This window comes from Choloepus didactylus, chromosome 8 (assembly GCF_015220235.1).
Source record: "Choloepus didactylus isolate mChoDid1 chromosome 8, mChoDid1.pri, whole genome shotgun sequence".
In the NCBI taxonomy this organism is placed as follows: domain Eukaryota; kingdom Metazoa; phylum Chordata; class Mammalia; order Pilosa; family Megalonychidae; genus Choloepus; species Choloepus didactylus.
The window spans coordinates 21,006,700-21,116,614 of record NC_051314.1 but is presented as its reverse complement, the minus strand read 5'-3'; the positions used below and the strand labels follow the sequence as shown (position 1 = coordinate 21,116,614).

General features: G+C 40.5%; 2 protein-coding genes and 1 pseudogene across 2 annotated transcripts; 1 reads left to right on the top strand and 2 right to left on the bottom strand.

Moving 5' to 3' along the window:
- The first annotated feature begins 6,367 nt into the window (after positions 1 to 6,367).
- On the top strand, positions 6,368 to 7,123 carry LOC119543314 (annotated as a pseudogene).
- A 29,726-nt stretch (positions 7,124 to 36,849) lies between these two features.
- On the bottom strand, positions 36,850 to 63,728 carry RTCB (RNA 2',3'-cyclic phosphate and 5'-OH ligase). Its single transcript, XM_037847814.1, has 12 exons — positions 63,535 to 63,728; positions 60,879 to 60,957; positions 59,683 to 59,750; positions 58,451 to 58,550; positions 56,463 to 56,619; positions 53,267 to 53,423; positions 52,227 to 52,386; positions 50,734 to 50,909; positions 50,049 to 50,237; positions 49,268 to 49,378; positions 47,692 to 47,811; positions 36,850 to 38,691 (listed from the first exon to the last, which is right to left on the bottom strand). The coding sequence occupies exons 1-12, from the start codon at positions 63,625 to 63,627 to the stop codon at positions 38,584 to 38,586; spliced, it is 1,518 nt and encodes a 505-aa protein (XP_037703742.1). The 5' UTR covers positions 63,628 to 63,728; the 3' UTR covers positions 36,850 to 38,583.
- A 1,800-nt stretch (positions 63,729 to 65,528) lies between these two features.
- Positions 65,529 to 101,101, bottom strand: BPIFC (BPI fold containing family C). The gene is made up of 15 exons (XM_037847348.1): positions 100,978 to 101,101; positions 97,486 to 97,606; positions 93,304 to 93,432; positions 91,895 to 92,050; positions 91,702 to 91,765; positions 89,520 to 89,580; positions 85,825 to 85,916; positions 84,624 to 84,800; positions 83,468 to 83,521; positions 82,499 to 82,669; positions 81,708 to 81,775; positions 70,028 to 70,070; positions 67,435 to 67,498; positions 66,621 to 66,697; positions 65,529 to 65,651 (listed from the first exon to the last, which is right to left on the bottom strand). The coding sequence occupies exons 1-15, from the start codon at positions 101,099 to 101,101 to the stop codon at positions 65,529 to 65,531; spliced, it is 1,524 nt and encodes a 507-aa protein (XP_037703276.1).
- Between the last annotated feature and the right edge of the window lie 8,814 nt (positions 101,102 to 109,915).

Here is a 109,915-nt window from a genome sequence, read left to right as displayed (position 1 = left end):
TCCATGGAGATGTGACTCAGTCAATTGCAGGCAAGACCTCTGATTGGATAATTTCCATGGAGGTGTTATCCCACCCATTCAGGTGGGTCTGAATTAAATCACTGGAGCCATATAAAGAGTTCACAAACAGAAGGAGCTCAGAGCAACTGAGAGTGACATTTTGAAGAAGAGCTGCAGCTAAGAGAGGACAAAACACCCCAAAAGCAACATTTTGGAGAACACCATTTTGAAACGCAACCCGGGAGCAAGCAGACACCAGCCATGTGCCTTCCCAGCTAACAGAGGTTTTCCCGATGCCAATGGCCTTTCTCCAGTGAAGGTACCCTTTGTTGATGCCTTACCCTGGACACTGTATGGCCTTAAAACTGTAACTTTGTAATCAAATAAACCCCCCTTATAAAAGTCAATCCATTTCTGGTGTTTTGCAAAAGAGCAGCATTAGCAAACCAGAACAGATGGCTTTCATAGCTTTTTCCTGCTGGTGGAGACTTGAGGGTCTTGGGTTGTTTTAGGAGCTCATCAATCTCAGGCTAATGCAAGGTCTCATTGTGGTTTCTTAGCAATACGATTCCTTCAAAAACTCATTAGGTGTTGGTCTGTTTATTTCCAATGAGTTCCATGTACAAATAACCACAGCCAAATGTTTTGTCTAGGCATGGATTATAATTTTTAAGCCTGAAAATTCTGGCCTTTTACTTATTCATCTTTAAGCTATGCCCATCTCCCTACCCTCAAATTAATGGTGGATTCCTTGAGGACATCTGAAACAATGAGCTTGGGTGGGAAGGCATGGCCCTTAGATCAACTCTGCCAGAGGCTCCTGCTTTTGCATGGCATGGTATCAATTTCATCTCCTCCTAAGGCTAACACTTAGAAGCCACCTCTTACTGCTTCAGTTTGGGTCACAGAAACAATGGCTGTTTTTTTCTCTTCCTCTCTATATGTTTTTGCAGATTTTATTGATACATATTCACTTATCGTATATTATATCCAAAGTATACATTCAATATCTCACAGTATCATCACTTAGTTGTGCAATCATCATCACATTCAATTTTAGACCATTTTCATTGCTCCAAAAAAAGAAAACCGAAAACACCCCATATCCCTTATCTCCCCCTATTATTGACTCCTAGTATTGGTGTGGTACACCAGTTACTGTTGATGGAAGAATTTTAAGATATTATTGTTAATCATAGTCCATAGCTTGCAATAGGTATTTTGTCCACACTTACCACTCTATTATTAACTCTTTGTACCAGTGTGGTACATCTGTACTAGTTCATGCAAGAACTTATATAAATCTGTAGTGTTAACTGGTGACATCCATGACTCTAACCAAACCTTTTCAACCAAATTCACCTACAACTCGGCACTATTCCTTATATTCCCAAAAACGAGCTACCCTCAGCCCATATCTATTTCCAAACATTTTAAGTTCAACCCCATTAAACATTCTGAACACATTAGGTTACCAGTCTCCCTTCTTTAGCTTCTGTCTATTTCTAGATATCCTATATTCTACATTTTAAGACTCTGAATTTACATATTCTAGTTAGTTCATCTTAGTAAAATCATACAATATTATTCCTTTTGTGTCTGACTTATTTCACTCAGTCTTTTGTCTTCAAGATTCATCCATGTTGTCACATGCTTCAGGGCCTCATTTCTTCCTACTGCTTCATGGTATTCCATTGTATGTACATGCCATGTTCTGTTTATCCATTCATCTCTTGATGGGCATTTGGATTGTTTCCATCTTTTGGCAACTGTGAACAATGCCACTGGGAACATTAGTTTGCAGATGTCTGTTCGTGTCCCTGCTTTCAGATCTTCTGGGTATATACAGAGTAGCAGGATTGCCGGGTCATAGGGCAACTCAATCTTCAGTTTTCTGAGAAACCGCCAAACTGTCTTCACAGAGGTTCTACTATTATACGTTTCCACCAACAGTAGATAAGTGTTCCTATTTCTCCATGTCCTCTCCAAGACTTGTAGTTTCCTATTTGTTTAATAGCGGCCAACAATGGCTTTTTTTTACTTTAATAATTTTTATTTTGAAATAAATTCAATCTTACAGGAACAGTTGCAAAAACAATACAAACCCCATACACAGAACTCCAGCATTCCCCAACCCCCCTCCCCTGATACCCCGATCCACCACCTTTAACATCCTGTCACACCACTGTTTCTTTCTTTCCCTCCCTCTCTCCCTCCCTCCCTCCCTCCCTATCATCCATCATCTATTGCTCTGTCCTCTGAACATATGAGAGCAAGCTGCACATATCTTTGAACAAACAATATAATTCACATATACCTTTCCCATGGACAAGAACATTCCTTTATGCAATCTCATCAAGCGCACCTAAGAAGTTCAAGAAATGCAATGTTGACACAAAGCCCACATTCCACATTTCCTTTTTTTTCTCCTGTGTCCCATCTGTGTCCCTTTGAGCCTCCTCTCCTCCATCCTCAGATCCCATCCAGGACCATCCTTGGCATTTAACTGTCATCTATTTAGACTGTCATTTTTTTTTTTCTCAATTGTGGAAACATATATACAGCCTAAACCTCCCCATTCCACCCCCTCCCTAGCATTCCATTAGTGGGATTAATCACATTTAGAATGTTGCAATGCTATCAACTTCCCACCATCCATTTCTTGAAGTTTCCCTTCACCCCAAACAGAAACCCTACTCTCATTTATTAACTCCCCATTGCCCCTTCCCCCACTTCTCGTAACCCATTCTCTACTTTTCATCTCTATAGTCATATTCTCTGATACTTTCTTTGTGTTTACCGTGGGGCTCAAATTTAACCTCTTAAATCTATAACAATCTTGTTTTTCTTTGATACCAACTTAACTTCCATATGACACATAAACTATGTTCCTATACTCCATCACTCCCCCACCTTTATGTAGTTCTTGTCGAAAATTACATATTTTACATTGAGTCCAAAACCATTGATTTATCATTACAGTTTATGTATTTTAGATCCTGAAGGAAGTAAATAGTGGAGTTACAAGTCAAAAATACAGTAGTATTGGTATTTATATTTACCATGTGATCTTTAGTGGTACCCTTTATTTCTTCATGTAGTTTCAGTCAATTGTTTAGTGTCCCTTCCTTTCAGCCTGCTCAACTCCCTTTAGAATTTCTTACAGGACTCATCTACCGGTGATGAAGTCCCTCAGCTTTTGATTATCTGTGAATATTTTCATCTCCCCCTCATTTTTACCCTCCAGGTGTTTGTGAATTCTCCAAGTCTCTGAAGGTTATTGACTTCTATTTGTATTCCATTGTGGTCAGAGAATGCGCTTTGAACAAATTCTTTTTTTTTTTTTTAATTTTATTGAGGCTTGTTTTTATGTCCCAGCATATGGTCCATTCTAGAGAAAGATCTGTGATCACTAGAGAAGAATGTGTGCCCCGGTGACCTGGGATGTAATATTCTATATATGTCTGTTAAAATTCTCTATAACTCTCTCTCCTTTCTTTGTTTCTCTGTTGGTAGGGCTCCCTTTGGTATCTGAAGTAGGGCAGGTCTTTTATTAGCAAAATCTCTCAGCATTTGTTTGTCTGTGAAAAATTAAGCTTTCCCTCAAATTTGAAGGAGAGTTTTGCTGGATAAAGTATTCTTGGTTGGAAACTTTTCTCTCTCAGAATTTTAAATATGTCATGCCACTGCCTTCTTGCCTCCATGGTGGCCGCTGAGTAGTCACTACTTAGTCTTACGTTGTTTCCTTTGTATGTGGTGAATTGCTTTTCTCTTGCTGCTTTCAGAACTTACTCCTTCTCTTCAGTATTTGAGAGTGTGATCAGAATATGTCTTGGAGTGGGTTTATTTGGATTTATTCTATTTGGAGTTTGCTGGGCATTTATGCTTTGTGTATTTATATTGTGTAGAAGGTTTGGGAAGTTTTCTCCAACAATTTCTTTGAATACTCTTTCTAGACCTTTACCCTTCTCTTCCCCTTCTGGGACACTAATGAGTCTTAAATTTGGGTGTTTTATTTTATCTATCATATCCCTGAGATCCATTTCTATTTTTTTCAAATTTTTCCCCCATTCTTTCTTTTGTTCTTTCATTTTCTGTTCTGTGGTCCTCGAGGAGGCTGAGTTGCTGTTCAACTTCCTCTAATCTTGTATCATGAGTATCCAGAGTCTTTTTAATTTGGCCTACAGTTTCTTTAATTTCCATAAGATCTTCTATTTTTTAATTTACTCTTTCAATATCTTCTTTATGCTCTTCTAGGGTCTTCTTTAAGTCTTTTATATGCTGTGCCATGCTCTTCTTCATGTCCTTTATATCCTGTGCCATGCTCTCGTTGCCCGTCTGTAGGTCTTTGATTAATTGTGCCAAGTACTGTGTGTCTTCTGATCTTTTGATTTGGGTGTTTGGGTTTGGGTTCTTCATATCGTCTGGTTTTACCATATGCTTTAAGATTTTCTGTTGTTTTTGGCTTCTTGGCATTTGCTTTACTTGATCCCTAATTTGACAGAACTGCAGCTTGGTGGCATACACTTTCTCTAACTAACCAGCAGATGGCGTCCGTGAGTCACCTATTCCCCTCAAGTCAGTTCTCCCCAACTTTGTCTTTGTGGTGTGTGGGGATCTGATTCTTGTGGGGTCCAATTGGTGCACTTAATTTGGGTGTGTTGTCGGTGCTGTCCGCCCTGAATGAGGGGTGTGTGTCTGAGCGGTTAGGGAGGAAGGGCAGCTTTAATAATCAAACCTCCCAGGTGTTCCTGGAGATTTAAGGCTGTTCTCTACCACTGACCCAAAAGTCCTTGGTATTGGTGAAGGTTCCCTGGGATTTCCGAGTGGTTCCCCCTTCCCTGCTGTGCTCTTCCAGGACCTCTGCTGAGGGAGGGCCACGCCACATCACAAGTGTGTGCCAGCCTCCAAGGAAGCCCTGGGACACCAGGCTATGCAGCGGCGTTCCCAGCCTGCTTCAAAGACGGTTGAATGGGATGCATTCACTTCCCCCTTTCCACACAGCTCCGCTCTCCCAGCTCTGGGACAATCAGCCGTGGGTGTATTAAAGGCCACTGTCCATGGCGGATATTGTGGCGTGTGAGCGGTGCTGCAGGAAAGATTCCCTGTCGCACTGGGTTTCTTGGCATGGCTCTGTGCTGTGGGTTTGGCCCTGGGCAGGAGTGCCCCCACCCGCTGGGGAGATGGCTGCAAGTCATGCGTTTTTTTCTCCTTTTGGCTCCCCTTTGCTCCCCTGGGCCCAAGACAATCAGCAGTGGGTGTGGGAAGGGGTATCCTCCATGCCAGACACCGAGGCATTAGCCCAGCCTGCTCCCATCGTATCTGCAGCTTTTTTTTTTTTAAAGAACTAGTCCATCTCCAAACACCAACCCACCATTTCCCCACACCGCAGCGTGGCGGAGGGACTTTCAGCTGACTCACTCATTTCAGAATGCAGATTCCTGGTTTCACCAAACGCAGGTCCCTGTAGATTTAGCAGACCTTGTCTGGCTGGTGCTACTCTGGAAGTGGTGTTCTGAGTCACTTTCTGGTTTTTACCTAGTATTTTTCACAGAGGTGTTTTTTTGCCCTGTCTCACCTAGCCACCATCTTAGGTTCTCCTCCAACAATGGCTTTTTGAATCTGCCAAGCTCCCAGTGACAAGACTGTTGGTTCCTTGAGATTGCAGGCCTCAAGTAGAGCTTGCCTCCTGAGGCAGAGCTGTGTTGCTCCCTTCCATCGCTGCCTGCAGACTCCTTAGCACGGGCCTGGTTCTTGTAGGACTCAAAGGACTTGGCTAAAAGCAGGAAGAAGGACTCAACAGTCATCACCGTTCTTCCCATTTTCCCCTGTTGTTACCCAGGCTTGCTCAGCATGTGGTGGTTAAAAGGCATGGCTGGCTACAATGTTGCCCGATGTTTTGTTCTTGCATAACAGAGCTCACCTGCATGGCTGCCTGAAGCCTGGACAAGTCAATGCTACTCATTTCAGATTCTGCCACAAATTCTGAATCAGTTCGCTTAACAGTGGATGTCTTAGTTCCTTAGGGCTGCCAGATCAAAAATGGCTGCTTTCAAAATAACAAGTGTTGGCGACGATGTGGAGAAATAGGAACACTAGTTCAGTGTTGGTGGGAACGTAAAGCGGTGCAGCCACTGTGGAAAGCAGTTCCCTCAGAAACATCATGCGACCCGGCAACCCCGCTTCTAGTGGCGTTTCCTTGCCTTTCAGCTGCATAGCTCCAGTCTCTACCTCAGTTATCACATCAAAGCCTTAAGAAAACATTATGGGAAAACGGAGGCAAAAGATGTCATGAGAGTTGGGTTTTAGATTTTGCGAGAATGGGGTTTGTTTGGTGCCACCATGCGCGCATACTTAGGTGTTGAAAGGAGGAGCAGGAGGCACTGATGGACAAGGAGGTACCTTCCCATACACCTCTTACGGTGATGCTCATGCCACACTTGTCTTTGGAAGACAGATGGCTGTTGGTAGAGATTCTGAAGAAATGAAAGTAGACAGAGATCCTTTTAGTGCCTTTGGATTCAGCATGAATGGATATCTGAGATACAGGAATTCTGTAGGGCCATCCCGCCTCAAACAACGTCCTCCAGTTATTCATGAACTATGAGTATCACTTGAAGACGTATGTAGTGGTTGTACCGAACAGATGAAGATTTCTTTAAACGATTAAACCCTGATGGAAGGAGTTCTAGATCTGAGGACAAAATTCTCACTACTGAGATTAAAAAAGGGTGGAAAGAAGGCATCCGAATTACTTTTCCAAGGCAAGGAGAGGAAACACCAAATAGTATTCCAGCAGACATTGTTTTTTATCATTAAAGATAAAGATCACCCCAAATTTAAAAGGGATGGATCAAATATAATTTATTCTGCCAAAATTAGTTTCTAGGAGGCCTTATGTGGCTGCTCAATTAATGTGCCGCAAATGGATGGAAGAACCATACCTATATCAACAAATGATATTGTAAAACCTGGAATGAGGAGAATTATTGGATATGGGCTGCCGTTTCCAAAAAATACAGACCAATGTCATGACTATCTAATAGAATTTGAGTTGCCTTTCCCAGATAATATATCCTCATCATCCAAAGGAATACTTAAGAAACATCTTCCTGCCTCATAGAATGAAGAACTCTGTTACCCATATTTTGATAAGGCACTGAAAATATAAAAGGACTGGCAGTTTACTGATGTAGATGTGAATTTTGTGTAAAGACATGTAAATTCTTTTGAGGGCTTATTAAATTGCATGACTAGATAGGCAAAAGGCAAAAGGGATTTTTACAGTTATAAATGAAGAGAAAACCACTCACTGTATTTTATTTCATTTCTCCCAAACAAAAATTTTAGTATTTTGCTTACAGGTAAAAGTTAATTGTTTTTTTTGGAGCCAGAGTATTTATATTTCTAATAAAGTACTAGACTATCCAAGTAATTTATTTCTTCTATCTTTAGATTGTCAGCATGATAGATTCCCATTTGTAATGGAAAGAAGAATTTGTAACTAAACTATACATGTGATATATATTTTAAGAAGAGAATAAAAACCTAAGTCATTTGGAAATGTGGTTAACTAGGTTTAAATCACCTTCTGAATTTCTGCTATAGGGCTGGTACCCAGTAAAAGATTATCTTGATGCATATATTTCACCATTTTTATTTTTAAAGTATGCTATAGCATTTCTTAATAACATAGTTTCAATGGTCTTAAGGGACCTTTTCTTCATAAAAAGGATATTAATGGCAATTTATATCCTGTGGAAATCCCAGTGGCCTGAATTACTATTTTAGAACTAGGCTGTGTTTAAAAACCCATACGTAATTTTATGCAAGTTGACTATATATATATTGGATATATAACTTAATAAATTATAGGCTCATTTTATTGTCTACTAGTTTTAAATAATTTGTTTAGCAATGAATGTGTTTTTAGAAGAAATACTGTAATTTGGAATTAATTTTCCAACTACACAATCTTCTATAATTTATTCATAATATGCTATACATATACCTTATGCAATTTCCCTGAAGGGAATAAACCACTAATGTGGTGTTAAACCAAAACATGGGGAAAATGAATGCTAACTGCTGTGCATGGATAATGTTGCTACTACTTGATATGCATATAAATATTTTACTTTTTCATATGTATAGGTTGCATTTCTTAGGTATTTAATTTTTAAAATTTATTTATGTTTAAAACTTTTTTGGGGGGAGAGAACTTAATTGGGAAAGTCTATTCATTTACTTAATTGCGGGTTCATACTGGGGAAAACCATTCATTTATCTGTTTTAGTGGTAGAACTCCTGGGTCGAGCTTTGGAGCAGTGTCGTTTGATAAGGCTGGTTTGAGAAGTGTTGCTCCAAGTTGCAGCCTCTTGTCTTAGTAACCACACGTACATGCACGTGTCTGATTCTGAAGGGTCTTGAGACCTCTGAAAGTCAAGGATACCTGAGCCAACCCTGTTTCGTTTCCAAAGGGGAACCTTCCACAGGTGTTCCATGGCTGGCACACAGCCCCTCCAAACCCCATCCCTCTCCTGGCAGTGCACTAGGCCAGGGCTTCTCAAGTTTTACAAGGAACCTTGTAGAAATGCAGATCTTGTCTCAGTAGCTCTGGGGTGGTGTCTGAGATTTTTCATTTCTGACAAGCTCGCAGGTGATGCTCATGAAGCTTGGTCACTTTGAGTGGCAGGGACTAGATTACAGGGGTCAACAAACTTTTCCTGTCAAGAGCCAGATAGGAAATATTTTTGGCTTTGAGGGCTACATATGCTGTCTTGTGTATATTTTTCTCCTTTTCGTAAACAACTCTTTAAAAATGTGAAAACCCTTCCTGGCTTAGCTGGCCATATAAAAACAGGCCACAGGCCCAATGTGGCTGTCCATGGTTTGCTGATCCCTGGACTAGAACCTTGGGCCCCAAACCTGGCTGATTAGGGAAACCTCTCAACTTGAGTAATTTTTGAAGTGGGAAACCAAAGCTTTTTTAAACAGCTTTATTGAGGTATAATTTACATACCATAAAATTTACTCATTTTAATTGTACAATCCAGTGACCCTTTGTTAATTTGGAGTTGTCATCACCATCTAGCTTTTTTTTTTTTTCGACTAAGAAAGGCAGTTTTATTGAGATATATTCACATACAATGCAATCCATCCAAAGTGTACAGTCAATGGCTTTTAGTATATTCACAGTTATGCATTCATCATCACAATCAATTTTAGAACATTTTCATTACTCCAAAAAGAAAAACCCCATCCCCCAAAGCAGTCACCTCTCAGTCCCTCTGTCCTTCTCTAGCCCTACATGACCACTAACCTATTTCTGTCTTTATAGATTTATTTATATTTACAGTTTATATAAATATAAATACGTAGTGCTGTATGTCTGGTTTCTTTTGCTTAGCATAATGTTTTTAAAAATAATTATTTGTTTCAATTAGAGAAGTTGTAGGTTTAAAGAAAAGTCATGTAAAAAGTATAGTGTTCCCATGTACCCCCTATTGTTGACACTTGGCATTAGTGTGGTATCTTTGTTACAATTAATAAAAAAGTATTATTAAAATAGTGCTATTAACTATAGTCCATAGTTTACATTAGATGTTTTTGTTTCCCATATACCCCTACTATTAATGTATTGGTGTCATACATTTGTTACAATTCATGAAAGAACATTCTTATACTTTTTAGTAGAACAAGTTAATAGCCCATTGTTCACAACAGGGTTCACTGTGTTATATAGTCCCATGTTTTATCTTCTAACTTTCATTCTAGTAACATACATGACGCAAAACTTTCCCTTTCGAACATTCACATAATTCAGTGCTAATTACACTCACAATAATGTGCAACAATCATCACTATCTATCTCCTAACCTTTACAATTAACCTGAATAGAAATTCTGTACAAATTAAGCATCAGCTCCCCACTCTCTACCCCTAATCTATGTTCTGGAAACCTATATTCTAGATTCTAACTCTACGAGTTTGCTTATTACAAGTAGTTCACATCAGTAACATCATACAATATTTGTCCTTTTGTCTCTGGCTTATTTCACTCAACATAATGTCCTCAAGGTTCATCCATGTTGTCGTGTGCATCAGGACTTCATTGCTTTTTACAACTGAATAATGTACCATAGTGTGTATATACCACATTTTGTTTATTCATTAATTGGTTGATGGACACTTGGGTTGCTTCCATCTTTTGGCAATTGTGAATAACGCCGCTCTGAACATCCGTGTGCAAATGCCTGTTTGCATCTCTGCTTTTAATTCTTCTAGGTATATATATAGTAGCAGATTTTCTGGTCATATAATTCTATATTTAGCTTCCTGAGGAACTGCCAAACTGTCTTCCACAGTGGCTGCACCATTTTACATTCCCACCAGCAATGAATGAATGTTCTGATTTCTCCACATCCTCTCCAACATTTGTAATTTTGTTTTTTTTTTTTTTTTAAATAGTAGCCATTCTAGTGGATGTGAAATGGTACATCGTTGTGTTTTTGATTTGCATTTTCCTGATGGCTAAAGATGTTGAGCATCTTTTCATGTCCTTTCTGGCCATTTGTATATCTTCTTTGGAAAGATGTCTGGTCAAGTCTTTTGCCCATTTTTTAATTGTGCTGTTTGTCTTTTTGTTGTTAAGTTGAAGAATGTCTTTATATATTCAGAATATTAAACCCTTATCAGATATGTGGCTTCCAAATATTTTCCCCAATTGAGTAGGTTGTCTTTTCACTTTTGTGACAATGTCCTTTGATGTAAAAAAGTTTTTAATTTTGAGGAGGTCCCATTTATCTATTTTTTCTTTTGTTCCTTGTGCTTTGGATTTAAAGTCTAAGAAACCATTGCCTGATCCAAGGTTCAGAAGATGCTTCCCATTGTTTTCTTCTAGGAGTTTGGTAGTTCTAGCTCTTATATTAAGGTCTTTGTTTCATTGTGAGGTAATTTTTACATATAATATGACGTAGGTGTCCTCATTTTTCTTTTTTTTTGCAAATGGAGATCCAGTTTCCCCAGCACCATTTGTTGAATAGACTATTCTTTCCCAATTCGCCACCATGCCAAAAATCAGTTAGTCATAATGTGAGGGTTGATTTCTGAATTCTCAATTCTATTCCATTTGTCCATATGTCTGTCCTTGTGCCACTACCGTGCTGTTTTGCTTAGCATAATGTTTTTAAAAACTTATTACTGTGACTTTGTAATAAGTTTTAAGATCGGACATGTGAGTCATCCAACTTCATTCTTCTTTTTTAAGATGGCTTTAGCTATTTGGGGCCCCTACCCTTCCATATAAATTTGATGATTGGCTTTTCCATTTCTGCAAAAAAAAAGGTTGTTGGAATTTTTATTGGGATTGTATTGAATCTATAAATTGCTTTGGGTAGAATTGACATTTTAACAATATTTAGTTTTTCCAATTCTTATAGCAGGGTTTGGTAGTTTTCTGTGTACAAATCTTTTACATCCTTGGTTAGATTTATTCCTAGATATTTTAGTTTTCAGCTGCTGTCATGAAGGGAATTTTTTTCTTGGTTTCTTGTTCTGATTGTTTATTGCTTATATATAGAAACACTACTGATTCTGGGGTGTTGCTCTTGTTCCTTGCCACTTTACTGAATTCATTTATTAGCTCTAGGAGTTTTGTTGTGGATTTTTCAGGATTTTCTGTATATAGGATCATATCTGAAAATAGGGAAAGATTTACTTCTTCCTTTCCCATTTGGATGCCTTTTATTTCTCTTTCTTGACAGTACAATGTTGAATAAGTGGGGACATTGGCTATCCTTGACTTGATCCTGATTTTAGAGGGAAAGTTTTCAGTCTTTCACCATTAAGTAGGAGGCTAGCTGTGGGCTTGTCACACTTGCCCTTTATCTTATTGATGAAATTTCATTCTATTCCCAGTGTTCCAAATGTTTTTATCAAGAAAGGTTGCTATATTTTGTCAAATGCCTTTTCTGCATCAATTGAGATGATCATTTGGGGTTTTTTCCTTTATTCTGTTAACATGGTGTATTAAATTAATGGATTTTCTGATGTTGAAGCAACCTTGCATACCAGGGGTAGATTCCATTTGATTATGGTGTATAATTATTTTAATATGCTGTTGGATTCGATTTGCAAGTATTTTGTTGAGGAATTTTCCACCTATATTCACTAGAGAAATTGGTCTATAATTTTCTTTCCTTGTAGTGTCTTTATCAGGCTTTGGTATGAGGGTGATGTTGGCCTCATGGAAGAAGTCAGGTAGTATCACCTCCTCTTCAATTTTTTAGAAGAGTTTGAGTGGTATTTATATTAATTCTTCTGAAAATGATTAGTAGAATTCATTTGTGAAGCCATCTGGTGATGGGCCTTCTTTGTGGGGAGGTTTTTGATGATCATTTCAGTCTCTTTACTTGTGATTGTTCTGTTAAGGTTTTACATTTCTTTTAGAGTCAATGTAGGTTGTTCATGTGTTTCTAGAAATTTGTCCATTTCATCCAAGTTTTCTAATTTGTTGGCGTATAGTTGTTGATCCTCTTATGATCCTTTTTATTTCTATAAGGTTGGTGGCAATGTCCACCCTCTCATTTCTATTTTATTTGCATCATCTCTGTTTTTCCTTTGTCAGTCTAGCTAATGGTTAGTCAATTTTTTTATCTTCTTAAAGAACCAACTTTTGATTTTGTTAATTCTCTCTATTGTCTTTTCTATTCTCAATTTCATTTATTTCTGTTCTAATTTTTGTTAGTTCTTCCTTCTGCTTGCTTTGGGATTAGTTTGCTGTTCTTTTTCTAGTTCCTCTAGGTATGCAGTTAGGCCTTTGATTTTACCTCTGTCTTCTTTTTTAATATGAACATTTAGGGCTATAAATTTCTCTCACAGCAGTGACTTCACTGCATCCTATATATTTGATACGTTGTGTTCTCGTTTTCATTTGTCTCAAGATATTTACTGTTTTCCCTTGCAATTTCTTCTTTGACCCACTGATTGTTTAAGAGTGTGTTGTTTAACTTCCATATATTTGTGAGTTTTCCAGTTCTCTGCCTAGTACTGATTTCCAGTTTCATTCCTTTATAGTCAGAGAAATTGCTTTGTACAATTTCATTCTTTTTAAACTTATTGAGACTTGTTTTGTGACCCAACATGTGGTCTCTTCTGGAGAATGATCCATGTGCACTTGAAAAGAATGCATTACCTGATGTTTGGGGTGCAATGTTCTGTATGTCTGTGAGGTCTAGTTCTCTGTTTCTTTATGATCCTGTCTAGATGTTTTATCTATTGATGAGAGTGGTGTATTGAAGACTCCTACTGTTAGTGTGGAGAGAGATTTTCTCCCTTCAGTTTTGTCAGTGTTTGCCTCATGAATTTTGGGGCACCAGGTGCTTAAATGTTTATGAGTATTTCTTCTTGGTGGATTGCACCTTTTATTAATATATAGTGTCCTTTGTCTCTTATAAGAGTTTTGCGTTTAAAGTTTATTTTGTCTGATAGTAGTATAGCCACCCCAGCTCTTTTTTGTTTACTATTTGTATGGAATATCTTTTCCCAACCTTTTACTTTCAGCCCATTTATGTCTTTGGGTCTAAGGTGAGTCTCTTATAAGCAGCAGATAGTTGGTTCATGCTTTTTTATCCATTCTTCCAATGAACATTGAATGTTATTACTGTAAAGGCTGTACTTACTTCAGCCATTTTATCATCTAGTTTTTATATGTCATTTTATTTTTATCTCTCCTTTTACCCTATGAGTTGCTCTTACTGATAGTCTTCATTTCTACACTCTACTTCAAGCCTCTCTCTCCTGTTGTTTCCTTTCAGCCTGCAGAGCTCCCTTTAGTATTTCTTGGTGAACTCTCTCAGTTTTTGTTTATCAGTGAATATTTAAAACTCTCCCTCATTTTTGAAGGAAAGTTTTGCCAGATAAAGAATTTTTGGCTGGCAGTTTTTCTCTTTCAGTACCTTAAATATGTCACACCACCGCCTTCTTGCCTTCATGGTTTCTGATGAGAAACCAGCACTTAGTCTTATTGTAGCTCCCTTGTATGTGATTAATTACTTTTCTTCTGCTGCTTTCAGAAGTCTCTCTTTACCTTTGGTATTTGACATTCTGATTAGTATGTGTCTTGGAATAGGTCTATTAGGATTTATTCTGTTTGGAGTATGTTGCTATTTTAGTTTGCTAAAATTCTGAATTGCAATATACCAGAAGTGGGTTGGCTTTTACAATGGGGATCTTTTAGCTTACAAGTTTACAGTTCTGAGGCCATTAAAATGTCCAAATCAAAGCATCATCAAGATGAGAACTTCTTCCTGAAGACAGGCTACAGGCAATCCTCAGTTCCTCTGTCAGATGCCAAGGTACGTGGCGAGTCTGCTGGTCTCTCCCTTCTCTCCTGGGTTTCATTGCTTCCAGTGTCTGGCTTCAGTGGCTTCCTATCTGTTTCTGTGGCTTTTTCTCTGAATTATGTGTGTGTCCTTCTTCTCTCAGCTTCTGACTGATACTATCTGTCTTTCATCCTCTTATAATGGACTCCAGTAAGAGGATTAATACCTACCTGGGGTACACCTCAACCAACATAACCTAATCAAAATATTCTACCCACAATAGGTTTACATCTACAGGAATGGATTAGCTTTAAGCAAATGATCTTTTCCTGGGTCCATTCAGCTTCAAACCATCACATGTTGCACTTCTTGGACATGTATATTCATGTATTTCCTAGGAGTTGGGAAATTTTTGGTCATTGTTTCCTCAAATATTCTTTCTGCTCCTTTTCCCTTCTTTTCTCTTCTGGGACACACATGATGCATACTTTGTGTTGTCATTTAAATCCCTGGGACTCTGCTCATTTTTTTCCATTATTTCCTCTCTCTGTTCTTCTGTCAGTAAGATTTCAATTGTCCTATCTTCTAGTTCACTGATTCTTTCTTCTGCCTATTCATATCTGCTATTGTATGCCCTTAGTATATCCACGGCTGTGCTTTCCAAGCCTGTCCAGCAAATGCAGCCATTCAGCTAACTGTTCCCCATGGTCCTGTGGAATCACTGTGTCTTTAAATCTCTACCACCTCTACTCCTGTCTGAGGCAGGGTTGAAACAATGGTTGCCGCTGCTTTTGTCCAGGTCTGTTTGGAACAGTTAGCTGCAGGCAGGGACCCAGTGATCCAAAATCACTAATCAAAAATCTTGATTAGCAATTGGCCAACCCCTGCTACCAGTGAGCTAGCCAGGGACTGGACCCTGAAGTGCTCTGCTGCAAGAGTGGGGAAGGGATGCTGGCAGCTGTTGTATGGAGAGAGCAACTCAAGGTTTGTTACCATAGTTTATCAGGCCCTTCTTCCCACTCTTCCCTGGACACTGTACAGTATTCTTCTGGCCTCCAGAGTCCTAGGACAGTTGTTTCTGACACTTCCAACCCATTTAATAGCTGTTTTGGTGGGATGACTGAGTCCTGGAGCTCCCTAATCTGCCATCTTCCCTGGAAGTCTCACCAACTAGTTTTAGAATGTGTCCATCACCCCAAAATCAATGTATTTTTATTCCTTGTGCTCCTATGGATCCCTCCCATGAAAGCAATAGCATTCAATTCTTTGTGCAGAGCATATAACCCAGCGGAGAGTGGAGGAGTCATTGCTTGACTTTGAATTTCAAAATAGATTATGTTAAATCCCCAGCAAGACAATAGTCTGAAAGTAGTGAATGATTTTGATTTTTCAGAAACCAATATTTGTTGAGAGATAGAAAGGATTTTCTTGTAATGCTTAATGCTGAGCCTTATATATTAAGAGCCAAGTCTGGAAGACTAGACCCTTCCCAAATACAACCATGGTGATGTTAGTTAAAAGGAAGAGGAGAATAGATATTGAAAAGGAAAAGTAGCCATAGGGCCCCAGTCCCAGAAATTGTATTCTAGCTCAGTAAGTCTGGGATGGGGCCCAGGATTTTTAATTTTGTAAGCTCTCTAGGTGATTCTAATGCTCAGCCAGGTGTGGGAACTACTGGCCTAGAAGTGTATGAGTCATGGGGTGCAGAGAGCAGGAGGGGACCAAGGAGGAGTAGGTAAAAGGAGGGCAGAAATATGATATAGGCCCAAATGCATATATCTTATCCAGAACTCCTATGAGCTGTGGAAATCCCTATGTGTGCCTGGAATAAGGAGGAAGCAAAAGGAAAGGAGAAAAAGAGGAAATGACAGGCAAAGATACTAAGGTTCAAGTTGGAAAAGAAATAAACCTGGCACATAAACTGTATCCAGCAGAGATTGGTTATTGCTGAAAAAGTGAGATGCGATCTTTGGGAACAGTGTATGAGGGAGCTGGACCAGATAAAGTTCCCTTAAAGAAGCCAATCAGGAGCCTTTCCATGGGCATGCCTTCATTCACTCATCTGTCCATTATCCATTCACCCATTCAGCATATACTTAATGAATGCCTACCATGTACCCAATGCTCATCCTTACTGAAGAGATTTGCAACACCGAGACTCATTATTTCTGTTGCATCTGCATTTTAAAAGCAAATCTGGGAGACAGGGTAAGATGGTGGCATAGAGAGGTGTGGAATTTAGTTAGTCCTCTAAAGCAACTAGTAGATAGCCAGGAACAACTAGAAAATAGTTTGGAACAACTGCTGGGGGACAACTCTGACTGCCCGCACATCAAGCACCAGCCTGAAATAGGTGGAATGGCTGAGATCACAGCATAAAATCTGTAAGTAAAAACTGCAGACACATGCCAGGAGCTCCCCCCCATCTCCACCCCCATGGCAGGCTGAGCTGCAAAACCTCGCTGTGGGAGAAAGCAGCAGTTCTTGTTGGGAGCAAGCAAATATAGCTCAACCTAGCTCCAGTGGGGGTTTTAATGAAAAAATGTGGACTGCTACAAACACAGACAAACCCTTAACAAGCAGCAAAGTACTCTGAGGTCACTCCGAGTGGAGAGGAGGTGGGGCGGATGGGAAAAAAAAAAAAAACATACAGCAGCTTTTGGAGATGACTGTGCTTAGAATATTCCAAAAAGTGTGTGCCTCAAGAAAAGGAGGGCAGAAGATAGAGCACTATCTGGCTGACAGGTGAAACTGGGGGGTTGGACACTGACTCTGAAAAGGGGCTTTCTTTCCCCTTTTTTTTTCTTTCAATCTGAGTGGCTCAGAGGAGAAAGCCTCAGGCATTTTCAGTCTCAGCACTTTGACCCAGGCAGATGTGGAGTTAACAGAGTCAGAGAGACAAAGGAATAATTCAAATGCAGAGGATAACTCCCTAGGGTGTGTATCTTCCCTAAGAGGAGGGAGGGGGGCCCAGCTCAAGTGCCCTCCCTTCAGAACTCAGACCCCAGGGCCTGGGGGAAAACAGTCAAAACAGAAACAACCTAAGCTAAAAACTAAAGGGACCACACCTCTTTACACCAGTCAGGAGTGACAGGCTGACAGGCATCACTGCTGGGCAGGTTTAGGAAAAGCACAGTGGCTAGAGGCCTCACAGAGATGTCTGTCAATCTTCGAAGACACATCCTCAGGGAAACCTGATACTGAATATTGTCCCTTTCTGAGACCTGAGCCTGTTCTGGCCTGAAAAAATCTGATTGGGGTAATCAAGGAAACCAGATGCCTAGAGAACAGAAAGCTACAAATCACATTAGGAAAAACAAAGATATGGCCCAATCAAAGGAACACACTTACACTTCAACTGAGATACAGAATTGAAACAACTAATTATTAATCAAACAAATCTCCTAAAACATTCCAAAAATCAAATCAACAAGTTGAGGGAAGCTATGGCAAGAGATGAAAGATACAAAGAGAACACTGGAAGAACTCAAAAGTTTGAAAAAAGCAACTGGCAGAACCTATGGAAATAAAAGGCACAACACAAGCGATGAAAAACACAATGGAGACATAAAACAGCAGATTTCAAGAGACAGAAGAAAACATTCAGGAATTGGAGAATAAGACACCTGAAATCCTACACACAAAAGAACAGATAGGGAAAAGAATGGAAAACTATGAGCAACAGCTCAGGGAATTGAATGATAACATGAAGCACATGAATGTGTGTGTCATGGGTGTCCCAGAAGGAGAAGAGAAGGGAAAAGGGGCAGAAGCAATAATGGAGGAAATAATCAATGAAAATATCCCATCTCTTATGAAAGACATAAAATTACAGATCCAAGAAGCGCAGCATACCCCAAGCAGAATAGATCTGAATAGACCTATTCCAAGACAAGTTAATAATCAGACTATCAAACGTCAAAGACAAAGAGAGAATCCTGAAAGCAGCAAGAGAAAAGTGATCCATCACATACAAGAGAAGCTTGGTAAGACTAAGAACGGATTTCTCAATAGAAACCATGGAGGCAAGAAGGCAGTGGTGTGATATGTTTAAGATACTGAAAGAGAAAAACTGCCAACCAAGAATCTTATATTTGGCAAAACTGTCCTTCAAATATGAGGGAACATATAAAATATTCTCTGACAAACAGACAATGAGAGTGTTTGTGAATGAGATACCAGATCTACAGGAAATACTAAAGAGAGCACTACAGACAGATAGGAATAGACAGGAATGAGAGGTTTGGAACACAATTTTGGGTGATGGTAGCACAACAATGTGGGTACACTGAACAAAGTTGACTTGTGAGTATGGTTGAAAGAGGAAGGTTAGGGGCATGTGGGACACCAGAAGGAAAGAGGGAAGGTGAAGAGTGGGACTATATAGCTTAGTGAAACCTAGAGTGGTCAATGATTATGATAAAATGTACAGATATGTTTCTAGATGAGGGATAACAAATGAATGTCAAACTTGCAAGATGTTAAAAAGGGAGTGGTGTCGGGGAAAAAATACAATTAATGCAAACTAGAGTCTATAGTTAACAGAAACATTGTATTATGCTTCCTTTAATGTAGCAAAGGCAATATACCAAAGCTGAGTGCCTATAAGAGGGGGATATAAGGGAAGGGTATGGGATTCTTGGCATTGGTGATGTTGTCTGACTCTTTTATTGTACTTTATTTTTATCTTTTGTTGCTTTTTAGCTGTAATTTTTTTCTTTCTTTTTATTTTCCTTTTGTCTCTCTACCTTTTTTGACTCTTCCTCTTTCTTTGTGGAAGAAATGGAAATGTCCTCATATATATAATGGTGGTGAATGCGTAATTATGTGATTATACAGGGAACCATCAATTGTTTACTTAGAATGGAAAGTATGGTGTGTGAACAAAACCATCTCAAAAAACGGGTTGATGGATGAACCTTGAGGACATTGTATTGAGTGAAATAAGTCAGACATAAAAGGACAAATATTGTATGATCTCACTGACAGGAACTAACTATAATATGCAAACTCATAGACATGAAATATAGGTTATCAGGATATAAAATTAAACTAAAGAATGGGGAGTGGTTGCTTAATATGACCAGAATGCTTAACTAGGTTGAACTTAAGTGTTTGGAAATGGATAGAGGTGATAGTAGCACATTATTGTGAGAATAACTAACAGTGCTGAATGGTGTGTGAATGTGGAGGAAAGGGGAAGTTTAAAGTCATGTATGTCACCAGAAGAAAAGTTGGAAGTTAAAACATGGGAATGGATAACACAGTGAATCTTGTGGTGGACAATGTCTGTGATTAACTGTACAAATATTAGAAATTTCTTTCATGAACTAGAACAAATGTATGACACTATAACTAGAAGTTAATAACAGAGGGGTATATGGGGAAAGAATATAACTATTGCAGACTATGTACTACAGTTAGTAATATTTTAGCGTTCTTTCATCAACAGTTACAAATGTACTATACCAATACTATGAGTCAATTATGGAGGGGGGTGTTTAGGGGTATGGGATGATTTGAGTTTTCTTTTTTATTTTTATTTTTCTGGAGTAATGAAAATGTTTTAAAATTGAAAAAAAATTAATTGTGATGAATGCACAACTATATAATGGTACAATGAACAACTGATTGTACACTTTGGATGATTGTATGGTATGTGAATAATCTCAATAAAATTGAATTCTTTTTAAAAAAGCAAATCCGATTATGTCTCTCTGCACTTAAAATCCTTTAATGGCTCTGCTCTAGAATAAAAATGAAGATCTTAACCTGGCCTATGAGACCTGTTTTGGCACCTCCTGTTTCTCTGGCTGTGTCCCATTCCCCGTAACCTGAGTTCCACCTCCACTGGCCATCTGTGAGTTTCTCTAATGCTCTGAGCTCTTTCCTGTCTCATGGTCTTTGTATATGCTATTTCCTCTGTCTGGAATTCTTTCCACTCCACTCTGCACCTGGCTAAACTCCTATTCATCTGTCAGGTGTCAGCTTAAATGTACTTCCTAAAGGGGTGCTCCCTCACCCATAGGCCAGGCTAGGTATTCTGCAATTACCCAGGCGTCTCCATCATAGCCCCTAACATGATACAGCCATTTGTGTGGTTATTTGCTTAATCTATGCCTCCTCCAAACAGACGAAAAGTACCATATGTACAGAGGCTTTTTTACTCACCACTGTAACCTCAATGCCTAGCCAGGTGCATCAATGAATGAAAGCCCTTCATAATGTAATCTCATTTTACTTTCACAATGATCGTATAAGTTTGCTGGAGCAGGACGGAGAGCAGGGATTTTCCTTATTGCCTGCAAAAGAAATACATGCATAGAAACCTGAATAAAGTATTGTACTCAGAGTGATGATTGCAACCAGTCATAGTAAACTTTCTCTCTTCTGGGAAGACTCGTCAAAATAGAATAGAGCCCTCCTAAAGCTTCTGCCTGGAAGTGACAAAGGCCACTTCCCCTTACATTTCCTTGGCTAAAGGCAATATAAGGCCATGCTTGAGTACAACAAGATGGGGATAGAGTCTCCTGTAGGGAGAGGAACTGAATATTTGTGAATAATAGAATCTACTAAGTTTGTTGTTTGCATGAAGCAGTGCTCAATCTCAGAGGAGTTTTGGAGTCCATCCTGAGTTATCTGGATCACTCTTACTCAGTCCAAGTGATCAGGATAAGGGCTCAACTTTCTCCTCATAGTTTGCAGAGCTAATCTGAGTATGATATTGGTGCTCCCAAAAGAAAATTACTGTCCCTTGCAGAGAGGGTACAAAAGCAGTACCCATGCTTGGGTGAAGAAAAGGCTTTGAAACATTTTATAACACGTTATAAAGATCAAACTTTCTTTCATTTCCAAAAACTCTGTGGCTAGATTCAAATCACTTTGTGAAAATGACTTAACATTACTGTTTCATTGCATGTTTGTCTCCTTTCTCTCTGTTCATGTGGATACTGCTAAGTAAATGGGACCAAATGGAAAGGGGAAAAACAGAATGAATGTTGAACTTGGGCTTGTGGAGGAAGTAAGATGGCATATAGAATAAAGAGAGCTTTTAAACATTTCTAAATTCAAAACCTGACTCTCTCTTACTTGTGTGACTGAGCATATTACTTAATCTCCCTGACCCAGCTTCCTCTTCTATGGACTATGAACACTATTTACCCCACAGAGTTGCTGTGATGGTTTAATGAGATGTTGTTTGTAATGTGCCTAGTGTGTAGAAGGTGCTCAAGAAGGGTTAGACAGTGGTGTAGCTATTACTACTAATTAGAGGTAATGAAAATGGCAGATTCAGGAATGGTAGACTGATGGGTGGTAACAGCAGTTCAAAATCTGGCAGCTTCCCCAATTGGTAGTTTGCCTTTCATAAGCCTGTTTATCAAACAGGGAGCCATCAGATGAGCCATGAAATGAGCCACCGTCATAAATGCATAAAACCCCCTTGTGACCCTGGTTGCTGGAGGCCTGGGCTCAGTCCAATGGGAAAGTACCAAAGCCTGCTCGTGATGTGTCTACCTAATATGCTGAAGAATTCACAGTGATCCTTTTATGTCTCATGTGGGCCAGGGTCACTGACGCCAGGTGGTGGGTTTGGATGTAAGAGTGGTCCGTCTTACTCAGATTGGATGAGGTGGGCTTAGTGTAGCTGGGAAAAATTCTCTCAGAATGAATACCAGGTGGGTGAGACTGGCAAACCCAAGGTAATTTCTTTCCATGTTTAGACGCTAAATCTAATCATTTAAGGAATTAATAAATACAAATAGTCAAAAAATGTTCTTTAGTTGACCTTGCACTTAGCAAGTTGAGTTTCCTGGGAATTTTTCACTGGGTTATTACTGACATGGAATCTTTGTGAAGGACATAAATCATTTGGGAATCACATGAACATTACTTTGAGGAAATTTTCAACTCATGCAGTCCTAAAACTTTGGTAGGTGAGTGTATTAGTCAGGGTTCTCTAGGAAAACAGAACCAACAGGAGATATCTGTAAATATGAGATTTTATAAATGTATCTCATGCAACTGTGGGGATGCATGAGTCCAAATTCTGTAGGGCAGGATGCACAAGTCCAAATTCCATGGGGCAGGCCCCAAGCTGGCAACTCCAATGAAGGTCCTCAACAAACTCCTCAAGCAGGAGAGGCTGTCTGACTGAAGAAGTGGAAGTTCTCTCTTCTCTCTTAAACATCTTCAACTGATAGGATTAAATTCAACTGAGTGGATTCTTTCATTGCGGAAGACACTTCCTTACTCAATCATAGATGTAATCAACCACAGATACAATCAACTGATGATTTAATGAACCAGCCTACTGGTTTATTAACCAGCCATAAAATGTCCTTGTAGTAATGGTTAGGCCAGTGCTTGCTTGAGCACAGAATTGGCAACATCACTTGGCCAAGTTGACACATACAAACCTAACCATCAAGTCCACTCCTTGTCAACTGGACAGCTATACACAGATTAAGTAATCTCTAAATAGAATCTCTAAATAGAACACAGTAACAGACACATGTTTCACTTAACAATACTCAGCTATCCTGCGTACAACAGGAAATGCACTAAATCTCTCCAGGATGCAAGTCCTTGGGTAACATTCACTTTTTTTTTTTTTTTAACTTCATTTTATTGAGATATATTCACATACCACGCAGTCATACAAAACAAATCGTACATTTGATTGTTCACAGTACCATTACATGGTTGTACATTCATCACCTAAATCAATCCCTGACACCTTCATTAGCACACACACAAAAATAATAAGAATAATAATTAAAGTGAAAAAGAGCAATTGAAGTAAAAAAGAACACTGGGTACCTTTGTATGTTTGTTTGTTTCCTTCCCCTATTTTTCTACTCATCCATCCATAAACTAGACAAAGTGGAGTGTGGTCCTCATGGTTTTCCCAATCCCACTGTCACCCCTCATAAGCTACATTTTTATACAATTGTCTTCGAGATTCGTGGGTTCTGGGTTGTAGTTTGATAGTTTCAGGTATCCACCAGCTACCCCAATTCTTTAGAACCTAAAAAGGGTTGTCTAAATTGTGCGTAAGAGTGCCCACCAGAGTGACCTCTTGACTCCTTTTGGAATCTCTCTGCCACTGAAGCTTATTTCATTTCCTTTCACATCCCCCTTTTGGTCAAGAAGATGTTCTCCGTCCCACGATGCCAGGTCTACATTCCTCCCCGGGAGTCATATTCCACGTTGCCAGGGAGATTCACTCCCCTGGGTGTCTGATCCCACGTAGGGGGGAGGGCAGTGATTTCACCTTTCAAGTTGGCTTAGCTAGAGAGAGAGGGCCACATCTGAGCAACAAAGAACATTCACTCTTAAACTTGATTTCCTATAACTTAAATACTATGAAATGAACAATAAAATTTATGTCATATAAGGAGATAAGATAGAGAAGAAAACAAAGATATTTGCTTTACAGACAAATACAAACATACTCATAACAAAACAAGGAGGAAATATTCATGCCATCACAGTCCTCATTTCTGAACTGGTCATGTGGTCATAGTTCATATATATCACTACTTTCTTCCATGTTCCCTTTACCCTCAGCAAGCACTTCAGCTAGCCATGGTTCTTTGCCTAGTGGGGTGACCCAAACCTTTGTTAGTGAAGTTTCTTGGCCTGGATTGGGTTGTTACATTTTTCCATTGACTTTAATCACAGGGTATGGTAGTACTAAGAGATGCCTTGGGGATCTCCTGTATTCCAGGAAACTCTTCTTTATTTCCATCGTGCAGTTGGAGTGCTATTTCCCCTTGATAGTCAGGATCAATCACCCCAGCCAGTACAGTAATCTCCTTCCTTGCATGTTGATACAGAGGCATGAGAAGCCCAAAGTGCCCAGGTGGCAGTCTCAACTTCCACTTCAGTGGGATCATTGTTGTGTCTCCTGGTGGAAGCACTCCTCCTTTTGGAACTAAGACTTGTAGACCAGCAGAGCTTAAGTTTTCAGGACCAGGAAGCAAAAATTTTTCTAGTGGATCACTAGGAGTGATAGTGTGTGGTGCCACTCCCATTTCCACCCCTAGATTTCTGGACCTGTGAATCCTGGCTATGGGAGAAATGGCACCATAGAGTGGAGACTGATTCAGAGAACTGCCCCAACCCTGCAAGGTATTCCCACCTAGTTGGTGCCATAATTGAGTCTTCAAAAGGCCATTCCACTGTTCTATCACCCAGCTGCCTCTGGATGATAGGGAACATGGTTAGACCAGAGAATGTAGATTACAAAGGGTGAGAGTGTGCCCATTTCCCACACTTCATTGCTGTGAAGTGGGATCCTTGATCGGAAGCAATGCTGTGTGGAATAACATGACGGTGGATAAGGCATTCTGTAAGTCCACAGATGGTAGTTTTGGCAGAAGCATTGCGTGCAGAGAAGGTAAACCCATATCCAGAGTATGTGTCTATTCCAGTTAGAACAAATTGCTGTCCCCTCCATGATGGAAGTGGTCCAATGTAATCAACCTGCCACCAGGTAGCAGGCTGATCACCTCAGGGAATGGCGCCATATCGGGGACTGAGTGTGGATCTCTGCTGCTGACAGATTGGGCACTCAGCAGTGGCTGTGGCCAGGTCAGCCTTGGTGAGTGGAAGTTCATGTTGCTGAGCCCATGCATAACCTCCATCCCTACCACCATGACCACTTTGTTCATGAGCCCATTGGGCAATGATAGGAGTGGCTGGGGAAAGAGGCTCTCTGGTATCCACCAAATGGGTCCTCTTATCCACTTTATTACTCAGAGGAAGCTCTGCTGAAGTCACCCTCTGGTGAGCATTCACATGGGACACAAATATCTTCGTGTGCTTTTGCCCATTCAGAAAGGTCAATCCACATACCTCTTCCCCAGATTTCTTTGTCACAAATTTTCCAATCATGTTGCTTCCAAGTCCCTGACCATGCAGCCAAACCATTAGCAACAGCCCATGAATCAGTATACAAGTGCACCTCTGGCCAGTTCTCCTTTTAAGCAAAATGAACAACCAAGTGCACTGCTCAAAGTTCTGCCCACTGGATGATTTCTCCCCACAATCCTTCAGGGTCATCCCAGAAAGGAACTGTAGTACTACAGCTGTACATTTTCAGGTGGTACCTGCATATCATGCAGAACTATCTGTAAATCAGGCCCAAGTTTTTTTCTTCCTCAGTCAACAGATTGTAAGGAACTCCCCAAGAAGTCATAGCTCTGGGCTGGGAAAGAAAAAGTACATGGCAGGAGTGGGGGCCATGGGCATTTGGGCCACTTCCTCATTTAACTTACTTGTGCCTTCAGGACCTGCTTGAGCACTGTCTCATATATACCATTTCCATTTTATGATGGAGTGCTGCTGTGCACACCTAACTTTGTGCTTGGCAGGTCAGAGAACACTCAGCTCATGATAGGCAACTCAGGTCTTACGGTAACTTGGTGGCTCATGGTTAAGCATTCTGTCTCTACTAAGGCCCAGTAGAAGGCCAAAAGCTGTTTCTCAAAAGGAGATTACCGTCTTCAGAGGATGATAAGGATTTACTCCAAAATCCTAAGGGCCTGCATTGTGATTCTCCTATAGAAGCCTGCCAAAGGTTCCAAACAGCATCTCTATTTGCCACTGACACTTTCAGCACCATTGGGTCAGCTGGATCATATGGTCCAAGTGGCAGAGAAGCTTTCACAGCAGCCTGGACCTGTCGCAGAGCCTCATTCTGTTCCAATGCCCACTCAAAACTAGAAGCTTTTCTGGTAAATGGGCTGGAGTAGCACAACCAAATGAGGAAAATGTTGTCTCCAAAATCCAAAGAGGCCAACTAGGTGTTGTGACTCTTTTATTTTTGTCATAGAAGGGGCCAGATGCAACAGCTTATCCTTCGCCTCAGAGGGGATATTTCAACATGCCCCATACCCCAGACACCTAGAAATTTTACTGAGGTGGAAGTCCCCTGTATTTTGTTGGATTTTTCTCCCATCCTCTGACACACAAGTGCCTTACCAATAAGTCTAGAGTATTTGATACCTCTTGCTCACTAGGTCCAATAAACATATCATCAATACAATGGACCAGTGTGACGTCTTGTGGGAGGGAGAAACGATCAAGTTCCCTGCGCACAAGATTACGACATAGGGCTGGAGAGTTGATATATCCCTAAGGTAGGACAGTGAAGGTATACTGCTGGCCTTGCCAGCTGAAAGCAAATGGTTTTCTTTTATTCAGTTTTATTGAGATATACTCACATACCATACAGTCATCCATGGTGTACAATCAACTGTTCACAGTACCATCATATAGTTGTGCATTCATCACCCCAATCTATTTTTGAACATTTTCCTTTTATCAGAAAGAATCAGAATAAGAATAAAAAATAAAAATAAAAAAAGAACACCCAAATCATCCCCCATCCCCATCCCACCCTATATTTCATTTAGTTTTTGTCCCCATTTATCTATTCATCCATCCATACACTGGATAAAGGGAGTGCGATCCACATGGTTTTCACAATCACACTGTTATCCCTTATAAGCTACATTGTTATACAATCGTCTTCAAGAGTCAAGGCTACTGAGTTGGAGTTTGGTAGTTTCAGGTATTTACTTCTAGCTATTCAAATACATTAAAACCTAAAAAGTGTTATCTATATAGTGCGTAAGAATGTCTACCAGAGTGACCTCTCAACTCCATATGAAATCTCTCAGCCACTGAAGCTTTATTTCATTTCGTTTTGCATCCCCCTTTTGGTCAAGAAGATGTTCTCAATCCCACGATACCAGGTCCAGATTCATCCCTAGGAGTCATATCCTGCATTGCCAGGGAGGTTTACACCGCTGGGAGTCAGGTCCCACGTAGACGGGAGGGCAGTGAGATCACCTGCCAAGGTGGCTTAATTAGAGAGAGAGAGACGGCCACATCTGAGCAACAAAGAAGCACTCGGGGGAGAATCTTAGGCGTAATTATAAGTATGTTTAGCCTCTCCTTAAGCAAACTGTTTTTGATGGTCCTTACTAACAGTTATGAGAAAAAGGGATTTGCCAGATCAATATCTGCATACCAGGCACAAGGGGATGTGTTGATTTGCTCAAGCAATGATACCACATCTGGAACAGCAGTTGAAATTGGAGTCACCACCTGGTTAAGTTTATGATAATCCACTGTCATCTTCCAAGACCTATCTGTTTTCTGCACAGGCCAAATAGGAGTTGAATGGGGATGGGTTGAGAACCACAATCCCAGCATCCTCAAAGTCCTTAAGAGTGGCATTAATCTCTGCAATCCCTTCAGGAATCCAGTATTGCTTCTGGTTTATTATTTTGCTAGGCAGGCACAGTTCTAGTGGCTTACATTTGGCCTTTGTTACCACAAAAGCCCTCACTCCATGAGTCAGGGAATCAACATGGGGATTATGCCAGATGCTGAGTCTGTCTGATTCAATTATGCATTTCAGAACAGGGGAAGTAACCACAGAATGGATCCTGAGACCCACTGTACCCACTGAGAGACAGACCTGAGATAAAATTTCATCGATCACCTGACGTCCACAAGCCCCTACTCTGACTGGTGGACTACAGTGATGTTTTGGGTCTCCTGGAATTAATGTCACTTCTGAACCAGTGTCTAATAATTCCCGAAATACCTGATCATTTCATTTTCTCCAGTGCACCGTTACACTGGTAAAAGGCCATAGGTCTCCCAGAAGGCTGGGAGGAAGATTCACAGCACAAATTTTTGGCAGTAGTAACAGGGTCCTTCCCCAAGGGTACCTGGCATTCCCCTCATTCAATGGGATCTGGGTCTGTAAACTGTCTTAAAGTCTGGGATAAAGGGCCATGACTTAGTTTTTGTTATGCAAGTTAGACATTTGTTCACTTGATCTAGAATTCTGCTTATGCAGATTAAACAGGCATTTAGTAGACTGCCCATCTATTTTACTTCTACATACCATGACCTACTGGCCAACACCATAAATCTCTGCATGTCAGATTATTTTCACTGCTGCTTTGAGTCTGCTGGCTACTATGGTAGCCACACCCACCTTGTCTTTGGTGATTAACTGCTGCCACATGGCTTCTGCTGACTCGGGATCCGATCATTCTCATTGTGTTTAAGGATTCCAGCTCAGTGTTAGCAGTTCCCACAGTAATACCTCACCTACAGAGACGGGTGACTACAGAGCTCTTCAGGGATGACAGAGCTAGTCTCATAAATTTATTCCTCATAGTCCTGGAAAAGGTGCTCTGGACATTCCTGGGGTGTGTGAGCAGATCTTCTATGATAAATCCACTCTAACATTCCAATCTCTCTAAGCCTTTGGATCCTCTTCTCTACATTATACAAACTCACTTCCAGCATTTCAGCCTCAGGTAATGTCAGCCACCTTTTGATCCATGTTTCAGCCAACCACCCAAACAAACTTTTTTTCCAAACAAACTCTTAACTCCCTTTCTAACCCCTCAAGCTACAACACTGAATGCATAATCTTTGCTTATTGGGCCCATATCAATAAATTCAGCCTGATCCAACTTTATATTCTTTCCACCATTATCCCACACCCTTAATATCCACTCCCACACATATTCCCGACTTCTGTCTATACAGATTGGAAAGCTCATGCAGTTCTTTTGGAGTATAGCATAATTCCTCATGGATAACACTTTATACCTCACCTTTCAGGGCCTGTTGGGACAATAGTCTAGTTATAGGCCTGGAAGAGTGGTAGTGGGGGTGGGTCATGAAGAGAATTAAAAGTATCCTCCAAGCCAATTACTTCAGGACATTCCATTGCAGTTTTATCTGGTGAAACAGGGTTAATCTCTCTAGATGGAGGAGTGAGGGCTGTTTCCCCAGGGGAGGTGATTACAGTTTTAGCAGGCACTGAAGAGTTAATCTCTTTAGATGGAGGTTGGATGGCAGGCTCCTCAGGGCAGACTGGAGGTGGGGAAGCTGTTTCCTCAAGGCAGGCTGGAGGTTGGGTAGCTGTCTCCTGAGGGCAGGCAGGAGATTGGGTGGCTCTTTCCTCAGGGCAGACCGCAAGCTGGCCACTCTGATAAAGGTCCTGGATGAACTCCCCAGAAGAGGATGGCTGGCTAAAGAAGAATGAAAGTTCTCTCTTCTCCCTTAAATGTCTTCAACTGATTGGATTAAATCCAACTGATTGGATTCCCTCATTGCAGAAGACACTCCCTTAGTTGACTGTAGATGTAATGAGCCACAGATGCAATCAGCTGACTGGCAATTTAATAAACCAGCTTTGTGGTTTATTAACCAGCCACAAATCTCCTTGTAGTAAGGGTTAGGCCAGTGCTTGCTTGAGCAGACAACTTGGCACCATCACCTGGCCAAGCTGACACATGAACCTAACTATCACAGTGAGTATTTACTCTTAGGCAAGCAGGTATAAAGAAAGAATAATAGTTTGCAAAATGGGAATAATAGTATCTACTTCATAGGAGTGTTCTGAGGATGTATTACCATATATAAAAGCCTTAGGCCAGTGCCTGGTACACAGTGAATGCTAAGGAATATTAGCAGTTGTTGTTATTATTTGTAAAATAGCCACTTGCCCAATTATGCTACTGAAACTTCAACAGTGATTGGACAGTTAATCCAATGGCTCTTTCTTAGTTGTCCTTTTTCTCTGCAGTATTGAAGGATTTTTGGGAAAATTGTTTCCATTCCTATGCCCACATTGTTTTATAATAGTCTATATATCTAGTACCTCTTAGCCTCACCAGACTGAGCTCCTTGAGGGCAGAGGCCACATCACTGGCCCCAGCATTTAGGACAGGGCCTGGCTCTTTGTAGTGCTCAGGAATTGCTGAACAAGTGAATGAGTGAACCACTGGAGCAAAAATGTTTCGGCCTGCCACTGTGTCCTTGTCTTGGCTTCTCTTTCTCTTCTCTCCCCGTAACAGGGCTATACCCTAAGGTTCACGGTCAGCCTTCTGCTCTTCTCTCCTTATACTGGTTCTCTTGCAAATCTCATTCACTCCAAAATGCTCCACTTAGAGCCTCTTTTCTGAAGATGCCATGAATCTTCCATGGTGGCCTGAATGGCTTATAGCACCCTAAATTCAACATGTCTAACTCCAAATTCTCAATCCCTTTAAAATCAGTTTCCCTCAGCACTTCCCTGTTTCTGGGAGGGGAACCATTCTTTCAGGAACCAGGCTCAAAATTGTAGATTCTCTATTGACTCTCTCCTCCCAGACATTCCTCATTTTATCACTGTATCAGCTAAGAATCTTTTGGTTGCAAGGAAACCCAACTCAAACTGGCTTAAGCAGAATTTTTTTCCCCTCACATAACTGGGAAGTCCAAGGGTGTCCTGATATCAAGCACAGATGAGTCCAGGAGCACAAATATGTCGTAAGAGACTCCAGCTTTTTCTTCCCCCCAGCTCTGCTTTCCTTTATGTGGTCTCTAGTCTCAGGCAAGTCTGCCTGCTCAAGTGGTAAAATGGCAGCCAGCAAGTCCAGGCATACACCCGATCCTCTTGGCAACACTATGGAAAAAAGCTTTCCTTGCTTTTGGTTGACATAAGACAACTTCCAGGACTAGCTTTCACTCTACTAGATCATGTGCCAATCTCCCACTCAGTTCCTGGGGGTGGGAACTTGGGGTGGGAGAAGTGACGCTCTGAGTATGTGGGCCTGATTATGGGGGTGGAGTCAGACCACCCAAACCACACAAACTGAGATGGGAGAGGAATGGTTCCCTGAGAAACAGAGGGCTTGGGTTTTCAGAATTGAGAGGATTTATGTCTGGTAAGACAGCAGCAATGAAGACTCCTGTCATGGTCTACATGAGAAATGACAGACAAGGCTCTGAACAGATAAGTGGTGTAGGCACTTAAAATGGAGAGGGGAAAGGTTTTAGACACATTTAGGAGATACAACTGACAAGACCCTGGAGAAGGGCAAGGGAGAGACAGGAATCAAAGATGACACCTTTCTGGTTTAGATAATTGGTGAATGGTTAGTGCCTCCTCTGAGATTGGGAACAGCTTTTAAATGGGGAAAGATGAGTTGATTTTGAGATATTTGAGATTGTTAAGTGGAGAAGTCCAGTGGTTGTGGGCTGGACAGATGAACATTGGGTTATCAGTCAGAGGTGATGGCAGAAGTTATAGGAAGGGGTGAAAACAAACCATGGAGAATGTGCACCATGGGAGGAGAGCCAAGGACGTAGGCCAGAGGAACACGTTTAAGGGAGTCTGCCAAGACAGTGGTTAACAGTATCAAAAAACATGCAAAAGGTAAATACAAACTAAATAGGTCCTTTTAATTTAGCACCTACAAAATAGTACAACTTTAGTGAGTACAGCTTCACTGTAGTATATAGGCACAAGCCAGGATTAAGGAGAAACAAGGGTGGGATGGGAGCTGTGGAAATGCTGAGATCTTAGTGAGGATACCCCTACGAAGCAGCTTGACTGTGGGGGAAGATGAAAGGCCCTACTTCACAGTGGTCTTTTCCTAGAGATTTTATTTCTCATGCCTATTAATAAACACATGAATTGCTTTGAACTGCTTTTGTCTTAATAACATGCACATTCATTCCATATCTCCAATTAGACTATAAGTTCCTGAAGGAAGAGTGTGACTTAATTTTTGTGAAGCCCATAAGGACAGTGCTTTGCCCATGCTAAGAAAAAGTTCTTTGTCAGTTGATAAAACATTGACTTGGAGGCTGAAGGAATGGGTCACAATCTCTTGGTGACTGATGACAGTTTTTCTCCCAGTCTGGGAAAGAAACTTAAAGCAACTGAGGTTAGGCAAGCTCCAGAAGACCTTGTCAAACTGTGTGAAAACTCTTCAAAAGGGGCAAAAGGTTACAGGGGCCTGGCATCCTCCAGTGTTTTCATGGCTATCTGGAATTCATCAAGCAGAATGAAATCTTTTAAGATGCATCAGAGTCTTTAGCGGAGGTCAGGATCTCTGACCTGCCTCAACAAGACCAAGTAACAGGACTTCTCCCATTAAAAAAAAAAATAAAATAAAATAAAAAAGGAAAAGTCTAAGTAAGACACTGCATTATTTAAATGTTTCAGACTTTTTTTTTTTTCCAGTTCTGTATTCAATAGGAAAAACAGCAAAAATGGTTAAATGGGCAGTGTGACATCAGGAAAACAGCACTGAAGTTGGAGTCAAAAGATGAGGCTCTCTGTATACCTTTGCCATTAGTGAGTGTCTTTGGGCAAACTGCTAGACCTTTCTGAGACTGTGTTCTAATGTGCAATGAGGGATAATGCCTACCTTCTCAACCTCATTAAATTCCAGTGAATGCTCACATAATGTCCTGCTCTCCCTACTTCAATTACTAAGGACCAAAAAAAGTGTGCATGTATGTTTGAAAAGCAGCAAGGCACAAATAATGGTAGTTTTTAATGTGTTAAGCACCTATGACGTGTTCAGAACTTTTTTATTTCATTTACTACAAAATTAAAAGGTTCAACTTAAATCATCTTTAACATGCATCCACCCCTTCCCTCCCTCCCACCCCCCTGCCCCAACATCTCCTTAGATCACTGGTATTTCAGACAAAATTGTGGTAGATTTAACTATGTGTGTACCCCCTCCCCCCAAAAAAAGTCATGTTCTTAATCTTAATCCATGTTCCTGTGGGTGTGAGCACATTTGTAAATAGAATCCTTTGAAGATACCTTATTAGTTAGGGTGTGGCCCAAATGAATCAGGATGGGCCTAAATCCATATTATTGGAAGCCGTTATAAGACGACGACATTTGGAGCAGTGAGTCAGAAGAGCCAGAAACTGGAAGTCAGCGGAAACTGGAAGAGCAGACACTAGGAAAGAGAGACCACCATGTGATGGGAGGCAGAGAGATGCAAGCCAAAGAACCCCAAGGATTGTGCAAGTCGGCACCAGAATACTACAGACTTTGAGGAAAAAGCACTGCTTTGCCAACACCTTGATTTTGGACTTCTAGCCTTCCAAATCATGAGCCAATAAATTCCTGTGTATGCAGCCAGGCAAACTGAGACAGCTGTAGAGCAAGAGTTTTAAAGATTAGAATCTATTAAAACAACTTGGCATGCTCCAATAGGCCTCTGATTTTTGACAGCATCTTCATACTCAACTCTGAAGATGGCGTGCTGGTTTGAGACTGTTATAGACCCCAGAAGAGCCATGATCTTTTAACCTACTCTTAGGGTGGAATCTTTTGATTGAGTGTTTCCATGGAGATGTGACTCACCCAACTGTGGGTGATAACTCTAATTGAGTTATCTCCATGGAAGGGTGGACCCAGCCCATTAGGGTGGGTCTTCATCAGTTCACTGGATTACTTAAGAGAGCTCAAGAGCTGACACAGACGCTGACACTTGGAGATGCTTGGAGACGCACAGAAGGACGTTTGGAGATGCTAGGCTAAGAGATGAAGCCCAGGGTTTGCCCCAGAGAAGGTAAAAGAGGACTCCTAGATGCTTACAGAAAAATGCCCTGGGAGAAAGAAGGAAGGATGCACAGGAGCTGAGAGAAAGGAGCAAAGACAGAAGCCCAGAGACATTTTGGAGAAAGCCATTTTGAAACCAGAACCCAGGAGCAAAGGATCAGCAGACACCAGCCATGTGCCTTCTCAGCTGAGAGGAGTTCCAGACCCCATCGGCCTTTCTTCAGTGAAGGTATCCTCTTGTTGATGCCTTAGTATGGGTACTTTTATGGCCTCAGAACTGTAAATTTGTAACTTAATAAATCCCCTTTACAAAACTCTATCTATTTCTGGTATTTTGCTCATCGGCAGCTCTAGCAAATTGGAACAGATTTTGGTACCAAAGAAGTGGAGTGCTGCTGAGTTTGCAAATACCAAACATGTCAGAATGGCATTTTTAAATGGATATGAGGAATATTCTGGAAGAACTGTGAGGAGCTTGATAGTAAAGGCCTAGACTATTGGTAGAAATAAGAACTCTAAAGATACTTCTAATGAGGCCTTAAACAGAAATGATGAATCTATCATTGCCAACTGGAAGAAAGGCAATCCTTGCTTTAAAGTGGCAGAGAATTTGGTAAAACTGAGTCCTGGTGTCAGATGGAAGGCAGAATTTGAAAGTGAAGAGCTCTCCAAACTAAAGGTGGAAAATGCAGCCTGACTTCTCCTTGCAGCTTATCGTAAAATGAGAGAGGAAAGAGATAAGCTGAGAATTGAACTCTTGGGTACAAACAAACCAGAAATTGATGGTCTGGAAAACTCTAGGCTTCCAGAAAGTAAAACCCCAGAGGCTACAGCCCCACGTGAGGATTTAATAAAACCTGGAACTAGCCAGCCATTTCAGTACAAGCCAGGATTGGAGATGGAGTTATCCAGAAAGGATTTGTGGCAAGTCCTATTGTCTGATGGTTTTGACCCCTGTATACTGCAGGCCAAGTCAATAAATTTTTTGTGAAATATGTATAGATGGAACCACTGCCACACTGGACTAAAAGGGACATAAAAGGGACAGATTGAAGGAAAAATTTCTTCAGAGAAAAAAGAATATGGAAGCTAAGGTATGGATCCAAGAAACCTCAGGCCAGGAGAGTGGTGCTACCCGATCATGCCTGTGCAAAGGGTGAGTTTGCCCTGGGGGCAGAGGGAGGGCCTTCCCCCTTGATGCTCAGAAAGAGTGCTGCCACCCCAGGCCCCAGAGAGGGTGGAGAACATTCCCCAGGGATTGGGAGAGCCTAGCCCCCACCCCACTGAAGGGGTTGAGCATGTACCCTGGAGAGGGAAGAGACCGGGTGCCGCCCCCATGTTTGAGGAGGTTGGAACCAAGAATAAGGCGGTCTTCCCAATGTGTGGAGAGAAAAGGGCTGGACTCCTGCTCTCTCAAGCCACAAGGAAAAAACGTCATTCAATAAATGAATCTGACTTTGAAATCTAATGAAGTTTGCCCTGAGAGTTTCAGGAATTGTTTGGTCCTGAGAACCCTGTCTTCCTTTCAATTTCTCCCTATGGCAATAAGAATGTTTATCCTATGACTGTTCCTCCTTTGTATATCAGCAGCAGATAATTTGTTCTAAGTTGCACAACCAGAGGGGAATTTTGTGTTAGGACAGACCACTCTTGTATCATATTTGGTAAGACTTTGTACTTACCTATATTGTGATGGAATGAATGCATTTTTGCATTTGGAAGGAGCATGTCTTTCTGGGGTCCAGGGGGTAGAATGTGCCAGTTTGAAACTGTTACGGACTCCAGAAGAGCCATGATCTTTTAACCCAATCTTAGGGTGGAATCTTTTGTTTCCATGGAGATGTGACTCACCCAAATGTGGGTGATACTCTAATTTAATTATTTCCATGGAGGTGCGGACCCTGCCCATTCAGGGTGGGTCTTCATTAGTTCACTGGATTACTTAAGAGAGCTCAAGAGCTGACACAGACACTGATGCTTGGTGATACTTAAAGAGATGCACAGAAGGACATTTGGAGATGCTAAGCTAAGAGATGAAGCCCAGAGTATGCCCTGGAGAAACTAAGAGAGGACCCCCAGATGCTTACAGAGAAATGCCCTGGGAGAAAGAAGAAAGGAAGGATGCAAAGGAGCTGAGAGACAGGAGTGAAGACAGAAGCCCAGAGACATTTTGGGGAAAGCCATTTTGAAACCAGAACCCAGGAGCAAAGGATGAGCAGACACCAGCTACGTGCCTTCTCAGCTGAGAGGTGTTCCAGACCCCATCAGCCTTTCTTCAGTGAAGGCATCCACTTATTGATGCCTTAGTATGGGCACTTTTATGGCCTCAGAACTATAAATTTGTAACCTAATAAATCCCCTTTATACAAGTCAATCCATTTCTGGTAATGCTTATCAGCAGCTCTAGCAAACTGGAACAGATGGAAACAAATTCTTCATGCTCTCCGGGTAACGTAAAAATCCCATTTAGTCAAGCACTGGGGCCTACATAAAAAGAAGAGGACCTAAGCAATAAGGACGGAATGTGTCATGTGAGTTATATATTGGAATACCAGGCACAAAGAGCTGTCAATGTTTCAGCAAGAGGGGTAATGCTTGCAAGGAATTTTCAAAAACAGAAGAAAAACTTTATAATTAACATGAGGGAAACATGCACTTTTAAGCAGAAAATAGAAAAAGCTGGAAAAATGCTTAGTTATCTCATGCTGCAGTTTTCTAATGGTTACAGTAAGCATACTATGAAAATCGTAAGGTCTGCAAGAGATTTTATTCAATGTTTGAATCTTCATTTCCTTGCTGCTCCAGGAAATATTCACATAAAATTAGAAATCTGTGAGTGTCCATGTGTTTGCCTATGCTCCATGAATTAGTTTTTCCAACTATATGTTGACAACAGAAACGATACAGCCTATTGCAGGGTTAATGTCACTGCCTTTTAAAAATAGTAATTATAAGCCAAGTGACTTTAGAGGCCTTTAAGGGGACCATTATGTTCACAGTAATTAAGACTTAGGCTTCAGGACTGAAAGACTCCGACAATACCCTCTCTAAGGGCTTTCCCAGGTCACGTGTATATGTGCAGGCATGGAGGGATTTCCTTAGAGCAGTAAAACAGCTGGTTACTTCAGGTTCAATTCAGCATTTATTGTCAAGTGGCTTTCACCACCATCCATGGGAAAATAAAATCTTTAAAATAAGGAAAACAACGTTTCTACCTCCCATTTTGAACATGAAATATTAACCACTACTTTCTATGGTCATGAATAGGGCCACGTTCACCAGAGAATGAAAAGTTTATTAAAGCAGAAAACTCCATGACAGAAATGATTCTTCTATTTCTCCTCCTCATCTATTTCCCTTTTGCCCTCCTAAAGAGGAACTTTCAAAGCACTGAATCAAATTCAATTTTACATATTCCAAATGAGCTATGGCATTTCCTGTACCGACATCACATAGCTTTAGGAGCAGACCTTGTTCTGAACTGGCTCTGAGTAACATCATGATGCAAGCCCCAGTTCCATGAGTCTACACAGATACTCTGAACTTGCCTCATCTCCACAGAGCCCAGCACCCTGCTGGAAGCCTGTTTCTCATCTTTAAGTGCCCCTTGCGTTCACTGGTAGATTTGCATACTTCACTATTTCCTAACTCATACATTTTCCTGAGGAAGTCTACTCTTTCCCAGCCTTCCAAGAGCAGCATTTAGAAGGTACTCCAACGGGGGTTTTGGTTATAAGTTGAAAGATAAGTTTTAAGAAAGAATGTTTTTAAGCTGAGCCTCTAAAGGTAACCTGGGGGAAAACAATCAAACAACACCAACACTGCTTGAAGTAAATCAAATACAAATACTATTTTTTTAAGCTATAAAATATTAAGCACAAAATATAAACAGAATATTGTAATTATTAGATTTTTCTATTTTATTGGCTGTTCAGACTCAACTAAGGCTTCAGAAGCCTACAACTATAGTCCTTTAGCAACTTGGAAGTTTCACATCACATAACATGAAATCCTATCAGGTTGCACAGGACTTTCGACCTGCCAACATAGAGCAATTGTTAACATCCAGTGGTGGTCATTTAGTGCTATTACAGCAACTCAATAGTAAAAAGGAAAGATATTCAGTATAACATTAGGGTTCTCTGCTGCTGCTGTGGAAGGCATTATTTAGAAGTTTGCGAGGTCAGGCCTAATTAATGACATGTATCAGCAGATACCATTTGGCAATAAGTAAAAACTCTGCCTTGTATCTAGAATGAGAAAGGTAGCAAATCAATGAAAAACTATTTTCCCCTTTGGGACCCTATTCCTAAACCTCCATACATGCTCCCCTCCCTCAATGCATCCCCAAGTAAGAATGGCTTTTAGGGTTTTGCTCAGTTGGGGGAATGAGTTAGGAGGGTACTGGGCCTGGCTGAATGGACAAAGGGAGGGAAGAAAGGAAACATTCCAAAATTTTCTTATTTAAGAGAATGTTCCTCATGACATCTCTCAGGATGTAAACAGAGCTTGGTGTAAAAAAAAATTAATTCTGGGGATTAAAGACTTGTATGACTGAATAAGGCAGTTTCTTGACCCACTCTCACCCCCTAAAAGATTTTCCTAAAAACCTGTGGGACAACTGAGGAGGAAGCATATTTATCCCTTTCCAAATGGGAGCAACGTGACTCCTCTAGGAAGGTTATTTTAGCCCCCGAAAGCAGCAGCCTCCTGCCAGCCATTCTGAAATGGACAGTTATAGCTGTACACTCTGGAAATTGTCAAGTCTTTTGCATGTGATGTCTGAAGAGTGTGTCAGTCCATTTCCACGTTAGGGCTGGTGAAGGTACCTGGGGTCTGGCAGTCCTGGTCCAGGCCCTACCCTTTGATCACAGCAATCGGTCGCAGTTTGATGGCCTTCTTGCTGATTCCAGCGTCGTGGCAGGTGTTCACCACATCGGTCACATTCTTGTACGATTCAGGAGCCTGCAAGTGGAGGATTAAGCATTTTAAAAGTCCGCTTAAGGAGGCGGGGCAAGATGGCGGACTGGTGAGCTCTATGTTCTAGTTATTCCTCCAGGAAAGTAGGTAGAAAGACAGGAACTGCGTGGACTGGACACCACAGAGCAATCTGACTTTGGGCATACTTCATACAACACTCATGAAAACGTGGAACTGCTGAGATCAGCGAAATCTGTAAGTTTCTGTGGCCAGGGGACCCGCACCCCCCCCCCCCACCAGGCTCAGTCCCATGGGAGGAGGGGCTGTCAGCTCCGGGAAGGAGAAGGGAGAACTGCAGTGGCAGACCTTATCAGAAACTCATTCTACTGATCCAAACTCCAACCATAGATAGACTGAGACCAGACACCAGAAAATCTGAGAGCAGCCAGCCCAGCAGAGAGGAGACAGGCATAGAAAAAAACAGCACGAAAAACTCCAAAATAAAAGCGGAGGATTTTTGGAGTTCTGGTGAACATAGAAAGGGGAAGGGCAGAGCTCACGCCTTGAGGCTCATATGCAAATCCCGAAGAAAAGCTGATCTCTCTGCCCTGTGGACCTTTCCTTAATGGCCCTAATTGCTTTGTCTCTTAGCATTTCAATAACCCATTAGATCTGTGAGGAGGACCCCCCCCTCTTTTTTTTTTAAATCCTTTTTTCTTTTTCTAAAACAATTACTCTAAGAAGCCCAATACAGAAAGCTTTAAAGACTTGCAATTTGGGCAGGTCAAGACAAGAGCAGAACTAAGAGAGCTCTGAGACAAAAGGCAATAATCCAGTGGCTGAGAAAATTCACTAAACACCACAACTTCCCAAGAAAAGGGGGGTGTCCGCTCACAGCCATCATCCTGGTGGACAGGAAACACTCCTGTCCATCACCAGCCCCACAGCCCAGAGCTGCCCCAGACAACCCAGTGTGACGGAAGTGCTTCAAATAACAGGCACACACCACAAAACTGGGCTCGGACATTAGCCTTCCCTGCAACCTCAGCTGATTGTCCCAGAGTTGGGAAGGTGGAGCAGTGTGAATTAACAAAGCCCCATTCAGCCATCATTGCAGCAGACTGGGAGCCTCCCTACACAGCCCAGCAGCCCAGAACCGTCCTGGGGGGACGGCACTCACCTGTGACATAGCACAGTCATCCCTCAACAGAGGACCAGGGGGTGCACGGCCTGGAAGAGAGACCCACTTGCAAGTCTCAGGAGCCATACGCCAATACCAAGGACTTGTGGGTCAGTGGCAGAGACAAACTGTGGCAGGACTGAACTGAAGGATTAGACTATTGCAGCAGCTTTAAAACTCCAGGATCACCAGGGAGATTTGATTGTTAGAGCCACCCCCCCTCCCTGACTGCCCAGAAACACGCCCCATATACAGGGTGGGCAACACCAACTACACACGCAAGCTTGGTACACCAATTGGACCCCACAAGACTCACTCCCCCACTCACCACAAAGGCAAAGCAGGGGAGAACTGGCTTCTGGAGAACAGGTGGCTCGCGGACGCCACCTGCTGGTTAGTTAGAGAAAGCATACTCCACGAAGCTGTAGATCTGATAAATTAGAGATAAGGACTTCAATTGGTCTACAAATCCTAAAAGAACCCTATCAAGTTCAGCAAATGCCAAGAGGCCAAAAACAACAGAAAATTCTAAAGCATATGAAAAAACCAAACGATATGGATAACCCAAGCCCAAGCACCCAAATCAAAAGATCAGAAGAGACACAGCACCTAGAGCAGCTACTCAAAGAACTAAAGATGAACAATGAGACCATAGTACACGATAAAAAGGATATCAAGAAGACCCTAGAAGAGCATAAAGAAGACATTGCAAGACTAAATAAAAAAACGGATGATCTTATGGAAATTAAAGAAACTGTTGACTAAATTAAAAAGATTCTGGACACTCATAGTACAACACTAGAGGAAGCTGAACAACGAATCAGTGACCTGGAAGATGACAGAATGGAAAATGAAAGCATCAAAGAAAGAATGGGGAAGAAAATTGAAAAAAATCGAAACGGACCTCAGGGATATGATAGATAATATAAAACGTCCGAATATAAGACTCATTGGTGTTCCAGAAGGGGAAGAAAAGGATAAAGGTCTAGGAAGAGTATTCAAAGAAATTGTTGGGGAAAACCTCCCAAATCTTCTAAACAACATAAATACACAAATCATAAATGCTCAGCGAACTCCAAATAGAATAAATCCAAATAAACCCACTCCAAGACATATTCTGATCACACTGTCAAACACGGAAGAGAAGGAGCAAGTTCTGAAAGCAGCAAGAGAAAAGCAATTCACCACATACAAAGGAAACAGCATAAGACTAAGTAGTGACTACTCAGCGGCCACCATGGAGGCAAGAAGGCAGTGGCACGATATATTTAAAATTCTGAGTGAGAAAAATTTCCAACCAAGAATACTTTATCCAGCAAAGCTCTCCTTCAAATTTGAGGGAGAGCTTAAATTTTTCACAGCCAAACAAATGCTGAGAGAATTTGCTAACAAGAGACCTGCCCTACTGGAGATACTAAAGGGAGCCCTACAGACAGAGAAACAAAGAAAGGACAAAGAGACTTGGAGAAAGGTTCAGTACTAAAGAGATTCGGTATGGGTACAATAAAGGATATTAATAGAGAGAGGGGAAAAATATATATGACAAACATAAACCAAAGGATAAGATGGCTGATTGAAGAAATGCCTTCACAGTTATAACGTTGAATGTAAATGGATTAAACTCCCAAATTAAAAGATATAGATTCACAGAATGGATCAAAAAAAAATGAACCATCAATATGTTGCATACAAGAGACTCATCTTAGACACAGGGACACAAAGAAATTGAAAGTGAAAGGATGGAAAAAAATATTTCATGCAAGCTACAGACAAAAGAAAGCAGGTGTAACAATATTAATCTCAGATAAAATAGACTTTAAATGCAGGGATGTTTTGAGAGACAAAGAAGGCCACTACATACTAATAAAAGGGCAATTCAACAAGAAGAAATAACAATCATAAATGTCTATGCACCCAATCAAGGTGCCACAAAATACATGAGAGAAACACTGGCAAAACTAAAGGAAGCAATTCATGTTTCCACAATAATTGTGGGAGACTTCAACACATCACTCTCTCCTATATATAGATCAACCAGACAGAAGACCAATAAGGAAATTGAAAACCTAAACAATCTGATAAATGAATTAGATTTAACAGACATATACAGAACATTACATCCCAAATCACCAGGATACACATACTTTTCTAGTGCTCACGGAACTTTCTCCAGAATAGATCATATGCTGGGACATAAAACAAGCCTCAATAAATGTAAAAAGATTGAAATTATTCAAAGCACATTCTCTGACCACAATGGAATACAATTAGAAGTCAATAACCATCGGAGACTTAGAAAACTCACAAATACCTGGAGGTTAAACAACACACTCCTAAACAATCAGTGGGTTAAAGAAGAAATAGCAAGAGAAATTGCTAAATATATAGAGATGAATGAAAATGAGAACACAACATACCAAAACCTCTGGGATGCAGCAAAAGCAGTGCTGAGGAGGAAATTTGTAGCACTAAACACATATATTAAAAAGGAAGAAAGAGCCAAAATCAAAGAACTGATGCATCAACTGAAGAAGCTAGAAAATGAACAGCAAACCAATCCTAAACCAAGTAGAAGAAAAGAAATAACAAGGATTAAAGCAGAAATAAATGACATAGAGAACAAAAAAACAACAGACAGGATAAATATCACCAAAAGTTGGTTCTTTGAGAAGATCAACAAGATTGACAAGCCCCTAGCTAGACTGACAAAATCAAAAAGAGAGAAGACCCATATAAACAAAATAATGAATGAAAAAGGTGACATAACTGCAGATCCTGAAGAAATTAAAAAAATTATAAGACGATACTATGAACAACTGTATGGCAACAAACTGGATAATGTAGAGGAAATGGACAATTTCCTGGAAACATATGAACAACCTAGACTGACCAGAGAAGAAATAGAAGACCTCAATCAACCCATCACAAGCAAAGAGATCCAATCAGTCAACAAAAATCTTCCCACAAATAAATGCCCAGGGCCAGATGGCTTCACAGGGGAATTCTACCAAACTTTCCAGAAAGAACTGACACCAATCTTACTCAAACTCTTTCTAAACATTGAAGAAAATGGAACACTACCTAACTCATTTTATGAAGCTAACATCAATCTAATACCAAAACCAGGCAAAGATGCTACAAAAAAGGATAACTACCGGCCAATCTCCATAATGAATATAGATGCAAAAATCCTCAACAAAATACTTGCAAATCGAATCCAAAGACACATTAAAAAAATCATACACCATGAACAAGTGAGGTTCATTCCAGGCATGCAAGGATGGCTCAACATAAGAAAATCAATCAATGTATTACAACACATTAACAATTCAAAAGGGAAAAATCAAATGATCACCTCAATAGATGCTGAAAAAGCATTTGACAAAATCCAACATCCGTTTTTGATAAAAACACTTCAAAAGGTAGGAATTGAAGGAAACTTCCTCAATATGATAAAGAGCATATATGAAAAACCCACAGCCAGCATAGACTGAAAGCCTTCCCTCTAAGATCCCTCTAAGATCAGGAACAAGACAAAGATGCCCGCTGTCACCACTGTTATTCAACATTGTGCTCGAAGTGCTAGCCAGGGCAATCCGGCAAGACAAAGAAATAAAAAGCATCCAAATTGGAAAAGAAGAAGTAAAACTGTCATTGTTTGCAGATGATATTATCTTATATCTGGAAAACCCTGAGAGATCGACGATACAGCTACTAGAGCTAATAAACAAATTTAGCAAAGTAGCAGGATATAAGATTAATGCACATAAGTCAATAATGTTTCTATATGCTAGAAATGAACAAACTGAAGAGACACTCAAGAAAAAGATACCATTTTCAATAGCAACTAAAAAAATCAAGTACCTAAGAATAAACTTAACCAAAGATGTAAAAGACCTATACAAAGAAAAGTACATAACTCTACTAAAAGAAATAGAAGGGGACCTTAAAAGATGGAAAAATATTCCATGTTCATGAACAGGAAGGCTAAATGTCATTAAGATGTCAATTCTACCCAAACTCATCTACAGATTCAATGCAATCCCAATCAAAATTCCAACAACCTACTTTGCAGACTTGGAAAAGCTAGTTATCAAATTTATTTGGAAAGGGAAGATGCCTCGAATTGCTAAAGACACTCTAAAAAAGAAAAACGAAGTGGGAGGACTTACACTCCCTGACTTTGAAGCTTATTATAAAGCCACAGTTGTCAAAACAGCATGGTACTGGCACAAAGATAGACATATAGATCAATGGAATCGAATTGAGAATTCAGAGATAGACCCTCAGATCTATGGCCGACTGATCTTTGATAAGGCCCCCAAAGTCACTGAACTGAGTCATAATGGTCTTTTCAACAAATGGGGCTGGGAGAGTTGGATATCCATATCCAAAAGAATGAAAGAGGACCCCTACCTCACCCCCTACACAAAAATTAACTCAAAATGGACCAAAGATCTCAATATAAAAGAAAGTACCATAAAACTCCTAGAAGATAATGTAGGAAAATATCTTCAAGACCTTGTATTAGGCGGCCACTTCCTAGACTTTACACCCAAAGCACAAGCAACAAAAGGAAAAATAGATAAATGGGAACTCCTCAAGCTTAGAAGTTTCTGCACCTCAAAGGAATTTCTCAAAAAGGTAAAGAGGCAGCCAACTCAATGGGAAAAAATTTTTGGAAACCATATATCTGACAAAAGACTGATATCTTGCATATATAAAGAAATCCTACAACTCAATGACAATAGAACAGACAGCCCAATTATAAAATGGGCAAAAGATATGAAAAGACAGTTCTCTGAAGAGGAAATACAAATGGCCAAGAAACATATGAAAAAATGTTCAGCTTCACTAGCTATTAGAGAGATGCAAATTAAGACCACAATGAGATACCATCTAACACCGATTAGAGTGGCTACCATTAAACAAACAGGAAACTACAAATGCTGGAGGGGACGTGGAGAAATTGGAACTCTTATTCATTGTTGGTGGGACTGTATAATGGTTCAGCCACTCTGGAAGTCATTCTGGCAGTTCCTTAGAAAACTAGATACAGAGTTACAGTTCGATCCAGCGACTGCACTTCTCGGTATATACCCGGAAGATCGGAAAGCAGTGACACGAACAGATACCTGCACGCCAATGTTCATAGCAGCATTATTCACAATTGCCAAGAGATGGAAACAACCCAAATGTCCTTCAACAGATGAGTGGATAAATAAAATGTGGTATATACACACGATGGAATACTACACGGCAGTAAGAAGGAACAATCTCGTGAAACATATGACAACATGGATGAACCTTGAAGACACAATGCCGAGCGAAATAAGCCAGGCACAAAAAGAGAAATATTATATGCTACCACTAATGTGAACTTTGAAAAATGTAAAACAAATGGTTTATAATGTAGAATGTACGGGAACTAGCAATAGAGAGCAATTAAGGAAGGGGGAACAATAATCCAAGAAGAACAGATAAGCTATTTAACGTTCTGGCGATGCCCAGGAATGACTATGGTCTGTTAATTTCTGATGGATATAGTAGGACCAAGTTCACAGAAATGTTGCTATATTAGGTAACTTTCTTGGGGTAAAGTAGGAACATGTTGGAAGTTAAGCAGTTATCTTAGGTTAGTTGTCTTTTTCTTACTCCCTTGCTATGGTCTCTTTGAAATGTTGTTTTATTGTATGTTTTGTTTTGTTTTGTTTTTTCAATTTTTTTTTTCATACAGGTGATTTAAAAAAGAAAAGAAAGTTAAAAAAAAACAAAAAAGGAAAAAAAATATGTAGTGCCCCCTTGAGGAGCCTGTGGAGAATGCAGGGGTATTGGCCTACCCCACCTCGATGGTTGCTAACATGACCACAGACATAGGGGACTGGTGGTTTGATGGGTTGAGCCCTCTACCATAGGTTTTACCCTTGGGAAGACGGTTGCTGCAAAGGAGAGGCTAGGCCTCCCTAAGGCTGTGCCTAAGAGCCTTCTCCCGAATGCCTCTTTGTTGCTCAGATGTGACCCTCTCTCTCTAGCTAAGCCAACTTGAAAGGTGAAATCACTGCCCTCCCCCCTACATGGGATCAGACACCCAGGGGAGTGAATCTCCCTGGCAACGTGGAATATGACTCCCGGGGAGGAATGTAGACCTGGCATCGTGGGATGGAGAACATCTTCTTGACCAAAAGGGGGATGTGAAAGGAAATGAAATAAGCTTCAGTGGCAGAGAGATTCCAAAAGGAGCCGAGAGGTCACTCTGATGGGCACTCTTATGCACAATTTAGACAACCCTTTTTAGGGTCTAAAGAATTGGGGTAGCTGGTGGTGGATACCTGAAACTATCAAACTACAACCCAGAACCCATGAATCTTGAAGACAATTGTATAAAAATGTAGCTTATGAGGGGTGACAGTGGGATTGGGAAAGCCATAAGGACCACACTCACCTTTGTCTAGTTTATAGATGGATGAGTAGAAAAACAGGGGAAGGAAACAAACAAACAAAGGTACCCAGTGTTCTTTTTACTTCAATTGCTCTTTTTCACTTTAATTACTATTCTTGTTATTTTTGTGTGTGTGCTAATGAAGGTGTCAGGGATTGATTTAGGTGATGAATGTACAACTATGTAATGGTACTGTGAACAATCGAATGTACGATTTGTTTTGCGTGACTGCGTGGTATGTGACTATATCTCAATAAAATGGAGATTAAAAAAAAAAAGTATTTGTAAGGTTCGTGATACTAAGGTTGCCAAGTTGCAATTATATCCCACTTATTTAACTTGTCTTATTATAGAATCACAGTTCCCCTGGTTTGCTGATTTCATAGTAATTCCAATAAAAGAATTAACTATAAAAAAAAAAAGTGTACTTAAAATGCAATCTTGAAAAGCATTATGCTTCATTTGCAATTAAAGGAATGCAAATGCAATTTTTTTTTTGGTCAATAAAATTAGTAAAGATTAAAAAAATGACTCTACTCAATGCTGATAAGAGGTAGTGAGATAGACTCCATCCTATCATTTTCTGTATTTCCCAAATTTTCTTCAGAGAAAATGTTACTGAATAAAACATACACACCAATACCATTAGTGGTAATTATCTCTGGGTGATGGCATTATCGACAATTTTAATTTTTCTTCACCTATTTCTTCAGTTATCAAAATTTCTACACTGAACATGTATTACCTTTATAATAAGGGAAAAGTTATTACATTCAAATATATAACTACATAACTAGAGCTATAAATGTGTATATATTCAGACATATTTATTTATGTGGGTTCCTAGTAAGACCACCACTCCTCCTTCCCACCTGACATTCACTGCTGTCTTAGCACTATTAGAATTAATTTTATCGGACACATCCTTTATGTCAACACAAGCAACTTAGGCCTCCTAGACTCATTTCTCCAGGGACATGTACATACCCTTTTCTTTCCCATTACTTCCAATTTCAGAAACTATTCCACTGTGGCCTTGGGAATTCCTTTCACTGGGTCAAGTACAAAACCCCTTCTCTATGCTCACCCTCATCTCTGAACGTTCTCTTCACCTTCTTGTTTGAACTGAAAGGTCTCTCCTGAGAATATTACTCTCTCCTCCAGGTATCTCAAGTAGCATCCAAACCATCTCTATTTTATTAACGATGAGCTGTCATACCCTTTGACTCAGTTATTCTACCTTTGGAACTTTATTCTAATTATTAAACATTTGGAAAAAAGCTTCATGCTGTGAATATACTCATTAAAGCTTTACTTATAGTAGCAAAATATCGGAAGCTAGTAATTCCGAAAATTGTTGCCCGTGTACTGGCATAAACTATAAATAGTTCTCTGCTAAGTAACATTACCAAAATATTTCTCTTACCTCTTCCATAACCAGTTTGGGTGAGGCAACACGGATCGCAATTCCCATATCTGCCAATTTGTCTAAGACATCCTGGAAATCTAAATTACGTCGAGATTTTGCTCGGGACAATGCACGGCCCTAGAATGAGAAAAGGAATGAACTTCACTTTAAAAATAAAGAGCTAAATTTTATGTTTGACCCCAGGAACTACTGGAGCCCTTAGGATTAATATACATGCCTTTTCCTTGATCTTTTTAAAGTTAAAAAAAAAAGTTCATGGAAAAATCTTCCTTTTCCAGGTTTGTCAACTTTATTATGTGTCTCTTGTCATAAGCCTCAACATATCCTTTGGAAAGTAAACTTCTACCCATACAAAGCATTTTGGATTTCAAGTTTTATCTTTGTGTGTTTCTAGTTATATTGAATTAATTAATTATAATTTTAATATGAACATAATTATAAACAGTATGTCCATCATTACAAAAACTTTGTGCTCTTTGTGGAGTTTAAATCGGTTTTCTCAAACTTGGTACATACCAATGCTCTGAACCAGAAAATTCTTTGTTGTGGGGGCTGTCCTGTGCATTTTAAGACATTTAGCAGCATTCCTGATGCTATACCCACTAGATACTAGTGGCACCCCTCTATTTGCAACAAACTTGTCTAAAGACATTGTCAAACATCCTTAAGTGAGGAGGCCCTAAATCAACCCCAGTTCAGAATCACTGGGACAAAGCTGAGAATTGGGAAGTAGCTGGAAACAAAAAAAGACGAGAAAAAAAGTAGGGTTAGAACGTATTTGTGAGGGTCTGTCCTAGGAGAAGGCTATTACACATAGTTTCTACTTCCCACACCAGAACTAGCTAAGCACTCTGATAGCTTTAGAACAGGGGTTGGCAAACTATAGCTCTGGCCCATTACCTGTTTTTATAAATAGTTTTATTGGAATACAAAACTATTTATTGATGTATTTTGTCTATGGCTGCTTTTGCACTACAATAGCAGAGTTGAGTTGCTGTGACAAAGACTGTATGACTTACAAAGCTTAAAATATTCATTACTTATTCCTGCATAGAAGAAATTTGTCAACCCTTGGCTTTGAAGATGAACGGCAATGTATTGACATGGGCGTGCAGTCCATAGACGGTGGATTCTGGTTTGCAAATATGGCCTATCCCTCTGATTTTGAGTGGACCCAGACAGTAGGAAGGAGCAAATTATGCAAATGACCAGCTCCAGTCAATCACTGAGATGAGCCAAGATGTAAATGTGCACCATTTAGTTACATCAATTATAAACAGTCACAGCAAGCTCAGCGCAGCTAGGGTGGCAATTTTCTTGTCTGAATTTTTCAGACTTGCAAAGAACAGAGACCCTGGCATGACCATGACCCCATTAAGGAAGAGAAACTAGAGAACCTCAGTCATTTCACTAAGTAGTGACCAAATTATGGGGAATAAATTCAGGTAGAACACAAGATAGACCCAAACCTCAACTTTGTTAGGGCTCAGTCAGGTATGCATACTCATGTCAAAATGCAAAACAACTACTAAACTGGAAGAAGCATTTCTAAGTAGGTTTCCATTTTCCTTACCGCTCCATGACAGGTTGTTCCAAAGGTTTCCGTCATTCCCTGTTCAGTGCCCGTAAGAACGTAACTACAGGTTCCCATAGTGCCTCCAATAAGTACTGGTTGTCCTGTGAGCTGATGATGTACACAAACCGAACAGGTCAAAATCTAGTAAAGCATAAGTTTACAATACCTAAGATTTAAATTTTCACCTGCACTGTAGGATTATAAATAAATCTGGGCCTCTTACAACTGTATTAAGAAGCTATTTTGATTCTTTTGACAAATGGGAGGAAAGGAGAGGAGAAGTGACAATGTGAGGATCAGGAAAGATGCAAAAGACACACTGAATGTAAGAGCAAAGTACAATTCAAATGTGTAGGCAACAGTTACAATAAGGACTATCCTGGTCAAAATACCTGCCCTCTTGGGCTTCAGCTTTCTCATCTGTAAACGAGAGAACAGATACCAAAAGGATAAGAGAAATGTGAAATTTCAAGTTTAATCTCATCCTGTCTTTGCAACACTCTAGAATGTCCTCCAATAATCCAATGGTCTTAAAAAGGTAATCTTAATTCATTTTACCGCAGTAAAATACACTTCATACAGCACTTTTTGAAACAGCATATTGCCAAGCAGATGATGGGGAAAGGGTCACTGCTTCAGACAAGAACAGACTCACTGTTCCCAAGGGTGACAGATTGTTTCTTTTCAGTTGCTGCTTTCTTGTTCCAATTCATCCACGTTCAGAGCCATCTAAACCATGCCCCCACCACTTAAAATCACAAATGCAGGTGCTACTTACCTGGTAGTCAACAGCAATGAGGGGGTGGTGGGGAGGGAATGCTCGGGTGGACCCCTTCCTGTGGACTAATAGTGTCCGCTCCTTTCCATCCACCACATGCTGCTCTACTTTGGCAATATTGTGGGAAACATCATAGATCACGTGTAGGTCCAAGTCATCAGGGGTTGTGTTGAAGACTTTGGCAAAAGCCTAAGAGGAAAAAGCTTAAGCTAAAAACAGTCAGAATCAGCTCTTTCAAACTTATTTCAGCTAGCCTGTTCCTGAAAGGAGTAAGGAATTTAAGATTTCCAAAACAGCAGTATTATTAATCTTTACATAAACTGCCTTTTACACCACATAGCAAATTCTTGGCTCCATAAATTCCAACTCTGATTGAAAAGCTGCCTGGCTGCTCCTTCCCCAGCCTTCTACTCTCACTGAATGGCACCTCTATCCACTTCTCCACACGAGGCAAACTCTAAAAAAAATAATTCTTGACTTCTCTTCTTTCCTCATGCCGTAAGCCCAGTATTCTACTGATTTAGTTTAAGACACCAAAAGCTTGGATACTTTTCCAATACTCTGAATATTTGTTATGTAAAATTCCAAAACTAAATCCCACAGACTTTGATTTGATTCTACTATGTTTTAAAGCACTTAACTTCATCTTGACTAAATCAGAACAAATGGGCAAGCTCAAGTGTACCTGACGAGTTAAGAAGGTCATGGACGAGCGGTTGACCCAGGCATAATTTCCAGCCGCTGCCATTCCCTTCAGGTAGTCCTGACCCTCGGCAGAGGCAATTCGAGCACAAGCCAGCTGACGGTCATTGACTATAATTTTGTCTCTCTTCATGGCTTTTTCCATAGCTACCAGTGCATCTGGAACAGGAGAGCAACAAACCCAAATAAGCCACTTTTCCTTTATAATTCAGATTTGCAAAAAGGTAGACTACATTTAAACCTACGAAACAACAAAATCAAGAAAAATACAACGTCCTCTTTGTAGTTCATCTATTTGCTCAGTCAATATATTTGTCACAGAGTACTGTGACACAAGTTGTGTGCGGTACAAAGATAACACTGCTCTCAGGGACTCTGCGGCCTTGTAAAGGGAATGAGATGTGTATATAATTAGCAACAGAATGATCCTAGTTACTACTTTCCCATGTGTGAATGAATGGAAATGCAAGTTGTAAACTACATTTTGTCACCATCATGTTTAAAAGAAAGTAATTTTAGTGCCTTAATATAATTTGGGACCTGGAAACAAACTGCTAAATCTTCTGTGGGAAAATTAAATTCACGACAAAGTGCAACTCAGCAGAATGTACAGATACACTAGTCAATGCTTCACATATTTGCTAGATTAAATATTCTACAGGGCCAGCCTGGCACAAATTATTATATTCTCATAGGGTAAAATACTCACACAAGACTGAACTATAACATGAGATTTAAGTTTATAGTAATTTTCATGTATCTCTATAGCTTTTCATATATTCATAAATCCTTTCATCCCCCTTTTGAGCCATCCACAGTGACCTATTCACTATTTCCCCCTACCTCCTGCTTCTGTTCATGTTTTGTCATTAATGTCCTTTGTATGATTCAAACGGCACATACATGTCAAGCCCAGCTCAAATGTTACATGAAGTCATTCCTGAAATATTTTACCTAAATACATTACATTTATTTGGCCTTTCCTGGTATTTTGTCCATTACCACCATCTATGATTACTTTTTCTTTTTAATGAACATGACTTAGCTCCTTTATAAGACAATATGAGGGCAGAGTCCCTCTCTATTTCATCCTTGAATTCACCATAACACGTAACTCAGTGTCTTGTACAACAGGCATCCAATATATATTTGCTGAATGAAGTAGTAATAACCATAATAGCAACCAGAGCCAACATTTATTGAGTGCTTACCAAGTGTCAGGCACTGACTTTGGTGCTATACATACATTATTTTTTCTCCCACAATACTATATGGAATAATTATTATTCCCATTTTTTTTTCAGATGAGGCAGCTAAGACCCAGTGAAGTAATTTTACTTGTTTTCACACTGTTAGTTCAGAGAACCAGGATACAGACGCAGGCTGTACAGCTGTAGAGGCATCTCTCTTAAACCTCACTCTTGTTCACCATAAAATGCACATTTTAGCACCAAACCAAAAATGGGATTTTTATACCTGTGGCTACTTGGTGGCCTAAGCCTCTGCTGCCACTGTGGATCATCACGCACACCTGCCCCTTATGGTCGATGCCCATTTTCTTAGCAGCATACTCATTGAAAATCTCATCCACAACCTGGATTTCTGCATAGTGGTTGCCTGCTCCCAAGGTCCCCAGCTGCAAATTCAAAAATGCCTGGTAAAAGAGCTTATATACAAATTATGTATTTAAAAAATCCATTTAAAAGTAAATAGGTAAAAACAAACCAACAACAACAATACCCACCACAAATGTTTCCTGTAACAAAAAATTTTCTAAGCCTTAGAAATGCTCCATTCATTTAGAGCAATGTTCTACACAACAAAAATGTGGACCAACTCCACAAGTTAACTGTGATGTCATAATCTACTTGAGGTACACACATACAAAATGCTTCACAAACCAAAAAAACCCAGGTCGTTAAAATAGTACATGAAGAAATTTGGGGATGAACCCTGATGAATGCTGATTCTTAGACAAGGTCCAAGTTTTCAAAAATAGGATTTTTGAAACATCTGTAAGTTCATGACACTAACAGTTATTCATCATTCAGAGAATATATCCTATAATTGAAGCTCACAGATGAGAACCATGGATCAATCATGCTGTTAGATCTGATTATCTAAATTTTCAGTTGAGAAAATTAGGTCAAGAGAGGCAGAGACTTGCCCAAGATCTCAGTGAATTAGTGGCAAAGCCATCACAATTAGCTGTAAATGTCAAACCTCTGGTATATTCTCATCTCATGGAGACCCTAACTGACAAGAGACACCCTAGTACCTCTTTACATCTCAGGTGACAGAAAGCTTCGGGCTGACTAAATATGTTGATTGTCAAACTATATACATAAGTAATTTTGACATATATTGTAAGTCTTATATCCTGTTTCTCTCTCATCCACTTCTAATTCATGATTATCTTGTTTCATGAACATTTATAGCTCCTGATATCTTTTAAGAATAAAAATGAAGCATAAATAAATAAAAATTGACATGCTGCCCCTCTAAAAGGGAGTTACCTGAGGAAGGCCTCTTTTTTTGGCCCTTGCAGAGACCTTATTGGGGTCAGCTTGCAGCATCCTTCCATACTCCTCACAGTGCTCCTTATCTTCAGCCCAGGCATAGCCTTCTCTTAAGGACCAGTCCACACCCATCTCCAAGGCCTCCTCCAGATCTCTAAAGTGAGTTGTAATGAGTTAGTTATTGAACAGAGAAAGAAGATCAAAACCTAAGGATGACCACATCACAAAATGGCAGAGAACACTAAATTTATAATCTCTTATGTATGAGGCACTGTGCTCAAGCTAGATATGGAGTTTAGGCTCTCAGCACCATTAGTTTTTTGAGGGACGCAGTCTCATAAATAACTGCAATATAAAATAGTAAATCCTGTTATCAGAGAGGATTATAATTCTACCTGATATTTAGCCCCTTGTACCTTTCAAAGCATTTTGCATTAGATTTGCTTCTCTGATCCTTAAGTCTGTGAGGTGGTTATTAAGCAAAATCACCCCCAAAAAATTATGAAAAATTAGTCAAATAACAAAGACACCTATATTTCCTCAGGGGACACAGATTAAATTTTTTTTTTTTTAAAGTGGCTATACATTTTAAAAAATGTAATCTTATCGAGATGTATTCACACACCATAGAAACTGTCCAAAGTATACAACTGCTGGCTCACAGTGTCATCACACAGTTTGGCATACAGTCCCATGATCAATTTTAGAACATTTTCATTACTCCAGGAAAAAAAAAAAAAAAAACAAAAAAGAAAACTCAAATCTTCCCATACCCCTTATTCTCCCCTATTACTGACCCACAGTATTGGCATAGTGTATTTGTTATTGCTGATGAAAGAGTTTTAAAATATTACTGTTAACTATAGACCATAGTTTGCAATAGGTACATTTCCCCCCAGGTACCTGTTATTAACTCCTTGTAATAGTGTCATACATCTGCTCTAGTTCAGGAAAGAACTTTTTAATATTTGTACAGTTAATCATGGACGTTGTATACCATAAGATTCACTGTTATACATTCCCATTTTTCACAGGTTAAATTTTAATGTCTCCTTCCACCTTGACAGAAGTCAGTGTGGCTTTATTGCACCTTCATTAAATCCTTACATGGGAAGAACGTCAATCTTCCTCCATCCAAGTTCTAGTCCTATTCCAAAGCACTAAGAGGAAAAATTAAAATTTTCAATGTTCTCTTCCCAGCACCCCAGGTGACAGCTGATTTTAAACATTATCAGGACAAAATTACCTATCTAAACTATCTGTAAAGATGCTTGGAATTTATTTATGTGTTCCATCTATGCTTCTCAAAGTGGGGCTGCAGGTCAGAGATCACACAAACAGAATAGGCATCTTCAAGGAGTGTCAATTTTACTTTAAGTGTATTGGGGGTGGGGAAGAGGTATGTAATATTAAGAGTTAATACTTATAAACATTTTTGTATATATATATATTCATAGATAAATTTGAATACAATGTATAATTCACATGAACTTTAAAGATAATAAAGATGTCAAACTCTTCTGCTATTAAAAGACTGAAAAGTTTAAGGTATACAGTGGTAAAAAGGATTAATTCTACTTTTTACATGTGTTATCAGAATAAAAAAAAATCCCACAGAACTGTACAACAGAGAGTGAACCCTATGGACTATAATTATTATTTCAGCAACTATAAGAAAGGTACCACACTAATGCAAGATGTTAATAATAGGGAAAACTATGTGGGGTGGGGTGGAGGTGGAAGTACAGGGTCATAGGGGAACCCTGTACTTTCTGCATGATTTTTCTGTACCTACAACTGCTCTTAAAAAAAAAAAAAAAAAACACCTTAGTTAATTAAAAGTTGAAGGTGCACTGCTTTATATGTGCTGCCACTGTACAGTCAATTGTCATCTGAAAGGTAGTTGCACTGTAGCCTTCTATTTAAGGCAAAGTCCTGGGTAAATAAGTTGAATGACAAAAGTCAGAGGGATTCAGAAATTCAGAATACAGTTTCTGAAGTCAAAGGATCTTTGATTTATCTTTTGCTTCTCACATGTGGCCTCTCTCGCGCTAAGCCAACACTGCAGGTAAACTCACTGCCCTCCCTACTACGCCGGACGTGAATCCCAGGGGTGTGGCTTTCCCTGGCAACGTGGGACATGACCTGTGGGGATGAGCTTGGCCCTGGCATTGTGTGATTAAGAAAGCCTTGGACCAAAAGGGGGAAGCAAAATGAAATAAAGTTTCAGTCGCTGAGAGATCTCAAATAGAGTAGAGAGGTCATTCTGGAGGTAATTCTTATGCATTATATAGATACCCCTTTTTAGTTTTTAGTGTATTGGAATAGCTAGAAGGAAATACCTGAAACTGCTGAACTGCAACCCAGTAGCCTTGATTCTTGAAGACGACTGTATAACTATATAGCTTACACTGTGTGACTATGTGATTATGAAAACTTTGTGGCTCCTACTCCCTTTATACAGTGTATGGACAGATGAATAGAAAAGTAAACAGAAAAAAAAATAAATGAATAGGGATGGATGGGGGGATGGGATGTTTTGGGTGTTCTTTTTCCACTTTAACTTTTATTCTTATTCTTTTTTGTGTAAGGTAATGAAAATGATCAAAAATTGAATGTGGTGATGAATGCGTAACTGTATGGTGGTGCTGTGAACAACTGATTGTGCACCGGGGATGACTGTATGGTTTGTGAATATATCTCAATAAAATTGAATTTAAAAAAAAATTGAGTTAAAATAAAAAGGATTATTGGTTTAAATCTTGACTTTACTGGCTAGCTTACATACCATTTCAACTCTGAAATAATTTCTTGTCTCTCTAAACCTTTCTTCACTTGTAAATTAGGGTTATTTCCTTGTAAATATTTGGGTTATTGTGTTGATAAAATGACATGATGCACGTACACTATAGCAGAATGCCTTACATATTGGAAGTGCTCAATACCTATCAGCAGCTATTCTTCTATTATAATTTCTACTACTATATGTCAAAAGCCATTATAATGAACATCAGTTGATGAATGTCTCTAATAAATGAGCTAGACCTGATGCTTACATAAACAATTCACTGTTACTTCCTATACAGTGACTGGACAACCCACCGTCTCCCAAGTGCCTCATATTGGAAGTGAATGTGAGGGTCATGAAGTCATGATGTCTCTCAATCCATTTACTGGAAACTTGTGCTCTTACTTGGCATTCATTGGGATGACACCTTTTGATCCTACCCCAACAGGAATGTGGTCAAACATAGCTTGGGCAAGTTGCTCCTTCACAGGCTGGACATCACTTTCATCTAAATTCGTTCTTAGCAAGCGGACACCGCAATTGATGTCAAATCCGACACCACCTACAAAATGTAGAAAAGTTATTTAAATATTAGCAAAACCAAGTGATTGGGCATTGTTACCTGTGGTTTCTCATCATTAATAAAGGGTTAAAAATAGAGTCATTCTATTGAAGTTAACTATGTTTTAAGTGGCCATCAAAGTGGTTCTCTGCTGGATAAAGTCTGATGACACCAAAACACCTAAAAAATATACATACTAAAGATAATATTTGGGCCAGGAAGGCAGTGCCAAACAATGAATAACATCTAAATTAGAGATCTAAATGTGAATTATGTGTTCTTTTTGTTTTAATCCCTCTGGTTAGGGGTTTATGAATTCTATTAGTCTTTTCAAACAACTAACTTCAGGTTATGTGGATACTTTCTATCGTGTATCTTTTCATTTCATGAATTTGGCTGTTATTACTTCCATCTTTCCAATTTCTTTGGGTCTAATTTGTTGTTCTTTTCCTAACTTTTTTTCTTTCCTAATTTGTGCATTTACTGCCATAAATTAGCAATTAGCAGTGCTCATTTGCTGCTAATTGTGGTGTCAGCAGTAACCTACAATTTTTAGATATAAGTATCTTTTATTACAGTTAAAAATACTTTCTAATTTCTACTATAATTTCTTCTTTGACCCACAGGTAACTTAAAAAACACAGGGCTTTTCTAGGCTTTTTTTTTTTTTTTCTTTTTTCCTTTTTGTTTAATGATTTCTAACTTAATTCCACTGTGTTAAGATAATGTTCTCTATGTCAGAGGTTCTTAAAGAGGTCCAGAGACCTCTGGGGGGAGAGTGGGCAGGGGCCATTCAAGTCCACAGGACTAATTTTATAATAATGCTAAGATATTATTTGCCTTTTTTAGCCTCATTCTCTCATGAGGTTACAGTGAAGTTTTCCAAAGGCTATGTGACATATGATGACAGCTTTGCTCTGATAATGAAACATGTACTTGCATATTCCTGTGTTTTAAACATTTCTCAGTTTTGCTTTCTAGTATGGTAAACATTGATAGATACAACTCACATAAACAACAAAGCTATGGAGCGCAATCCTCAATAATTTTTAAGAGCATCAAGGGATTCCTGAGTCCAAAAATTTGAGAATTCCTACTCTGTATGATTTCAGTGATTTGAAATTTGAGGTCTGCTTATGGCTCAGCACATGGGCAATTCTGGTAAATGATCTAGTGCCCTTGAAAACAGTGTGTGATCTGCAATGCTTGGATGCAATGTAAGTGTGTGCACATACAACCACACACATGTCATAGGTCAAGGTGTCAAGTCTGATAACTGTATTGTTTAAATCTTCTATATATTCTTACTGATTGAATTTGTCGTTACGTCAAGAAAAAAACTATGCTAAATGCTGGACTTCTCTCTTCCTCTGGGTCTTGGCCTCAAATTCTCACTGCCTTGGTAGCTTTCCAGTCTTCAAACAGAAGTTTTTATATTTTGCCCAGTCTTTCATTTTTTGAAAGTGAAGATATTACTTCTGGAGTGGAAATGTTTTCAGTGAAGGCATCCCACAGCAGAAAAGATACATACAATTAGAGATGTATAAAAATGATGATGATGAGAGCAAACACTTACTGAGTACATACTGTGTGCCTAGCACTATCCTAAGAATCCTATATGTAGGAGCCCAGTAAATTTTCACTAAATATGTTTTGCTTGATTTTTTAAGTCTCTTAGTGCCCATAAAAGTAAATGAGAAGAAAGGAAATGCTATAACATGTCAAGACTGAGAGATGCACACACAAAAAAGAAGCCGCCCTCTATCTCAGCAAGGTTGTAACTCACAGAGAGAAGCCACACACCTGATGTCAGATGTACACAGTGACTTACCTGGGGATACCACTGCTTCAGAGTCATTCATATCAAAGGCTGCCATATTCCCAATAGCAAACCCATAACCTGAATGTACATCAGGTAGCCCAATAGACCGCTGAAAGAGAAACAGAAAACAAAATACAGCTTTCTCAGTCTGGCACTCTGGTTGCCTGATGGATCTGATAGATTCTCAAATACGCTGCAGGCTATAGCCTTCCCCAAAACAAGATTCTGTTTTCATGAAATCTGCTCTATTGGTGGATATTAGGTGTTAAAACTTCTAATTACAAAGCTAAATATAGAGGAGGAAACCTTTTAATAAGTCTGACCATTAACTAAGGAAACCCCAAACAGAAAAGCCTCAGAATATAAGAGGACCACGTAATAACTTTAAATTAAAATTTAAAGATGATCTTAAGACATTGGCAAATTATGGTCACAGTGGTTTAAGAAGCGAGAAATACCCAATTTATATAGGTTCTTACTGTTTAAGCAATCAGAAAAATGTAATTCACTGGACAGTCTGGATACCATATTCTTTCTATATATCTGGGGCCTGGAAAAGGATTCTGAACAGAAAGAATGCAGTTCAAACATGGTAAAGACAAATGGAGACAACCAGACACTCCCTACTTTCTTAAATGCACAAAGCACGTCTTTTCATTTTTCAAGTGTTCAGTATAGTAACTGTTTGAAGAATTCGAAAAATGTTTGTTGAATGGATTCATTTTCAACATCTACCTCCAATGGCAGAATCTGAATGCTAGATTGTGGTGGTGGTGGTGGGGGGCATTCACACCATCCAGTTTCATCCCTGTGTTATCACCACCACACTCCTTTTCCAATCGTGTCCAGGAGAGCTCTGCTGTCCTCTCTCCCTCTCCTCAATTCTAACACTTAAACTTCTTCCCACTCCTTCTCTAACCTTCCTCTTGAATAGGGCTGTGGAGAAACCTACAATGGTGGGGCACCAATCCAGGAATAATGATGTACTAAAACAAAGAAAGAAGAAAACATAAAAACTACTTCAAAGGCTCTTGAAAGCTTATAGATTCTAGCCAAAGGAAATCAGAAACGGAGCTGTTATCCAGATTAAAGCATTTCTTTAAGTCCCATGGTTATTTCTAGATGCTCAAAGGTCACTATCTAAATGCCAGCACTATCAGTTAGGCATGGCCATTCACCCATTCAACCCACTTTTAGAGTAAGAGGAAATATAAATGATTCGAGCTCTGAACATGACTCACATGGACAATCCCAGGCAGGGCAGCCACGTTGCCAATCTGTTTCATGGCTGGCAGAAAGCCACCAACGCCTGGAGATAAAAATTCAGTATTAGAAAATACAACACATTTACTTTTTAGCAAAAGGTATACTCATATATTTCTAGATTACATTAAGTGAAGAGGGAGTGGTTAGGGCTACCAAAACAATGAAGTCTAAAAGGACATTTGGGATGGAAGTGGAAAGGGAGCTTCTTCAAGGAGGAAGCACATGCCCAGGAAAGGCAGTAAGGCCACCAGACTAATTACAAACATGTCAGTGTTCTGTGCAAACAATGAAGAGATCATTTGCAATGTTATATTGAAAACATAATTATTAAACTTTATGTTGTCAATACATAAAAAATGTATTCTTTCAATAGCTCAAATTATTTTTTAAAAAATTCAGCGCTGGTTTTATTCTAAATGCCAAAGAAAGGCGATGTGGCAGAACAGGGGAAACAATGGATTGAGTGCCAGGGGATGAGGGCTCCAGTCCCAGATCTGTCCCTTGGTAGCTACGTCCTTTTAGGCAAGTCAGCACACCTTTGAGGGGAACAGGGGATTCAGTTTGCTGACCTAAAAAATAAGGTTTAACCTAGATGATTTCTATCCCGCCATTATCATTAGAGCATTGTATTAGAACTTTATTCACTTATCTCTAAACTTTGCTGCAGCTCTGCAAGATAGGTGTAATAAGCCCTATTTACAGATGAGATCACCAAAACTCAGTGACGTTAATATACTGGGCTAAGAACAATGGCTGAATTCTGGCTCTTTCACTAAGAAGTTGCCTGATCTTAGGCAAAAACTACTTAATCTCACTGAGCCTTGACTTTCACACTTGTAAAATGGAAATTATTTTCTGCTTAGAGTTACTCTAAGTATTACATGAGCTAATGTATTTAAAGCTCTTAGTAAGGGCCTGGAACATAGTACATACTCAATAAACTGTACCTGTTATTATTCTCCAAAGTCAGCTGAGATGATTTTACTCAGCTCCAAATCCTTTTCACAAGGCCAAGTGGCTAACTGAATGACTGTAAATATGGAATTTTTTTTATATCATTTCAAGTCTTGATCATGCATTGACAAGATTTTTGAATTACAATTATTTGAGTTATTTCTTCACAGGGAAGACACTGACTGTACCACCATGGGTGAAACTCCAATGTACTTACCACCACCTCGACAGGCATTCCTTAACTCCTCAAACATTAATTTTTCCAGAGCATCATTCACATAGAAAACTCCTTCCACCTGGTACCAAACAAAAAGAAAACCTATGTTTGAGCATATATATATGATATAGAGGCACTGGATATAATACACTGTATGCAATATTTATTTCGCTTTGCTCGTTAGAAAATACTTTTTCATTACCATAAGCAAGCAGAGAACTTACCAAAGACCATCGGATATTTCCATCTTTTAATATGCCTTAAAATTGTATTTCACAAAGTTCACAAATCGTTTTGTGTTTATTCTCCTAACAAAACCACATTTAAGAATTCAACAAACTTTTTTTGTGATAAAGAAGTCTTTCAATTATGCTCTAATAAAGGCCAAAGGTCTCAACACTCTTATGGTTCTAAAACATCAATGGGTTTTAAAAAAACAGAAGAATCATGCAACTCAAATTCTAAACACAAAAATGCAGTCACCTATCTTTAGAGTATTTTTTTTCTGGGTTTAAAGCAACAGAAATTACAATTTATTGTGGCCTGTGCTGATTTACAAATCCATACTTAAATAAGTAAGTAAAAAAGAACTTAACATGGAGCTCTGTGCTCCATTCTACTCCAGTTAAAAGGATAAGGGAACTTGAAATGGAGGCACACAGAAAGAAAAGATGCAATTATCTAACACCAAAGGCCAGAACACTTTTATCAGAGAACAGCCCAGAACTGGAGAGCCAAAGGTTTAACAAGTAAACTTATTTCTCTTAGAGAAAGATCACTTCATTACTTGTATATGAATAAGAATACCAGCTGATGGAAAATGTCTCCAATACAATTTTTTTTAATTCACCAAACATTTACTGAGGAGTTACTATGGGTCTCAGGCATGTATCTGGCACTAAGAGGAGATACAAAGTACGTGACAAGATACTGCTTTTGAGAAACTTCTGGTCTACTAGGCAGCCTAGATAAGAAAACTAAAGTGCAATGAGGCAAGTGCTCTGTTAGAAATACACAGTGCTATGGAATAATGCAATTAGGTAGTGGCTAAGTAGCATAGGTAGTAAGGAAGGCCTCTTAGAGGTCCTGTTTTGTTGTCTCATTTAAGACAAGAGACATTACTAGAACCACTGAACATACAGGAACTGAGCACAAAATTGACATGAAGATTGGAGGGGAATGCTTTTAAGGAACAGGAAGATTTTTAGTGTGGCATGTGGATTTTAAGAGACTGGAGAGTAAGTTAGAAAAACAATTATTAGTGTGGAAATTCACTGTTCTCATGAGGATGGGAACAGAATTCAGGCTTAGCATAGAAACCAGTTTAACTTTTTAAGAGCAGTATGTCAACAGTTCACTCTCTATCCTCAAGGAAATGGTGGTGGTGGTTGGTTTTGCACACATACTTAAAATCAGAACTGCCTAGTAATATGACACTTGCTGCTATATAGAATTCAGTGTGTGCACCCAAAGTTAAGTGAGAATTGCTGCTGGACAATGACAGGATGTTATGATGATAACCTTAAGATGATCATCTCATAGTGTTTCTTATTCTCTACTTCCTTCAGAGACCCAGTTTCCACATATAGAAACTGACCAAATGGAAGACCTAGCAGAAAGGAGTGTTATCACTGCACACTACTTTCTTCTCTCCATGTCTAGCTTAGTACTTTATTCACAGGGGACATTTTGTAAGCTTTGATTTTGAATAAAAGAATGGAGTGGGCTATTAGGAACTTTCATGTTTTTGTTTCTTTTTTAACCAAGACTTGGTATTGCAAATCTTCTGGGCCATGCATGGCACCTTAAATGATTTCAAAGGTCATTCAACAACATATGCACCAAGACCTCACAAATGCTTTAAGAGAATATACTGAACAAAAAGGGCTATGAAACCCAAGTGAAACAGTGAGCGTCGGCTTTCAAACTCTTTGTTCTTGGGTTTCCAAGTCTCCATCTGGGATTTACTGTTGCATCAGGGGAAATATAATTGAACTGGGCAATGAGTCCTGGATAAGCTTCTTACCAGGTGGGTAGTAGAAGGTAAGTCCTGTAAAGTTAATATTTAAAGTAAAAAAGAAAGAAAAAATCATCCCTTGCCTTGTTAATCCTCTGGGCTCTTTCAAGGAACAAAATCCTTTTACTAAAAACCAACACGGAGTACTGAATGCTAAAAACTTGATTCAGCAAGCTCAAGTCTGCAAATGCCATAAAAAAGACCAGCATGACTCAGAGGGCTGAGTTCCTCTGAGTTCCAGTCCCAGCACCTAAAATTCAGGACTGCTTGTGCCACCTCGAAAAAGATCACTGATGTCTCCGAGGTGTAGGAACATAACACATCTCACGATAAGTTTATGGGACTGAACTCATTTGTACTCTGAACACTTTTCAAACGCCAATTTAGTATTTATTTGGATTCCCTAGACACAGTCCACTCGTCCTCGTGCTTTGGAGATGTCTCCTGCAGGAAGAAGAGTGGACTGCCCCGAGGACCGGAAGAGGTTTCCGGAAGGTGGGGGTGGGAGTAGGAAGGTAGAAGCAGGTCTCGGGCGGGATCCGAGGAGCGCTGAGGAGGCCGATCCCGGGCGGGGAGGGAGGCGCCGCGTCCTCCCGAGCTGAGCAGGCCTAGCCGCAGGGTCCCGCTCCCCCGCCTCACCTGCATGTTGGGCACGAAGCCCTTCTTGATCCTCCAGCAGTTTTTGTTGATCTTTTCCAAAAACTGTAGCTCATCATTGTAGTTGCGACTCATGGCGGCGACCACGGCGACAGAAAGTCCTAATGCCGCTTTGAAGAGCAGCTGCCGCGCTGTCCCACGTCCCCCAGCAAGGTTTCTGGAATCCAACGCGCAGGCGTGGTCGGCTCCGCGGGGAGGATGAGCGACGGCAAGCGCAGGGGCTCGAAACGCTTCGCACCAATCGCTTTTCTCTTGTTGAGTTAAACTGCCCTCTAGTGTTTACCTTTTTGAATCTCCGCTAGTTGTTCTAGACCAATGGTAAACTCAATGCAGCTATTTTAGTATTTTCTACTTATTCTTAGTTTTGGAAGTGCTTTTCAGCAGCTCATGAAAACACACTGAATTTGGTTCAGGGCCAACTGCTCTAGTGGATACATCTGCTTGGAATTTACTTCTTAGCAGGCTCTCTCCAATGGGGAGAAGAAAAAGATTTGCTTGCACTGAGAAAGACAAACATGCTTAAATAAATGCCACCACTGAAAAATTGTAGTGTTTCCGAATGAATTTGTATATGTGTATTTAATAAGTTTTGCCAGGAAAACAGGCATCCGAAAGAATGAAACATAATAATTTATCATTTCTTTATTTATTTCTACAAACACTTAGGGGGGCACCTATTACCGCCAGGCCTATGCTACAAAGGCCTGGCCATATAGCAGCCCTTGTGGATCCCAGGACTTCCCAAGTCTAGTTTTCTTTGATGAGTATGTTCTCCATGCTCATCGTTTTATATTCAGTGTCTCTTGTTCATGATCAATAAGAGAGCTTTAACTGATTTCAGTTTCTAGTCCCATCTTACATAAAGAATAGCAGCTTTGGAATCAGAAAGGCTCAGATTCAGCTTCTACCCCTGCCGTTTTATGAGTTTGTATGATTAATCCCTCAGCCTCTGATACCTCATCTATAAATTGGGGTCGTAATTCTTCATCGGGAAGTTGTGAGAATTCAACGAGCTAACTCATGGAGTAATCAGCACAGGGCTGGGCCTACGTAAGCACCCTTGAAACATCTCTCTTCCATTCTCCCACTAGACTGTCAACTCTGCAAAAGCAAAGTTTGTTGTTTCTATTCATTGTTTACATTATCCATACTAGTTCCCTTTCGTCTTTCCCACCTGTTTTACCCCCACTGATAGGTGCTCTAGCAACATAAACATCACCATCAATTATGAATTATCCAGGTTTAGTACTCTGAGCTACCACTTCATTTCATCTGTGGAAGAAAACACTTACAAAATGAAAAAGAACACTCTGGAAGTGACACAACATCCAGAGCTTCCTGTGATTACCCTGTTTCTGTCAGGAAAGATTCAAGAGGCAAGGAATTCCCTTTTTGAACAAGTCTTGAAATCCGTATAACCTCAGTTTTCATCAACATTAAAGACATACTCCTTTTCCCTATACCCTGTCTTGTTTTATTAAAAAAAAAATGGGAGCAGGAAATTTCTCAAGTAAAAAGACAAGGATGACATTGATAGAAAACAATTTTAATTAAATAAAGGAAACAGTTACAGTAAATATAAAACATAAAATTCAATATGAAGGGAGGGGGGAAACCCTAGGGAACTGAAGGAATCTCCACTGATAACAATCGATGTGAACATATACTTTAGAGTTTCTTATCTACCTTATTAGATGTGTACGCCTATCTCTTGGCCCCAGAATCTTATAAACACAGCCACAAACAACATGCATACACACATACTCAAACACATGCCCCCCCCCCCACAAAGGCACACACCCCCCTATTCTGCCCAGTTTGCCTCACTTTAGGTCCCTGAAAGCTCAAGAAAGAAAGCTTTCTGCCTAACCAATTTCACAAAGACTTTCAACTTCCAACGTGCACCATCTTTCCCTTTGGGTTTACTGCAGAATTAAGGAACATTCACTTCCTGTGGTGGAATTGCAAATAGATAATCAGGAAGCTGGATTCCTGCTCCACCATCCTTTTAACAGGTTCAGACCTTCCCAACCATGGAAACTTGGCTGCTGCTTTAAGGATGGTTCATACTTCAGGTCGGTGGAAATCAAAATGAAACCCTGAAAAGGATGCAACAATGAAGATAATGTCAAATTTTGGGCACTTGCAGCCATAGGATGTCTGGGTTTGCCTGAGGGGTGAGAGAGGCAGATGGGTTTTTTACAGGCCCTACTGCCCCATGCCCTATCCTCTACCCCTGTGCCCTATTTTGAGTGTCTCAGACATAGAAATGGGTCATTTGGGATTATTGTCACCTGATCTGACCGAAGCATTAATGGAATCTCATGGGTGTATGTGCACATGTGCATGAAACAGAGAGAGAGAGGGAGAGGAAGAGAGAGCGAGGTGGAGAGGCTGGGGGGGGGGAGCGGGGGGAGGAGGTGGAAAGGTAATAAGAAGGGAGAACAGGGTAGTGTGTGGGATTGGAGAATTCCATCAGAAACTTATTTCTGCCTCCCCCAAACAAAAAAGTGGCAGAAAGGAAGGCGAAAAAAGGTGTCTGAAGTTAGTTAATAATGATAAGCCAGAAAATAGCTCTCAACAGATTCCTGAATCCAGAGTAGGGAGGCTTTGGTTCAGAGGAAAGTTCACTGATTGGGAGATCAGAAGAGCCAGTCTGGTCCCAGCCACACCCTTTTCCAGCTGCAAGAGCCACTTTACCTCTTTGAGTCGTAGTTTCTTCATCTATGAAATAGTTCTAACATGCACAGCCTTATAGGTTGTCTTACAGACTATTTGAAATAAAGCATGCTAAAATGCATCTTCTTGCACTATGGAGTGAATAAATTTTGCTGATAAGTGAAATGGACTTGGTCTGATTTTTAAAACTCAAGTTTAAATGTGCTTCATTTTATTACACATTTTTAATGCTAAATGCCTTGTTTATAAAAGTCCATAGGCTGGGGGAAAACAAAGCAAAACAAAATAAAACAAACAAACAAACAAACAAACAAAAATACACAGCAGGAAGAGACTTTTTCTACTAAGGAAAAAAAATGGGCTAGTGAAGAGGGGCCTAGTATTCTTACCTCAAGAACTTTGATATCTGAATTGACGAATGAGATTTTGTATGGGTTAGGCAGAGGCAATCCTTGCTGCAGTTTTGCTAAAATATAGAACAAAATGTAAAATAATTGTTCATGGGCACAGAAGTTTTGGCAAACTTTTTAGTAAGAGACTATGAAGTATCTTCTAAATCAAATATCTTTCCATTCTCCATGAATGGTATGTCCCAAGCATTTTCCTGGAAGAATTGTTAATTAATCAGTGCTTAATAAAAATGCACTTGCAATTCTGTGCATTTAGATGAAAGAAAAATGCTAGCAACCTGCCCAATTTATGTTTTGAAAATATCATAATTAGCAAGCCCTAATTATATTTTAGGCTCTGATATAAAAAATATTTTCCTGCGCTAAACTCAAGATGCTACAGTTTGTGAATAATTGTGGTGCAGGGATAAGGCCCAGGTCTGTAATTCATTAAAACTGTGTCTATCCAGCTGGTGGCCGTTGCATTAGAACCACAAATATACCACCCAGGGAGAATAATCTCATTACCCACTAACCTGAAGGAGACTCCCTACTACCTAAGGAGAGTGATTTCAATCTCCTTAACTCAACCAGATTTGGCCCTTTCTTCATCTGCAAACAGAGTTGCTAATAGGGTTTGGACCTGGAATAACTAATTTTGCAATACTATCTTTGAAGACACAAACTTCGTAAATTCTGGCTTTGGCCTGGATTCACAATAACATTCTAGAAGTACAAGCTCTGGGGTGGAAAGTCCCTCCAAATCCCCAATGTTTAGCTGATATCAGAGTCATATTGTTTCCTAAAAGCTTACCATTGGCCAGTGGGAGGACCCCAAAGTGAAGAATGGAGGACAGGATATTCTCAAACCTCAAGACCTAAAATGAAAGGGAAATTGAATCAGTTACCCACTCAGGGCTCTTTGAATTACCATGCCTGGTTTTGACATGCAAGAGCCCAGAACTTAGCAGGTTAGAGAGCAATAACTATGACCTCTCCCACAAATATAGTGGAGATAGAGTGGCTTTCCAGACAGCAATAGATATTTTATGGGAAACCATATTACAACATTTCCCAACCATTTTTTCTCCTTAATGCACACTTCTGCAGGGTAGTAGCAAACAGCTTAGATGTCTACCCAATAAGATAATTAAGAAAAGCTAGTAGATTAGTAGTCTTCCCTTTAATTATTGGGAACTCCTGCCACAGGAGTTCCCCTACATTATATTATGCTCTGAAGTTAAGGGCATCACCAAAACACCCAAATTATCTTTAATAAACTGTGGTATAGTTGTATAATCTTAGCAAAGTATTGGTTCCTGGGGAGATTCAGGGATTAAAAATAAATGAACTATGCTGAACACCAATTCATTCAACAAATGCTTTTTTGAGCATCCTGTATGCTAATCCCTGAGAAGAAGCTCTTTGTAGTTTAGCAATGCTGGCTCTAAAGCCAGACTACCTAGGTTTACCTCTTGGTTTTATCATTAGGGACTGTGTGATGGTGGAAAAGTCATTTAAGCTTTCCGTGCCTCAGTTTCCTCAACTGTAAACTGAAGATAATATCTCATAGTGTTGTTGTCAGGATACAACAAGTTAATATTATGTAAAATGCTTGGACTAGTGCCTGGTATATATTATTACTGTTATTTTTTTTTAATAAATGCCATGGTTAGCACACTCTGTGGTCCATCCTAAGCAGTTTTCCTGGAGGTTCCTAGAAGACTTTGACTCATTTTGCCCTTCTCTGGGTTCACAAGATATTATTCATGTGAAAGTCAGCTATGCATTTTCATTGACTATAGTCTGTCATCTACCAAATGGCTAAGCCAGGGGCTTCTAACCAATAGTGCCGGAGACAACCCAGATATTTTAGACCTCAATGTCTGGCATGAAAGATATGACCTATTTCCCACCTCATTGATACTATTGCTACTGGCTTCTAATTTTCCCAATCTGAAAATCAGGATGCTCCCATAAAATTAAAATTCAACAAACACCTTGTTTGGCATCATGGCTAAATTCTCTGACTTCTTGGCTATTTTCCCCAGATCTATTCCCCATCTTGTAGCTTATAGCACTGGCTCTACCTTGTGAGAAATAATTATTATGATAAATATAAAAACAATGACTCTCATTTATTTGCTGCTTCTCATGTAGTACCAGGCAATGTGCTAACTGAATTTCATATGTAATCTCAGATGATGCTCTCAACAACGCTGAGGTTGTAATCTTCCAGCATCATCTACCCCACCACCTATTCTCTTGTCCTGCTTTATTTTTCTTTACAGCATTTTCTAGCACCTACAGTATATATTTTTTTATCGCCTATCACCCTTAACCTGTTCCTCTCTCTCTTACCTCTGTCTGTCTGTCGTACACACACACACACACACACACACACACAGGGTTTCCTGTTTTGGGCTGGTATTTTTTTGTTGTGGGCCCTGACCTGTGCATTGTAGGGGGGTTAGCAGATTCTATGCATAAGATGCCAATAGCACCCCCACCGTACTGACAATCAAAAAGGTCTTCAGACATCACCAAGTGACCCCTGGGGAACAAAATGACCCTAGTTGAGAGCAACTGCTCTAGCATGTAAACGTCACAAGGGTAGGGATGTCATCTTTTGTTAATTATCTAGAACAATTCCTGGCTTATAAGGACTTGTAAAATGAATGAATAATGATAATATTAATAATTAAAATTTGTGTAGGGGTGACCATGAACCAGGTTGTGTTCCTCCCAGGCATTCTGATTCCAAAATCCATGGATGCACTTAATTCAAAGAAGACAGTGCCATCTCTGAATGAATGAAGTAGTCCTGTAGCTGGACCCAAATGCCAATAAGTGACTTGGCTGATCTTCCTGAAGCCCAAGGGAAGGAGGTATCCAAGTTGTGTGTTAGAGGCTCCTTTTCCAATCAGAAATTCGCTAGTCTGACCCCCTACAAAAGGTATCCCCACCACCAGCCTTGTCCCAATTTTAGAAGAAGGGTAGAAAGTCCTTGAAGGGCAAAATTAATCATGGCCTATTAATTTACATATAGGCTCTTCCTTTGGGATTCTGGACCTTAAATTTAACTCTTGGGGCTTGTTTTTTCTAGAAAAATGAAATATCTCTGACAGTTTCTGTTTTCCTGGCATTTCTCAATGTCTTAACCTTTTTTAGAGTTTTGCTTTTTTTTTTTTTAAGTCTTTCTGCATAGATAAAAGTGGGTTAGAGAGTTCCTCTCTTGTTTAATAGTGAATGGGCTAGGTAGAATAGCAGCTACACAAAGAACTTTGAAGTTAAAACCTACACCCATGGAGAAATCAAACACTCAGGGGCATAGAAAACAATCATCCTGCACATAGGAGAATTCTGAGCCTTCTCCCCTATGGGAGCCTGGGAGCTCCGCCTCCTACCTCTCTATTGCTGCGATCAGACTCTGGCAAAGAGAGGCGGAATCTGAAAGGAAACAGGAAATCGTTACAGGAGGGTAGATTTAAAAAAAGAGAACAATGACCTTAGTAAAGAGGGATTTTTTTTTTTTTTTTTAGTTCTATGTCAGTATTAAAAACAGGCACGCAAACAAACTTGCAAGGACATAGTGTTCTATTATATCTTCTACCCTGACATTTTGCTGCTTAAGAAGCAGAGGAAGAAGAGAAGGTTTCCATTTGTAACCAGGATGGGCTCCCCAAGTGCATTTGCTATATGGGACCTACTATTGGCAAATTGGAATGCAGAACAATCTTAAGAAACAGTTTTCAGGTCTTCCTACTCTGAACTCAACTTTATAACTTCCCTGAACCAGGCTGGTCTCTTATTAATAAATATGACGATGATGATGATGATGGTGAAGATGATGATGATGATGATGGTGATAGTGATAATACTAGGTGGCATGCACTATTTTAGGAGTTTTATAAACATTTTGTAATTTAATCTTCACAATAACCCAATGTGAAAGATGTAACTATTATCTCTCCTTCTGCAAATGAGAAAACTGATGTTCAGAGAAGGAAGTAATTTATTCAAGGTCACAGAGTCAGCAAATGAAGGATCCAGGTGACAAATCCCAATTGACTTGACTCTTAGAGTCTATCCTCTGTCTAGGCTGCACTCCTCAGAAGGCCGTATTATCCATACCATGTTTTAGCTGCTCAATCATAACATATAAGGGAAACATTAGCTATGATAGCTATCTGACATGAAAGCAGTACAGTATAATTGTTAAAGAGTAGGGACTCTTGGCAGAATGCCTGAGTCTGCATTCCATTTCTGCTGCCTCTTCTTAACTATATAGATATTCTTAATTTCTCTGGGTCTTAGTTTTTCTCATCTATAAAATATGAGTAAGAATAGTACATTCCTCCTAGGGCTGTAGCAAAGATTAAATGAGATAATGCATGCCAAATGCTTAGAACTGTGCCTGGCATATCTTTAGCATTTTATAAATGTGAGTCATTACCATTATGAAGTAGAAATGCTGACAGCTAGGCCTTTGATATTCTTTGTCAAATACCAGCAAAATGCTTGTTGTAGGTCCAAGAAGCAGGCAGTCCCTCACATGCTTGGTGAGGGTGGGTGACAGTGTGCTCTGATACTTAATATTTTATGGAGAATTCCATGATAGCTAATTCCCAATTTTGCCAAGGGATGGTCCACAGGTAGTCCTCCCAATACACACACCTGATTTTCTGTGCAATAGTAATAGTAACATGAAGCACTAGTAATCAGTGGGGGGCCCCTTTCATTTTATAGCTAGGGAATCTGAGTTCCAAAGAGGGCAAACAATAATAGCAGAGTTGGTACTGGAACTCAGGTCTCTTTATGCCCAGTCCAGAGTATGATCTCACTATAGATCTTGCTTTCTTTTTCTTTTTGTGGCTCTCTTTTGCTCTGGTCTAGAGCCTTACTTCAATATCAACCTTCTAATGGCTCTCCCTATCTCCAGTCTTGACTCCTCCAATCCATCTTCCACACCATTCCCAGAGTGAGCTATATTACAGGAATGTCTGGTGAGATCACTCTCCTGTTCAAAATTCCTTAATGCCTTGTGATAAAGTCCAAGTCACTTACATAGCTTTCTGTACTCTGGCTCCCAGCTACCTTTCCACCCTTATCTCTTCTCATTCTCTACCTTGAATGTTATATGTAGTAACTTTGAACTGTTGAGTGTTGTGCTATTTTATTCATCAGTGTAAACTATACTGGCTTCAAAACACATATCCCCAAATTCTGAGAAATTGAAATTAATAAATGTTTAAATAAACGCTTGCAAAAAGTACCATTATGACACTAGTCTCTGCAATTCAACTCTTGCAGAGTTTTTCATGTTATATTTATTATGGAATGCACTTGAACATATGCATGTGTTTTATGGAGCCTCCAAAAATTAGAGTGGCTAGAGTCATATAGAACATTAAAACAATTGTATTTCCTTGCACGTCATGTTGCTTCTGGTCTCCTTCATTTTGGAGATGCTGTTCCCTTTGTCTGGAACTGCCCTTCCCCTTCTTCTTCAACTGGCTACCTCATCACTTAAGATTCAACTCAAGTGTTGCCTCTTCCAAAATCTTTCTGTTATCACATTTAAAGATCATTTATTTGTACACAAATGTTCATAGCTGCATTATTCACAATAGCCAGAAGGTGGAAGCAACCCAAGTGTCCATCAACAGATGAATGGATAAACAAAATGTGGTATACACATACTATGGAATATTATTCAGTTGTAAAAAGGAATTAAGCTCTGATACATGTTATGACATGGATGAACACTGAAGACATTATGTTGAGTGAAATAAGCCAGACACAAAAGGACAGTTATTGTATGATTTCCTTTGTATAAAATAATTAGAATATGGAAATTCACAGAGGCAGAAAATAGTTTACAAGTTACCAGAGGTTGGGGAGGAGGTAGAGGGAGACTGGGGAGTTATCGGTTACTGGGGACAGAGTTTTTGCTTGGAGTGAGGGAAAAATTTTGGTAATGAATGGCGACAAAGGTAGCACAACATTGGGAATGCAATTAACCCTGTCAAATTTTATACTTGAAAGGGGTTAAAATAAGAAATTTTATGTTGTATATAGGGTACCACAATTTTAAAAACAATGACCAAACTCTCCCTGTCGTGGTTTTGAAAAACACCCACACAAACTCAGCTCAGATCACTAGATGGTGTCTGACTTCAGTTTTTTGACCCTTCATCCTTTACTGGATCCCTGGCCAGTTACTTAAGGCCCTGCTACTAGGAAGTACTTCTTAGCACAGACCATAGTCTGTGGTGAAGAAGGGAGTGGAAATAGTCTTATCTTGCAGGCATATAAATTAGGCCTATTTTTAACATTTTAGAGAAGGTTTACTGCTCTGATTAAAAATCAGGGCTAAAGTACAAAGTCTTAAACATGGCAAAAAGCACACCATGATCTAGGTTAAGATAGCATATGATGTAGGTTAAGACAGAAAATATGACATAATGGAGATTAAGCAGATCAGAGCACAATCATTAACGCAGTCATTGTGCTAACCCTGTGACCATGGCAGACATTGCAAATCAATCCCAGCACTCAACATCATATAATAGTTTTTCATCTCTCTGTTCCCTGGCTGTGAACTCCTTGAGGGCACAGATGCAGTCCTAATGACCTCTGTATTATCAGGACTGAGTAAAGGGTATCAATGCTGGAGAGCCCGGGGAGTTCTTGGAGAAGTTGAGAACTCAACCAGGGGCTGGTGCTGTGAGGGTTCTTAACTCAGTTGCAGGAAAAAATTGAAGGAGTAGTCAGTGTGTACAGCTGAAAAGTTTAATGCGAAGCAAAAGTACACGCTCGAAGGAGGTGAGCACGGGCTTTCTCCAAAGGAGAAGTGCTCTGAGGTTGGGCTTCCTGCATTATAAGGACTTGCAGGGACCCTACCCCTCTGTTTTTGCTAATAAGGGATTGATGATCTGCACTCTTTATTGGTTCTTTTCGGTGCCGACATGAGGGAGGAACTTTCTGTTATGGGTCCTAGGGTCACTTCCGCTCCCTCCTTACCTGTCTAACCTGCTCAGTACAGCACATTCTAGGCACTCAGTGTTTGTTCATTTGTTCATTGATGGATCCAGCAAATATTCAGTGAACACCTCATATGTGTCAGCACTGGGCCAAGTGCTGGAGATACAATTGTGAGCCCAAACCCAGGCACAGTCACTGCTCTCATTAGCTTACAGCCTAGTGGAGAGGCAGACATTAATCAAATAATCCCACTAATGAAGGTTTAATTATAAATGGAGATAAATGTTCTGAATAAAAGAAAAAATGATTGAGGTAAATGACAAAGGAATCTGACCTAACTTGGTGCGTGCAAGAAGGTTTCCCAAGAAATGGATTCTTGAGCTGACATATGATGGATGAATAGGATTAAAAGGGCAAAATGGGGAAGGAATAGGGAAGTGTCCAGGCAGGGGCTGCAAAGTCTATGGGCAGTGTGCTACAGAGAGAGTGCAACAATGTGATGCTGGAGAGGCAGGTGGGGGTTGACCAGGCTACATTAGGATTTTGATCTTTATCCTCAGGGCAAGGAATCTACTGCAGGTTTTTAAGGAGGGAGATGATGTCTATTCTTGTAAAGATGAAACAGATTGAAGACCTGGAGTAGTGTGTGTATGTAGGAGTGTAACTGCCTGTCAATATGAGTTTTTCTCTCACTTCACTCTGCACATGGAAGGTAGGAACCACTTTTCCTCTCTCTACCGTCTGTGTCAAGAACAGGGCATAGCACATAATAGGTGCTCAATAAATTCTCACTGAATGGATGCCTGAATAAATGACTGGATAAAGGAGATGGATCGAGAGTGCTTGTTGGAATTGGGATCATACTGAGCATGACCTCATCTAAAGCAGAATGATCATTTAGGGAGTCGGGGGAGGTAAATCAGGGGAGAAAGGGAGGACCAAGAGTTGAATAGCTTAAAAATCCCACACTGAGGATGAAAGGTTTTGAGGGGAGGAAAATATTGAACAAATTCCAGTACTGAAGAGTCTTCTTTATGAGGCAGCACTCCTCAATGTTTTAACCTCATTGCTTCCTGTGGACTGGAAAGTCCCCTAACAAGTCTAGGAGAAGTATCTAATTGGGATTTCCTCCTCCAGTGGGGTCACCCCAATGGGAACACTCCTCTGCCCTGCCTTCAACAATGGCTTGGAGGAAGAAGGGAGATGGGGCCAGCCCAGGTGCCACCTTGAGCTCTGCCAATCTGTCCAAAGCACGGCTTCAATATAAAATGTGATTCCATTCTGCCTGGACCTGTTTTCTTTCCTGGTTTCTTTCCAGATGGCTCATATTGGGAAATTTTTATCTGCCTAAGCAGTGAGAAGTAGAGCTAGGTAGTGATTTCATCTGCTTGTAGTCAGCTTTATTTGCATCCTCTGACTGTGTTGCTTGAGAGGGGTTGTAGGGCGTGTGTGCCTGTATGGTGTGATGGTAGTGGGGTGGGGTAGAGTTTGGGAGTGCCCAAAGCCTCAGTCATGGCAATGTCAAAAAATGGCCCACATACAGAAAGTCCTGAAAAATTTCAACAAAGCCACTAGAGCTAATAAATTCAGTAAAGTGGCAGGGTATAAGATCAACATGCAAAAATCATATTGTTTCTATACACTAACAATGAACAAGTTGAAGAGGAAATTAAGAAAAAAATTCCATTTACAATAGCAACTAAAAGAACCAAATATCTAGCAATAAGTTTAGCCAAGGATTTAAAGAACTTATACATGGAAAACTACAAAACATTGCTAAAAGAAATCAAAGAAGACCTAAATAAATGGAAGGACAGTCTATCAAAAGCAATTTACAAATTCAATGAAATTCCAGTGGAAGGGCATTCTATCAAAAGCGATTTACAGAGTCAATGAAATTCCAATCAGATTATAATAGCCTTCTTTGCGGAAGTGGAAAAGTCAATGATCAAATGTATAAGGGGTCCTGAATAGACAAAACCATCTTAAAAAAGAACAATGATGGAGGACTCACACTTCCCAGTTTTTAAAACTTATTACAAAGCTACAGTGGTCAAAACAGCATGGTAGTGGCATAAGGACAGACATATAGATCAATGGAACTGAATTGAGGGTTCAGAAATAGAGTCTCACATCTATAACCAACTTGATCTTTGACAAGAGTGCCAAGTCCACTTAATTGTGAATGAAGAGTCTCTCCAACAAATGGTGCTCGGAAAACTGGATATCCATATGTAAAGGATTGAAAGAGGACCACTAGACCAAAATTAACTCAAAATGGATCAAGGACTTACATATAAGAGCCAGGACTATACAACTCCTAGAAGAAAACAGAGAAACATTTTCAGGACCCAAGAAGCAATGGCTTCTTAGACTTTACACGCAAAGAATGAGCAACAAAGAATGTATATCAAAGGACTTCATCTTGAAAGGAAAAAGACAACCTACAGAATGAGAGAAAGTATTTGGAAATTACATATCCAATACGGGTTTAATACCCAGAATATATAAAGAACTTCTACAATTCAACAACAAAAAGACATACAACCCAATTAAAAATGGGCAAAACACTTGAATAGATATTCCTCCAAAGAAGATATGCAAATGGTCAAAAAGCACATGAAAAGATGATCAACATCATTAGCTATTAGTGCAATGTAAATAAAAAACACAATAACCAGAATGGCTACTATTAAAAAAAACGTAAAAATAACAAGGGTTGGAGAGGATGTGGAAAAATGCTGACACTGTTCATTGTTGATGGGAATGTAAAATGGTGCAACTGTTGTGGGAAGCAGTTTGTCAGTTCCTCAGAAAATTAAGTATAGAATTATCATATGACCTGGCAATCCCACTTCTAGGTATATACCCCAAATAATTGAAAGCAGGCACTCAAACAGATATGTGCACACTGATAATCATTGCAGAAGTAATCACAACAGCCAAAAGATGGAAGCAACCCATGTCCACTGAAAGATGAATGAATAAACAAAATGTGTTATATACATATAACAGAATATTATTCAGCCATGAAAAGGAACAAAAAACTGATGCATGCAACAGTACGGATGAACCTTGAAGACATCATGCTGAGTGAAATAATCCAGACACAAAAGGACAGATAATTAGAATGGGCAAATTCAAAGAATCAGAAACTAGAACACAGGTTACCAAGGGCCAAGATGGAGACAGGAGTTGGGGAGTTGATACTTAATTGGTCCAGAGTTTCTATTTGGGGTGATGGAAAAGTTTTGGCAATGGACAGTGGTGATGGTAGCACGACATTGTGAATGTAATTAACAGCACTGAATTATACATTTGAATGTGGTTAAAAGGGGAAATTTTAGGTTGTATATATATTGCTAGAATAAAAATTTAAAAAAACCCATAGGACTGTACAACACAAACTGTGAACCCTAATGTAAATTATGGACTATAGGTTGGTGCGATTATAATATTCTTTTACCAGTTGAAACAAAGGTACCAGCCTAAAGCAAAGTGTTAATAATGGGGGAGATAGGGGGCAAATGGGAAGAACTCTGTATTTTCTACATGATTTTTCTGTAAACTTACAACTTCTCTAATAAATTTTTAAATACCCTAAAGTTTTAACTGGTTCAACAATAATGTACAGTTTATTGCCTTGAGCTTTGCATGTGATTAAAAAGGAGGGTTAGAATTAAGTCATCTGTACCAGAATCAAGGAAGGGAGGGTGTCATTTAACTTGCTCTGCATTAATCTTAAAAATGTTTTTATGTGGGCCAAAAGCATTGAGGGTTGCTTCCAAGTAGAACTGTGTTTGGAAAGAAAAACAATTTTAGATAGGGCAATAAAAATCTAGCTTATGACTTTAAGGATCAAGAACACAGTTTTTACAGACCATTTTGAGACTTGTCACATCTCTTGGGACCAATTTGTCCCTTTTATTTGGTCAAACTTTGATTCTAGGATGGGGAAAGAGAATGAAATATTACCACTAACCATAACACATTTTTCTTGAGCACTGACTAGGTGCTGGACATTGCGTTAAGTGCTTTACATACTTTATTTCATCTACCCATACAACAGCCCTGTGGACGGGCACTCTGGTTTGCTGATGAGTGAACTGATACTCAGGGAGGTTAAGTAACTTGCTCAAGGTTGCACAGCTAGCAAGTGACCAAGGTAAAATTCAAACCCATATGTGCCTTACTCCAGAGCCTGTGCTTATAACTAGATGTGCCTAAAGAGGTCAAGTTGATTATTAGAACTTCCAGCCTTTGCTTTCTTTATCCTTTCCTCCCCTGGATTCCTTGATGCCAATAGAAAAGGACTGTATGCTTTTCCCATTTCAGGATACCCAGGGCCAGTGTCTTCTCTCTCTTCTCTCAAGACCTACTACCATTTATAAAAATGATCTTTCATGAATTATAACAAATACACCACACTAATGCAAGATCTTAATAATGGAGTGGTACACGGGAACTCTGTATATTATGCATGATTTGTCTGTAAACCAACAACTTTTAAAAGAAATTTAAAGAAAAAGACTCAAAGCTGAGAGAGGGCATACTGCTAGTCAGTCTCAATTTAGCATGACTTCATGCTCATTAGTTTTCTCTTCTAGGCAAGGGTACTTCTTTTGGCAGTCTTTGGTCTAAGTCTTATTTTTTAAGCCTTGGCTCTGTACTAGATAAAAGGTAGTGAGTAAACACTCATGCTTTGAAAACAGATTCACCCAGGTCCAAGTTCTGACTCCACCATTCAATAGCTCTGTGACCTTGAGTACATTATTCAATCTCTATAAACCATAAAATTGGGATAGTAATACCTACCTTCAGGATTGCTTGCTCATTCTACAGACATTATTGAGCACTGTGCCAGGTCCTGGAGATAGTGTTGTGAGGTTTAAATGAAATAGTACATGTAAAGTGCTTGGCACAGGACTTCGTAGACAATAAGGCTTGATAAGAGAGGAGTAATAAATCACAGGAGAAAAAGTTATTTCTCTCATAGGTATCACTGTGTGGGAGGCAGGGATGTGACATGTATTATGGAAAGGAAGAATCCTGAAATGGTCTTGTGTAATTGACCACCTCCTTCCCCTGACTGAAGTCAGCCCCAAATTTCACATAATAGTAATACCTAACATTTTTGAGCACTTAACACGCACTATGCCTATATTAACTCATGTATTCCTCAAAACAACCCCCTAAAATAGATCTTAATATATCATCATTTTATAGATGAAGAAAAAGAGGCCCAGAGAAGTTAAGTAACTTGCCTGAGACCCCACAGCTAATAACTGGTGGAGCTGGGGTCTGAACCCTATTAGGTTGACTCTGAAGCTTGTGGGCTCAGAGCGCAGGCGGCGTGAAGCTCGCCACCACTCTCAACCCACCACAGTGGATTTGCCTCTGATTTCTGCATCTCATTTCTACCTAGAGACTCCAGGAAAAGACACATTCAGGCAGGTGTTGGTTAGAAAGGCCGTAATGTTCTGGGGAGCCTATTCTGGTGTCCCCTGGTTCTTCTCAGGGATGTCTCACCGATCCCCACCAACTTTACCCCTTTCCTACTGAGTCTGACATGACCTAAGACCAAACCAGCTCATCCTGAAATGCAGCCATGGTGGAGCCAAGGAGAGGCGGCGTGGGCTGGGTGACCTCCTTGGGAGGGATTTGACTGCTCTTGCTGCTGTTTCAGCACAGCCTCGGCTCCTTCGCAGAGTCACGCTTCGGGGTCTGATGCATGGTCCACTCACTGCCTGAGATTTGCTTTAACATCCCCTGCAGGAGACATGCTCAGACTCGATGCCTATGCGGCCTGTGCAGTCAGACAGGGCCCCATGTTCAGAAGGACCAGGCTTGATTTAACGCTCTGCTGTCGCCATCCTGAAATTCTTAATAATTATGGAACAAGGGGCCCCTCAATTTCATTTTGCAGAGGGCCCTGCAAATTATGTAGCTGGTCCCGCTCAGAATCTACTAAGGTGCCAGGGCACAAGAAGCCTCCCCAGCAGGCAAATCTAAAGGAGACCTCCAGGGAGTGGGTAGGCGGGCCAGAGTTCTAGTTCAGGGTTAGCGTTCATGAAGTTGAAGCATTCTTGTGGGCCATAGGAAGCCAGAGAATGCATTCACACATATCTTTGGATGGTGCGAATTTAGAAGGTTAAAATCAGTGTCTTTAATCGCTTGCATAAATAAGCATGATACCCGATGGAGAAACATTAGAGATGAGGTGCAAGACTCCACTGGAGCAGAGAAGTGAACCTGGTTCTCCTGCTCCTGAAGGTCTTCCCTGCCTGCCTGACCCAAGCCTGGAATCCCATCCTCACAAAATCCTTCCCTTGGATCCTGCCAGTAAACCAGATCCCTGCCCAAATGCAAATATTGCTTTGACCTTCTCTAGGAGCTCACTGCCCTAGTTACTGCCCTATTTATACTCTTCTTTAGTCATTCAAGATTTCCAGCCTCTCCTTTCCAAATGGCCCTTTCCTGTCTGCCTTCAAATAGTCTGTGATCTCACCTGGACTCCTAGTCCTGCTACTCAGGCAGATTGCAACGTTGCATCCAAATTCCCCCTCATCCTCCCGCCCCCCCCGCCCCGTTGCCTAGCTGATGTCACCAGTTCCTCACTTCCGGTCCTTTCATTTTCCATCCTTCTGCTCTCTGGCTTCTATCCTCTCAACTCTATTAGAACTGCCATCCCAAAGGTCACCCATCAGTGGTTCCTAGTTTCATCATCCTTGATCTCCTGGGCCACATTATGACTTTCGTGGACCCAGGGCATTTTAGCCTTTGGGGACCCTTCCTCCATAAAAAAAAAAAAAAAAAATTAGAAGTTACATTTTATCAATGTGTTAATATAAAGAGAAATAGAAGCCAGATGGGATTGCATTCATTTTTTTCTTGTTATTTTAAAAGCTGGGGCAGGATAAAGCTGAGAAATGTCCCCCTTGAAATCTTTTCTCTATGGGTAACCATCTACCTTTTTTTTTTTTTTCTTTTCCTGAGTTTATTCTTTTTATTGGGAAAATACAGTTACTAAGAACATTTTAATGGAAATAAACCACTCCCATAATTCCATATCCTAACACAGCTTTCTTCATTTGTGTAGTGCACTTCCTTGTTGAGATGCAAAGCTGTTTTACACAGCTGACTAATGTCATGCTTATGCAGTTTGTATTATACTTTTTCCATTTAAAGTTATTTTATTGAAAACATTTTCCAAGTAAAAGTCTTCAAAACCATCAAGTTGACTTATGGTGATTGCCTTACTTTCCCCTCTTGTTGGTTTCCCATTCTTTTCTGACTCTACTTTCTTTGTTTTATTGCTTCCTTTTGTTTCTTCCATGGATTTTATCTGGTCCATCTGATCTTTCTCTATATCCTCCCCCCCCAGACAGTCTGATTCATTGCTTCAACTATCAGCTTTACAGTGCTATAGAAAATGGACTTGAAAGATGGTTCTTTCAAATGGCAATTAAAGTTCAATAATCTATGTATCCAACCTGTTCAAGTCCTTTGACACTGCATGGCTTGCATTTGAGAGTCAGCGAGGCTATAGGGCACTATATAGGGCAGGGTCTTGTTAAACTCTATTCTAGTAATAGGATCAGAATGTCAGAGCCTAAAAACGTGACATGAGGATGATCCAGTCCAACTTCATTATTTTACAGAAATGGAAATCAAAGCTCAAAGAGGTTAATAGATTCGATCATGGTTATAGAGCCAATGAGCAGCAATTTGAAGACACTTGGTTCTTTGACCCTAAATTGTGATGCTCAATAGCATGTTCTCTGAATTTGTTGGAGAAGTTTAGCTACATTGCTGTGCCATTAGGATGTGTGTTTATGTTCCAGAATTATACTTAAAATTATTTTGTTCCCCGTGTTATCTCAATAGTACCCTAATGGGAAGAAGAAAGTAAAACCTCACAACACAATTTGAGTTAAGCCCACACTTCGAAAATTATCTAATCCATTGTAGGAGAAGTGATTAAGTGACTCATGTTCTATACTTCATAACTTCACCTGTTCTCTTATGTTCACATTGTCTCCATGGTCTATTGATTCACTTATTTGCAAGGTTTCAATAGTCAGAGTCAATTGCTCTTACCTGTTCAAAGACATGGAGCAGATCAGTCTTTGTCCCAAAATAACCAGACTCACGCTGGTACTAGCAACCTACAGGCAACAAAAGCAGTCATTACCAAGATGATTCAATCTCCCCATTCTGGCCACAACTATTATTTCCTATAATGGAAACATCCTAAGACCCATCCTAAGAAACTATTATTTCCTATAATGGAAACATCCTAAGAAAACATAGTGTTCCCTACAATTTTATGAATTTTGAAATTGTTGCAAATGAGCTTGCAAGTCTTCAGAGTTATTTCAGAAATAACTCTGAAAATGCCATCTTTCAGGTAAAGAAACTAACTATAAAGATTTTTTTGTTTTGGAATCTCTTTAAAACATTTTTTCCTTTCCCCTAACCGCTTCTCTGTGTACTGTGTGTGTGTGTGTGTGTGTGTGTGTGTGTGAGAGAGAGAGAGAGAGAAAGAGAGGCGGGGATTTTGCTCAGGTTCATTGTTCTATCAGATTGCATTTGGCCTTCAATGCACTTGAGTTCTGCCTCGAGTGACTCATTTTGAGAAAAAGAGTAATTCAGCTCTCAGTGTAACTGAGGCAGTGGGAAGGGAGCATAGGAAGGGGAGAAGGATGGGAGAGACATCTTACAATGCATGGGGATATGCGCTCCCCATTCCCCCAGGCTCAACCCTGTCCTCCTCACTCTTCAATGATGTATCACCCCGAACCCTCCAAATGTTTAGAAGCTGCTGCTCAGCGGCCATAGCAGGAATGGGATTGGCACCCAAAGGTGCCCTCCTGGCTCTGTATACTTACAAAGTCCATGGAAACAATGGCTTCAGCAGTTGAGTTCTTGGATTGGGTGAACATCACGATGGAGGCAGGGATGTCCAGGGTGAAGTTATCCTTGAGTAAATTGACCACAGGAGGCTCTGTTGCCATGATCTGTACCATGAAGGGCTTGGACAAGATGTAGATCTCTGCAATCTGCCCACGTCAGGGAAAGAAAATGGAGAGCAGAAGTTGTGAGTTGAGGAGAAGTCACACATTTGGAGTAGGAGGCCTGTGGTGATTAAATCTTACATCATGGAAGATAAGAACTATTATTTTAGAGTTAGAATAGAAAAACTCCCTCTAATATCAATAACAACAATAATACACACAACCCCCCCACCCATAATAACATTGTGGCATTTATTAAACACATACTGTGTGCTGGGCATCGTGCCAGAACTTTATGCACTATCTCCATTTAAACTTCACAAAATTTCTCTGAGAAAAGTTCTAACAGAGTGACCATTTTACAGCCAAAGAAAGTGAGTCTTAGGGAGGTTAAGCCATTTTTTTTTTTTCAAGGTTCCAGGTGACCAAGTTGTAGACCTGGGATTCAAATCCAGGTCTGTCTGACTTGAGAGCCCTGCTCTAAAACCAGGATGCTCTGTGAACATCTTCCTGTCCTCAAAGGCAGAATCTGTGTCTCCTTGGAACATTCTGTTCAATAGTTAGTGTGCTATGAAGGCATAATATTGAGTTGCTTTAATAAAGTCACAGCTGTGGGTACTATTCCTCCATTTCTCCTTTAAGAAGCTTATGGAAGTCCAGACGATTTATTTTGAGAACTTACAACACTTTTACTGGTAACTTGGATGGTTTAGTAAATATTTGTTGATATTTGATTAAAAGAAAAAAAACTGTTAAAAATGTAAAAATGAGCTTGCAAGTCTTCTAGAAGTAACTGTAATGCAACCAAATGCACTCTCAAGGAAGCAAATCCCGAGCACTCACCCGAGAGAGCACACTGCCAACTCCTGGAGAGTTTTGAGCTAAATGACTGGAAAGCTGAAAAACAAAGACCACTAAGTCAGTGTAAGTTTTTTTTTTTTTTAATTGGGTTGTCTTTTTAGGGGAAACATAGTGTTCCTTAAAATTTTATGAATTTTGAAATTGTTGCATCTTAAAATGTTTAGTATTTGAAGGTGACCTACTATAGGAAATCTGAGGCTCAGAGAAGTAAAGTGACTTGCCCAAGGACACACAGGAAGGCATTTACATTCCTTTTGAGTAAGTGCCTTTTGACCTTGGGAACACAGTACAATACTGTATATGAATGACCCATGTGTAAATATTCTACAGTCATTAACAATGATTCTCATATTATTGTACTCATTTTCAGCGATTACTGAGACACGGGATCCTTAAGTAATTTACCTTCAAAGATGCATGGTTTTTAAGTCTGAAGCTAGAGGTATCTAACTCTCAGTGCTGTAAGGTAGCTGGTACTACCACTCTCAGCATTGGGACATAAGATTTATAACTAACAGAACCATAAGGGTTGCTCAATGAATGTTGCTGGTTGACCAGATGGAGAGAGTGTTCTTTACAAAAGGGAGGCACACAGCACAGTAAATCAATGAGTATCTGTATTATCACCAGTCATTGTAGATAAATCAGTTGAAATTGCCAACAGGAGATATCTTTCCATTGTCATAACATGAGGAATAATAATGATGATGATGATAAAGCAGCACTTATATAGTACTTTCTATTTTCCAGGCATTGGTCTGAATACTTTACATCCCCATATCAAATCTATGAGAGTGAAACCATTATTATCTCCATTTTCCAAATGAGGAAACTGTGGCACAGAGAAGTTAAATAAGTTGAAACTGCCCAAGGTCACAGGTATAATAAGTGGTGGAGGAGGTATCTTGCCATTATTTAAGGTCAATCTAGAACAGTAGGTGGACATCATTAAAAAAAACTGAAATGAGCAGAACTAGAAACCTGACAATTCCCCAACTAATAAAAATGTTCACTCTCCAATTCTTTCATTCATTGTCTTACTAGGAGTAGAAGTTGTGACATAAACATCCCATTATGGGATCCTTATGAAACGATGACTTGATGATGACAATCGTCATCTCCCGTTAACTCTACTCACCTCTTTTGTGGAGATAGTGACATTGAAAGCCCCGGCTGTGAAATAAGCAAAGGACGCGGATTTTAAGAAATATTCAGAGATTCCAATGTAGAGCATAGAGTCTGTGTATTCCGGGAGCACGAAAGGGACTGGTGAGAAGGGGGGGTTGGTGAGGTTATCCAGTGGGTAGAGGGTGCCCTGTGGGAAGACAGAGAGAAAGACTAGTCAGGTGAAAGCCTGAATGTGTGTGACTGAAGAAGGTGGACACCCTCTCAAGTCGGAATAAGGAAAACTCTGGAAACTCCGCAGGGATGAAAAAAAACACTACAGGCTTCTGACACCTTGACCAGTAACTATGTTTAAAAGCTCTGATGGCTTCTTGGGCATATTTGGGCCTGTGTGTTCATCCTGGGGTGTAACCGGGTGAAGCTGCTTGCTGGAGGTTTCTCAGAGAAAGGTGCATTTATCTGCAGGGGACCAGTTCTGAACAGCTCTTGAGGTGCTGTGTGGAGAAGTCAAACCCTTGACCTTTAAAGCTGTGACTGCAAAGCACTTTGGAGAATCATAAGATCTAGAAGGACCCAGGGCTCCAAATGGTTGAAAGCATTTCTGTGATGTTCTTAATTAGTGCTGCCCTCATTAGTTAAAAGGTTTACTTGTAAAATGTTGACACGTGTAATGTTTAACAGATTTGAATGACTCCGAATAAGTGAACTATAAGTCAATATGCTTTTTTTAAAAAACAAAACAAAACAAAACAATGACATTAGCCTTGGGAGCAAGACTAAACATAACCATAATTTATCACTTTGCCAGAATTTGCCAACACCATTTTCATGTGCTAATGGCCCTGACAGAGGTCAGCAGCACTCAGTTAAATCAACTAACCTAAGAGTTAATGACAGAAGTATCAACATACTGTGTTAACTTCTAAACAATGCAGGCCACTCTACTTGCTGTCTTCTGGCCTCAAACCTCCTCCCAGAAGCATCATGATACTTCTGAGGAAGGCAGACGTACATTGTGCATTCAGAACAATCATTTACCAATCAAGAGAATATTTAAGAGTCTTTTGAGAGAGCATAAACATGAGGGAATTGCTCGAAAGGAAATTAAATGATTTGAAAAGCATGCATGCATATTTCCTTCTGTACATAATATTTGTTTCCCAAATACTGGATTTTGGTAGTGAGGATGAGGAGTCTGATGACGATAAAGTTACCTTCAAATTCAGGTCAACATAGTCCTCATGAATATCCGGAGAATCAATCAGGGAATAATCCAGCACAGTATAGTTGTCAATCTTGGTTAAAACTAAATAACCAATAGAGAGGAAAGGAAAGCCACGTTCATTAAAAGTGTAATGGAATATGTGAATGTCTATCCAGAACATCTAATTTTGAATTATCTGCATAAAATCTCAATTCTCCTATTTCATAAGTAATAGATTCTCACCTTTGAAAACCCAGGAAAAATAGATAAGGCAAAAAAGGAAAGTAAAAATCTGTCTCAATTACTTTACCCTAGAGAAGCATCATTCAAACTCTTTTAGCAGCACAAACATACTCACACACCCAATACATACATGGTTCTTTTTAAACAAAAATTAACACAAAGAAACGAAAGTCCCTTACCAATATTAAGTGATATATATTGGGTTGGTATAAAGACAGACTTTCGAGTTGTAGGTTATAGATTTGTAGGTAATTAGAGCTTTTCTTAATTTACAATCAATATGTATTATTGTTGCAATTAGAAATAGTTTTTAAAAAGAGATACTGCGTGTATGTGTTTGAGAGAGAGAGAACCACTAAATTGGAGAGGCCAAGGAAGTTCTCATGTGCAGTGATATTAATTCAAGTAATTTCTTGTATTCTCAATTTCAGAGCAAAGCAGATGGCAAGGGGACCAGGAAACAGTGGGTGGAATTCTCTGGAAGCATGGAAGCCTGAATTCAGGGCCTGAGATAGGTTGTTTGTGCAGTGGTGCAGCACTTGGATTTCTGACTTGGCCTGGGAGAGCTGCTTTCCTGATCACAACCATGTTCTTCTGTGAGATGATGACTTCCTCCCTGCTCTAGAGGAAGGTACCAAGTATCACATCTTCTCTTCTTGTATGTCATGTTTGGTTTATTCAATTTGACGGAGATGAGGAGCAAGAAGAGATGAAGTGATTGCCAAGCTAAGGAATATTACCTTTTTTTTTTTTTTAATCTTCATTTTATTGAGATATATTCACATACCACGCAGTCATACAAAACAAATCGTACATTCGATTGTTCACAGTACCATTACATAGTTGTACATTCATCACCTAAATCAATCCCTGACACCTTCATTAGCACACACACAAAAATAACAAGAATAATAATTAGAGTGAAAAAGAGCAATTGAAGTAAAAAAGAACACTGGGTACCTTTGTCTGTTTGTTTCCTTCCCCTATTTTTCTACTCATCCATCCATAAACTAGACAAAGTGGAGTGTGGTCCTTATGGCTTTCCCAATCCCATTGTCACCCCTCATAAGCTACATTTTTATACAACTGTCTTCGAGATTCATGGGTTCTGGATTGTAGTTTGATAGTTTCAGGTATCCACCACCAGCTACCCCAATTCTTTAGAACCCAAAAAGGGTTGTCTAAAGTGTGCGTAAGAGTGCCCACCAGAGTGACCTCTCGGCTCCTTTTGGAATCTCTCTGCCACTGAAGCTTATTTCATTTCCTTTCACATCCCCCTTTTGGTCAAGAAGATGTTCTCCGTCCCACGATGCCGGGTCTACATTCCTCCCTGGGAGTCACAGGGAATATTACCTTTTATTGCCGTAGTTTTAAAAGTGTTTTCAAATTCACAGTCTCAGTGGACCCTCATCACCACTCGGTGAGGGAAGCAAGGCAGTATCCATTTCAGAGACAAGTTAGGACATGGGAATCAAACTCTTGTCCACTTCTTTCCTCACCACATCTTTTTTCTCTTTCCCTTCCTCCCCAATCCATTCATTTGCTTTTGTCCACTGCAGCCATTCATCAATCCATCTGGTCCATCTTTCCGTCCATCCATCAAGCCACTAGTTAGGGAACCTAGTGGGGCTAGTCACTGTTCCTGGTGCTGGGGACACTGAGATGTGTCACACAGAGTTCCTGCCCTCAAGGAACACACAGTGTGGTGGAAGAGACAGACATAAGAACATGAAATTACAGTGCAGCATAGTTTGAGCAGATCTAAAGCTGAGCTCCTGATGGTCCTACTCCTATCCTATTCTTCTTACCATCTTCTCCATCTCTGTAAATGATAATTCCATTCTTCCAATTTTCTTCTTGCTTAGAGTCAAACGACTCCTCAACTCCCTTCACAACCCACCTTCAATCTGTCAGCAAACGCCACTATCTCTATTTTCAGAGTCTATCCAGAATCTGAACATTTCTTGCCATCTTCATCACCCTACCCCAGGCCAGCCCCAATCCTTGCTCATATGGACGACTGCAGTCACACCTTAAGTGGGCTCTCTGAGTCCACTTTTGCTCCCTTCCCTTCCTTTCTTTTATTAACACAGAAGCCAGACTGATCTTGTTAAAATGTAAGTCAGATCACTTAAGGCCTTGTTCAGAACTCCCCAAAGGCTCCCAACTTACTCAGACTAAGCTAGCCTTCGCAATATCCTACAGAGCCCTGAAGATCAGCCCTCTTTCCCATCCCTCTCTGACCTCATCTTCAGCTACTTTCCCCCTTACTCCCTCTGCTCCCACTACGGGCCTCCTCACAGTTCCCCACACACTTGGCAGGCTCTGGCTTCAGGGCCTTTGTGCTGGTGGTTTCCTCCTCCTGGAATGTTCTTCATCTCACTCCCTACTTCCTTTACATTCTTACTCCAAGGTCACCTGCTCGCTGGTGCCTTTCCCTGCCATACTATATAAAATGGAAATTCCTCTCCAGCTCTTTCCTGGCTTTATTTTTCTTCTTAGCATTTATTACTACCACACAGTAGATTTTGCTTACTTACCTTGCTCATTGCCTGTCTCTTCTCACTAGTCCCATGAGGGCAGGGATTTTTGTCTCCTAGGTTTACTGCTGCATCCCCATCACCAAGAACAGTGCCCAACCTGTTACAGATGCTCTGTGCATGAATGGATGGAGTGCAAAGAGAGACATTTGTGCAAAGTAACATGTGAGCATGGATGAGGCATAACGTTGGAGTGTAGGTTGTCAGGTAAGATTTCTTGGAAGATTCTATGCCTGAGCTGAATCTTAAAAGATAAAGAGGAGTGAAAGGGAAAAGGGAAGACTTGAGGGATAGAGAGCAAGGGATTATATCCCACAGGGCTTAGCACAGAGCTGACACAGAAATAGGCATTCAATAAATATCCCTTAAATGAGTAAATGAATGGAGGGGAGACAAAGTTTTTCCAGCCAGAGAGAACAGTGTGACCAAGGGCAATGGGTGTGGGGAAGCAGTAGAGGCAGTTTGATTGCTGGAGCAGAGAAAGGCACAAGATGAAGCAGAGAGAGAGGTAAGCAGAGGCCAGAGTATGGCGAGTCTTGTAGTCCGTGTTCAGGCATTTGGACTTGAACCTGCAGGGCAATGAGGAGCCACTGCAGGGGACAGAGCAGGGGAATAACTCAGTCAGATTGGCTTGAATCATACCAAAGAGGATGAATTTCACATCAGAGCTGAGATGAAAGCCCAGGAAGGTTTTATTCCCCGACCTGCATGTAGTCCCCTGGAGCAATCCCCTCCTGCAGCAGTCAAGTTGGTTAGCAGTCAATGAGAGCATGTCCTATACAGAGGCATGTTCCCCAGACATTTTCCTGCACTCCAATTTGCAGAGGGTAAAGCAGAATGAAGAGGTGGAGCTACACTGCATTGAAAAGAAAACCTGGAGAGCACTGGAGAACCATCCAGTAGGGACAGTTTTAAGACTTACCCTCCAGCATGCTGAGATTGGCATTTAGTGTTCTGACTTCATTCATGATAATGGGACAGAGCTGGCCACAAAAGAAATCAGAAGTTGCAGGTTATTTTATTGAACCCAAAATCCCTATATATGGGCCTAGACCCTGAAAACAACAGTCATCTGGTTAGGAGTCTGCCTTCTTTTGGTCACTAAGAACTTCTCTTAAATTAGTTGACACCTATGGACCTTAAATTACTGATGTATGGGCTGTAGGTCACTGAATGCTGGCTAAACGTCATAGCATCTGGGACCACACCCAGCTAGCCTCATAAAAGAGCGAGCCCTTTGCTTTCTCTCTGTGACATGACAGGACATGTGCCCCAGTCCGTCTACTGCTGCCAGACCTGAGGAACCTGCTACTGGCTGTCCCTTTCCTAACTGCCGGGGATGTTGCCCACCTCTCGGCTCCTCTGCCTGCAGCTCCACACTAGCCTGGAGAATTCAGTTTCTCCTGGTCTAGTTTGAGAGTCCATTAGACAAGAGAAAGAAAGAAAAAAAAAAAGGAACCACTTTGTAGCTTCTCTTTTGAATGTGCAAATAAGTCTTGATCAGACTCCAGCACCCCTTTAGGAAAGGGGCAAGACCATCCACAGGGATGCACCTGCCATGTGCAGGGTGTGGCACCAGGCACTGTGGTGAGCAGGGACTCAGGACCCTGGCTGCCTGGGGTTTACTCCCTTGGCAAGTTATTTGCACTCTCTGTCCTTACTTTCCTCATTTGCAATATGCTTGTTGTGAATAGAAATTGAGGAAATCCATGTAAAAGTGCATAGCAATCATTAGAAAATGTTAGCTATTATTTTAACCTCATTTCATCCTCATTAGAGCCTTGAGAAGTAGATACTACCTTCTCCTATTTTACATATGAGAAAAATGAAGTTTAGAAAAGGTAAGTGAGTTGCCAAGAGTTACACAGCTAAGATTTGAATCTGCTCTAACACAGCCGGACAGCTGTGGTCTGAGCATTCTTTTCTGCTTGCCAGTGGCACAGAGAGAATCCTAGAAGCCAAGCATCTGTTATCTCTAAGTCATGTATAAATTCCAGGTAAACTTAGCTGTTGGTTTCTGCAGCATAATTTATTCTGCATTGGCTTCCTATCAGAGGCCAAAGAGCCACGCCTCCTTTCCAACAAATGACTGTGTTGGCGTCCTTGTTTCCCAGGAAGTCTTTAATATGCACATTTACTAACACTCAGCACCTAACAGGTAAGGATAGAGAATGACCGTGATGCTTTAGAGTACCCTTACTAGCTATGCAAACTCCTTGGACAAGCTGCTTAGTATTTTTGAGTGTTGATTTCTTTGCTGACATTCATTAAACACCTACTGTCTGTCGAGCACTGAGCTGAGCACTAGGGAGATGGACATGGTCAGACACTATCCTTGCCCTTCTTTTCCAGTCCTCCTCATCCTGGTTCTTGTCCCCCCTAAAAAATGGCTAAAGGGTTCAGGGCAGGTATGGCAAGGATCAAAAAGAGGGCATCGAGCCAATTGCATCTTTCTGCTTCCTCAACCACTGACTTCTAGAGTTGGGATATTTACGGCTTTGGAAGGCATCTTATATCGTGTCTATTCGCTGAAATATCCTTCCTTCTTCCCTACTCCAAACCTATCCAAACCCTCTATCTACATATTGAGGCTCAGTTCAAGCCCCAAATCCTCTAAAAAATAGACCAGGATACCTCCGGGTCCTTTTTCTTTAGTTTTTCCATTTCTCTGAACAATCTAATGATCGTGTCAACTTGTACTAATTCAGTTATTGTTTCACAAGCATGACATTATTTTTACTAAATAGATGATAGATTTATTCCTCCTTTATATGCCCAACAGAACTTACCTCCATGCTGGGCACACAGTAGGTACACAAGAAACACATTGTTATTCATTGCTTTCCCACCCTTTAGTGAGCAACTTGAGGGAGGGAAGGTTGTTTCATGTCTGCATCCCCAGCTCCGACCCCCTGTTTGGCACAAAGTGGGCACTTGAGAAACTGATTTAAGTTGCAAAGAATATGTATGCGTGAAAATGCCTAGGATGGTGCCTAGAATGCAGTAGGTACTCAATAAAGGTTCATTGACTAGGAATTGATTAAGATTGGCAGAACTGCTGCCGATGGCATTTTACCGTGGTTGTCTAACCTCTAAAGACTTACCATTTCGTTTAAGTGCTTCAAAATGGGTTTCTCTATGGGCTCAGCAAAGGTGTTATACAGGACACTAGGAGGAAGAGGAAGGAAAAGGAGCTTACTCCAGGACCATCACCTGCTGGTTTTGAGCCTCTGCCTAGCACCTGCCCGAGAATCCAGCCCCAGACTAGCCGTTGCCCACCAGGGTGCTCTCACACACCTGAGTTCTCCAGAAAATGAGACGTGGGCATGGCTCACTTGGGCGTAGCAGTCTTGGAGCTTCAGGGTCGGGTGACCAAAGTCATTTCGGGACAGGATAATGATACCGGTGAAGAAAGCCCCAGAGAGAAACAGATCAGCTCCTCCTGCGTCTTGGCTGTACAGAGGAAAGGTGCGAGGTTAGGTAAGCCTGGGCAGGGAGTGGAGATGAATCTCGTTTCTTCGATTATCCACAGAATCTAAGCTCCCTGATGGCAGGGACTTTGTCATGTTCACCTTTGGGTTCCTGGTACCTACCACGTGGTGTGGCTCTGGGTAGGCAATGAATGGTTACCGAAAAAATGGAGTAAAGAATATGTGAATGATGACAGCTTTAGGGACTCTTGTATCATTATTTCATTTGAGTTTTCTGAGCACCATTCATATACAAGCCTTGTTTGGAGAGACAATATGGGGAGCAAAGTTGGCAGCATCTTATTTGGCAGGGTGGTGGGGTGGTGGTGGTTTGCATAACTCCTAGATGAAGAAAGTGACATTTAGATGACTTCCGTGAACTCTTTAAGGGAATGGATTGTGTGTCATTCATCTCCATGACCCTGGGACTTAGCAAGTGGCCCAACTCAGAATATACCCTCAATAGATGGTTGATAAGTTGGCGAATAGATGAATGGATGAATCAACACATTAATACATGTTTATGGGAGAAAATATCATTTCTCTACTGTATACAAGACTGGAGTTCTTGAGACAGGGATAAATGGTACAGAGTAGGCACTCAATAAATGGTTGTTGGATGACCAAGTGGATGAATGAATGTGTTAATCTGGGGCATGAACCAAGGCAGACATAAACATTTTAGCCAGAATAGTGACTTGCACATAGTAGGTGGTCAGTAAGCACTCCTTGAATTTGACCCCTTTCTTCTATATGAAGGTACAAAAGGTCTTTAGGTAGGGGGGAAATGAAGCTCAAACTGACTGCCATCCTCAACCTCCTTGGGTTGTAGGAAGGCTCTATTTTCCACAAATTGCCCCTATAGATTGGGAAGTATATTGAATGGCTCAAGATGATGCAGTAATTCGTTGCTGGATCTCAAATGTTGAGCACATGTCTGTTCCTTTGACAGTCAGGGACTTCTAGCTCTTAGGGAATTGTAAATGACAATTTGATCCATTGCTTTGCCTTTATGGGAAGGATGTTGTTCACAGCCCCAACCTGCCCACTGCCCCCCACCCCCAGAGCAGAGATATCCTGATTTAAATCTCTCCTGGGGAAAAATGCTCTTGAGAAAGCCTGTTTGTGACTGAAAGGAAGAAGCCCTACATCAGAAACATCGGCACAATTATGTATTTTTCCGCTTTTGCTCCTTTTCCCCTAGAACAGCAGCAGATGTTTCAGTGGACTACTCACAAAAGCAGAGACCTGATTTCCCAGTCCGTGCTGATGTTCGCAGTGCCATGGTTGGTCAGCACTTTGATTCCCACTCCGGGCACAAAGGCTAATGATGTATTTGGAAATGAAAAGGCATTGATTTTTATGCTGTAAAACAAGAAAACAGAGGCATTAGTGCAACTCTTCTAGCACATCTCTAAGTAAAGCAAAACTGGAAATGTGGTCATAGAACCCCCAAGGGGCAACTGTGGATTCCTGCAGGGGAAGGAACCGCATGTGTGCAGTGCTGCCTCTGTGTACTACTTCTAACTCCCCTCCAAATTTCATGTCTATTTGAAGGGGGGACATGAGCAAGCTTAGAAACAAATTCTCAAATAATCAAATAATCCAGTTCTTTAAGACAAAAAGAGGTACACAATATTGTTATCATTATTTTTTCCTTTAGTTGTTCCAGTGTTTCTCACTGGAGGTGACACTGGTATTTTGGATGGGACAACTATTTTTGTAGAGTACGGTCCTACACATGGCCGGACATTTGGCAGATATGCCAACTAAATGCCAGTTATGTCTCTCCTCCACAGTCATTGGAACAACCAAAAATATGCCATACTCCTGTCTCCCACTGCCAGCTAAGTGGACACTATCTTCCCTCGATGAGAAACGTATTTTAAAGAGTTAGCTTCCCCTAGGATTCTCTGGGCTGTCAAACAAGTAACTAGGAGATGAAGGGTTGCATGTAATCCACCTAGATAGATGGCCACGTGCATTATGATCAAGTATTAACACGTGTTGAGTGATTACTATCTACCAAAGTGCTGCTGCAGTAAGCACATCACATCCATTTGCTCATGGTAACCTGTGTAACAACCCTGTGAGTTAGCTTTTGCCAACTCCTATTCAGAGATGAGAAGATAAGAAACTTGACTGAGGTCACACAAAAGTTGTAGAACCGGACCTAGAACCTCCTGTTCCTGTCTGTCTCCAGCCTTGCTCTTAACCTCCAGGCTGTGCCACTTCACGTACTGGACAAAGAGCACTGGGCTTGGAGCCAAGTTTTATACCAGCTGTGCAACCTTGGGCAAAGCACATCACCCCTTTCAGCTAATCACCCAAAAGAAGGATTACTCACGGGTACACCAGGAAGATACAATGAGATCATCTGTGTACAAGTTCTGCACAGGAGAAAGGCATTGTTATGAACTAAGGAAACTTTTAAAACATAAATGTGATAGCTGATAAGAAATGACTGTCTATCATTTCAACTTGCACGCATCCTTTCCTACCTATTCTTTGTCTCATGTCCTGAATCCCACAATAGGAAGAGGATGGCAGAGATTCATTTAATATCTCTTGGGGATATTTTCATTTTGACACCTGTAGATCTAACTCACTCTTTATAACTGCTTCAGAGGATTCCAAGCTGTGGATATGCCATTTTAATAATCATTCTCTTGTTAATGGACATCTGGGTTGTTTCCAGTATTTCTGTACTATAAACAACGGCACAGTGAACATCCTCGTGCACGCTGTTTGTGTGCATGATTTCTCTAAGGAAGAGGCTGAGAAATGAATTCTTGGGTCCAAGAGCATGCATATTTAAAAAAAAGATACTTGTAAATCAGCACTTCTAAAACAGCACTATCCAATAGAAATATGAGAGCCACATATATAATTCAAAATTTTCTAGTAGTTACTTTTAAAAATGGCAAAATTAATTTTATTAATATTCGAATTTAACCCAATATATCCAAAATATTATCATTTCAACATATAATCAATAAAATTATTACTGAGATATTTTATTTTTTCCAAAATAAGTCTTCAAAATTTGATTTGTATTTTACACTCTTGATACAACTCAATTTGGACATTAAGCTTTCATCAGAAAAACTTGATCTATATTTAGATTTTATAAAAATTTGCAGTTGAAAGAAATAAATCCACACTCCCAAATTATTTCAAACATATTTTAAAGGCTTCCAATTACTGAATCGAGTGTCAGTCTCTAAATTAAAATTAATTAAAGTTAAATAAATTAAAAATTCAGTTCTTCCATTGCCCTAGTCACATTTCAAGTGTTAGCCGCATGTGGCTAACGGCTACTGTTGGGAGAGCAAAGGTCTAAAATTATTGTACCGGTTCATCTCTCCCCAGCAGCATGTCAGGAGAGTACCCGTTCCTCCTTCTCTTTACCTGCAGTTAATAATGTACAACTCACCCTGTTTTGTTTTGTTTTTTTCCTGCTGTGGCATTATCATTACTGTAATTAAATATCTGTTTTTATAAATATATATTTAATATCCAGCTCTCCACTGTTCACTAAATGCAAGGGATATGTGTGTATTGTTCACTACAATACCCTCTATGCCTAGAACACAGCCTGGCACAATAGTATGTGATCAGTAAGTACTTGTTGAACATATACTCTTAATACAGGTGAGGGCAGCCTCCAAGGGCTTTCCCTAGATCACCCACCAAAAAAACTCTTGGTTGTACAGAACCTTAACTTGACATCAGGAAAATTATTACTCCAAGTTGGAGTGGCAGGGAATTATCACTGGATTGGTAAAGCGTTGGGGCAAATTGTGAATCATGGTCACAGAATCCTTAAAACAGCTCGACCCTCCCCTAATCTACAAAGTTGTGGTTTGGGAAGAGGACATTCTTTCTCTGCACTGTCTTCGGGGCTCTTGTTGGTAACTAGGACAGAGGCTGCCAGTTGTGGTTTGAACATCCATTTCTCTTTTTCTAAACCACCCATGAATTTCTTGGCAATGACAAAGTTGTCCGGCTGGAAAACTAATTTCCCAGTCTCCCTTGCAAATAAGTGTGGCCCTATGACTAAGTTCTGTCCATTTTTATGTAGGCAGATTATTATGTTGGAGCTTCAGGGAAAAAGAAACTCATTAAAGAGGAGACTGACTCAACTTGTAAGAGCCCCTTTACTCTTGCTTCTTCCTCCTTCCTACTACCTGAAACATGGATTTGCTGTCTGGTGATGGAGTGACCATATTGGACCATGAGGCAACCTTGAGGACAGAAGTCAGCGCTAAGGATGGTTGAACAGAACAAGACAAGGGGGCTGGATTCCGATGAAATTGTGGGGCTTCCATAGGATCCCTGGACTGCTTCCTTTGAACTTCTTATATGTGAGAGAAAACTGAACACTTATTATATCAAAACCACTGTAATTTGTCTTTCCTGTTATATTCAATGGAACTTTATTACTAATTGATATAATATCAAAGCTCTGGGCTACGACGTAAAGCAAGGATCTGACTCCCTGGGGGTAATTCCATTATTCTTGTGATGATGTCCTTATGTTATCACTATGGATATCAACTAACATTTGCACAGCAATTTCGATTTTATAAAGTGTCTTCACATTTGTTAATTCATTTTGTTTTTACTGTATTGCTGTTTACTAATTTTTATATTTGATTTTATTACTCTAACATGGTAGAAAAGATTATAACCATCAGCGGAATTCTTCTTGGGAATAGAACTTTATTGGTTGGGAAATTACCTTGAAAAGCATTTAGGGTAGAAAGGAAGATACTCATGTTGCTCAGGAGTGGGTGGAAAGGCTTTGCATGAGACCAGGGAGAGGGATTTTTGTTGCTCCAGAGAGTGAGAGGGAAAATATGAGAGACAAAAGTGAGGGGAGCCTAGCCAGCAAGAGGGCAGAGCGCCATGCACCCTGTGATCCTATGATCTCTGAAATGTGTACTAATCTTTACTAAAAGTAAGAAAAATTGATGAGAGTAGATCTCTTTTTGAGACTGTGATTGATTCTGAATCTGGGTTTATAGGGGTGGAGGGGAGTGGGCTGGGGATGAAATAAACAAGGATTTCAAGGGGCAGGGTGGCCCCACTGACTTCTGTGTTGAGTTAGAATTCTCATTTTAGAGGTGAGGACATTGAGGCTCAGAACATGTATGCCAGGAGCACGCGGTGAGTGAGTAGAAGATGTGGTTTGATCCAGGTGTCTGGACCCAAATGCCACACTCTTTTTCAACCCCATGGTTGAGGAGCTTGGTTTTTTTTTTTTTTTTTTTTTTTTTTTTTATGTCAGTCAGCTGACAAGTCTCTTACCAAAGGTTAATTGATATCCTACTGGTAGAATGTCGTGCCATATCCATGTCCCTGAGATCTTAAAGATTAATTTTACTGCTAGAAAGGCTCTTCTTTTTTACTTACTTTGAGAAATTGTAGTCCACATAATCAACTTTCAGAAATTTGAGAGACTCAGAACCTTTCAAATCTGGAATGTCCCTTTCCTTTAACATTTGCTCAATTGTCTCCATTCCAGCTTGAACGCCTGCAAAGACAACAAAGATGGAGTCTCTTCATCATAACAAAGACGATAATGGTGTGATATTATTAACCACACAAGTGCAATTTACTGAGTCGGGCATGTTCTTAGATACTTAGAAAACCCCAATCCTGCAAAGTGGGTCTCAGTTGTCCCTGTTTCACAGATGAAAAAACTCCTCCTCAGGGAGGCTAAGTAACTCATCCAAGACCATCATGAGAAGTTTTCATTATGTGGCCAGGGCTAAAGAACTTTATCTAAGAGAATGTGATAAGAAAAGCACAAAATATTCCAAGGATACAATTGTGTTTTCATCATCCACATTTACACACGAGGAAAATGAGCCTCAGAGAGTGTAATTCTTAGCAGACACACAACCAAGAAATGGGATGGCCAATAGTCAAAGCTGGGCAATTTAGCTCCAGAATCTGTGCACTCTGGACACTTCCAGAAAGTTATTCCAATATCTCCTTTCCTTCTGAATTCTTTAAGCTCAGGGATTTCTGGCCTGATGTCCACGGGTGCTAGTGAACTCTTGAGAGCCCTGAAATTCTAAATAAAGACTGTGAGTGGTTGTTTGTGTGGGGTTGAGGGTTGGGGGTGGGGGGTTCTGCATGCATACGGGTCTCATTTTTCATGGAGAGAGGCTCCACATTTTCATTGGATTCTCAAAGAATCCCAGCACTTCACAAAGTTTAAGAACCACTGCTTTTGTTTAATCCTAGGACAGCCCATCAGCTTCTTTATATTGTAGCAACACAGAACACATTTCACTGAAGTCATAGGGGAAAAGAGCCTTCTCCTACATTAAAGAGTTTATTAAGAGTGATTTAGAGCTTGGAAAGAGTAATGAAGGCTGATCTTTTAAGATCAACCTTCTTGAGGAGGAAATATTGCCTTCGACCCCTTGCTTTGCAGCTGAAGCTCATTTCCATTTATTCTATCCTTGCTGGCAATGAAGAATAGCAGATTTTATCCTCTCTAATGCCATGGATAGAGGATAAAGTAGAACCAAGGCACTATCAGATGGTTCAGATTCAAATCTCAGCATTGTCACTTACTAGCCTGTGTGACTCTGCAAGTTATGTAACCTCTGTGTCCCCCATTTCCTTATCTGTAATATGGAGATGGTGATATCTGTGGAGGGGTCTTTTCACACATCTGAAAATAACAGTATTGCTACACCCTAACCTAAGTGCTTTATTTGTGTTCCTTCCTTCATTCCCATGGGTAGGTGCCACCATTACTATCTCCATTTTAATAAATATCTTGCAGGTACTACTGATAATAGCCACATCAAATCTTTTTCTGCTGGGGACATCAATAATTGATGAAATAAAAATAATCACAGCTAATTTGTATTGAGCATCTGTGTGTGCCAGGGCTGTCTACATATGTTCTCTCTTCTGATCCTCACAGCAATTCAATGAAAGAGCTATTATTTTCCCTATTTCACACAGGAGCAGTTGAGTCTCAGAGAGGTTCACCAACTTGCCCAAGAGCCCATAGCTGGTGAACATCTTTATCCAGGGCTTGGAGGGCTGGGGAGCAGGCAGAGCAGAGGGGTTGGGATCAGGCAGAGCAGACCTGCAGTCCTGTCTTGTCTTGGCTCCTTTCTGGTGTGTGACTTGGGAAATTTAGCTCAGCCCCTCCAAGACTCAGATTCCTCCTCTGTAAAATGACAGCACTTTCTGTGTAGTGTTGTTGTTGGAATTAAATCAACATAGGGCCCAGAAAACACATACCATGAGGCCTGGCCATAGTGGATGTTCAAGAAATGGTCCTGACTTCAAAACCTGTCCTCCATCACCCCATGAGATTTTTACACAGATTATCTCATTTGATCCTCACATCAATACTAGACATAGGCTACATTATTATCCTCATTCCCCTTTTCCAGATGAGGAAACTGACCTGCCCAAGGTCTTAAAACTAGAAAAAGGGGCAGAATTGAGATTCCCATCCACGTGTACTGGCTTCAGAACCGTTATTTAAACAGCTCTGCTATAAAGGGTGAAATAAACTGCTTCCTTAATTCTTAATGTTACAAAATATCTATTTCTGATATGTATTTCTTTGCATGTCAATGCAGTAACAAGATACATACACACACACACACATATTCCTGATATAGGTATGGTAAATGTAGAAAAACACTTCATAGGTACATAACAAATGTGCAAAATGGATCAATTTTATATTCCTTGTGCTAGATGAGGAACTGGGGAAAAGAAAAAGAGTTGTCCAAAGACTGAACTAATTAACTTCCTTCCACCCTCTCTTTCTCTATTTCTTTTCTGGTGTAGCAGGAGAAGAATTTCTTGGTCAGACATGCTTAACTATTAATTGGTTAGGCTAGTAGTGCTTGGGTTGATTGTTTTAGTTAAGGAGGGTTGGGAAGGATCTGTCAACCTACATTCAGCAAATCTTAGGAAAAAAAATTGCAGGAGAAAGACAGGCCCAGGTACCTTGATTTTGCAGTTCGTTTTCTCTCCACAAGCCATCCCCCGCCTTCCAACTTAGCACAAGCAAAATCACATTCAAACATTTTTCCATCCCCTGTGTTTATAAATATCCTCTAAAGGAGTGGTTCTTGATATTTTAGTGTCTCAGACTCCTTTGTTCATCTAATAAATGTTATGGAGACTCTCAAGAAAAACGCACAAGCATCATCTACATTAAATTTCAAACACAATTTTAGGGGACTCTAAACCTCTTTCAAAATCATGTCCTTTCTGAAGCTCTAAGGTGTTACTTTTACTCTCAAATCTCTTTTCCTCTATTCTACAAGGCATTGTTTTTTAGAACTCCAAGATGTTCATTGTGTATGTGTGTGGGAAGGAGAGAATCTATAGTCATGTTTGCCTCCCAACAAAGTGACTATTCTGCAGGTGACACTTTCTTCCCGGAAATCTTAGCAATTTCTGCATAAGGGCCTGGATCACCCCACAGTAGGGTGAGATCACTCCACCGTAGAGTGAGATCACCCCACAGTAGAGCGGGATCACCCAAAAATAGAGTGGGATCACCCACAGTAGGGTGAGATCACTCCACAGTAGAGTGAGATCACACCACAGTAGAGCGGGATCACCCCGGGGATCACCCCACAGTAGGGCAGGATCACCCCACAGTAGGGTGGGATCACCTCACAGCAGAGTGAGTTCACCCCCAGTAGGGCAAGATCACTCCATAGTAGACTGAAATCACCCCGCAGTATGGAAGGATCACCTCACTGTAGAATGGGATCACCCCACAGTAGGATGGGATCAACCCCACAGTAGAGCTCTCTTGGTCATGAGACAGCCCATGATGAACTGCTGGGTCATAGACCCCACAAAGGTGAGCTGCAGCCTGGTTTCTGAATGCATTCGACTCACCATAGTCCAGCAGCCTCTGAGTAGCTCTTGCCTTGATTCCAGGGTAAATGGTCTGAGAAGATGAGATGTGGAGACTCCACAGGAAGAAACAGCCCCAGAGCACTTGGACTGTCTTTGTATGCATCTGCAATTAACCAACATTAATGGTTTCTTTATTATTGTTGACTTTATCATTGGTCAGTTCCAGCCAGCATTTCTAGAGTTTCTCATTTTCATTGCTTACTTACAGACCTTCATTCATTCACTCACCCATTTCATTCATTCAGCAATTATCTACTGGACACATTAGAATGTGTTGAGGATAACCCAATACAACAGAATACAATACAATGCAGTAAAAGCAATACAAAAACCTTGCAGCAAACACAATGGCCCGGGAAGGATACTGGGGGGAATTCTTCATTGGTAGTTTGGTAAGGTAGTCTTAGTAGCTCTGCGGTAATCATTCCTCCACTTAGAGACCACTGATGATTCCCCTTTGCCCCCAGGATGGGGGTTATGCTCTTGATGTGACAAACAAGGCCTTTCACATCTGGTTCCAAACCTCTTCCTAGCTCCTGTCCCTCCTCTCGTGTCCAAGTAATAGTGCTCTGGGCTGGCCACAATGAATTATTTACTAATCCTGGAATTCCCAGTTCTCTCAGGCTTGGGGACTTTTTGTTCATGCCTCCCCCTCCCCAACCCTCCAATATAAACACACACACATTCTCTCTCTGTCTTTCTTCTGGATCACATTCCCATATCTATCCAGTGAATGCATCCTTCAGGGCCAGCTCAATGTCTGTCCTCTCTGTGAAATCTTCCCTCACCATTTCATTCTGCATTGGGTTGGGCCGCTCTCCTCTGTGCTTCCACCCCACTTTGTAAAGTGCACGTGCATCCGTCTGAGCATTTGACACCTGACCTTGTCTGCTTGCATGCATGCCCCACGATTTCCACCACACCACCCGGGTCTGAGCCAACATCATCTCTCGTGGATTTTTGCAGCTGCTTCCTTTCTGATCTCCCTGCTTCCACCCTTGCCCCTTCTCTTCTAATCTCCATGCCACCGCCAGAGTAGGCCTTTTAAAACGAAAATCCGATCAGCTCAACTCCTGCTGCAAGTTGTCCAGGGCTCTCCATCTTAGTGTGGAAGCCGGAGCCCTTCCACCAGTGACAAGGCCCTCCCTCTCCCACGCCTCTGCTCCCTTATGGACCTCATTCCTTAGCACACCCCCCCGGCTCATGCAGCCCCTGCCTCAGTGGTTGGCTTGATCTTTCTTGAACACATGCTGCTTGTATCCCAGGGAATTTGCACATGCTCTTCCCTCTGCCTGGGACAATCTTCCTCCAGGTAACCAAACGCCTCGGTCCTTCACCTCCTTCTCTTCTAGTGACAGCTTACTGAAGCCTTTCTGACTACTCTATACAGAACAAACACCGCCCCATGACCCTCCTACTTCCTATGCCTTCCCCTTGCTTTATTTTTCTCTAAAACACTTGTCACCATCCAGCATACTATATAGCTACTTTTAAGAATTGCTTGTCCCCCCACTGGAATCTTCAGTCATTGTGGGGACAGACTTTATCTCTTTAGCAACTGGTACCCCGTAGAACAGCAACCGGCACTCAGTGGGCAATGGGTAAATATTGGCTGAGTGATTGGGTGAGCGAATTAAGGTCTCTCCCGGGAGCCTGTGAAGCGGACCAGGTGTGCCTTCTGGGTTCCCGCAGCACTCCGGGCAGAGCTCTATCTCAGCGCATCACCCTGCGTGGTGGTGGCCTTTTACCTGCCTGTCCCTTTGTCAGAGGAACTGTGCCTGTCACCTATAATGCCAGAGTCTACTTCCATGGCTGGCACACAGGAGACAAAAACTTAATTAAATAAACATAGGGAGGGACCATATCTTATCCACTGTTCGGTTGCAGGGCTTGGCATACAGTAACTGATGAAACGTGTGCTTGTCGAGTTAATGAACTCGATGAATTCATGCAGCTCCGTTTTCTTGATGGACGAAACACAGCTACCACAGCAACAAGGATACGGGGTTTTTTAAAATGACAGCCAAGTGAGCAACACATTCACAGGCCTTGCTTCTAGATTCTGGGAGTTTACCATGTGGCCGAGCTAGCCCTGCGGCATTCACACATGCCAAAGACCCACAGTTGAGAAGCACCCATTGAGCAACCAGCAAACATGAAACAAATCAGGGAAGCATTTGTGGGGGTGGTCAGGGAGGAGGAAGCTGTGGGAGCTGCATGCTCAGATAGAGGGTGGGGTCAGGTCAGGTGGGTCGGGTAAGGATTCGGAGAGGGACTGGGGTTCGAGAGCTGTCTGAATGATGTAAAAGAAGGCACTGTAAGAAGTGGGGGCCAAGTAAGTGAGACCTTGATAAAGGGGGTTGTGTGGGCTTATGGGTGAGGCCAGGGAGGTGCGAATGGGATGACATCGACAAAGGGCTGTTTCAGAGAATTTGCTTGAAACGAATGGAGCAGTCTGCTCAGGGAAGGTATTGCCCAAGCAGGGCTGTTGCTGGGCTTTCCTGGACTTCCATGCAAAATGAAATGGGAAGAGGTGCCCCTCTAGAGAGACCCAATCCTGCCACACAAAGCAGGGCCAGGGGAAAGCACTTTAGGGGAGCCCCACACCAGTGTACCCAGAGTGGTGAGGAGAGCACAGTCTGCCCACTCACTGTGTTGGGCTGGCATTTTGTGTAGTGCACAAACTTGCCACCTTATTCAATGGACTGTGCTCATGCAAGCATTTTATTGAATAGGCTATGAGGTTGAGAATTATATTCTTGACATGTGGTTCCGTGATGCACAAGTCCACCTTCAGGTCTAAGGAGAGGCCAGCTTGGTCAGCTTGTTTGCATCTCGTGCCTGATCTTCCAGGAGACCCCTCTGTGTACTTCCCCACTGAACCCCTGGTCCCTAAACAAATGCCATATTTCCCATCTAATGCCTTTGCTTATTCTGTTCCCTGTCCATCTAGGCCTGCAGAAATCTTGTGCATCCTTAAGGTCCATTTCAGATACTACCTTCTTTCTGAAACTGATCCTGACTTTCCCAAGCAAAGCTAATCTCATTTCCTTTTCTTGTGATGATCAAAATTTATATTTATTCAGGTGCATGTTGATTTTCTTGTTTATTGTCCCTCTCCCCTACCAGAATGTAAGCGTCATGAGGGCAAAGACCTCATCTTGTTTGGAGGCCCTAGAGTCTTGCTCAGTGCCTGGGACACAGAGGATGATTGCTAGGCATTTGAGGAATTAATCAATGAATTACTAAATAAAGGACTGTCCCCTGCCTCCCTCTACATTTTATTATAGTTATTTGCAGAGATTATTAACAAAGTATTTACACATAGTAGAGCACAGGCACCCATTGGAACAGATGTGGGCTGCGGTCCTGGAACAGGGGCTGGGTGCTAGCTGCTGGATCACGGGGAGGATGGGGAAGTCTTGGAAAAGCCTGGGGGTTTGGGCACTGGAGGCTGGAGCAGCGTTACTCAATACAATGCCTGTTTAGCATTAGAAACTGAAGTATTCTGACTCTGTATGTCTTTGAGCATCCAGGCTGATGTACCAGCCCTGTGGAGTCAGTTTGGATGATAAAGGACAATTTATAGAAAGAACTGGGCAGTAGGGCTGCAGACTGAGCAGGAGGCACAGTGCTGGGGACAGGGCTAAGTTGGTGTGACTTGACGATGATCGTGGTGCAGGCAGCACTAAGGGAAGTGCAAAGGAATGAGAGTGAGGGCCCAGGGAAAGGGACCCTGGTGGGAAAGAAGGGGAGGAGGGTCTTGGGACAAGCAATGAGTGATGGGAGGGTTGGAGGAGTCTCCACATCCTGGCAGGCAGGGTGATACTAACAACATTGAATAGTTAGAATGGATGCAGGTTCCTCCTGGAGGAGCAAGGTCCAGTAGGCCCCCTGCTATGCTGGGCCTTCCTGGAGCCCTTTGCTGTCTTGGGCAGTGGTCACAGGATCCTAGAGATGGATGGGACTATGGAATGAGGGAAACTCCCAGCATTTAGGGTAGTGGCTATTTACCAATTGGTATAGAAGTATTTCCATGTTTTAACAAATGGTGAGGCCATACTGATATGTAGTCACACTAATATCACTGTAGGCAAATAATTTTACATGGACGTGTCATGCCAAGGAAGGCATCAAGGGGAATTCTAAAAGGAGGAAAATTTCCATAGCAATGCAAAGCACTGGGAGAGAATATTAGACTAAACAGTCTTCTATCCCATTGGACTGTCTGCAAATTGAAGGCAGAGATTATATCTTTATCTCTGCCTGGCACATAGCAGGACCCCAATAATAAATATTTGTTGACTGACCAGCTGACTGGCTTACAAGATTCTAGTTAACTAAGTAAGGCTTTAGAAAAGTTTGGGGAAAAAAGTGCACTATTGCATATATGGTTTTCCATTTCCCTGGTGAAAAAGCCCAATAAAAAAAACCAGAAAAATTATTCACTAAGTTTTCTTTTTTCTTTTTCTATAGATTGTCCTTTTTTATCCAAACTGACTCCACAGGGCTGAATAAACAACTAAATAAATTTGTGTTGCCTTACCATTTTTAAAAGTCACAACTGTTCTTTGGGACAGGCATTATTGTTATTTTGCTGCCAGTATAGATATGTGGACACTGAGCCTTAGATCACATAGTTAGTCAGGAACCTGGAAAACACATCTGGTTCTTCTGGCTCCTAATTTTAGTGCTTATAAGTTTTTTTTTTTTTCATTTAAAAAAATTGGGAAGCTTTCGATTTTTCATTTTCATCTTAGAATTTCAAATTGGAGTTGCTTGATGCCATCTTCCATGTGGAAAAATTCCTTCAGCATCTGGCAATTTTCAAGTATCATAGTGAAAATCTCTTTGTATTTTCTCTTCCAGCAGGAAAACCAGTTTTTCCTTCTCAATGTAAGGGAGTTTCTGAAGTGGAACCCAAAATTGCAGATAGAAAGAATATTTTTCCTCCCTAAATTTTATGAGTGAATGAAATAACTCAAGTATAAAGGGATGGATTGTACACATCTTTCAGCTGAATTGTTTGGTTAGGATGATAATTTATGGGCAGGGATGGGAAGGAACCTTGTCAGGCAAGATGACTCCTAAAAGGTTAAGTAATTTGGCTGACAAGTAAGGGCAGGGTGAGCAGCATGTTAAAAGAATCCAAAATGATTTAAAAACCCTGCCAGCAAGTTACCTATTTTGTTGCTTCTGAGGAATTGCTTCTTTCTAAGATTCAAGGTCTCAGCAGTCATTATGTTTCCATACCAATAAATAACAGAATAAAGCTAAATTAAACAGTCCTTGCCTAAGCCCTCCCAAGGGCTAGGAATAAGAAAACTGCGGTATGATTTAGAAAATTCCTGAGACTCACAGATGGACCACTATGGCTCATGGAGGAAAGCTTTGACAGACTTTGAAATACTTGATTAAGGGGTGAAGAGTGAAATGTAGCCTTCCAAACAGAAGCACAGTTTAAAAAAATTCAAATTCAATAGGTTTAAGGAAGCCTAGAAACAAAGCATATTCCAACATATCTGTTATGGCAAAATGACTGTATGTAGGAAGTCAAAATCAACAGGTATGGGATATGAGTGACATCAGAAAATATTTCAAGGAATTCAGTCCACACATTTGATTTTATAGCAATATGTCCAATGAAAAGGACCTTACAAATTCACACCAAGTCTTTCTCCCCACACTCCACGCTTAACACCAACAAGTTAAACTTTCCAGGCTAGTGGGAGGGTTAGTTTTACTCTGTAAGGATCTGGGTCACTGTTGTGGTTTAAGACCTGGCCCAAAGCACAAAGATCACAGCAGCTCCTCAAGCCCACCCACACTGACAGAGAGACAGGATAGAATTTTCTGCCACTGGGCTGGTTTCCCCCACTGAAATGTAGGTCAAAGTAAGTACACGCCACCAAGCAACCTTCTTAACATTACTTCAATGATGCAAAACTAAATATGTTGTCCAAATCCATTCTTCTGTCTTTCTTAGGGCAGTTCAAAATCTTCACTAAACTTTTGGCCTAAGAAGCCTCCAGGTGGGCAGGAGTGATAGAAACAGTGAACAAACAAATAAACAAAACACAGAAAAATCTGGGCAGATAATAATTCAAGAGCTGTGATGGCTGACTGTTGAAGGCATCCTACCGTATCAGGGGCGTCCCCAGCGAAAGGAAAATCCCTCTTCAGAGATGGTGTGTTGGCCGAGACCCGAAGTTTGTTCGTGGTTCTTACCTCGAGCAGAGGAAGTGTCCCAAGCTGGTGAATGCCTTCGATTCTCTCTGCCTTTGAAGCCTTCTGTACTCCACCTTGCACCTTGAAATAGCTGCTGCAAAGCCAGGTTAATTAAGTCTGAATCATCTCAGTGGTGGATTTTTTTTAAGCCTCTTTCAAAATGTGATACATAGTTGCTTCACCACAATTACCCAATGGCATGAATGAACACTACAGTCTTTACCTAGATGGGCAGACAAAGCTGCCTATGTAATAATTACCTCCCTGCTACACACACAGACACACACATCACACACTTGTGCAAGTGTTATGGCTACTATATCAAATTGATTTAAATCAAAGCTTCCAGTGTGTTGAAAGAGGTGTTAAATTATATTGAATTGGAAGAGGAAGAATTTTTTTTTCTTGGCGGGGGAGGGGGATGAAGGATGTGTTTATTACCTTTTTTAAGTGCATTTTTAAAATTGTGGACATTAACATATATACATAACAGTGATAACTTTCAAAGTATGATTTAATAAGTAGACAGCAAATTTCAAAGAATGTCATGGGTCACAGTTCCACAACTTCAGCTATTTCCGTTATTGTAAAATATAACTTACATACAGAAAGGTATTGACTTTTGATGTACAGCTCAACTAGAGTTTTATAGATAATTTCAAAAATTTTTATGGGTTACAGTTGCACAGTTTCAGTTCTTTCCTTATTATGAAATATAGGGTATATACAGAAAGGTGAAGACTTTCAAAGCACAATTCAATGAGTAGCTATAGAGCAAATTTCAAAGAATGTTATAGGTTACAGTTCCACCGTGTCATTTATCTCCTTCCAGCTATTCCAACACACCAGCATCTAATATATATATATATATTTAGGTAAAGTTTCAGTATTCATAGACCTTTGTTAAATCTTATCTTGTTTGTTTCTACCCCTTCCTCTCATTTAATCTCTTTCTCCATCTTCAGGGGTGTCTAGGCAGTGAGCACCCTAACTTGTTCATACTGAAAGAGGGTGTTGACAGTATTGGAAGGGGGCCGCATCTGATTGTTGATCTTAAAGAGGCTATTGCCTCTGGGTTTTAGGACTTGTCGGGCATAGGAACCCTCTGGTGGTTTTAAGTTTCTGAGAGATAAAACTTAGTGCATCTGTTATAGAATTTCAGGTAGGGACCTAGGTGTTTGGAGACCACTTTTGGTAAGGGCATGGCATACTGTGGCCATTTGGGATATCTGCCTGGAGCTTGCATAAGAGAAACCTCTATGATAGCCTCTTGACTCCATTTGGGATCTCTCAGGAAGAGGAAGAGTTTTTCTTCCTGGGATAATAAACTGGATTCTTCTAGTCAGAAGGTCTGCAGTGGGTGACTCCATTACTGCCCAGAATATCTTTTGGACTTTTGTTGGATCATCAGATTGTCTGAAAGCATGAGTCCAGTAAGCCAGGCCAACCCAGTTTCCATCTTTGTTTTTAGAGATAGAGCCACAGATGGCATTTCTAAATGTCTGCTCCTTCTCCGAATGGCATGGCTCACTTCCTGTACCAGCATTCCTTTGAAGTAAGTTGGGTGGGTTCAACTCCACTATTATGTAACTCAGTATCTCTGGATTCTAAACCCCATCCCCACCTCCACTCCCTCAGGTTTTAGTCATTGCATTTTAGATGGCCAGGGATCTGATTTCAAGAAGAATCTGATGTCTTATTTACAGTTTCCTGGGTAAGGCAGGGTGACCAACTATCCTGGTTTGCCCAGGACTGGGGATTCTCAGGAGGCAGGATGTTCAGTACAAAAACCAGGACAGACAACCAGGAAGGTTGGTCATCCTAGTAAGGACAACAGGTTCCTTCCTTCACTTGTCATTGTTTGCACTTCTGACAGCTTTTTAGGCTTCTCATCTAGTGTACCTTAAGTTATATTTAGCTATTTAACCTGAGTTTCCATAGGGATCAAGTGGGGATAAAAATAATATCTACCTTTCTAGGTGCTGGTAAATATTGATAATGCATGACAATGTCCCTTTAAAACTGTAAAGGGCTGCGAAATTGTATTCAATACCATGTGGCCATATCAAGTGGCGAGATAAGCCTATATGCACTCTCCTTATAGAATCATTTATTGAGTCAGGTCTCGTGGATTAATCCATTAGTTCAAGGAACAAATACTACTTGAGCATCTGCTATGTGCCAGGTCTTCAGCAAAACAGACAGAGTCCCTGTCCTCATGGAGTGTGTGTTCTAGGGACAGAGAGAGATAACAAACAAACAATGAAATAAGCAAAATGTGTGGATTATGACATGTACTATGAAGGAAGTAAGGGGATATGATTGGTGGGGTGGTCTTGCCATTGGTAGGGTGATGCCTTTGGGGAGAAGTGCTTACTTTGTTAGTACAGTCCAGGAAGGCTCCTCAGAGGAGGTGATGTTTGATTTGAAATCTGATGATTAGAGGCTAGGCAGGCAAAGTAGCTGAAGGGAAACGTGGAGGAAACAGCAAGGGTGGGCCAGTATGTCGGAATGTCCTGAGGGTAGAAATCATGTGTTAGACATCCAGATGGCCATGTCAACCGAGCAGTCGGAATCTGGAGGAGAGGCCAGCTAGAAATGTGGATTTTCAAGTCCTCATCCTAGAGGTGGAATTAAAGCTACAGAAGTGAATGAACTCATCTGAGGTATTGTCCCTTGGTGCATGTGC

Excerpts from the sequence above, each read along its gene's own strand:
- RTCB (XM_037847814.1), bottom strand. The coding sequence starts at position 63,627 with ATGAGTCGCAACTACAATGATGAGCTACAGTTTTTGGAAAAGATCAAC. Across the intron at positions 58,551-59,682 it reads CCCTGCCTGGGATTGTCCAT|CGGTCTATTGGGCTACCTGA; the intron begins GTGAGTCATGTT and ends TTTCTCTTTCAG. Across the intron at positions 47,812-49,267 it reads GAACAACCTGTCATGGAGCG|GGCCGTGCATTGTCCCGAGC; the intron begins GTAAGGAAAATG and ends TTCTCATTCTAG.
- BPIFC (XM_037847348.1), bottom strand. The coding sequence starts at position 101,101 with ATGCATACAAAGACAGTCCAAGTGCTCTGGGGCTGTTTCTTCCTGTGG. Across the intron at positions 91,766-91,894 it reads TCATTTTCTGGAGAACTCAG|TGTCCTGTATAACACCTTTG; the intron begins GTGTGTGAGAGC and ends TCTTCCTCCTAG. Across the intron at positions 65,652-66,620 it reads CAGATATCAAAGTTCTTGAG|GGTTTCATTTTGATTTCCAC; the intron begins GTAAGAATACTA and ends CATCCTTTTCAG.